At 41.4% G+C, this 138,754-nt stretch overlaps 2 protein-coding genes across 2 annotated transcripts; both read left to right on the top strand.

The window, feature by feature from the left end:
* Positions 1–20,373: 20,373 nt before the first annotated feature.
* On the top strand, positions 20,374–70,054 carry DSG2 (desmoglein 2; the record flags this gene model as incomplete). Its single annotated transcript, XM_080714845.1, has 15 exons — positions 20,374–20,418; positions 35,725–35,760; positions 36,712–36,846; positions 37,557–37,718; positions 37,847–37,991; positions 42,341–42,507; positions 45,633–45,770; positions 45,879–46,064; positions 49,585–49,853; positions 53,974–54,116; positions 55,060–55,287; positions 61,702–61,932; positions 64,084–64,205; positions 65,933–66,268; positions 69,050–70,054. 15 exons carry the CDS (start codon positions 20,374–20,376, stop codon positions 70,052–70,054), a joined length of 3,348 nt encoding a protein of 1,115 aa, XP_080570971.1.
* Positions 70,055–128,192: 58,138 nt separating this feature from the next.
* TTR (transthyretin) lies at positions 128,193–135,591 on the top strand (the record flags this gene model as incomplete). The annotated part of the gene is made up of 4 exons (XM_080714844.1): positions 128,193–128,261; positions 129,396–129,526; positions 131,320–131,455; positions 135,484–135,591. The coding sequence occupies 4 exons, from the start codon at positions 128,193–128,195 to the stop codon at positions 135,589–135,591; spliced, it is 444 nt and encodes a 147-aa protein (XP_080570970.1).
* Between the last annotated feature and the right edge of the window lie 3,163 nt (positions 135,592–138,754).

The following is a 138,754-nucleotide window of genomic DNA, read 5'->3' as shown; positions in this document are numbered from 1 at the left end:
TACCATTTTCTATGACTTTGTAGGAATACAAAACACAACTTTTCTTATAAGCAAAAGGACTATGGACTGCAATAACACAAGATAAAAATCTGTGAATATGTAGCATTTCAGGAAAATGGTGAATTTCCAAATCAAAAAGGGATATAGAAGTAGGATTGTGTATGAAGTCTAGTCTTTCAACCCTCACTTCTAAATTAAACAGCTACTGTCATTTAATGCTTGAGCGTAATGATGTTCTGTTAGTGAAGATTTGTAAGATATCTCATGTATGTTACACTAGTGGTAATGCAGCTAGTCATGCAAGATATTCAGCCTTTAGCCCATAGAGAACAGCCCACCTCACCTGCTCCCTAGCATTATTATCTTTGCTGGATCTTTACAAGGCCACTGTCCAGCTTCATTATTTCTAGCTGTATATAAAATACAGAGTTCTAAATTACCCTGGTTGGTTTTTTTTTGTCATTATAAAACTTAAGTTTCCTTCTCCAATTGGATTGGAAAATAATTAATCATTTATGTTTTATTGTAGAAGGGTAGAGTCAAAGACATCTGGGGGAAAGCAGCCTCCTGAACGTTACTTTCCCTAGTGTGCGCTCTCCTTCCAGGGGCCATGACCACCAGGAAGGCATGTGCTGAGCTAGCTGGAGAAGTACAGGAGCTGGACGTGGAGCACCACTCCAGCTGAGAAGCTGCTTTGCTATTACACAGATGATTTTCACTCCCCAGCAGAAGCTGGCCCTGGGTTCCAGAACACACAGGTCAATTTGTGCTTGTTTGCATGTGTTAGAGTTAAACTAAAATTCATAATAACTCTTACTCAAAGTTCAAAGGCCTATTTAGGATCCTTAAAGCATTTTAACTTCACTTCTTAAATACTTAACTTATTAAATGGGAATTTGGCTACATTGTTAAAGTGCAGAGGAAACCAGTTCATAATAGTAAAGGTTAAATAAGAGAAAAACTGAAATTAATCATGTTTTTAAGTTGAAAACTGTGTATCGGTCTTTATGTTGACCAAAACAGTCATTTGCTGTGTGAAATTTATCTGTATTTTTTTACAAAAATAAAAGCAGAAAAATAGTTCTTAACTGTTCATAACTTGATCTGTTATATTTTTAAACAATATATACTAAAACAATGTAATATTGTTATAATAAAACTGTTTGGCAAAAAATGTAGAAGCACTTCCTTAACCATTTGGTAAATGCTGAGCTCTCCAAAACAAATGGCTTTTACAAAATATGATATAAAAAGCAACTTATATATGAAGTTTTAACAGTATTTTGCGTATATTTTCTGCACCCTCCAGGTAGGAAGTACCTGGGGGCCATTCTGGGTGGATGAGGTGCTAAACGAGGTCAGGGCAGACTGATAACTGAATGCTTTACATCCTCATTATTTATTTGGTTTGTTGGAATACTCTCCTGGGCAAAAGTTGTGGCATTTTAGGATGACTCCGAAAGAAAAATCAAAATAAAGAGAAGATATATTTCCAATCTACCAGGATGAAAAGCTGTACAGAGGCATTATGGAAAGCCCAAAGTGGGTTTGTCCCTCAACCAATGCTTGTGGCCTCCTGTCGCCTTCTAAGGGATGCCACAAAAATAAATCCCTTCAGATTTTAGAACTTGCTTCCAGGTGACTCGCCTTCTTCTTAAATCTGGACATGGAAGCCTGGACCAGGGAACAGGGAGAGAAAACCGGATTAAAACGAACAATGTGTGAAAAATGTGGATGGCTTATCTCAATGTTCAAATCGATTCCAGAAAAATGTAAGTCGAATAGGTAAACTTCAAAAATATTGCATGCTCCTTTATTCATAGTAAGTTCAAGGAATAAAAGTAGCAAAATTTATCCAGGCATGGTGGCACATACCTGTAATCCCAACACTTGGGAGGCTGAGACAGGAGTATCACAGGTTCAAGAACAGCCTCAGTCACTTGGTGAGACCCTCAGGAACCTAGTGAGACCATTTCAAAACAAACAAACAAAAAATACAAAGGTCTAATGGTGTAGCTTGGAGGTAGAATGTTCCTGGATTCAATCCCTAGTAACACCACCAAAAAAAAAGTCAAAATTGGTTTGCCTTAATTTGGGGACCTCAAAGATCACATAAGAATGTAAAAGGAACACATTTAACTGACTAGCTTCAATGTAACCAACAATTTTTATTCTTGACAGCTAAGCACTTTCTCTTATCCTTTAAGAAGAGAAGAGAATATGGGCCTATGAAGAATTCTGAATCAGCGATTATACAGTTTAACACGGATTGAATAACATACTGTGAGATGGTTTTATGGAAACGGGATACCTGCTATGAAAAGAAGATATTATTTAAATTCCAGGTGCTAGAATTCACACATTTTTCATGATGAATACCAAGACTCCTGCTTTGTTTGGGTCAGAGTGAGCTGAGATTCCCCCTACAACCAAGGAATCAGCTATTTTCTGGTTGGTGTCTTTACTTTTTTTTTTATAAGCTGGCTTTCTTAGAAATGCAAAAAAATATATATAGACACAATGAAGAAGTGGTTACTAACTAAGTAAGTGGAAATGAGTGCAGTTACTAGAACAGAGGGAAAGAGTCAAGGATGAGGGTTACCAGGTGACCAAGAAAGCAGCATACTTTAATTCTTATAGTAAACCTTCATCATGATCACAGAAGCAGAAACTTGGAGAAGCAAAGCAGCCTCTTCTGTGTTGCACAATAAAACAGCATGAATATAAACATATTCTACAGTCATCCAGCAATAGTGACAATCACTCTCTTAGAATAATCTGTGCACTTTCTAAAACTTGAGTAGCACATGAAAACTTAGAAAGAATAGAAGTAGCTGGGCGTGGTGGTGCATGCTTGTAATCCCTGTTCTTGGGAGGTGAAGACAGGAGAATTGCACAGATTCGAAGCCAGTCTCGCTGGCTTAAAAGGCCCTGTTTCCAAATAAAAAACAAAATATATAAAATAGGTCCCAGAGTGTAGCCCGGAGGTAGAAGGGTTTCCAGAAACCCCAGTACCAATAACAACAACAAAAAGGAATACAAGTAAATCAGTGAAAATTATAAAAAGGTTAGAAATCTAGACATCAATTGTAATGATTAGAGAAGCAGTGTGAAACCAGATGTGGTGGTGTACACCTGTAATTGCAATACCTGAGAGGCTAAGACAAGTGAACCATGGGTTGAAGGCCAGCCTTGGCAACTTAGCAAGGCTCTCCACAACCTAGTAAGAATGTTTCAAAACAAAAAATTAAAAATGGGCTGGGGGGTGTAGCTCAGAGGAAAAAATGCCCTTGAGTTCAATTTAGTACCCAAAAAAGCAGTGTGATATAGGCAAATATATACGTATATAGAAAGATGATGGTGATAGTGATAATGAAGATATATAGTAAACAGATGCAGAGATATAGATGAAGGTATGCTAATACATGATTTGCTATTTCAAATTATATGAGACATTATTCTAGGGTACAATGTCAAGTTCTCATCTGAATTTATTTTTAAATTATTTCATTGGTGGGTGCCTTATAATTCTACATCAGAATGAGGTTTAATGTGATTAAAAGATATAGATGCAAATATCTCTTGGTGTATCCCCTTCACATTCCACTCTGTTCCCCCAACCCTTCCCACATATTTTAGTTCAAATATTGCCATAATATTATTTGAGCTATTTCCTTCTTCAATTCTCCCTCGTTCCCTCCCTAATTCCCTCTCCCAACCCCCTTCCATGACTCTTCATGTCTCTCTACATTATTTAAAGTCCTTTATGTTTCTTGTTTTCTAGCTTCCACATATGAGCAAAAATGCACATCTCTTGACTGTCTGAGTCTGGCTGCTCTCACTTGGCATAATCTTTAGTTCCATCATATTACTGCAAATTAAATAATTTTGTTCTACTTTATGGCTAAGTAGAATCCCATTGTGTATATATAATCACATTTTCTTTATCCATGTACTTAGTAAATACTAAAGACAAGAGTTTAAATTGCAGAACCAAGTATTTAAGCTGAATTTAACTCACAATTTCAGTTTATACTGATGTTATAAGCACTGAAGCAAGTATTAATGAATTGCAGAATCTTTTCCAGTCAACTTTTAAGAATCATTTAGGTAACTAATAGCGTACTTTTTAGAAGGAGTGGTATAAAATTTGTCTAGATATAAAAATAGTAGCCTAAAAGGGATCTATCCAGCAGTATTTCCATGATTTGTGGGAAAAGACACATTTAAACAACCACAACAATTTTCTTACTCCTTGAAGTCATCCACATTTCTACTTTCATCAATGTGGGGCTGTAATATTTTCAGTTTTATGCCTCAGAACACTTCTGATGTTTTCTGCATACTAAATCATTAGTGAATAATAAATTTTATGTGAAAACACAGAGCATCGAATAAAAACATAAGCAAAATCACTAATATCACAGGGCACATGCTTGTATTCCCAGTACTTGTGGAGCTAAGACAGGTGGATCTTAGGTTAAAAGCCAGTCTCAGCACCTTAGCAAGCTTCTGTTCAAAATTTAAAAGGGCTGCAGGAGAATGTTCCTGGGTTCAATCACCAGGCCAAATAAGTAAATGAAAGAACAAGTGCATCATCTACACAAAAGGCAGAAGTAGGTTCTTTCAGAACAAAAAGGACTGGAAAAGCTTATAAAGCAGTAAAGAATCAAAATATTTATTTAAATGTCATCATGACATGGTTTTCACTCCTGAAAGGAAGCATTTTTAACTAATCCAAAAATGAATATTTAAACATAAAACGTGAATGTAACTTTAGTCATGTCTTCCCAACACAACTGTCTAGTATTGGTATAAGATTTATATGGTCCTACTTCCAAGGAAAAGTTCAGACACACACACACACACACACACACACACACACGCCTCTACCTCCATCAGGAAACACACACACACACACACACACACACACACACACATACGCCTCTACCTCCATCAGGAAACACACACACACACATACACACACGCCTCTACCTCCATCAGGAAACACACACACACACACACACACACACACACACACTTACATCAGGAATCACACACACGTCTCTACCTACACCAGGAAACACACATACACACACACATACACACACAAACACACACATGCCTCTACCTCCATCAGGAAACACACACACACACACACACACACACACACGCCTCTACCTCCATCAGGAAACACACACACACACACACATGCACACGCCTCTACCTCCATCAGGAAACACACACACACACACACACACACACACACACACACCTACATCAGGAATCACACACACACACGCCTCTACCTCCATCAGGAAACACACACACACACACACACACACACACACACATACACACACATGCACACACACCTCTACCTGCCTCAGGTAACCTCACAGCTTGGTGAAGCTGGAGCAATATCTTTTCCACTATCAATCTATGAACCAGACACTAATACCTAGTGTGATTTTGGGATATAAAGTTCATGCATTCAAGAAGTCTATTCTCTAGTTTTGTTAATTAAAAAATAATAAACAATAGTAACAACTAGAGTTTCTACCTAACTTTCTTTAGGTGAGACAAAAGAGGCCTTGCTTGAGTGGATAGCCTCACTGCTCTCTAGTTCAAATGTGCAACCAATTATTCACCTATTAATTTCTAACATTTACCTTTTTTAATCCTCCTTATGCTTCTCTGCTGTTATAAACTGTTAGGTATTTTTTCTCAGAAGCTATCTTATGGCTGTAAACTAATGTCTATGTTGATTTCCTAACTTGCCATTCTTTCTATTTAGATACTTTTGGATTCTCCAAACATCCTCTTTTTTTTTTTTTTTTTTTGCTGGGATTGAACCCAAAGGCATTCTACCTCTGAGTTATACCCCCAACCCATTTTATTTTGTGTTTTGAAAGAGGGTTTCACAGCCGGGCGTGGTGGCGCACGCTTGTAATCCCAGCATTTGGGAGGCTGAGACCTGAGGATGGCGGTTCACGGACAGCCTCAGCTACTTAGTGAGGCCCTCTGCAACTCAGTGAGACCCTGTTTCAAAATAAAGAATTAAAAATTGGGCAGGGTGTGTAGCTCAGAGGTCAAATGCCTCTGGGCTCCATCTCCAAACCTGCAAAAAAAAAAAAGAAAGAAAGAAAGAAAGAAAGAAAGAAAGAAAGAAAGAAAGAAAGAAAGAAAGAAAAGGTCTCACTAGGTTGCTGAGAGTCTCAATACATTGTTGAGATAGTTCTTAAACTTGTGATCCTCCTGTCTCGGCCTCCCAAGTGCTGGGATTCAAGTCATGCACCGCCATGCTCAGCAAGAGTATTCCTCTTAAAGAAGCAAACTAACAAGGAAAGCACATGTGGTTATAATGACAGGAGTCTCGGGCTCTCCCAGGGGCCCTTGAGCAAGCCAATGCATGCCACTGATACCTCTGCCAACATTGGCTGGGAATGATCTTTCCATGGAAGCAACAAGTCAGGAGATGTTACTGAGTATAGACAGCAAGGAGTCATCATGCAAAAAGCACACTAATGTTTGCAGAAAATGGAAACTCCTGCTGAAGAAGTTAAAATAGAATATTAAATCTCATTCTACCTACTAATCACTCAGAAATAACTCTACAGAGCCAGATGTGGTGGCATACTCCCAGTACTTGGGAGGCTGGGACAGGAGGATTGCAGGTTTGAGGCTAAGCTCAGCAATTTATCAAGACCCTGCTTCAAAGTAAAAAATAAAATAGGGCTGGATTGTGGCTTAGAGAGAGAATGTCCAAGTTCAATCCCCAGTACAAAAACATGGAAAGAAAAAGAAATAACTCTATAGGAAATATCTTATTGATCAATGGCAGATATAAGAATTGCCTGGGCTAGTTCTCTTTCTGCTGATCTGAACTGCCACCATATTTCTTTCTCACTAATCTTTTGCCTTAGCCATAAGGCTGTCCCATCTAGTCTACCATGGCCTGGAAGTTCTTATAAATGCACAAAAAGAGACGGAAGAATTCATGATTAATTTTAGACATATATCCAAGCTGGTCTCAGTTACCAGATGATTGCAATTTCTCTGTTGGGCTTATTTGGACAAGTGGATTCAGGCTTTCAAAGGGAAGACTTAAAACTACCTTGTTTTGTGCACATCATCTAACTGTAGTGGATTAAGTTGTTTCTCCTTTGCCCTCTGCTGACCACAGCAATGAGCAGATTTAGAAACCTGGGTTCCCTCAAAGTTCTCAGCAGGTTATTTCCACCAAGAAAACAGTGTAGCCAGGTGGCTTTGGGAGGAAAATAGTTACTTGGAAATTAGCGTGGAAAATATGATGCTAATTGACCCACCTTCCAGTAGATTTGATATTGAGATATTAGTAGGGTAGTGATTAACTGCATGAAAATGTGACCACGTTCCAGCTTCACTTCCAGACAATTTGTGTCAGGCTGCTGTCCAGATGAAGAGCTGACTTGTAAAAGCTAGTTGAGCCAACATAAAATGAACAGACCTAAGATTCTGACTTTTTCCTCTTTTTCCTTATTCATGTCAACTACATCCTACTGCCTTTAAAATTCTGATCATTGTTATACCCAACATCCGGGATCTCAGGGGGAGAGAGACCACCAACACACAATGATGCAAAGGCAGGAAGGGGGGTTACTGGGGAACTAGCTCGAGCTAGGGTCCAAGTCCTCCAACACAGTGGAGTTTTGACAAGGACCCCGAGTCTTTGTTCCAAGGCAGTTTTATACATTTCAGTCACTCAGACTGTGATTTACAAAGGAGTTATCTTTAAACCGAAAGGAATTTTTACTGCTGTTATCACAAGCAAGGACAGGATACTTGGTGCCTCCCATTTGGTTCGTGCCTCCTGGGGTTGGTTGGGAGTTTTTCCTCCTAACCCAGGTGCCAAAACTGGCATTTAACTGTGTGTTGTATTGGGAAACTGATACTCAGGCCTAGCGTGTTTGCTGTATGGTTGAAGCCTGTCATGGCCCCGCTTTGGTCCTACCATAATCACTAGTAGAAATGATTTTTTTGTTTGAGAAAGTTAATTCCCAGTATAATGTAAGTCACAGAAAGCACATTTTTATTCCTTGCTGCAGTATATTCTTTAACACTTAGAATATCTATAGACTCAGGAAATAGTGAATTTCTATTGTCATTAAACAATAGGTGAGGAGGTAGAGTATTTAGGGAACAGACACTTGCTGGTATCTCTCGAATCACACATTTGGCATCTGTCCATACAGGAACATCTCAGTGTATATAAACAACCAGGTACTCAGGTCTCACATTCAGGCCAGTTGGCTCAACATACACAATCTCTAGGAGATAAAGCAAACAAAACGCTCTGTGGAAGCCCCTCTTTTTGTTATTACCGAAAGCCTAGAATCTTCCCACCTCCCCCAGCAAGATAAGGTGGAGGGAGATAGCTTTAGATTCTGATTCACCTTTTTTTTTTATTATGTGTATATATGTGTGATACTAGGGATTGAATCCAGAAGTATTCTACCTCTGAGCCACAACCCCAGCCTTTTTTGGTTTTAGTTTTTTGAATCAGGATCTCACTAGGTTGCTGAGACTCCTGCTGCATTGTTGAGGCTGTCCTCAAACCTTCCATCCTCCTGTCTCATCCTCTCAGGTACTGGGATTACTGGTATGCACCACCATACCCAGCTGTCTTATTTCATACTTCTAAAGTGAAAATTCAAGATATGGAAAACAATGAAGTACTCTGTTCCACTTCCATAATCTGTTCTCAAGATTCCAATTATTAAGAATTCTAAGATATGGACTAGTTCCCTCATGATGCCAAACAATGAATTCTCACTTTGGCACGTCTTTAAACTCAGAGCTGTTCTTCACATGAACTTCCACAAAGATTTAACTTTGTTCAGCTCTAAGTCTTCCTGGTAACACTGCTCTGTTTAATTACTGATGACTTCAGATGAAGTTCTAATCCCAAAGTCAAGAAAGCAACACAGCAATGGACTTCTGCTCTTCCACACTCATAAGAAAATTAGTCCAAGAAGTCTTTGTTGACTGACCTTCCTTGATTGTAGCTGACTGGGCATGAAAGGGGTGGGGTTCACTCCAGAGAGGTCTCCAGAGAGGTTGTCTCCAGAGAAGTTGAGTTCCACCCATTGCGGGTGGGGGTGGAAGTAGTATAGTAAATTAGCTGACAGCTGTCTAGCTTAAGGACAGGTCAGTGATGTTCATAATGAACACTGAATTATATAGAAAATATTCAACCACAAATGTATTTACACAGGCTGGTAAGAGTCACTGTGACCGCTCAGCCTAAATTATCCAAAACAAGTTTTTCTCCTCACCTCCGTTCTACCAACCTCGTCATTTCACTCTTGTGCTTAATGTTTGAACATATGTTTCTGTCACAGTAGTCACAATAAAAGCTCTTCTGTGAGGGAAATTTAGAAGAAGTAATAAAAATCAACTAGACACACATGCACACACACACACACACATACACACACACACACACACACACACACACACACACACACACACATTGTATAGCCGTAACAAAATGGGTTTAAAAACATTTTCCTGAAACACTAAACACTGAAGACAAAATTTTGTTCTCTTCTCTTATAGTATCTGAAAGAATACTTTGACTTTTAATTTCTTAGGTGTATTTTGATGTGATAGGGTTGATTATATAATTGATCCTGTTAAGAGGTTTTCAATTACATTTGCTATAAAAGTAAAGTTACTACATGAAAAAAAAATGTGCTAGTCATCATATCTAGTAATAGCTAATTCAAGAATAACAGTAGTTTTAGCACAGCTAATGTAAGTGTAGCCTTCAAAATAGCTGCTTCTCATATCTTCCCTTATGAATGGCATTACATTCATAAGCCCATGCCTACCACCAAGGAGTTCACCTGAGGCTCCCTGATAGAATCCACCTCCTTTCTCACTGGATGAAGTATTAGAATGCAAGTGGGCAACAATGTGTGTGTGTGTGTGTGTGTGTGTGTGTGTGTGTGTGTGTGTGTGTGCATGTGTGGATAGATAAGGCCAGGGCCTCATGATGAACTCAGGGCCTCACACATGCTAGGCAAGGGCTCTCCCACTAAGCTACACCCCTAGTCAGTAACATCATTACTGGATCACCTTAAGTGTGCTCCAATCATTTAACAAAGTAGGTCATTCACAAGTTTCAGAATTTTGTTATTAAAAATGACTACATTTCAGGCATGGTAGTGCATGTCTGCAACTCTAGTACTTAGGAGACTAAGTCAGACTAAGTCATAGGTTCAAGACTAGCCTTGACAACCTAGCAAGACTGTCAGCAACCAAATGAGATCTGTAACATTGAAATTGGTTGGGGGTCACAAAGGAGGCAAGAACCAGCCAGTGATTAATGGCCTCTTTAATTAAATGGCACCTTTGGTCAAGGTCTGCTGACTGTGGGGGAAGGGACTGGTGATCTAGCAGCAGAGTCAGGGTCAGCAGTCATGAGGCAGAGAGGAATTGAGGGTATTTACCTTGGGTAGAGCTAGTGGCGTGGGGATTCCGGTCCTCGCGCAGCATCTCTGCTCTGGCTTCAGGGCTTCTGCCTCCTGTCCCCACTGAGGAGTCCCGTGGGGGAAGGGAGGGACCTGACCTATCAAGATCCTGTTTCAAAACAAACAAGCAAGGGCTGTGGTGTAGTGTGGAGGCAGAAATATGCTCCCAAGTGCAATCCCCAATACCACAATAAATGCATATATACATACATATATACACACATACATCAATTAGAATGGTACTGAAAACTTAAAAACATCCCCCAAAGACTAATTTTCAAAGTATATAAAAAAATTAAATTTTCAAGTCCTTATTTTTCCCTTAGATGGGAAATCATGTATTTCTGAGTTTCTATATCTCTTTGCTAAAGCATTTCTAACCTCATTCTAGATCATTTCAAGATCTTTCCACCCAACACTTTGGATAGCAGGTTTGCTCTCCAAAGCTATTGCTCTTCTTGTCTTGTTTTTCTGTTGCACATAAAAATATCATATGCACTGGGCGTGGTGGTGCATGTTTGTAATCCCCGCGCTTAGGAGGCAGAGACAGGAGGATCACACAGGTTCGAAGCCAGCCATGCGCGCTGGCTTAGGAGACCCTGTTTCCAAATAAAAATGTAAAAATAGGTCTGGGAGTGTAGCCCGGAGGTAGAAGGGCTTCCAGGAACCCCAGTAACACCAATATATATATATATATATATATATATATATATATATATATATATATATATAAGGGCTTCCAGGAATCCCAGTAACACCAATATATATATATATAATTTGCTTGTGTACAAATCAATGAGCTTGCCGGGAAGCCAGTACTTTTTTATTATGATTTCTTTCTATGTTTCTCCCTAGGCCCATTGTCACAATGGGTGCCAGGATGGGTCAATGGAACAGTTTCTGTCTGACACTCTCAGTAAACACTGCCACTGCTGCCCATAAAACCCTGCAAGCCCTGTCATGCTGCTGATTGATTCCAGCCCAGGGCTGCTGTTAGCAATCCAAACTCCTTCCTCTTAGTCCTGCCACCACCAGTGCCCTTATCTCTCTAAGAATTCACATAAACAAATCCTAGGGCAAAACCAAAGCCATCCTGAGTAGAAAAAAAAAAATCACCATTCCTAAGCTGTGCACCCCAGCAATGAATGCCTGCTTTGTTCCTCTGCAGAGAGAAAGGGGATTTTGCATATTGTTTATGTTTTCTCTGCAAGGAACTGAGTCCCCAAGGAGAGAAAGAACAAAGCTCTTCTTGGCCTAGTGCTTTTCTAACACTGCCTGGCTCAGGCAGTCTTGGCAACACCCATTCAGGGTCAACTGTGAAGTGGGGGAGGTTGTCCAGAGTGAATCAGGTCTTGTACTGCACCTCTCCTTAGTCTGGTGACAGTTACTCAATTACATCCTTCCAGGAGTCTAGAGTTCTATTGCTCTTTCCCTCTTTACCCTCATTTTACCAACAAAAACACAAACTCCAAAATAACATTCAAAATATATTCCTTCACGGTACTGGTACAGACAAATTGTGCCAGTGTGAAATGTAGCTGCGGGTTCTTGTTCTTAACTATGTGTAGAAAACAATAGCCAGAACTCCTCTTTCTGCTGTAAGCTCAAGTGATTTTATTATTACAAAGATGGAAAGATAGAAACAGATACTAAAGCCCTACACCCAAAAGGGGGGAGGGGAGCAGGGGAGTGACTTGAAAATAAGTCACTGAAGGTTTTGGATACTGAACAGTTTTATATCAATAGTCTTCTGACCCGACTAGATCTGCCTCTTCTGTGGCAGGCCTTTTGATGCGGGAAATCCTTCCTGTAGTCCTACCCTGTCTCCAGTACAGACCCCAAGCCTTCTGTTACACCCCCAAATGTATTGATTATCAGAGTCTGGGATCTCTTGAAGGCTTATGGCATCCTCCCATATCCTTGGGAAATTTTAGCTTGTCTTTACAATGACAAAGGGCCCTGGGACTATCTCTGTTGTTCTTCTTGGTGCCAGGCACTCTGCAGGGTCCCTTCCTTGTCTGAGTGCCTGCCCACACCCAAACTCTGGCTTTCTAATACCAAAGCTATTTCAAACACATTTTGAAGCCATTCCCCAATACCAGCACATTAATGTGGAAGCTATTTTTAAATAATAAAAGTCTCACTAACTTGGTGGGGGCCTAGTGAAGTTGCTGAGGCTGGCTTGAACCTGTGATCTTCCTGTCTCACCTTCCCAAGAACTGGAATCGTAGGGGTACACCACCGTGCCTGGCGATCCAGGCACTTTGTAAGGCACTTGGTATATAGCAGTTTACAGAGAAAACCCCCAGCCTTCATGAAGTTTGCATTTTAGGGAATGGCAACAAAAGAATTCGGGAATGTGAGGTGCCAGGAAGAGACACAGGGCAGGGAGGGAGACAAGGACCTCAAGCACAGGGGTTACAGCAACTTCAAATCACTGGCCAGGGAAGGGTCTTCCTGAGAAGGAACCCTTTAAGGAGGAAACAGTGAAGCAGGACTGAGCAAGATGTCTATCTTGGGTCAGAATCTCCTGGGGAAAGGTGTTGCAGGGGGATAGGTTGGGGGGGGGGAGGTGTGTGGTGTGAAATAATCCCCCCACCACCCCCAGACACACAGAGACAAACAGAAAAACCGTGGATTCTTGTCCTAAGCTAAGAATAAGTATTCATCGCTTGGACAGCTGCTGCAGATTTAAAGAAGTTTATTAAAAAGATAGAAATATAGAGGTAGTTACAGCCCTGTGCCAGAGCCGACACAGGGGGGCACTTCGAACGAAAATGCCAACAAATTCCAGTTTCCTGAATTTTTATATTGTCTAAGTCCAGCAGGTCCCTTTGATTTTTGGAGATCATGTTACACCTTATCGCCAGCCCCGGCTCTGCTTCTGTTATCTCTCCAGCCGAATTTATGGCCTACAGGGGGAGACATCTCTGTCTCCAAACACAGGCCCAGATTTATGGCCTGAGAGGGAGGCATCTCTATCTCCAGACACAGGCTTTTACCTTTCGTCTTCTCCCCCAAAATGTGTTAAATTGTTCTTAGGAATGCAAGGACATGTTAGCTTAACCCTGGCTTTCTTAGTAAAGAAGACATATTTTAAGATTGGACATCTTTCCCAGTATTGACACATTAATACTTTTTAAACTCTCTTCCCAATACCAGTACAAAAGGGACAGCTCCCTGGAGCCTCTGAGGCGCAGCGTGCAGCAGGGGCTTGGCGTTTGTTCTTACTGTGCATGATGATGGGGACTGGGCCCAGTGGCTCTACCTATGCTACACCCCAGCCCTATTTTTTACTTATTAATTTACATACTTGTTTTGTTTTGAGCAGAGAGCCTCATCAAGGTTCTGAGGCTGGCCTCTGACCTGTGATCTGCCTATCTCAGTCAGCCTCACAGGCACTGGGATTGCAGGTGTGTGCTACTGCGTCTGGCTATGCATGATAGAATATGGTGTCAGATGAACGTAAATGACAGGGAGTAGACAGGCCATCCCCATGGTAATATGCACGGAACAGCCAAGAGGGCTTTCAGTTACAGGACTGCAGGCCTTGCTTCATGTATGGGACACTGGCACCTAGCGGCATCAAGGTCTTGCTGGGTGGCCCCAGGCAGTTGCCTGCTTTGTACATGCCTCAATCCAGCATTTTAACATTCTCATCACATTTCAAAACTAGTGTGACTTATTAAAAAAAAAATCTCTAGCTGGGTGTGGTAGCACGTACCTGTAATCCCAGTACTTGGGAGGCTGAGAACAGGAAAATCAAAGGTTCAGGACCAGCCTCAGCAACCTAGAGAGACCCTGTTTTAAAACAAAAAGTAGAAGGTCTGGGAGTATAGCTCAGAGGTAGAATGTCCCTGGGTTCAATCTCCAATAAAAAAAAAAATCTATCTGGGCATGGTGGCATATGGTTGGGAGGCTGAGACAGGAAGATGGAAGGTTTATAGCCAGCCTCAGCAATTTAGTGAGGCCCTCTGCAACTAAGTGGGACCCTGTTTCCAAGTAGAAAGTAAAATAGAGCTGGGGGTATAACTCAGAGGTATAAGCTCTCTAGGTTCAATCCCCAGTACCACACACACAACAAAAATCTCTTAAAATGTGTTTGGCCCTCTACTTAGACTGATGAACAGATTATTTTGCTTTCTCCAGTGCACCAAGTCCTATATTGAAACTTTGCAGCTTTCCTTAATTAAAATATTTAGACTCTGGGGCCTTGTGTGGGAGGCAGTGGATGCTTATACAGGACTCACAATGGCTTGGTGGGGCACCAAGGATCGCTGTGCTGGGCTCTTACTCTTTGGGGGTATGGGCCCCTGCAGCTTGCTCTCAGGGGTGGCTACTTCTGCCCCTGATTGTGGCTTCTAGCTTCTCTGCAAGGATGGAAGGCTTGGAGTCTGCTGGGCTTTCATAAAAGCTTTTCCACCCAGTGATGGAGGCCAGCCCCTGCCAGAGTCGCCAATGCCCCTTTCTCTCCACCTAAGGTAGACTGGAGAGGCCCCAGAACTTCAGGATCCTAACTCCTGCCATCTGATGGCATTCATACCTTGGCTTCCATGGCTCAGGACCACAGCTCTTTCTCCACGACAGGCTGAAGACAATTCCCTCCCCTTTATGCCCAGTATAACAAACTTTTTATCCTTAATTCACCTCTAAACCCCTAAGGTTTTGTCCTCTGTCTTCCTCCTGGATGCACTCACAGGTTATTTCCCTGTCCTATGGACATACTGGATCCTCACTCCTTTTAACTATCAGCCAGGCCATTCCAAAACCCTGACTCATAGCCACTATCTGCTATCTTGTACACCATGCCCTGGCTGCAGTGTTGTTTGGGTAAACACGTACACACAACATATGAACACGGACATGTGTTTTTCTGTCTAGATCTACTACTAATTCATCCAGGGGAGACATTCCAAACATCTTCCCTTATAATATTTTCTTTTTACTTATAATCATCTCCTCAGTGTGCAGGTGTGGCCTGTTTCAACAAATCTTTACTGATCACCTAGGACGTCCTGGATACGGGGCTGAGCCTACTATGAATATCATATGACCTCTGCTCCCGGAACTAACACTCCCGAGAATGGGGCAGAGCAGTAGATCTGGCTGAAATAGCTAGTTATAACCACGTGATTGCTGCTCTGCACAGGTTGCATGAATCATTTGAACAAGGTTACAGAGAACTGAAGGAGAAGTAACTTGATATGGAGAGTCAGGAAAAGGAGTATTGAAGATGACACCCAGGGTCCTGGCTTGCACCACCAAGTTGGCAAGGCTGCCATTCACTGAACTGGGTGTCTGGGGAAGGACCAAGCTTGCTCTAGAGAGGTGGCAATGGAGGGGGAAATTTTTGTCAGTGGGTTTAGGTCCCTAGACCTACAAAGTTACTATGGTACTAGAGGTCCCTTTACAGTATCCAAGAGGTGATATTCCCTACTTGAAATTTTGAAGAGAAAGCTGTGATGGGCTTATACAATGGGAATGGCTGCATAGTCTTGCCTGGCATCAAGTCAGAAGCAAAGAATAGAAGGACAACTCAAAACACAGAAGCATTTCATGAGTTGGTAGAAGATAAGAAATGGATGGAGAAGCCAAAGAGAGAACAAAATTAGATGACCATGCCTCCCAAATTCATTTGCAACTGTGTTCTCATTTCAAACAACTTTCTAGATTTTTCTAACTGATTATACTGATATCTCAAATTCAATATATTTTATCAAAGTATTTACTTTTGATGTCCCTGTTTGTGTTAATGTGATGAGAAGGCTTTTTGCACAGATAGAGCTGAAGCCCGTGATGTCACCAACAGCATCTATGCTATGTGTGTTGCTGGGGAATATCCCAGGGGCAGTCTACCGCTCAGCTGCAACCCTGGCCTTATTTTTTTCTTTTAACAGTGTCTCACTAAGTTGCTGAGGGCCTTGCCAGGTTGCTAAAACCAATCTCAAACCTGCAATCCTCCTGTCTCAGCCTCCCAAGTACTGGAATTACAGGTGTGCACCACCATGCCTGGCTAGCATCTGTGCTTTGAGGTACTCTGCCTTGGCACCTCCATTTAGTGTCCATAGCAACAGCTCATCCTGTAGGAATCAGCTCCCCGCACTTACCCCAGAAACCTTCTCTAACCCATGGCCACAGAGGTGAGTTAGGGTCCCTCTTCACTGTTCACATTGTGTCTTCTACCACTGCAGTTAAGTGATCTTACAATTTATACTGTTTTATAAATTATATTATTTTATAAGTGACTGTTTTTGTTTCTTTGGATGGAGAAACACTTACCGTCATTACATAGCCAATAAAATGCAAAGTACATGCTTGTTGAACAGGGACAAACTCAATGTTGAATAAGTGAGTAGAACTAACTCTAAGTCAGATCCCTCCTTTTATCATCCTTCTCATGTTACCTGGAAGCATCTCGCATTTTGTTATACCTTCGTACTCTTATTTATTTTTGCCCTGCTGGGGTTTGAATCCAGGCCCTCGTGCGTGCATGGCAAGTGTTCTACGACTGCGTGACATTCCCAGCCCAGCAACCTTTACTAATTAACATTCTGTAAGCCTCCTGGCCACAAAAACTCTTTTTTATAACACCCATATATTGCTATGATTTGATTATGAGGCATTTTATAAGATAGCAGCCGAATTTAGAACTCCCCCAAACAGCTGTCCTAATAACACACTCATGGAGATTTAACTGGAATTAAATGGCCAGCAATCTAGCAGACCTTTAGCCAAGAAATGTCAAATTACGAAAAGATCTCTGAGGCTAAGATGTGGTGGAGTTAAGAAGCAGCGATAGTGGAAAATAGATGCATTAATTTTTATTGGTCTTTATGAATCCTTTATGTTGTTTTAGGCAACATTAAGTGGTAAGACTGCTGAGCTATTCACTCAATTCTCACCTTAGTGTAGGAAGTAACGTGCCATAGAAAACATTTTCAGGTGACTAAGTTGAAGATAAGTATTTGCACAAAACACGTTTGAACCAATGCCTTATAAGCTTCTTAAGAAAAGTATATTCACCATAATGTTCAACTAATTTATGGGGGGTAAATCTGTAAGTAAAAATTGTCACATTCTGTTAACGGTTCACTTTCTTGTAAGGCATTCTTTAATGCTTCATTGGTAATGACCACGTTTGTTTTCATGCACAGAGATAGCTGAAATTAACTTTAATCCCAGCATAAAGAGCTCAGGAGCTAGAAAGCTAGCTATGAATCATCCGATTCTCAATGAGCCCCTTCAACTTACCGCGTCATAAGTTTTAGACTTCTTTCTTTCTTCTGTCTTTTGTTTTTGTTTTGTGGTACTGGGTATTGAAATGAAGGAACATTCAACCTTTGAGCTATCCTTCCACCCATATCTATTTATTTACGTATTTATTTTTGAAACAGGGCCTCACTAAGTTACCATGCCGGCCTGCAGTATGTAATCCTCTGTCTCAGCCTCCCAAGTACTGGGGTTATATATCTATACCACCTTGACTGGGTAAGTTTTAGAATTTTTAAAGTGAAACTAATTCACAAATGACCTATCGTGGCACTGGATGAGGCATGTATTGGTACCTACTCTCAATGCCTTGGGGAAACATGGTCTCACTAGGTTGATGAGAGTCTCACTACTTGCTGAGGCTGTCTTCCATTCTGTGATCCTCCTGTCTCAGTCTCCCAAGTACTAGGATTACAGGTGTGTGCCACCAGACCCAGCTGGAATAATACTTTGAAATCAACTTTGAGGGCCTCTGGGAGATACTGAATGATTTAACAGAAATAAAATTTGTATTTGCTATTTCTCACTCTGAAAGCTATACTTATCTTCATTACTAAACATAAACAGTTGTGATACTGAGGCATAAAGACTTTTCTACAGGACTCAACTGCAGGAGCACTAATATTAGACAGGACTGCTATATAGCTTCCTGGGTGATTTGAGAAAGTGTTTTGGTAAAGCTTGCTTTTTTTTAATTAGGAGTTTTCCTACCTTAATGGGAATGAAAGTTATCACCAGGATCCCACCAATTACCACCCACATTTAGCTAAAAAAAAAAAAAAAAAAAAGTGGGAATTAAGAAAACAGTTTCAGTGAGCATCTCATGGTGCTGAGCACAGGTCTCGGCACTGGGGCAGCATGGTGAACTAACTTACCAACCACCACCTAAATGGCAGCACTCAGGCAGCAGTTACATTCTAACCCTACCTGGGGTGCTGGAAGGAAATACAGATTCATAAAAGAACGCAAAATTGTCAGCAGAAAGAATGCATCTTTCTGTTATTTAATAACAGATTAATTTTAATTTATTTAAAGAATTTTAATTTGTTTAAAGAAGGTAGGTTTCCAGGGGATGCTGAGTAATCTTCTTAGAGGGGGGTGGTAGTTGAAGACATCTGGGAATGTCTGCACCTAAACAAACGTAGGAGAATGTGTTTCTCATCTCAAAGAGAACTTAGTGCTTGGGGTCTGGGGGAGAAAGGGATTAAAGAAACGCAAGCAAATTGGACCTTAAAAGCTGGTACGACTGGAACTGGTGAGTAAAGGACAGGACTTACTGGGAAAGGAGAGGGAGGTACTTTTGACTACAGGAGAAACTGATATTTTAGCCAAATGTGATGCAGAACCAACCTTGCTAGTCTCCAACCAATTTCTATGCTTATGTAGGCTCTTCTAGTACTTCAGCATCAATAGTTAACCTTTCCTAGAAGTTTTCTAACTAGTGCGGATTCTAGTGTTTGGATACCTAAATTTAATCTCTTCTTTTCAAGAGGAGTTCAACATTTTATTCTTGCAATCACATTAACGACTATCATTTATTGTACCCCAAGTGCTAGACACTGCAGGAATGCCTTGCATAGATCTTCTGATTTAATTTGTACAACAGCCATATATGTAGGGTGCTATTAACACGGTTTGACAGATAGGGAAACTGAGGCGCAAAGAGGCTTGCCCAGGCCACTAAAGACTTTTTTTTTTCTTTTTTCTTTTTCTTTTTCTTTTTCTTTTTTTTTTTTTGCGCACTGGGCAAAAAACCTCCGAGCTACACCCCTACCCCTATTTTTATTCTTTATTTTGAAACAGGGTCTCACTAAATTGCAAAGGGCCTCCCTAAGCAGCTGAGGCTGGCTGTGGACCTGCAGTCCTCTGGTCTCAGCCTCCTGAGTACTGGTCTTAAAAGCGTGCGCCACCACTCCAGCTCTTGAGAGGGACTTCTGATGGAGAAAGGTAAGATCTGTGCGAGCAAATCTGTAAATCACATCGAAGGGCAAGTATTTACCTTGAACACCCTGGAACTTTCTCCTAGCTGTGTCTACCATCCAAAAGTCGAAGAACTGTCCCTTTTGACCTGTGATTCTTCTAATAACTATTTTTCCCCGGGGCCGCAAACCTGCTGGAAGCAATGGAGGGCTGCAGCGGAGAGGCCAAAAGCCTTGGCGGACACCTCGGCCCGGGACTCTGAGCCGGGAGCGGCGCCCCAGGCCGCGGCCCGGCCCCTCACCGGCTCTTCTCGGGAGGAGGACGGGGGAGGAGGACCCGGGAGGAGGACGGGGGAGGAGGCCGAGGAGGAGGACCCGGGAGGAGGACGGAGGAGGAGGCCGGGGAGGAGGGCCCGGAAGGACGCGCGGCGGGCGGGGCTTGCGCCCTGCGTCCTGCGAGCCGCCAGGTGCACAGCGGCGGCCGGCCTCGGTTCTGGCGGGCGCACCGGGGCTGCACCGGGACGGCACTGGACCGCACCGGGCCGCACCTGGGCCTCACCTGGGCCTCACCGGGCCCCACCTGGGCCTCACCTGGGCCGGGCCCCACCTGGGCCGCCCCTGGGGGCGGGCGGCGGAGCGGGGCGCCCGAGGCCAGGGCGCGGACGGCGATGGCGCGGGGCCCGCGCGCGCCGCTGCTGCTGCTGCTGCTGCTGGTGAGTGCGCCCCGGCGGGCTGGGGAGGCCGCCGCCGGCGGGACGAGCTGGGCGTGGAGGAGCCTTCCCGGGTGGGAAGATGGAGGCCCGAGGGAGCAGTTTCGCGGCCTCCCCGAGCCCCTCGGCGCTCCCCTGGCGTCCCCGGGCCTCAGCCTTCGTAAAGTCAGCGGACCAGGGAAATACCTGTATTCTTGGGGTGCGGAACAAGAGCTAAAAAGTTACTTTTCAAAATGTATTTTACAAAGCTTCACTGTTATGTTTAATATGCTTGAAGAAATCACAAAGAAGCTGGGCGTGGTGGCTCACGCCTGTAATCCCGGTACTCGGAGGCTGAGTCAGGAGGATCGCCGGTTCGTGGCTACTCTCAGCAATTTAGAGACTTCCAAAATAAAGAATTAAAAAAAAAAATAGGGCTGGGGGTGTAGCTCGGAGGTAAAATGCCCCCGGGTTCAATCCCGGTTACGCAAAAAGAAAATTGCATAGAATTTTAACGGTAAAGTTCACCAAGTCAGCCTTTTAAAACAATTTTCCTGTATTGAAGAAAATCAGCATGTAATTTTAGGGCTGTTTTATTTAAATGCCTACGGGAAATCGAAGTTTAGAGCCACCATCATCAAATGGGGTTTTCAAAGGTTACCCTTTAAAGAAGAGGCCTTCAAACACGAGGGTCCAGGTTCCCTAGTTTGGTTTCTGAGCTCAAATGGGGTTTTAAATTGTTTGTTTTCTTTTTGTTAAAGGATTGAACATCATTAAGAAATGTATCAGGCTTTAGGGGGTTTACTAAATGGATTTTAATAAAGAGACAGATACAGTACTAGTATAGGTATGGCCTCATCTTCCAGAGACTTCACAAGTACATATTCAGAGAGATAAAATATAAAATGTTCAGTATGTAAAAATGCAACTACATTCACTCCATTAAAAGTTCTAAATTCCAAAAGATGAGTTTCTCTTATCTTGGAGCTGGGGAGAGAGGGGTTAAATGATACATAGGGATATATTAGGGGTTTTTTGTTGTTCTTTGTGCTGAGGATTGGACCCAGGCCTATCCTATCTCTGAGCCACACCCCACCCTTTTTTATTTTGAAACTCTCTCACTTGGTTGTTGGAGCTGGCTTGGAACCTGTGGTCTTCCTGTCTCAGTCTCCCAAGCATTGGGATTACAAGCATGTGTCACCATGCCTTTATATATCTAAGTAGATAGATTTTTTTTTTTTTTTAGGTAAAATGTAAAAATAATGACTAAATCTTTTTTTTCTTCTGTAGTTATTGGGGGAGGGGTGTTTTTGTGTGTAGTACTGGGAATTGAACCCAGGGGCCTTTTACCTCCAAGCTACACCCCCAGCCCAGTTTTTTATTCTTTATTTTAGTAGCTGAGACTGTCCTTGGCCTTTGATTCTCCTGTCTCAGCCTCCCAAGTACCGGTATTACAGTCATGCGCCAACATGCCCAGCTGACTAAATCTAACCCAGAGATTTCAGTGAACTCTTCTTGCTTGCGATAGCATCGTAATTAGGAACTCCAGAGCTTTGGCGCTCAATTCCATTTTAATGTTCTACATCATTTCATTCTGCGTGTGTTGCTGAGGAAGTTTTTAATTCAAGTTAATTTCATCAGTAAGATTTTTCTAAGACATGATTTTGCCTTTCCTTTGGCTTTTGGAATGACTTAATCCCCTCATCTTGGTTGCTTCCTAGCTAAAGACGATAGCAAGCTAATATAGCACCGTGTCACCTTGAAGGTTAAAAGCAAATTCTCTCTATATAAGAATAGAAAATACTTTTAATCTAGGTAAACAATTTAGGTAAAATTTTCATTTTACCAATTTTATATTTTTACCTTACTGGGTAATAATAGACTACTGCTTTAAAGAGCGACTATAGCCAATTCTTGGAGAGAGAGAGAGAGAGAGAGAGAGAGAGAGAGAGAGAGAGAGAGAGTGTGTGTGTGTGTGTGTGTGTGTGTGTGTGTAGTACTGGGGATTGAACTCAGGAGCATTTTACCTCTGAGCAATACCCCTAGCCCTATTTTTTATTTTGAAGCAGTGTGTAAGTTGCAGAGGGTCTCACTAAATTGTTGAGACTAGCTACAAGCCTAGATCCTCCTATCTCAGTTTCTCAAGTACTGGGTTACAGGCATGACCACCATACTCTACTCAGCTGGAAGTATAGTTTGTCTTTTGTCGTTGGTGTGTTGTTACAAAATGGGAAGTAATAGGTCTGTTGTGGGAAAGTATATAAATTGTAGGCTGTTAGATCAGAGTTCAGTTGCAGATAATAGAATTTAACAAATTAAAGCAAGAAGAGACTTATTTCAGGACTTTAATTTGACTATACAAGTCCAGGACTGAGGAGTCTCACTCCAGTTTGTGATGTCCATAATGACTTCAAAGCCACAGAGCAGAATCAGGTGACCGGTAGGGACCTGCTACTTCCCCTATAGTCAGGAACCAGGAGCCGCACTGCCACTCCCAAAGCCTAGAAACCACTGTGACCAGGAGGCTGCCAGCTCCAGACCCATGCCACACCTGCTGGAATGCATCACAAAAAGGAAGCCTGTGCCTTGAGCCTTGGCATCCAGGAATCTGGTAACAGTGAGAGTGCCACAATGAGAGTTCCACAAAAACCCAACTACCTCCACATCGGTGCCTGCCAGCAAAAGCAGCAGACGCATTACTTCTGTTTCTCATCCTTCTTTCAAATCCCGAGGAAATACGGGCAGAACACTACTAACCTGAAAATTCAGAATGCTCCAAAATCAGAACTTTTTGGACATCATATTGGGACTCAAAAAGCATTTCAGATTGGGGACTTTCACATTAGGGACGCAGTGAAGTCCATGCAAATATTCAAAAACAAAAATGCAGAACTCTGAAGCGCTTCATGCCCCCAGCATTTCAGACGAGGGGTATTTGGCCTGAGACCAAATCCAAACCACCCAGAGAACTGAGCCTGGGAAGGGGTATCTCTGGTCTGCTGTGTGGGCTTTGGCTTTCCCTGGCAGCCCAGGGGGCTCCAGGAGGTAACCACAGAGTGTCAACACACAGCTGTCAGCGTCCTCTAGCCAACTCAAAATGGAAAAAGGTGATTTGTTAAATAAACCCTGAGAACCTTTCCTCTTAAGCATTCTTTATCTGGGATCTCTCAACCCTCAAATTGTCCAAAGAAGAATTCAGGTGATTCCTAGAGATGAAGGATTTATTTACATGTGTATTTAGAATTTCTTTAAATTAGGAATGTAAGAATGAGAATACAATAAGTAGTGTTAGCAGGACCTTTGATCATCACAATGGAAGTTATAGATGTTTTCACATATTATTTTAAATACCATTTGTTCTGAATATCACTAATAGATTACCAGATTTCTTATTTAGTATGTTAAGAATTGTGTTATTGTATCACAAATTTTTATTTTTAAAAAATTATGAAACTCAGTGTAATTTGCTTTATTCATAATCCAGTGTATCATTAAGTTTTATGTTTTGCTGAGAAAGGTTCCCAGGCTCACCAGGAGGGGACTGGAGAAGGGATTTTCTGATGTTGTCTCACTTTTCCCTTTGACTACTTAAGCCCAGTATGACCAGTGACAGACATGCACACAGGGATAAATAATAACTTACTATTACATGGTAATAAATTATTATATAATTTTAATTAAATTACAAAATAAAGATTCAAACACAACAAATGGTACTATGAGCAGGTATATTTAGTAATGTGTTAGTTTGCTAGAGCTGCTATAACAAAATACAAAAACTGGGTGGCTTAAAACAATAAAAGCTATTGCTTCATGACTAGAGAAGTAGAAATCCAAAATCAAGATGTTGGCAGAGCAGGCTCCCTCTGAAACCTGTGGGGTTCCCTCTCCTTCCGTCTTTTGTTTGGTGGCTGTCGGCAGTCTTTGGTATTCTTTCTATTGGAGATACGCCATGCCATCATCATCTTTGGCATTATCTCTTTTGTCCGTTCCTGTTATCTTCCCTCTGTGCATGTCTGTCACTGGTCATTTTGAATATGGACCTGAACCAATGAACTCAACTTCGTTAAATCTTCACAGACCTGTTGCTGCAGAAAGTCAAAGTCTGAGGTCCTTGTCCTTAGGAGTTTAATGTATCTTATTTTAGGAAACATAGTTGAAGCCATCACAGGTAGGTAGGTTCCACTATCTATAAATTGCCAATAATATCTATGCTTACTGTTCTAAGATACAATTGAATCATACAAATATAAAAATAAGTATACACTACATGGTACATTTGAAGCCTTTTAAATTATCAGTTATCCAGAAAGTCTGGAAAATCTCACTTTTTTTTCTAAAAATTAGTAGGTAATGAGAAAATGGTTATATCTATCTATCTATCTATATATATTTATAATTTTTCTGTACTGGGCATTGAACTCAGAGGCATTACCTCTGAGCTACACCCTCAGCTCTAATTTTACTTATTTATTTATTTATTTTTGTGGTATTAAGAATGGACCCTAGGGGCATTCTACCTTCAAGCTATATTCCCAGCCCTATTTTATTATTTTATTTTGAAACATGGTCTCACTAAATTTCAGAAGGCCTCATTAAGTTGCTGAGGCTGGCAGCAAACTTTTGATGTTCCCATCTCAGCCTCCCACTCACTGGGATTACAAGTGTGTGCCATGGCACCCAACTTTATTTTTTTTTTTATTTTGAAATAGATTCTCACTAAGTTGCTAAGGCTGTCATCACACCTACACTCATTTAGTCTCTCAAGTACTTGGATTACAGATGTGTACTACCAGGTCCTGCTAAAAGTGGCAATTCTTAACAGATGCTTTCCTCAATTATAAATTTAAGGCAAAGTATTTTGCAAAAAAAAAAAAAAAAACAACGGGTCATTCTCCCTCTTCATTAGCTATAACTGGTAAACTAAATTAAATCTCTAAGGCTGAGATACAGAAATATGTATTGATAGAAACTTCTCCATGGACCTAATATTCAGACAAGTATAAGGGTGAGAATTGCCGGCCTAAATCTTGCTAAAAAGTTTGTGGATAAAGGATACAAATATTTATATGGAAAAGAAAAACACATTGGACACATTGGATAAGGATTGGTATTTTTGAAAATGGCCAAGTTGTAATAAAAACTAGGACCCATTGTTCCAATTATAAATGAACTTTAAATTTATTTGAGCATTTTTATCACAGCTTTTTCTTTCTATATGCTGCAAATTGCATCCACTTTGACAACACTTTTCAAACAGTCTGTATATGATCAAAGATTGTCTTCTCAGCTTAGTTTATCTTAAAGTATCAGAAGTATACCTCATATGGCATGGAACTTTTTTATTCCAAATGATAAACAAAAACTTATGGAGCTTTTATTATATGCAAAGCTTGATGATTAGAATGAAGTCAATTGGAATGCCAGGACTATACTGTAAGATGAGATGTGCCCACAAGCTAAAGATACTACCACAGATAACCACTGTGTGGCGGGTCCATTGATGATGCCAGGCATTGTGGTAGAACAGGGTATGTAGAGGCCAGACAGGTTCTGCCTCTCGATGCCTACAGTGCGATAGGCTGCAATAAAGAACCACACAGTTCCATGGAGCAACCACTCCAGCACTGGGCATCTCTTCTAAGATCTGAGAATACTTGATAGGAAGCAGACAATTATCTAGATCAGCATTTGGGAGGCAAAGACCGAAGGATCGCGATTCGTGGACAACCTCAGCTACTTAGTGAGGCCCTTTACAACTCAGTGAGACCCTGTTTAAAAAATAAAGAATAAGGGCATTTTCATTCAAATTGCCCCCCTGGCCCGCTTTCAGGCGTAGGGCTGTAACTATATCCTGCATTTCTATCTTTTTAATAAACTTCTTAAAAAAATAAAAAATAAAAAATTAGGGTTGGGGGATGTCTCTCGGAGGTAAAATGCTCCTGGGTTTCATCCCTAGTATTGCAAAAGAAAGAAAAATATCTAGGAGATGAATGTTTGGGTTTAAAACCAATAAATGAAGCCCAAAAAAAGGCTATTGCCACATGAGTGTTTTTAGGGAGGTATTAAAATTAAGATTATAATGTTAACATAATGCTAAGTGAGATTAGTCAGTCACAAAAAGTAAGAAATCAGATGCTCTCCCTAATATGTGGAAGCTAGGGAGAAAAAGGTCATAGGAGGAGCTCTAGATGAAGGAGAGACCATAGATGAGTAAATAAGGAGCCTAACTGGGGGTGATGGGAGGGGGAAGAGGGAAACTCCCTAATGTATATGATGTCCATTCACAAACATATCAAAGTCAATCACTAAGCCTAACATGAGAAGAAGGGAGGGGGAGGGAATAGGATGGGAATTAGGGAAGGGCTAAATGAGTGATGTGTGTGTATGCCTCTACCATCTTGAAAAATAGGGAAAAAAATAAGAAACTAAAAGATGTTTTTAGGTTGAGAGGAAAAGGAAAAGAGAATAGAGCTGGAGGTATAGCTGATAGTAGAATGCATCTGAGTATGCAGGAGGCCCTGGTTTGGGTCCCGACACAACAGGAGGGAAGAAAGGAAGGGAGAAAAGGAAGGGATAGGATTTGACTGTTTGGGTACAATTTTGCTTGGTTAAAAGAAAACAAATGAGATAAGGAGGCATTCTGAGCGTGCTCTGCTGTGATCGGAGAGGCAGAGAACCCTAGAGCCCATGCATTACTGGAAGTAGAGCCTAGAAGGAATGAGGGGTTGGTTTGAGAGCAAATGAATTAAGCATCTTGTCACAGTGCCTGAAAATGTACTGATATTTTGTTCCCAAAGTGTAGGGATACCAAACCAGGTAAAATCTGCAGAACCTTCAAGAGTTGGCCACTTGTGAAGATTTTTTTCCTGTCTAAAATGTTAGTAGTACCCTGAAAGGCAAATACTAGGAGTTTCTAGTCAGGAATTCATCTGTTCTCTAGATCTCCCCTTTTTTTGGTGTGTGTGTGTGTGTGTGTGTGTGTGTGTGTGTGTGTGTGTGTGTGTTAGTAGGGTGGAACCCAGGAGGTTTTCTACCTCCAGGCTATACTCCTAGACCTATTTTTTTATACTTTATTTGGAAACAGGATCTCACTAAGTTGCTGAGAGCCTCACTAAGTCCTGTGCAATCCTCCTCTCTCAGCCTCCCAAGCTCTGGGATTACAAGCGTGCTCCACAACACCCAACTAGATCCCCTTTTAAAAATGGATTTATCTCTATGTTTGACTAAGCCTTCATGTATTCATTTGCCCAACAAGTATTATTGAGTACCTACTCTGGGACAAACACAATTTTAGGTCTTACATCAAAATCACGTCTTTGTGTGAATTATCCTCAGTACTCACAGTTGTTACCTGGATAATTGTGGGATGAAAGGGCAGATGTGAACGGAGACAAGAGATGAAACAGTAAAGATTTTCTAAGTTCTAAATTCACCCGCATTTAGCCAGGCATGGTGGTGCATGCTTGCAATCCCAGTACTTGTGAGGCTGGCTGACACAAGAGGACCCCAGGTCAAGGCTAGCCACAGCACCTTAGCAAGACCCCGTTTCAAAATAAAAAGGGCTGGGGATATAGATTGAAGGTAAAATACCCATGGATTCAATCCATGGTACTGAAAATAAAGTACCTTCATCCAAGCTCCTGAAGTACAAACTTTAAAAATTAATTTTTTATGCTCATTGTTTTATCTTAGTGGTCCACTTTTGGACCCCAAAAGTGCTTGTTAAGGAACTGGACACGGACCCCAGCCAATCATCTTTTAACATGGTTTATCATCTCTTTCTAATATCTCCTTCTTTTGCTTCCTCTGTGTTCTGGGGCTCCTTTCATCTCTAGGAAGCCTGAGCAGTCACGGTGGGGGGTGTGCGTTAGGCGAGGCACTGGGAGACTGGCAAGCAAGCGGAAGAGATAGCAGCAGGGCTTTGTGAGCCTTCATGTTAAGGAAGCGCCTGGCGGCCTGGTGTGTGTCATCCATCTGCACCACTCTGTCCAGTGTCTCCTCCCTGCTCAGAGGATTTGCCCAGGACCTAAGCTTCACACCTCTACCATCCATCTAGCCACTCCCAGACCAACATTAGCACCCTCTGACTCCTTCCTCAGTCATCCACATGCAGAGCATTGCCAAGGATGAGTTTAGCCTCATGAAGACTCCCTCCTGGACCCCCCAGAACAATTTTTTGGCCCTTGTTTATGTTAAGATGTTCTAGGCTGCCGGGCGTGGTGGCACATGGCACCAGCATTCAGGAGGCTGAGATCAGAGGATCGCGGTTCGCGGACAGCCTGAGCTACTTAGTGAGGCCCTTTGCAACTTAGTGAGACCCTGTTTCAAAATAAAGAATAAAAAATAGGGCAGGGGGTGTAGCTTGGAGGTCAAATGCCTCTGGGTTCCATCTCCAGACCCACAAAAAAAAAAAAAGATGTTCTAGGCTAAGCATAATGGTGCATGCCTATAATCCTAGCACTTGAGAGGCTTTGACAGGAGAGTCAAGGTCAGTGAAGACCTGCAGAAACTTAGAGACATCCCCTGGGCATGGCGGTGCGCATTTATAATCCCAGTGCTTGGGAGGCTAAGTCTGGAGGATATCCTCAGCAACTTAAGGAGGAGACTCTGTTTCCAGATAAAAAATAAAACGGGCTGGGGATGTAGCTCTGAGGTAGAATACTCCGATACTCAGTACCACCAAAAAAAAAAAAAAAAAGATTTTCCTCCTCTATACAATAGCATACACTTTCAGTCATGATGTTGCTTTCTGTGGTTCAGTTACCTATGGTCTGAAAGTAAAAGAAATATTGTATGTATAAACAATTAGCAAGCTTTAAATAACTTATTGCAAACTGTTTTTAATCCTTTTATTGTATTGTTAGCTTCTTACTGTACCATATTATAAATGAAAACTTTATTATCAGTGTGTATATTGAGGGAAAAACTTCATATATGCAGTTCAGTACTGTCTGAGGTTTCAGGCATTCACAGGGGTCTTGGATGTGTCCCCTCAGGTAAGGGGACCACTGCACACTCCTATTAAAACTGTCATTTATGTCTAAACTAGAGAAATGTATTGGACACAGAATTAGTCTTTAAAAACACATAAAGTCTCTTTCTGTATTTGAAAAACTGGACTAATAATCTGAATTTCACTTGTTTAGAAAACATATTTAATGCCCAGATAGGTTGAGTGGTGTTTTCATGTGATGTTTGTACATTCAGCAATCACTAATTATACTGCTACTCTATGCCTAATGGTCTCCAAGGCACAAGCAAACTGTCCCCCTCAACCATGCAGCTAACCCTGGGGAAAGAGGAATGCACAAGAGAGCCTGACGTTTTTGAGCATCTGCTGTACGACCCACCCTAGATTTAGTGGATGTTAGCAGTGGGTGAGGCTGAAGGGAACCCAAGTTCACCGGCACCAGATGCCTGGCTGTCAACCCAGAGCCGACACCTGACCTGCCCCATAGCCGTTTTCCAGTTGGGGTCAATAAACTCTGACTTCTGCAACTAGAATATTAGAAACATTGCAAGTTGAAACCATTCTAAGAAAGAAAATCAGAAGGAGAAGAAGAAATATAAATCAACATTTAACTGATTTCATAGATATAATCCTAGAAAAGTTTTCATATAGTGTGGTTATATGTGTTGGGGGTACTGAGGATTTTTTTAATTGGCTTAAAAAACTCAGCTGTCAACATTGAAGAGTCAAGTCATGTAACTTTCTTGATTTTGACTCTTTCAGTTTTGCTAGGCTCCCTTTACCAACTGGAGATGCCTGTTTTCCATGTTAGTCCTTTGTTAAGCTTCTGCTGGTTCCTGAAGTTTGCTTTCTAACAGACCAGTGCCATCTAATGGTGAAGAAGGATAATCTAAAGTGTTGGTTTTCATACAGTCAGTGAAGAAAAAAATCTGTTTTTCTTCATTGTATTTATTAGTGTAATTTTCAGAAAAACATTGCAGGAAAAAATAAAAAAAAATTGCCCATCAAATTAGGTAAGATATCCAGACTTACTTTTATATTCTGATTCTAAAAGCTTCTATGGCTGTTAAAGAAAATGTATACCAAGAAAATGGCAAACTATTTAAAATCCGATGATTACACAGGATCAGTAAAATTTAAACCAGGAAAGACACTGTGACTGATTAGTACTTGCAGAGTGAGAAATCTTCTTGCAATGGGAATAACTACAGTTCCTGAAGTTCCTGAGTTAGAATGCACCCTTTCACACTGATGACTGAGTTGATGAATTGCTCAGGCTCTCTACTTTCTCTCCCTTTCTAGTCTGTGATTTTACACAATGGCTTTCTAAGGCAGCTTTCCAGGACCCATGGTTTCAGCATTAGCCGGAAGCTTGTTAGAAATACCTGTTCCTGACCCCACCCCAGACCTACTGAGCTGGAAGCCAAGGGTGGGACCCAGTGAACTGTGTAACAGATGCCACTCTAGTGTGAAAGCTACTGTTAACATCTCTATTAGAAGAGATAATGTTCTTAAATATTAAGAAGATTACTTTTCACTATTTGTTAGCAATTCTGATCTTTTACAAAAATGATCTAGGGGCCAAAGGAATAACATAATGTTGACTTTTTTGGGCCTCCAGCTTTTTTGTCTATACCAAGGGAGAAAATAGCCATTGTCCATGATTACACAAAGCTTTATTGGAAATCAGAATTCACAACATGATCTGACAAGTGTAACTTAGCCTTGCTAAATCTACATTTTAAAATGCTCTGAGTCACTAAAATGACACACCAAAGAAACTGTCTCCTCCTTGTAGCTAACTTAAGTATGACTCACCTAAAACTGTGTTTGTTACATGGAGTTGAACCTAGACATCTGAAGGGCAGGCAAAAGTCAGATATAAAGTATTTAGTATCGAAAGTTCAAATTCAGAATTCATGAATTACAAAGTACAGTTCAAAGTTCTGCTTTTCTTGTTCAGATTTGTTTTTAAATTAGTAACTATGAAAAATACAATTTTATCAACTGTTGGCTTTAGGCTGCCTTGGAATATATAAACATCTCAGTCTTTTTTTTTTTTTTTTTTTTGCGGGTCTGGCGGTGGAACCCAGGGGCTGGGGCATTCAACCTCCGAGCTACACCTCCTGCCCTATTTTTTATTCTTTATTTTGAAACCAGGTCTCACTGAGTTGCAGAGGCCTCACTAAGTAGCTGAGGCTGTCCGTGAACCGCGATCCTCAGGTCTCAGCCTCCCGAATGCTGGGATTACAAGCGTGCGCCACCACGCCCGGCTTATCTCAGTCATTTATAAGTTGTGCTTTTAAGTTGGAATTTTCAAAGTAAGCTAAGACATTTAGCTATAAGTACTTTTATAAAAACTGTACCCCCCCCAAAAAAAAATCCCAAAAGATTAACAGGAGGAAAGTTGAGACAGGATTAAAGGTTTGAGGCCAGTCTCAGCAACTTAGTGACACACTCAGCAACTTAGACCCTGTTTCAAAAAATAAGAAAATAAAAAGACTTCGTGTATAGCTCAGAAGTAGAATGCCTCTGGGTTTAATCCCTAATACCAAAAAAAGAGGAAAGTATAATAATTCTATTTAAATCTGAAATTCTAATATGAATCTGATCTATATCAGATTTATCAGACTAGCTTACCCAGATCATTGGTTCTCCCTGACTGCATTGGAGCACTTGAACTCTTGGGAATGTGTAAGTTTCTGTGACTACAGAGATCCTGCTAAAACCTTCTTGTGGCTATAGAGCTACTAAGACCTAGTCTCCAGTTCTGTCTATACAAACAGAAAAATCAGGAGCTATGACCAGAGGAAATAAACAAGTAACATCCATCGCCTTTATCTCATGTTATTTCCTTCAGAATATTTCAGGCAAAGTTGAAATCATTCAAGAATTGATGGGGACGGGGCTGGGTGTGGTGGCACATGCTTGCAATTCCAGTACTTGGGAGGCTGAGACAGGAAGATCAGCAGTTCAATGCCAGTCTCTGCAACCTAACAAGACCATGTTTCAACACCAACAAATAAATAAAAAGGATTGGGGTTGTAGTGTGAAGGTAGAATGTTCTGTGTTCAATTCTCAGTACCACACACGAAAGAGAAAGAAAAAATAATGGATTGGGGGTAGAACTGGGGATTTATGTAGCTTAGCAGTAAAGTACTCACCTAGCCCTGTGTTCAGTCTTCAGTACCACTAAAAAGAAAAATAAGAAGAATGAATTGAGGGTGAGCTGAGGACCTTCAAGGCAGTGTCTGATTTGGCCTTCTGTACAGTAAAAGGGACTCAAAGAATTTTAAAGCAACTCTGCTTGGTCAGAAGGACAGGTAAGAAGGAGACATAGCCCCAGTGTTACTTAACAATCCTGGCATGGGCTCGAGTTGAAAGAACAACCAACATGTGCTAGAACACCCTTGTGTGGCACCTAAAGATCACCTGCTGAACACTACCTACCTCCTCTTACTTCTGGCTCAATGGAAGGAAGTGCTATAATGGCTCCAAATCTAAAGAGCATTTTAAACTGCTTTGCGTTCCTCTGTACCTCATCTGTAATAAGACATCTGTTAGACCGAGATGCTAAAGGGAGGCGGTCACGTCACCGTGGAATCATGGGACCATGGAAGGGAGCTTTGAGTCTGATTTGGACCAGGCAGACGTGAGTGAATCAGCCAGGAGGGGCCATCAGCCAGCACGCAGCCAGGGCCTCCGGGGCTGCTTGTGAAGTCACCAGGAAGTGTTTCTCAAGGTCCTGACCTGAGCACAGAGCACACTGACTGAACGCCCTTTGCAGTGGAAATTCTCCTTCCCTTATGCCGCTACCAAAACCATTGCTTCCAGAAAGACCAGTTCTTACAAGATGCTTGGGATGCAACTGGGAGAAAGAAAGGGAGGGAGGGAGGGAGGGAGGGACCTGTAAACTGGAGAAACTTTGCAAAGATTCTCCTGCTTCATATGGAAATACTTCTTTGGGTACAGGGACTGGAAGTTTACTTTTCTTTCTTTTTTTTTTTTTTTTGTGGTACTGGGAATGGAACTCAGGGGCTTTCTACCTCCGAGCTATACTCCCAGACCTATTTTATATTTTATTTGGAAACAGGGTCTTACTAAGTTGCTGAGAGCCTCACTAAGTAGCTGAGGCTTGCTTTGAACCTGTGCGATCCTCCTGTCTCAGCCTCCCAAGCGCAGGGATTACAGGTGTGCGCCACCATGCCTGGCTTACTTTTCTTCTTGAGGCATGTCACATGACATTTTTCAGTTTCTCACCAAGTACCATGAAATGTCTCAGGTTTGGCAGTTGGGGAAACCATGACAGCTGCTTTCAGTGAGTGCTGCCCTCTTACTGCATCCCCACAGGTGGTCACTCAGGCTGTGTTGTCTTGATAGCTAAACAACTGAAATTTCATATCGCATCCTGCCACCTGGCTCCTCAAAGTATGAGAGAAGAATCCATGACACTGATATCAGTGAGCTTGTTAGAAATGTACATGGCAGCGCACGCCTATAATCTCCGTACTTGGGAGGCTGAGACAGGAGGATTTCAGACTCAAAATCAGCCTTAGCAACCCTTCAAGGCTCTCAACAACATAGTGAGACCCTGCTTCCGAATAAAAAAATAGGGCTGGGGGGTGTAGCTCAGGTAGAATGCCCTGGGTTCAATCCCCAGCACCAATTTACATGACGTACGTTCACAAACATATCAAAGTCAATCACTAAGCCAAACATGAGGGAGGGGGAGGAATGGGGTGGGAAGAGAGGAAGGCCAAATGAGTGATGTGTGCATGTATGCCTCTACCCATTAAGATGTATGACTACAATGCATCAACTTTGGATGTACTGACTTGAAATCTCCATTTTTAACAAGATGTCCATTGAAATTTAAGAAGCACTATTTGTAATGATGTGATTTGTGCATTTCCTAGCAAGTAATATCTAGAAAGAAAATTCCAATAAAAGCCAAGGAAGGTGCTTATCTGATGAGTTTACTTTTGATTAGGAAGCTATGCACTGTACCCCTTTACATATAGCCTCCGAAAACACATGGTATTTGATCAGGATAATAACACTTAACACTTAGATCTTATATTCTTTTGCTAGGACTAGTAAGATTCTAGGAAAGAATAAAAGTGGCACATCGTCCATCCAACCAGTTCCTCCATAGGGCTTCTACCAAAACGAAAAGATTGCAGGTTAAGAGGCTCAGCAAGAAATTTAATTCATTTTAAAAATGTTTCTTACTAACACTAAGGAATCTTGGGCCCAGTCCAGGTTTTTCCTTTAGAAAATCCCCACCAGAGAAACATACAGAGAAAAGTCATGTATCTGAGCATTGCTCTTACTTGTATGTATGTTTTGTAGTATTGAGGATTGAACCCAGAAGCTGTCTACCTTCAAGCTATACCCTCAGCCCTTTTTATTGTGTGTTTGGAACAGTCTCACTAGATTGCTGAGAGTCTCGTTATCTTGCTAAGATTGTCCTCAAACCTGTAATCCTCCTGTCTCAGCCTCCCAAGCCCTGGGATTATAAATGTGAGCCACCATGCCCAGCTTCCTACTTGTTTTTCATACCATGCCACCTGGGAAGATACATAAACCTGGGGAACACAGCTTTGGTTAGAGACATCTCTGACCACTGTTAACTGGGCAAACTAATATAAAAATAAAATGAGCAAGAAATAATACATCTCACCATAAAGTAGAAAAATATCTGTGGTGGTTTTTCGGCCTCAGAGACTCAGCCTAGAGGCTGGACATCCACTGACCCTGAGTTTCTTTAGGACAGAGAAGCAAGAGCATGTACCGACAAGAGGAAGGGAGGGAACAAAGGACCATGGGGGTCTTTCAAAGGGATGTAAAGCATGTGAAGGAGGCCTTGATGTTTAGAGAAAGCCATGTGTTCCGTGATGTGTTGATCCATGTGTGACCTAAAGGGCAGATGGAAAAGGCAGACAAGACAGAAAATCCAAATCAAAGGCAGATTCCAGTGAGCAGAAGGCGGGGACATGAACACAGCAAGCAAGTATCGGCAAATAGAGGAGCATGTGTTGGGAAGGACGGGAGGCTGCCTGAGGTTCATATGGTACTGACGGCCTTGAGGAAAAGTCTGGATCCCACACAACATGAGATGAAAACCATAGGGCGAGGAGGAAGGGGTCAGGGAATGACAAGGCAGATCATTTTGTTTTCTAAGAATCCATTTGTTTTCTGGAGGAGGCAGTGTGGAGCAACGAGAAGGTAGGTTCCTTCCTTTGGCCCTGGTAACTGGGAGAGGGCGAAAGGGTCATTTGTAATTGTTTCCTTTGGACAAAGGTTCGTAGTGGTGGCTGACTTTCTGTTTTTATGGATACAACTTTATTTTGCAGATCTACTTTACCTTTGGAAATGGACTTCACTTAGAGGTAAGGAATCGTCATTGGTACTCAGAGGCTTAATTTCCTGGTAAGCAATTTGGCTGTGTTTTACCAGATTGAAAACCCAGGTTGCCTTAGACATAGCTGTTCTCATTTGAAATGTATATCCAGTCATGTTCTATGTAGCATTTTATAGGAAAATACCATTATCCATATGTGTGTACATATGCAGCTGTGTAGTCCTAAGACTCATCAACCTGTTAACTAAATATCCTGTGAAGAATGAATGAAAAATAGAAGTTTTATATTTCTTTATCACATTTTAATATAGTTGATAATATTTATATAAAGTATACTTCTTTAACTTTTTTCAAGTGAAAACAAAAAAAATTAATGACCTAGTAATAACCAGTATTAAATGTTTTGAAATAAAATAGTATATATTTATGTGGAGCAACAAAATTTTAAAAATATAAGGTAAACCTAGTATAATAGACATTTCTGTATTGAAATTTTTCTTGGATAAAATACATACTTGTCTATAAAACCCAACGGAAAATGTATAGACTAGTTTTCTACCTAATATACTGGAAATAAGAAATGGGAGATTTAATCTTTTACCCAATCCTGAAAACAATGAATTCAGTAACTAGGAGTCAGTGGTCATATTAATATCAACAGTGTATTAACAGTTTGTCTTAAATCATGTACTGATTTATTTTTAAACCATAAATCATCACAGAAAAGTGAAACTTCATTTTTAGCTAGTAAGAAAAAAAACTTGACAAGATTATTTCTAATTTGTCAATTTGTAAGGCCACTAAGTTACCCTTTAGCCTTTTGAACTGTCCTCTCGGGGAAATCTTACTCTGAAAAACAAAAGCCTGCTGCTTTATGGGTTTGGAGAAAAATCTCATTTTTGCAATTTAATAAATTACAGAATATCACATGAATGTTTGATGATATATTCTAACTTCTGGTAATATTTTACTGTTGTAGATCTTAAACACAAGAAGCGAAAACAAGCTGCTTTCTAAACACACTCATTTAGTGCGCCATAAGCGGGCCTGGATTACTGCCCCTGTGGCTCTGCGGGAGGGAGAGGATCTGTCCAAGAAGAATCCAATCGCTAAGGTGCCTTCTAAAGAGGAGTGGGGAGAGCATGGGGAGGGGCCGGGGACACTCACCACGCACTGTGTGCATGCATGGCCCTGTCACTGAGCTACACCCTGATGTGAGAATACAATGCACCAATGAGTATCTAAAAAGTAATGTAAACATTGGATTAATGATATAATTACTGAATTTTTGTGATATTTAGAATACATTTGAAACATAGCTGCGCTGACACACATACACACACACACACACATACACACACTCTCTATTTATATATATATATATATACACACACACACACACACACACGTATACATACATACATACACACATATATATATATATATATGTATGTACAGTGAGGCTTCTGAGTGGCATCCCAGTGCCATGGAAGAAATAACCTCTTTACCCTGGTCCACAAAAGCACATGCGATCTATTGGCCTGGCCTCCTCTCCTTCCTCACTTCCTATGGCTTCCCATCCCCTAAGCTGACCACAGTTTCTTCCGGCCTCCCACCCACCCTTTGCAATCTCAGCACCCCACAGATACATAAGTAACTATTCCTTGTCAGAAGACAAGTGTGTGGCCAAGACAGGAGCCAGCACATGGGCTGTCTGCTTCCCACCAGTCAACACTGGGGCAACCTTCAAGGAAGCTGTCCCTTAAAAATACAGGTATTAGAAAGAAATTAACCAAAAATATTCCTCTCTTATTTTTGTGGTAGATACATTCTGATCTTGCAGAAGAAAGAGGATTGAAAATTATATACAAATACAGTGGCAAGGGGATTACAGAGCCTCCTTTTGGTATATTTGTCTTTAATAAAGACACTGGAGAATTGAATGTTACCAGCATTCTCGATCGAGAAGAAACACCATTTTTTCTGGTAAGAACAATTTTACATTTATTTGCAGTTTTTCTTTAGTAATAGTTATGATTTGTTTTTTATACTCTAGCAATTCAATCAATTTAGCTTAAAACTAATCATATTTATTATTTATGACGTGATTTCAGCTAACAGGTTACGCTTTGGATGCAAGAGGAAACAACCTAGAGAAACCATTAGATCTGCGCATTAAAGTTCTTGATATTAATGACAATGAGCCAGTGTTCACACAGAATGTCTTTGTTGGATCCATTGAAGAGCTGAGTGTGGCACGTAAGAGTCTATTACTTTTTTATGAATGGACACCCAAAGTTGTTTATCTCCATTGTGTAAAGAAACACTAATCCCATAACTTAATAGAAGTTGAGTGTTACCCACAGGACAAATAATAAATATACCTATTGCTCTAAGATCAGAATTGCTGTTTTTATGATAAGTTCAAAGGACTTTTAAGTTTCATCTTTTTTACCCTCAGATAGGTCTGGTCTCCATAGCAACTATTGGAGTCAGCCTCACGTAGAAAAGCGGTCATAAACACTATGTAAACAGGTGGGCATGGCTAGGTTCCAGTAAATTCTTTTGTACAAAAGCAGGTGCAGGTTGCTGACTTCTAACATATTGTTTCTTTAAGTTTCCTTGACAACAATGTTCAATGTGGTGCTTTATTTGGGATTTGAAAGAGAGATTTCTATTTGATTAAAATAAAACGAATATGGTGGTGCATGCCTGTAATCCCAGTGCTTGGGAGGCTGAGACAGAAGTACAGATTCAAGACCAGCCTCAGCAACTTATTGAAACCCTGTTTTTTTAAATTTTTTATTGATGCACTGTATTCATACAGAAAACTTTTGTAGACATACATGCACACATCGCCAGTCAACCCCAACCCTATCTCCACCCCATTCCCTCCCCATCCCTCCTTCCCATGCTTGGCTTAGTGGTTGACATCTAGTATTATAGCAATTTATCCAAAATTAAAAATGATAATCTCACATAACAGTTTCATTTATCTGATACCAAGCTTTTGATAGCATAAAGATAACATTTCAATATTTCTTTTTGCTTTCTTTCTTACCAGAGAATATTTTTTTCTTTTTTTTTTTTTTAGGTGAAACTATCATATATTTATATATTTATTTTTCAGAAAAAAATCTATCCTAATATGGAATATGGATTCTAGATACCTAAAACGATCTCGAAAAAGAACAAAGTTAGGAGATGTATATTTTCCGATTTCAAACCATATAAAGCTACAATAATTAAAACAGTGTAGTACTGTTCTAAAGGCAGATATATAAACTATTGGAGCTAAATAAAAGCCTAGAGCTAAATTCTTCCATATATTGTCAAGTTATATTTGACAAGGTTTCCACGAACATTTGGTGGAGGAAATAATAATCTTTTAACTAAATAATGTTGAAAAATTAAAATTACATGAAAACATTTCAATATTTCTTTTTGCTTTCTTTCTTACCAGAGAATATTTTTTTTCTATTTTTTTTTTTTAGGTGAAACTATCATATATTTATATATTTATTTTTCAGAACAAAAAAAATCTATCTTAATATGGAATATGGGCTCTAGATACCCAAAACGATCTTGAAAAAGAACAAAGCTAGAAGATATATATTTTCTGATTTCAAACCATATAAAGCTACAATAATTGAAATAGTGTAGTACTGTTATAAAGGCAGATATATAAACCATTGGAGTTAAATAAAAGCCTAGAGCTAAATTCTTCCCTATATTGTCAAGTTATTTTTGCCAAGGTTTCCACAAACATTTGGTGGTGGAAATAATAATCTTTTAAGTAAATATTGTTGAAAAATAATACTTACATGGAAAAGAATAAAGTTGGATCCTTACCTAATCCCATATACAAATATTAACTCAAAATAGATAAAATACCTAAATATAAATCTTAAGACTATAAACTTTTAGAAGAAAATCTGGGTCATAAAACCTCACAACATTGAAATTGGCAGTGATTTCTTGGTTATGATTTCAATGGCACAGGCAACAGAAGAGTATACAAACTCCCTAAAAAATAAAAAAATACTGTATATCCAAAGACAATGTAAACAGAGTTAAAAGTTACTAATAGAATAGGATAAAATATTTCCAAATGCTATATCTGAAGGTATATTAATATTTCAACTAGACATCCTAAAAATTAACAACAATAAAGGCAAACAATACCATTTAGAGATAGGTAAAAGACTAACATAAATAATGAATCTCCACAGATAACCAATCTTAGTTGTCTGTTGGATGGGAACTCTTGTTTCTCTGGTTCTGGTGTGTGTTACCTATTTCTTCTTTGTAGTTAATCTCTTTGAGTATTTTCTCTAGCACTGGTTTTGAAGACATAAATTCCTTCAGTTTCTGTTTGTCATGGAAGCTTCTTATTTTTCCATCTAATTTGATAGAAAGTTTTGCTGGGTAGGAAATTTTTGGCTGGAAGTTGTTTTCTTTCAGAGTTTGGAATATGTTACTCCAAGCCCTTCTGGCTCTCATGACTTGGTTTGGGAAGTCTGGAGTGATCCTAATTGGTTTGCCTCTGAATGTCACTTGGCCCTTTGTTTTTGTTGCCTTTAAGATTCTCTGCTTGGCTTCCACATTGGTCATTTTGACAGTTATGTGGCGTGGGGATCCTCTTCTCCGATCCTGTCTAAAGGGAGTTCTATAAGTTTCCTGGATCTGTGTATCAACCTCTTGCTCTATGTTTGGAAATTTTTCTGCTATTACTTCCTTGAAGAGATTGTTGATCCCTTTGGTTTCACTTTCTTTTCCCTCCTCTATTCCAATTATTCTTAGGTTAGCTCTCTTAAAATGGGCCCATATTTCTTCAATGTCAGATTCCTGCTGTCGGATATTTTTTTCTAGGTTAGAAACTATGCGTTCATTTTTGGAATGATCATCTTCTAAGAGCAAGATTCTGTTCTCCATGTGGTCTAATCGGTTATTTTTTTGAATTGAGGCCTTTACTTCATTAATTGCATTCTTTATCTCTTTTTGGCTCTCTCTGAATTCTTTTCGAAGCACCTCTATTATTTCTACAGTATTTTCCTGATTTGATCTTCTAGAAATCTCTGATTTTCTGTTTTATCGGGTTCTGATGTTGTGGGGTTGTGGGCATTCATTGCTCCAGTGTTATTCCTCTTTCCCATGATTTCGGAAGTTTGTGCCTTCTCTGGGTTCTTCCCTTGGGTCACTATGACTTCGCTTAAGGTGCTCTGGATCTTGAGTCTGTAGTATCTCTGACCCCACTACTCCTTTACTGGGTTGTATCACAGAGTCTCCGACCCAGGGAGTCGATAGAGGCTGCTTTAGACTATGGGGGGTGGCAGGTTGCACGTTCTCCTATGGTGTGATATCTCTCCACCGCCACTCCCCCCTGGGTCAAGTCCCAGGGAGTACAGTACTGGGATTTCTCCTCTGTGGCCCGCAATTTGACTCACTGTTCTTGAGTTCGCAGATGTAGCTGTACTGGTTCGGTGAATTCACTGCTGCTGCCGCCGGTGGCAATATGGCGCCGCTGTCACACCCTCGGCCGTGAGGCTGGCGTATTTTTTCTTCTCTGGTTTTGAGTTCCACTCTGAGTTTCTGCAGCGTGTGCTGAGCTCAGCCACTGGGAGCTTTAGTTGCTCCCTGCCCCGAAAGATCCCGCCTGGCTGTTCCGCAGCGGCTCACCTCGGCTTGCTGTAGCCATCTGGTGAATTTGCCGCTGCCGCCGGCAGTATGGCACTGCTGCCGTGTCCTCGGGTGTGAGGCCAGTGTATCTCCTCTGTGGCTCTGAGCTCTGTTCTCAGACCGCTTTCTCTCTGGAGCCTGGTGATTTTTTTTTTCTCTGGTGATGGTGTTTTCTGGCTATGAAAAGCGCTGATTTTGTGGTAATGGAGATTGGTTGTTAGTGGGGCTCTTAAGCCCCGCTTTTCTCGGTCGCCATCTTCCTGGAAGTCTGAAACCCTGTTTTCAAAATAAAAAACTAGCTGGGCGTGGTGGCGCACGATAGTAATCCCCACTCTTGGGAGGCGGAGACAGGTTCGAAGCCAGCCATGCTTGCTTAAGAGACCCTGTTTCCAAATAAAAAATATAAAATAGGTCTAGGAGTATAGCCCGGAGATAGAAGGGCATCCAGGAACCCCAGGACCACCAAAAATTAAAAATCAATCAATAAATAAATAGATATATAGATAAATAAATAAATAAATAGGCAGGCTATGGGTGTAACTTAAGGGTAGAATGCCCCCCCCCCCCAGGTTCAATCCCCAGTACCACAATAAAAATAAAAAATAGTTATACTTCTGATTTGTTTGTGTTCTGGTAAATGCCAAGGTCATGTATCTGTGTGTCTTTCTGTATTAGTGCTAGAAGAAACTCATGCCCTCCTATGGCAGTGACACAGGACCCCCCTACCTCATCTTGGATTTTTCCTCCTCTACTCCATTCAGCAGTTAAATTTAACTTGCTTGAGTTTACTTACTTCCTCACTAGTTAAATTTTTGTAGAAGTAAACCATATAAGTACCTGAAATCGTTTTAGAAACAAGCTAAAACTATAAATAAAACACGAACATGTGTAAGTATACTTACCGCAAACACCTTTATTTCTAATGCCAGATACACTTGTGATGAAAATCACCGCAACAGATGCAGATGAACCCAATACAATGAATTCTAAAATCTCCTACCGGATCGTATCTCAGGAGCCTGCGTATCCTCCAGTGTTCCACCTAAATAAAGATACAGGAGAGATTTATACAACCAGTATTACTTTGGACAGAGAGGTAAATTGATGTTTTACGTTGACCATCTTTTAAACTCTCTGCTATCCCTTCCAGTTTTACCTCTTGCTTTTTTTCCCTAAACTTCTTATTTTTCCTATATTCTTCATGTTAGGGATGTGTGGGTCTTGAGCACTTGAAATCCAGTTAGTACAAATAGAGATATACTTTGTGCATTTTAAGATACCTAAAGTATGCATCGCATATCACCTCATTTTTTTTTTGCAGTACTGGGGATTAAAGCCCTGGCAATCTACCTCCTAGGTACACCCTCAGCCCTATTTTTTTGTTCTTTATTTTGAAACAGGGATTCATTAAATTGCAGAAGACCTCACTAAGTAGGGGAGGCTGGCTACGAACCTGCGATTCTCCTGTCTTGGCCTCCCAAATGCTAGTATTACAAGCATGTGTCAACCACACCCAGCTACTTCAGTTTTTTTTAATGGTACTAGGGATTGAATCTACTGACATTCTACCTTCACCCTAGCCCTTTTTAAAATTTTTTATTCTGAAACAAGGCCTCAATAGAATGCTGAGAGTCTCTTAAGATGTTGAGGCTGGCCTTGAACCCATGATCCTCCTGTCTAAGCCCCCACGTACTAGAATTATCAGTGTACACCACCATATCTATCACTTTAATTTTTCATGTTGTTTATATGTTGAAATGATAATATTGCATATCATGGGTTAAACAGAATATACTTGCATAAAATTAATATTATTTTTACTTTTTAATGTGGCAATTGGAAATTTTTAAATTGCATAGTTCTTCAGTTGGAATTCTATTTACTAGCAAGTCCTAAAGCACCATTTCTCAGTTTGTGGTTTTCTAATGAAGCATCAGGAGTCTCCTTAATACATAGACAGGGAGTAGAGATGAGGGTTGGAAACAGGATTCCTATTTAAGGTATCAAAATCCTTATAAAATACAGAAATGATGGCACATACCTGTAATCCCAGTACTCGAGATGCTGAGACAGATATTGTTTCAAAACAAAAAAATAAAGCTGGGCATGGTGGTGCACATCTGTAATCCAATAATTGGAGGCTTAGACAGGAGAAGAACAACCTCAGCAACATAGCAAGACTTAGTAACCTAGCAAGACCCTGTTCATAAAACATGAAAAGGGCTAGGAGTGTAGCTTAAAGGTAGATTGCCCTGGGTTCAATCTCTCTCCTCTCCTCTTCTCTTCTCTTCTCTTCTCTTCTCTTCTCTTCTCTTCTCTTCTTTCTCTCTCTCTCTCTCTCTCTCTCTCTCTCTCTCTCTCTCTCTCTCTCTACATATATACACACACACACACACACACACACACATACATACATATATATTTCATTCCCCCATGGTGCTATAAATATATATGTAAGTATGTATATATTCATATATACATATGTGTATATATATATTATTAATCTGAAGGCTAAAATTTTGAGATTTTGGTTGTTTTTGATTTTTTGTTTGGTTCTGGGGATTGAACTCAGGGGCACTTTACCGCCCATCTATACCCCAACCCTATTTTATTATTTCAAAACAGGGTCTAACTAGGTTCTGAGAGTCTCACCAAGTTGCTGAGAGTGATCTCAAACCTGTGAACCTCCTGTCTCATGCCTCCCAAGTGCTTGGATTACAGCGTGCACCACCACGACCAGCTAAAAGAAAATTACATAAAACCACATTTAAAGGAATTTAGCATAGGTTTCCTAGAAGGCTGTTCTTGCAAGTTTCTCAGTTTTAAAATTTCTATCTCAAATTTTTAAATTAACAGGGGAGATAAATTATTTTTACATGCTATATACACCAAGGTTTTAATAGTATAAAGAATAAAATGTTGATCTAAGAATCCTGTGCTATCATCAGTTATAATCATGCAAACGCAGTGCACCATATGTGGAAAGTTAATTTTGCTCAGATGGGGAGGAGTGTGGCCCGCAATCACACTGGGGTCTCTGTAAACCTCAAAATCTGAGTGATGACTTCTAAATTCTACTCTATGACTTTCACATAAAAATCTTTGGAAAAATATTACTTGAATCAGTAGTGTGATTTTTATCAAGCTGCAGTCTCTGAAACGAAGGAAGTTCGGCTAAGAAAAGTGACTATTGTTGACCAAGCATTTCCAGGTGCCAGGTGCTGGTCTAAGCCCTTTACATGAGTTAACTCACTTAACCCATATAAAACCCTAAAGGACAGAACCAGTGGTTATCCCCATCTTACCCATAAGGAAACTGAGTGTTGCAAGTAGTGCACGAGTCCAGCACAGCTAGTGACAAACTAGAACCAGAGCCAGGAAGCTGCCCGGGGCCCAGCTGTCCTCTCTACGGAGGCTCTGCCCCAGAGCACCCGGGCTCTGACAGTGGCTGCTTCAGCCACAATGCATGGAGCTATAGTGAGGGGACCCCAAGGAAGAGAGGGGTTCGCTTTTGAGTGACATCATTCTCGAGGACACATCTTCTAAAAATCATATTTCTGGTGGAGTCAGGATGACGTTTACCAAGTTTTGCCTTCACTAGCGAAGTTTGTTTGGGACTAAGTTTTCCTGCTTAACTTTAGCTGAGAATGAATTGTGGGGTAGAAGAAGCTAATTTCTACAGTCCCACCATCACTTCCAGTGTAAACTAAGTTTGAACAGTGCTTGTTTGTGCAGACTGGTTGAAGAACAGTCTTCTATGAATATCACCAATAGCATAGTTAAAAATCGACTGTCAGCCAGGCATGGTAGTGCATGCCTATAATCCCTATCCTCAGAAGGTTGAGACAGGAGGATTGCAGGTTTGCAGCCAGCCTTAGCATCTTAGCAACTTAGCAAGACCCTCCTCCCTTTTGAAGTTGAACCTCAAAAAATAAAATACAATAGGGCTGGAGATATAGCTCAGAGGTAAAGTGCCCCTGGGTTCAATATCCAGTGCCAAAAAAAAGAAATACAGAATTTGACCATCAACTCTCCCAGGCTTTTCTGACCTTTACAAAAACTATTGACCACAAATAAATAGTATTTTCATACCAATAATGGGAAATCATAAAACTTGTCTATGAATAAAGTATACTATGGTCCATTTCCTAATGATAAAGTGAGAAAAGCTTGAGAATGCTTCATTTTCAACCAAGTTGGGTATTCTTCATTGCTCTGCAGGAACACAGCAGCTATTCTTTGACAGTTGAAGCAAGAGATGGCAATGGACAGATAACAGACAAACCAGTACATCAAGCTCAAGTTCAGATTCAAATTTTGGATGTCAATGACAATATACCTGTAGTGGAAAGTGAAATGGTAACTTATTTTTGGAATAAATATACCTACTTATTTGTATTTTACTAACCAAAAATATCATTTAAGTTTGTATTGCATTAAAATACAAGTAATGTTTGTGTTTTGCAGTATGAAGGAACAATTGAAGAAAATCAAGCCAATGTAGAAGTTATGCGCATAAAAGTGAGCGATGCAGATGAAAGAGGCTCTGATAATTGGCTAGCAAATTTCACGTTTGTGTCAGGAAATGAAGGGGGTTATTTTCACATAGAGACTGATCCTCAGACTAATGAAGGAATTGTGACTCTTATTAAGGTAAGTCACGGGTGTTCAAAGCTGAGGTAGGACATGTTGCTGCTGGAGAGAATCTAACATACTTTGAATTCCAAACACAAATAATTTACATATGTAACCAGTGCCACAGTGTTTGAAACAGTGGCTATCTCTGTTTACCCACAATAGATGGTCAGAAAGTGGTTACACTACAGTTCAGATTCAGATCGGGGAGCCCTCCTAGCCAGTCAGTGTGATGCCAGCATCACTGTAGCTCAGCACACCTGCTCCCCAGGCCTGACAGTCACATTCCCACATCATGACCTTGTGCCTCTGCTGAGCCTCGCTTCACACACTACCCCTTAGTGTGTCTACTTAACAGCAAAGCCAAACCTCACAAATAACATCTAAAAACGGAAGCTCTGGTAACATGCTTCTTAAATGCACCTGAGAGTCACCTAGTAAAGCTACATGCAGAGATACAGAGTACTGAGTCCATCATCAAAAAGTCTGACTAATTGGGACTCAGGATATTGCCTTTACATAAAATCCACTTGTGCCTTTTTGCTGAGTCTTCACAGGGGGAAGAGTCCAGCAGGATCCAAAAGGCCTCTTTTATAGGGGCTCCTTCTCATTCATGAGGCTCCAAAGGTCTCCCCAAAACCTGTCTCTCAGTATCATCACTTTGGGGTTAAAATTTCACATATGAATTATATGGAGACACAAACACAGACTGAGACATTGATTTTAGCTATTTTAGTAGGTCTGAATAGTTATGACCTTTCAATATTATTCCTAGGTCTCCACCCAAGAAAAGTAAGAAACATATAGATACAGACTGTGTGTAAATGTTCATAGCTGCATTATTCATAATAGTCAAAATCTGGTAACAATTCAAATGTTAATCAACTGATGAGCAGATAAATAAAATAGGATGGAATACTATTAAACAATAAAAAGGAATGAAGTACTCATACATGCTCTAAGATGGACATGCCTCAAAAGCACTGTGCTGCGTGTAAGAAGCCAGGAATAAAACAATGCCTAATGTATGATTTTATATGTGAAATTTTAGAAGAGGTGAGACTAGTGGTAGGAGGCAGAACAGAGGTTGCACAGGGCAAAAGCTTTTAGGGGGTGGATTAGGAACTGGCATGAAGGAGCTTCTTAGAATGGGAGTGTTTTAAACTGGATTGAAGTGATGATTGAAGACATGAGAACAGCATCCTGTGATAAACTTAGAATTTTATTGAATGTAAATATCATCCCTGAATGAAGCTGTCAAAAAAAGATAAAGGAAGTAAACATATATTTTAAAATAAGATAATAGAAATAATAAATCATCACATGACAAGAATGTAAACCCATAAAAGCTGAAAAATAGCAAAAGTGGAAATAGTAAAATATGCTGATAGAATTAAAAGTAGAGGTATTGATTCAGGTGTGGTGGTGCATACTTGCAATCTCAGTACTTGGAAAGTGAGACAGAAAGATCTCAGGTCCACAGCTAGCCCTGTCAACGTAGTGAGGCCCTCTGCAACTTACTGGGACTGTTTCAAAACAAAAAATAAAATAGGACTGGGCGTGGGGCTCAAAGGTAGAATATCCCTGGATTCAATCCCCAGTGCCACAAAGAAAAAGAGAGAGAGAGAGAATGGTTTCATATATTCCTTGGTGCTGAGTATTTTTTTCATTCTCTTCGAACAATATTGCTATTTATGAAAAACATTGAGACATTTTTTCAGGCCTACTACCTACCTTGCTTTTTTTTACATTGTAATGGCCTTAAATACTAATGATAACTGCCTGAAGATTTTATCTCTCATCTACCATATATCACGCCATCAAAACAAGCATATCAGAGCCTGGTGTGGTGGCACGTGCCTGTAATCCCAGTCCCTGGGAGACCAAGTCAGGAGGATCGCAGGTTGGAGGTCAGCCTCAGCAACTTAGTAAGACCCTGTTCCAAGCTAAAACATAAAACAGGGCTGGGGGTGTAGCTCAGAGGTAGAATGCCCCTGGGTTAAACCCCCAACACCACAAAAACAAAACAGTAACAGATCCTTGTTAATTTGCTGAGCGTCTTCCTAAGTTGCTAAGGTTGGTTTTGAACCACACACACACACACACACACACACACACACACACACACACAAAAACCTTATCAGTTATGAGAACAATTTAAAAGAACTTTCAAAAAGATTTTTATAGTTATAAGGAGTGTATTTTCACTAATCATATTCTATTTTGTCTTTGTCTAAACACCATAGTGATCCATATTTTAAAAGGGGCAGAATAAGCCATTGTTCATACAAAACTCTACAGAAAGGAAAATGAAATTCATAGTAAAATCACCTCAAAACCAAGTAAACAGCTTTGCTATAATTCATGTAAACATACGCATTGTATTTAAGGTTATACCAGAGAAGCAAGTAAAAACAGTCCATGCATGTAAATATGTCAGACACTAGAAGTCAAAATGATAAAAGAGTAGAACTTACATAAAATTTGATTAAACCAACAGGAAAAATAAGTTGTATAAAATTATTCAGGGAAGTATAAATATATTTAAAAATTGATAATAGCACAAATGCCTAGTAATCTAGTAGCTAAATCTAAAATCTAAATATTAGATTGCTATAGAGATGCTTATAGAAAAGAAAATGGAAAAATGTACACAGTGGAAAACAGATTATACCAAACAGACATTATAAATACCACAGTTCAAAAGGTTAATCTTTTATGGAATTAGCAGCAGATCAGATATTAATAAATATTATGCCTCAAAGGAAGATAGTAGATTCTTTAAATACATTTAAAAAGCACTGGGATTTTTTGCTAATCCAGAAATTCTCCATTTTTAAAGATGTTAATATACAATATCAGTCTATCCTAGGGGATACCTAGCAGTACTACTATATTAATGTAGGCCCTTTTCACCAAAACAAACCATGGAAAAAATTAGAAATACAAATTTTTATTGAATGGCCATTAATTATTTTGTCTATTACAAAAATATCAGTTTAGATTGTTAAGGATGAAAATTCATACTTTTAAAAATGAATTTGACCTATAAAAAAGTAAATTGGGAATGCTTCCTAAAGATCCTTGGCATTTATAAATGTCCAGATTGACAGGGAATTTGTAATTGCTTGGTATCGATATGAATTGCAATAGTCAGTACTTGTTATGTGTCAGATTATTATATCAAACATTTAAAATACATGTGTAAGCTGGGCATGGTGGCACACACCTATAATCCTAGTAGTTCGGAGGCTGAGACAGGAAGATTGCATGTTCATGGCCAGTCTCAGCAACTTAGTAAGTAGAAACTAAGTGATTCCCTGTTTTATCAACTAATTTATCCCTATTTAAAAATAAAATAGAGCTGGGGGTGTAGCTCAGAGGTAGAATGCCCCTGGTTTCGGTCTGTAGTACCACACACAAAATAAAATAAATAAATAATCAGGTGTGTGTGTGTGTGTGTGTGTGTGTGTGTGTGTGTGTGTGTGTTGTACGTGTTCTGGTTTTCTCAGTTGAAACTTTGATTTTGCCTTTCTAGGAAGTTGATTATGAACAAATGAAGAATCTTGACTTAAGTATTGTTGTCACTAATAAAGCAGCTTTTCACAAGTCAATTAGGAATAAATATAAACCTACATCCATTCCCATCAAAGTGAAGGTAAAAAATGTGAAAGAAGGCATTAATTTTAAAAGCAGCATCATTTCAGTCCGCGCGAGTGAAGGAATGTCTTGGACGAGTCAAAGCAAATCAATTGGAAAATTTCAAGTTTTTGATGAAGACACTGGACAACAAGCTTCTTCTGTAAGGTAAGATGTGGTTATAAATATATTTCTGAATTTTAAATTACTTGGGAGTGCCTATTTTCAAAAATCATAATGAAATTTAAGTACTTCATTTATTCATACCCCATAATTATAGCTCTCCAAAGGTCTGGAGATAAAATTTTCCAAAGTTATACCTGTAACTAAGAACTATAAGGAAAAGGAATTGTCCCCAGAGTTCCAACCCCACCCCCTGTGTGTGAAGACAAGGCTGGACACTAGCCACAGAAACCCTCTTGTTAGAGAAAACAAAAGCAAAACAGGGAAAGGTTCAGGAAAATACTTTCCAAACTCTATTATTTCCCAGAAGAGTACTAGAAGGTAGAAAAGTAACAGATAAAATTAGCCACAAATTCCATTTCACACAAGTTTGGTTAGAAAGAAAAAGAAGTTCCTTTTTTTTTTTTCTACTGGGGATTGAGTCCAGGGGCATTCTACCTCTGAGCTACACCCCAGCACTATCTTATTTTTAATTTTGAAACAATGTCTCACTACGTTGCAGAGGGCCTTGCTAAGTTGCTAATTGTTGAACCTGTGATCCTACTGTCTCAGCCTCCCAAGTACTAAGGTTACAGGTGTGGGCCACTGTGCCCAGCTTGCTCATGTATTTTAATAGGAAAAACCAGTTTCATTTACACATTAATCTTGGGAATTAATCTTCCTCTAAGCTATGCTATTTGGTTCAGGAATTAAAGGACTTCTTATGCTTGTCTTGATCTTGATCATGTGACCTTTATTCAGAATACATTTATTGAGAACCACGGCGTCAGCCACCACTGTGCTAAAAGGAACTGGACCATTCACTGTCTAGTGACATCTAAGTTTGCATGCTTTTAAATTTTCAAGGTCAATATACTTAGCTTCAGAGCCAACCCATAGAAGGGCTGCCCTCTCCAGAGTTATTAGTTATGAAAAGACAGTGATTGGATTGAAGTCTCACACACAGTCCGTCTGGCACATTCCGTGACTCCCTCTTGGCTGGGGCTGTGTGGGTGCCACTTGCCCTTGTGCCTGGCCCCAGGCCAGCCGACCTGCTCACTGCCGCAATCCAAAATGACCAACCGAAGCCGGGCGTGGCGTACACTTGTAATCCCAGTACTTGGGAGGCTGAGACAGGAGGATCTCGGGTTCACAGCCAATCTCAGCAACTTAGGCCCTTCTCAACTTAATGAGACTCTGTTTCAAAATAAAGATTAAAAATATAAAGGACTGGGACTGACTACACTACAGGAAGGAAGATTTATTTGCCCACAATTTTTGGAGATTTAGGAGTTCAGTCCATGTGAGGTCATCATGGTGTCAGGAAGCAGAGAGAGAGAGACAGACAGACAGACAGAGAGTGAGCTGCTCAAAGCTCTGCTCTCACAGCAAGGAGTTGGGACCAGAGCAGGGGGAAAAGAAAGTCCCCAAGCCACACCCACAGGGACCCCTCCTGAGCAACCAAGTCCTACTCTCAACATCGCCACCTTGTTTCTGTGAGGACTGGGGCAACATTCTAAATCTAAACCATCACAGTCCCTTTGCCAACACGTTTTCTTCTTCTTTTTTTTTGGGGGTGGTAACTGGGGTTCCTGGAAAACCTTCTACCTCCGGGCTACACTCCCAGACCTATTTTATATTTTTATTTGGAAACAGGGTCTCTTAAGCCAGTGTGATCCTCTTGTCTCCACCTCCCAGGAGCAGGGATTACAAGTGTGTACCACCACGCCCAGCGACTCTGCCAACACTTTCAAAATGTTGAATTTAGAAGCATGGCCAACTGTAGCAAAAGCAGGAATATGGGAAAAGTTCTTCATTATCCTTCCGTTTCATGAACCTCATCTTAGAATCATCAGCCACTGAACCAATTAACCTTCCAAAATAATACTGACAAACGGCTTCCGTGGTTTTCTGTAGTATCTAGGTGATCACCTCCTGCCCACCCTCCCTGCAGGAGCAGCCTGCTTCTCTCTAGTTGGGTGGTCTAGTTTTAATTTGCACCACTCTGTTCCTAACAAGACAGTCCCTAACCAGAATGGAGGATTCTCTGTAAGATTCTATATGATACCTCACTACTATCCACTGAAAAGTTTAGATGGTCCAGTTAATCATCTGTTAATAGTATCATGGCTATCTAAGTAAAATTCTATTGTCTGCTCTTTTGTGGGGGACTGTGAATATATCAGATATCTTCCTGAGAAAATAATGAGTCATGCATTTTGGGCATTTTTATTAAAAAACTTTAAATAAGAGAGATCTTAAACATCAATTCATACCTATTATTTTACATAAGGAATTGAGAGCACAGCTAAGTTAAATTATCTTCCAGTGTTTACCTAAGTAATTGGTAGTTGCTATTTTAAAATGCCTCCCCTTAGATTTTATTTTTGTTTATTTTACAGTACTGGGGTTTGAATCCAGGGCCTGGCACATACTAGAGGAGAGGTCTGCCACCGAACCATGTCCCCAGCCCTTATTTTGAGATCTTACTGAGGATGGCAGAGTCATTCCTTGAACTTTGTCCTCATTTATTCTTTATTGAGGTGCATCTGTTCTTTATTGTTCATAGACATTTGATATGGCATCCAGGCTGCCATCCTACTTGGATGGAGTTTGGCTTTCACAACAGAGAACAGCTGGGAAAGTCCTAAATGCTTTCCTTTCAAAGCGCTCCAGTGTGAACTATACTTAGTGGAGTTTCCGCTTATATCCTAAGCATGAATGAGAGAAACTCATTCACATCAATCCCCAGCTTTAAAATTTCTTGCATGAAGTTCATGAACATTTGTGAAAATCCAAATATATTATCATTTAGTAAAAATATTAAGAGGCATAAAAATTTAGTTTCAGGTGGCTTTAAGTAGACCTATATAAATATAGTGTTATAAATTAGCCACCCATTTTTGTGTGCCTAAGCAGCCACTAAGTATAATTTTATTAATTTGATTGGTTGGATCAAGTTATAAAAACCAAGTCATATGTTTGGTTTATATTTGTATTTTATGTTAAACTCAATAGTATTGGTTACATGCATGCCGAGCATGGTGGCACATGCTTCTAATCCCAGCATTCAGGGAGGCTGAGACAGGAAGATTGCGGTTCACAGATAGCCTCAGCTACTTACAGCTACTTAGTGAGGCCCTTTGCAACTCAGTGAGACCCTGTTTCAAAAATAAAGAATAAAAAAATAGGACTGGAGATGTAGCTAAGAGGTAGAATGCCCCTGAGTTCCATCCCCAGTACCGCAAACAAATAAATAAATAAATAGTATTGGTTACATGCATTTCTGAGAATATAATATGAGCATTCTCCCTGCCTTCCCATAGCTAGCTATTTTCACACTAATTCTCTTTGCTTTGAGGGAAGAAACCCAGAAATCATTCGTTCAGCATTGTTTTCACTTTTAACCATTTCTACCTGAAACTTATTGTCCCTGACAACAATATCCCAGACGTTTTAGATATTTCTATTTAAAGTGATTGTTGATTATTTTAAAGTTTATGTTTTTAAAAACAACATTCTAATAAGCAATCTAATGTAAGACCACTTTTTTCTACCTGCCTTTTTGTAAAACTTAGTTATTTCCCAAAGGTTTACCCCAAACTTAAGGGAGACTAAATCTAAAGCCATGGGACAGACCACAACACTACCTATTAACCTCTATGGTTAGTAGGTTAAGAATAATTGTCCTTGTTTCTGAGTCATGGGTACATCATAAGAATAAAGAAAGTTCTAAGTGTAATGTATATTAAGGAGAAGGACTTTCAGGATAGTTTCAAGAAAATAAAAATATTCAAAATAAATGCTGTAACAAGAACTTTTTTTTTTTTTTTTTTGGTGGTGGTACTGGGGTTCCTGGAAGCCCTTCTACCTCCGGGCTACACTCCCACTCCCAGACCTATTTTTATATTTTTATTTGGAAACAGGGTCTCTTAAGCCAGCGCGGCTGGCTTCCAACCTGCGTGATCCTCTTGTCTCTGCCTCCCAAGCGCGGGGATTACAAGCGTGCACCACCACACCCGGCACAAGAACATTTAATAATGAAATAAAAATTAAGTTTGAAAAAGTTGTAGAGTCCCAGTTTATCTAGAATTAAAAAACTAATTTTATCTTTGTTTTATAACAGATTTGTAAAACTGGAAGATATAGACAATTGGGTCTCTGTGGATCCTATCACATCAGATATTAAACTTGTAAAAATTCCTGATTTTGAATCTAGATATGTCCAAAATGGCACATATACTGTGAAGGTTTTGGCTATCTCAGAAGGTAAGTTATTAATATTTTTCTTTGTTAAATATTTAGATTTTATTATCTAGCATCAGAGCCTTTTTGCTTTGTTTATGTGTGTGTGCATGTGTGTGTGTGGTACTAGAGGCTGAACCCAAGGGAATTCTACCTTCAAGCTACATACTCCAGCCCTTTTTACTTTTTTTGTTTTGAAACAGTGTCTCAATAAGTTACTAACTGCCTCAATAAGTTGCCAAGGCTGGCCTCAAACCTGGAATCCTCCTATCTCAGATTCCCAAACACTTTGATTACAGGCATGCACCACTAAGCCTGGCTAGAAACCTTGGCTTTGATTATGCATAAAAATCTAATCTCAGCCAGGCATGGTGGTACATGCCTATAATCCTAGTACATGAGAGGCTGAGACAGGACAATTAATTATAAGCTTGCAGTCAGCCTCGACAACTCAGAGAAACTCTCAGCCACCTAGTGAGACCCTGTTTCAAAACAAAAAATAAAAAGGACTGGGGGTAAAGCCGGGCATGGGGGCCCACGCTTGTAATCCAAGCATTTAGGAGGTTGAGACCAGAGGATCACGGTTCGCAGACAAAATAAAGAATAAAAAATAGGGCAGGGGGTGTAGCTCGGAGGTCAAATGCCTCTGGGTTCCATCCCCAGACTGCCCCCACCCCTAAAAAAAAAAGGACTGGGGGGGACCTTGGAGGTAGAGTATTCCTGGTTTAATCCCTAGTAGTACAACATACATTTATATTTTTCTCCAATGGATAAGACTTCATATTTCTACTTATTTGGTGACTTAGAAGACATTACTTGGTCTGAATATGAGACATCTCTAGGATAGGAAAGAAAGTATCCCATGTGGTTAGTACGTTCTTCATGCCAATTGGCAAGAGAATTCAAAGTATGTTCATTATCAGCAGTATGATCAGAATGTATGTACTTTTTCCTTCTTATTTTTAAGATTTTCCTAGAAAAACAATCACTGGCACCGTCGCCATCACAGTGGAAGACATCAATGACAATTGTCCCACACTGGTGGACCCAGTGCAAAACGTCTGTGATGATGTGTCCTATGTGAACGTTACCGCACAGGACCCGGATGGGTACGGCAACAGCGCGCCTTTCAGCTTCTCTATCGTTGATGAGCCACCTGGAATGGCAGAACAGTGGAAAATTACACACGAAGAAAGTAAGCAAAATTGTTGAATTACATGGAAATCTTAATATTGAAGCAGGATAAGTATTGAAAGTCTTTATGTTAAAAGTTGTATTTCTTCTCACATATCCTATGTCCAGTATAATTTTTTTAAAGGAGTTTATAAAATGAGGTTCTGAGACTCCAGGAAAAGTTTCTTGCTATTATTTATGGGGAGAAAAATAATCATCTAAAGTGTCATGAAGGTAGCTGGGTGTTCTCCAAACAGCTCTTGAAGAAGATGCTCTTACATGCTGAGGAGGGACAAACCTACGTAGGTACAACATAGTGTGCTTGAAGTGTGCTGACAATTTTATTTAAAATAACATCTATTGCCTGGCGTAGTGGCGCACGCTTGTAATCCCCACTCTTGGGAAATGGAGACAGGAGGATCACACAGGTTCAAAGCCAGCCACACCGGCTTAAGAGACCTTGTTTCCAAATAAAAAGTATAAAATAGGTCTGGGAGTGTAGCCCGAAGGTAGAAGGGTTTCCAGGAACCCCAGTACCACCAAAAAATAAAATAAAATAACATCTGTTAAGGGAAAATAACATTTGTGCTAGGCAGTCTGTATGTGTTATCATATTTAATCTTGGCTTAATTGAAAGGTAACAAAGCTACAGAGCTAGTATATAATAAAGACAGGACCACACAGGATCTGTACGACGGTCTCCCCCACCCCATGCCAGGGGCTACACACATATTTGTATCTCAGCTATATCTCTCTTGTTCATCTGAGCTTTTGCATGTCATTTAGGGTGGTCTTGAATTCAGAAGAGTCTGTCCAAAAGACTTTCTTATATCTATTTATCGTAGTACTGGGGATTGAGCTCAGGGGCATTCTGCCTCCAAGCTACATACCCAGCCCTATTTATTTTTGAAACAAAGTCTCACTAGATTGATGAGAGTCTCACTGCTTGGTAAGACACCTGCTGAGTCCTCAAACCTGCGATACTCCAGTCTCAGCCTCCCAATTACTGAGATAACAAGTGTGTACCAGCACATCCAGCTGATTATTTTGTTTTAAAACAATCTCATTTCAGAACAGTTTCAATAGCTGGGTATGGTGATGCATGCCTGTAATCCCAGTACTTGGGAGGCTGAGGCAGGATGATTACAGTTTTGAGAATAGCCTCAGCAAACCTAGCAATACTCTGTTTTAGAATAAAAACTAAAATAGGGCTAAGAGGGTAGATCAGAGATAGAATACCTCTGGGTTCAACCTTCGGTACCAAAAATTTAAAAAAAAAGGTAAAAGAAAAAGTGAAAAAGTTTCAAATACAATGTGCAAGTTTTTTTTTTTAACTTAAAGGTCTTTTATGGTATTTTATGACTACAAATGTTTACAATTTTTTAAAAGGCTTTGAATAATGATTGTCCAGATTGACAAGTTAATACTCTCAATATTTCAAACTGCATTTATAAATTTAACATATTTGGCTTCCTTTTTATGTAATTCAAGAATCTGAATTAATAACTAATTTCTGTGATTTTATACTCTAAAATTCTAATAAATTGAATATAAATACCTTGAACCTAGAATTCTCTTTCCTCCTCTTCTTCCTTTCTTCCTTCCTTCCTTTCTTTCTCTCTCTCTCTTTCTTTCTTTCTTCTTTCTTTTGGTACTAGGTATTGAACCCATTCTGCCTCTAACTTAGCCCTTTTCTTCTTTTGTCTTTTTGGTTTTTGTCTTTTTGTTTCTTTTTGAAACAAGTTCTCACTAGGTTCCTGAAAGTCTCTAAATTGCTGAGGCTGGTCTCAAACCTGAAATCCTTCTGTCTCAACCTCCCAAGTACTAGGATTACAGGTATGTGCCATCATACCCAGCTCTCTTCGGCATTTTAATACCAAAAATTAGTGACATTTTAACCTAAAACCACAAGTCTAAATCAGTAGCACAATTACACATTTTAAGTTGGCACTGCTGTCATGTTAATAGGGCTAATTTCCCTGAACATAAATACATAAAACAAATATAAATAAATTCCTGACAGTATAAAAAAATTGAAACCATGTCCTGAATTTGCTTAAGTGTTCCTATGCTTAACTCCAGATCTGTTTAGGACTTAGATACTCACTTGAAGGAAACAGCACTGCCCTCTAACTCTTGATTCCCTTCTAAGGATGACACCCAGGGGATTAGTTGAGGCTCCTATGAAGTGTTCAGCCAGCCTGAGCCCTGGGCTGACCCGTGTCCAGGTGATTCTTCTGGTAGTTTTATCACAGGCCTCAGAACTTGAAAGCAGTATTCAGTTTTGTGCTCAGGAGGGTATGGAACTCCCCTCAGGCTGAATATTTGATTGTAGCTTGCTTTCCTTTGGCTAGAATATGTAAAAAGTCTTGCATTGGACTTGGCCAGGATTTGAAGATTGAAAAGTATAAGGGCTTTAGGATATGCTAAACATTAAGTACTTTGGGGGGAGTGTGTATGTGTGTATGTGTGCGCGCGTGCACGTGAGTGATGGTAGTGATTTTTGTTTTGTCTGTTTCTTCTTTTCTTCTCTCTTCTCTTCTTTATCTGTACTGAGGACTGAACCCAGGGGTTTTCTACCTACAAGCTACATTCCCTGTTTCTTTTGAAACAGGGTCTTGCTAAGTTGCTGAGGCTGTCCTGAAACCTGAGATCCTCCTGTCTCAGCCTCTCAAGTACTGGGATTACAGGTGTGCCCCCTCACACTCAGCTTGTTTTAAGTACCTTTTAATATTAATAACCCTAGAAGTTTGATTTGACATTCATCAATATTTTACAGATGGAGGAACGAAGGCACAGTAAGTCTCACAGATTTTCCTGAGTCCACAACAAAGTTAAGAGCCGCGCTGGCATTTGGCCCACACTGTGGCTCTGAATGCTCCCCTCTCCCTTTGTGGTATGCCGTCTCTCCAGATACATGATGAACACGTTTAAGCTTGATGAGTTCTGAATTTTCATAGTCTGAGGAACAGAAACTCTTAGAGATTATGTTAATGATGTTCTATAAGGAAGTCACTGAGTTTATTTTCTGTGTAGCTATAGTATGGAGAGAGAGGAGTCTAATACAAGCTTTCTTCTCCATCGTTACAAAACAAGGTAATAGGCCAATTCTTATGATAAATAACTTCTATAGTTTTGTTTTTACTCCTCTGAGAGTTTTTTAAAATACAGAAAGTTCCAGAGACTAACAAGCCTGACACTTTTATATGTACTACCTAGAATTAAAAAAATATAAGGTGGGTGTGGTGGTGCACACTTGTAATCCCAGTACTTGGGAAGCTGAGATGGGAGGATTGCAGGTTCGTGGACAACCTCAGCTACTCAGTGAGGCTCTCTGCAGCTTTTCAAAATAAAGAATAAAATATAGGGCTGGGGGTATAGCTTGGAGGTAGAATCCCAAGTATTAAAAAATAAAATAATATTGATGAACTGGTCATGGTGGCACATGCTTGTTATCTCAGCTAATCAGGAGGCTGGGGCAGGAGGCCCTCCAGTGCCAAGCCAACCTGGGCAACTTGGCAAGACCCCGCTTCCCCAAACACCCTAAAAATGAAAGTTAACAATTTGTAATATTTGAGTCAAGGTTCTTTTCTTCATGGTAACTGATAGTGTAGAAACCCTGTCCTCTTCTGCACTTACTCCATCAGAACCCAGCATGAATTTAGTTGTGTTCTTCCTGGCTGGGAAGCTCTAATACTCCTTAAACACATGACTAGATCCTTTCCACACTCCTCCAGAGCTATTCAGATGATTTTTAAAGTACATTTCTAACAGCATAAATCAAATTTCATAAAAATTTATAGCTTGAAATTTAAAGAGGAGGATGTGAGGGCGATCTGGCTGCAACATCTGTCACCCCATTTATCCCCGGGGTTGATTCGGCTGATCTGGCTGGCTAGGCGGGTGTCCCCCTCACCACTCCATGTTCGTCCCTCCTGAAGCTGCGCGCTTGGTCAAAGAGAACGACCTTCCCCGAATAGAGGAGGACCAGTCTTCAGTCAAGGGTATACGAGTAGCTGCGCTCCTCTGCTAGAACCTCCAAACAAGCTCTCAGGGTTCATTTATAGGAGAACGTAGGGTAGTCAAGCTTCCAAGACTCCAGATGCATCCAAATGAGGCGCTGCACGTGGCAGTCTGCCTTTCTAAAAAATTTAAAAAAAATTTTTTTAAATGTAAAGAGGATGTTTTTTACTCCAAAACTCAAACCAAAACACATAATTTGTATCTTTTTGTTCTCCGTGTCTTGCAAGTAAATTATTTTCAGTAAATGTGATATATATCAGAAAAGTTTTTAAGTTATTTTAATTTACCATTATTTTTATGTGAAAATTAGTTATTATTTGTATTTATGTGAGAAACGTTTAAAATTGACCATCAGTCATAAAGGTAGTCATGGTGATGCACTTCTGTAATCCCAGTACTCAGGAGGCTGAGACAGAAGGCTTACAGGTTCAAAGGCATCCTCAGCAAGTTAGTGAGACTGTCATCAACCTAGTAAGAACCTGTTTCAAAATAAAAAGAAGAAAATAGGACTGGGTGTGTACCTTGAAGGTAGAATGCCCCTGGGTTTAATCCCCAATACAAAAAAAAAAGTGGTCATTCATACGACACATTCTGTGTCATATTCTTGCTAAACATGCATGAATCTAGTCATTAGGAAACAGTCAAGATATTCAAATTGTGGAGCATTCTTTGAAATAAGCAGCCTTCAAATGCATCAGGATTAAAAGCCAGAAGAAAGAGTGGGACTAATTGAAGTGCATAGGGCCTGAAGTGATAACTCAATAGATCTTGATTGGACCCATGACCAAGAGAGCCAAGGAAAGACAGACCTCTGGGACATTATTACAATGGACAAGTTTGCAAATTTATCTATTAAGTAGATTATTATATTACAAATAAATCCCCCCCCCGCCCTCTCTCTTTGGTGGTACTGGGGTTCCTAGAAACCCTTCTACTTCCGGGCTACACTCCCAGGCCTATTTTATATTTTTATTTGAAAACAGGGTCTCTCAAGCCAGCGCAGCTGCCTTCAAACCTGCGCGATCCTCCTGTCTCCACCTCCCAAGCACGGGGATTACAAGTGTGCTCCACCACGCCTGGCCTAGTAGTAAATTTCTTAAGCGAGCCAATGCCCCTTGGTCTTAGAAGCTCCATGCTGAAGTATCTCATACTATCTGTAATTGAAACAATTCAGAAGAGGTCTTGTAAAAAGTGTGCATATACATGCAGACAGAAAATATAGTTGTAAAATGTAAACAATAACGAATATTTCAATATCTATTATTCTTTTAACTTTTCTGTAAGTTTGAATTTTTCAAAATTTGAATATATAGTGTTGGCAACAATAAGAACTCAATAAACTAGATAAAACAAGATTGGCCCATTGTGGGAAATTGTTAATGCTGTGGAAGGGTACCATGGGGAGTTATATTCTCTCTATTAATGTCCATATTTGAAAATTGCCTTATACACAGGCATGGTGGTGCACACTTGTAATCCCAGTATTTGGGAGGCTGAGACAGGAGGATCGTGGTTGGAGGACAGCCTCAGCTACTTAGGCCCTTGCAACTCAGTGAGACCCTGTTTCGAAATAAAGAATAAAATATGGAGCTGGGGGAGTAGCTTGGAGGTAGAATGTCCCTGGGTTCCATCACCAGTACCTCAAAAAAAAAAAAAAAAAAAATTACCTTAGTTTAGATTTTTTTTTTTTTTTTAGGAAATGGTAAATTAAAGGATCATTTGAAAATGGTAAATTAAAGGATCATTTGAAAAAGAAAAGAAAAAAAAAAGAAAAGAAAATTACCTTAGTTTAGATTTTTTTTTAGGAAATGGTAAATTAAATTTTTTTTAGGAAATGGTAAATTAAAGGATCATTTGAAAATGGTAAATTAAAGGATCATTTGAAAATGAAGCCAAGCATGGTGGTGCTTGGTACTGGGGAGGCTGAGACAGGAGGATCTCAGGTCCAAAGCTAACCTCACCAACTTAGCAATGCTCTCAGCAACCTTGTGAGATTCTATTTTAAAACAAAAAAATGAAAAGCCTAGAGATGTAGCCTGAAGGTAGAATGCCCCTGGGTTCAATCCCCATCTACACACACACACACACACACACACACACACACACACACACACACGCATACACATATACACACAAATGAAAATGTATTTAATTCATCTCTTGTTTGTCATTGTATCTCAACTATGTGAAAAAGTTCCGAGCATTTGGTAAACCATGAACATTTAATGTTAAAATTAACAATCACAAAAATAAAGTGTCCAGATCTGATCTTTTGCTATTTAAACTGCATATTCAAGGTCTATGGACGAGTCCTTAGGAGCTCACATCGTGAATTCAATGACAGGCATTGCTGTGACCCAGCTTCCCGTTCCCTGGAAGTGACTCCTGTTATTCCTCCTGCCCCTGCCTGTAGGCACCAGCGTGCTAGTGCAGCAAAGCCAGCAGAAGGTTGGGAGGAGCGACATTCAGTTCCTGATTGCAGACAGTCAGGGCTTCAGTTGTCCTGAGAAGCAGATCCTTCGACTCACAGTGTGCGAGTGTCTGCACGGCAGCGGCTGCTTGGAAGCGCAGCATGACGACTCCTATGTTGGCCTGGGCCCCGCGGCCGTGGCGCTCATGATTTTGGCTCTTCTGCTCCTGCTCCGTAAGTCTCAAGAGCCACTTGGCTCTTTCAGTAATTAGAATGTGTAACCAGTGGTTTGTGACTGTGGTCATCATTGATTTCTTTGCGTTTATTCTTTAACCACATTGGAACACTTTTGAGGATGAATAGGGAAACAATTCGTGATGATAGATAAATTCATGAAACCTTATTTTATTGCCAGCCTCTTTTCCAAATTTTGTCTTAGGAAAAAATAGCTGGGCACAGTGGTGCATATTTGTAATCTCAGTACTTGGGAGGCTGAGACAGAAGGATTGCAGGTTCAAGGCCAGCCTCACCAACTTATCAAGACTCTTAGCAACTTAGTGAGACTTTGTTTCAAAATAAAAATAAAAAGGGCAAGGGGGGTACAGTTCAGAGGTAGAATGCCTCATGGTTCAATCCCTAGTACCAAAAAAAAAAAGCATGTAATGTGTGCTCTTCAACCTCCTTTTGGCATACCCCTTGCTAGTGTCCCCATTTGGATGTGTTCTGGGAAGGTAGGATGCTATGTTTTCTTCATTGCTATATTCCCACTGCCTACAACATAATAGGTACTTAAAAACCTTGTTGCATGAACTCAGAATGTGAATACATGGTTTCTTTACAAACCCACTTTCTTTCAATTGATGTTTGCTTTGCACATTTGACTTGTCAGAGTTCCCGCTGCTTGCTTCTTGCCCAGCACCAACAGTAGCCCGACTCTGAGCACCCCAACAGTGAGACTTCTGTGCACCCCAGCAGTGGCAAGCTGTTCTCCACAGTCCACCTGCCCTGCCTGCCTTCCAAACACCTTGGTTTGCCTTTCCTGAAAAAATAAATGTTTGCGACCTGGGGTCTGGTGGAATCGCATTCCACTTGATATCAAATTTGGGCACAGTGCCACCTCCAAGTCAGCTGAGGCTATCTCAGTGAGAGAAGGAGCCCAGGGTCTCCAGTAGGAGGTGTTCAGCTCAATACACAGCATTCAGTGCACAGTGAACCTTTACTTCATGCCTCCATTTTATGAATAATTACAGATACAGACGCAAGACTAAATGGCTTGCTTCGATTTACCAAGTTGTGTGTATGTCCTGGAGCCAGGACTGCACACTTTATCTGGGGATTCTTTGCACCGCATTCTCAGCTCAGGTGCCTGGGACCCAGTGAGGCACTGGGCACATGACAAACACTCAGTTAATACTTATTGCATGTGTTGAAATCGTTGATCTGCCACTCTCTAATTTTAGTCTGTATTAAACCCAGAAGCTGTAGTTACTATGTTATCAATTATTTTACATGACAAAAAAATCTAGAAAGTATTCATCAAGCTTCCAATTGGAAATGAAACCTAATCTGGGACAGACTGCATGTAGATGTGGTTAATTCTTTACTGAATGGACAAGAGGCCAACAGTGGTCTTTGCTTCCTCCTGGAATAGAATAAAATTTAAAGACAGCTCTGAAATTATGTTCAGTTCTAGATTGTGTGTGTGTGTGTGTGTGTGTGTGTGTGTGTGTGTGTGTGTGTGTGTAAAGGGTTTTAATGTAGAATTATTTTAGAAAATAGTACATAGGTAATTCAAAGTTTGAGACCTCAGAAAGTGATGCCTTGTGCAAAATTCTATTCTGGGGTAAAGTTGTCATGTTCTAGAATATTTGAATATATAACATTTTTCTAATCTGAAAATCTTTTAATCTTTTTAATATATATTTGTGAATTTACCAAAAAAAATTTTTTTTGCTGGCCTTGTACCTGCAATCCTCCTGTCTCAGCTTCCCAAGCACTGAGATTACAGGTGCATACCACCGCACCCAGCTATAATACATTTTTATAAGACAAAATTTAGAAAAGAGTCTTGCAATATTGGTTCTTAATTGGTTTGAGAAGTCTTACTCTCTTCACCGGCTTTGGCTGATTCTCGCCAGTCTCCTTGTTGCAATACAGGCAGCCTCTGGGCTGAACAAGGCTTTCAAGGCTGTAAGCTTCCTCTATTTGCCTTCAGACTCCCAAGGAACTCACCCAAAACAGGCTGGACAGGTTGGATCAGGGAAAAGAGAAGAAACAGGACTGTAAATAAGTGAAGACTGAACTTCAAGAAGTAGTATGCAAATCCCAAGCGATGAGAAGTAGTCAGGACTGACCTTCTCTTTGCTGAATTTTGCTTCTCTCTAGTTGTGCCACTTTTGCTACTGACATGCCATTGTGGAGAGGGTGCCAAAGGCTTTGCCCCCATACCTGGCACCATAGAGATGCTGCACCCTTGGAATAACGAGGGGGCGCCCCCTGAAGACAAGGTGGGTTGATCAGCTGTCCATGCACCTTGCTATCTTTTCTGATTTTAAAAGACTCTTGTAGGCTGTTTCTAGCATTTTGGTTATGAGAGACTAAAGTGGTTATAATATCATGAAATATATACTTGGAGCTATCTTCACTTACTGGCAAGCAACTCCTCAAATCTTAGGAATCTAAGTGATACTGTCTTGGCAGCTGGAAGGGGGAGGCAGGTAGTTTTAGGGACTGAGTCCTCAACCTGTGAGTCCTGACACTGTCTCTGGGTAGAGAGTGTCAGAATTGAAGTGACTTAGAGGGCACCCTGTTGGTGTCTGCTGCAGAATTGATTGCTTACTTGAAGGTGGGGAGAAGTCTCCACACAAAGTTTGTATTGATTGTTAGGTATGAGCACAGAACTAAAGTGGTTTATTTTTCCAAAAGTAGTCATTATAGATTTCACATGGGTGCCTTTGTTAAATAAAGGGTTCAAAGGACCGTTTATTTTGTGTTGGTCACCAAAACAGAGCACTGTGGCGTGTTGTGTATTAAGGAGAATGTAGACCACATATCAGACCGTGACCCAGGGAGTGAAGAATGAAAGAGAGCCAGGGAAAGCAGGCATGTGTAGGAATCCAGGATAGAATTTGTGTCCCCATATTCTTTTTTTTTTTTTTTTTTTTTTTTTTTTTTGGTGGTACTGGGGTTCCTGGAAGCCCTTCTATCTCCGGGCTACACTCCCAGACCTAATTTTTACATTTTTATTTGGAAACAGGGTCTCCTAAGCCAGCGCGCGTGGCTAGCTTCGAACCTGCGCGATCCTCCTGTCTCTGCCTCCCAAGCGCGGGGATTACAAGCGTGCGCCACCACGCCCGGCTGTGTCCCCATATTCAAAGGGAGATATTTCACAACCAGGACTGCTCTGTTGCCATTCCCCTGGATACCGTCTACAAGTACTCCAGCCCCAAGGTAGCTATAACATGTTGCAGAGTCCCCTTTTCTGGCTACTAACTAAGCCATCTCCCCTGCCTCTCTGTGCATATTTGCCCAGGGTCTCTCATCTTCATCTGAGCACCATCCTCACAGGACACAAGTCAGCATCAGTGTCATAACTCACAGTAACAGCAGCTGAAACACACACATGCGCAGCCCAGGATCTGCATGATAATCCCCACCACACATGCCCTGGATCCTCCTTTCCTGTGCTCCTGCATCGACAGGTTTCATTCCCACACTGCCCTCATGCTCCAGACACTAGCCGCTGTCCTTACATTCTGACTAGCAGATGGCGGAAGAGTGAAGAACGGATCTGTAAGCACTTCTTCCAGAAGTTGCGTGTACCATTTCTGCTTGATTCACGTGGACCAGAACTCAGGTGGCTATCCTAGTAGCAGCAGAGGCTTAGAAATGGAGTCTATCCTTTGAATGGCCATGTGTCCACCTAAAAAGAAAATTAAGGGCTCAATAACCATAGCCCAAGGCATGAAACCCTAGAGAGAAGTTGAACTGCCATTGGGCAGAGTCAATGGGCTGAGATTATATAGGAAATTGTCTCTCATTTCCTCCTTGGGTTATAATCAGATATGAAACAAGAGGGTGCAGTGGAGATCCTAATTAGACTCAAATTGAATTACTTAATGAAAAGTGTTTTTCTTGAGTTGCCTCTGGGGAAATAGCTTATTCCTTCTCAGCTAGACTCTCCACCAGCTGTTCTGACACACTGTCCTTCTGGCTTGACTGTATTTGTTCACAGGTGATGCCATCACTCCTGGCGGTGGACCATGGAGACAATGTAGCAGGAAGGAGTGAAGTCGGAGGGACAATAATCAAAGAAGCCACCATGAAAGGAAGCAGCTCTGCTTCTGTTACCAAAGGGCAGCATGATTTTTCTGAAATGGATGGAAGATGGGAAGAACACAGAAGCCTCCTTTCTGGTGGGGCGACCCAAGTTACAGGGACAACAGGAGCCATTGTGGGTGCTGAAACCATCCGGACCACAAGAGCCATAGGGGCTTCCAGAGACACAGCTGGAGCTCGAGCAGCTGCTGTTGCAGTAAATGAGGAGTTCTTAAGAAATTATTTCACTGATGTAAGGTTTGGGTTTTAGTATAAGGGGGGAAACATTTGCATAGGAATATGATAGTAAAGTAATCATTGCCTTGGATCTAAATGGTACTTTGGGAGACATTTGCTTGTTTGTGTATTGTTTAGATAATGTTTATAGGCAGTGAGAAAAGAGAGTTGAGATCATTGAAACAGTCAGTATTAGTTAAATCATGCTGTGATAACAGATGGCCCCATTACCTTTGTAGTTCTCACAAAGGCTTTTTTTCTCAAAGGTTCATGTTTTTGCCAGTCAACTGTGTTCTGTTCCACGCTGTCTTCATTTCAACATGTGTGCAGAGAGAGTTGATTGTACCTGCAAAGCTACAGTCCTTGTGGCACAGCGGAAAGAATGATGGCAAAACCAGGCAGTTGCCCTTAAAGCTTCTAGCTTTTTCTGCACCCACATTTCATTGGTCAGAGCAAGTCACATGATCATACCCAATGTCAATGGGTCAGAAAATACAACCCCTCTGCAGGAGCAGGCTTGACAGGGATGCACCCAGGAGAGAGGGGCAGAGAATATGACTATGGACACAAACTGTTAAGTCCATTTAAATTTATCTTCCATATTATAGTACCTGGATTTGCTCTTAGAGAAGTTCTCACAAAAAAAAAAATAGAACTATAAAAAAGATGATAGATGCAGTAATGGAATTCAGGCCTGGAGTTAGGAAATAGAAGCAAGACTGAAGTTAAAAGTGTCATATAGAGACAAGATATATTTCAGAATATGTTGTATTGCCAGAAATTATCAGGATATTCATTTCATAATGGAAAATGGATCCATTCATCTAGAGTACTAACAGTCCTAAATATGTCAGTGCCTAATAACAGAAATTCAAAAATTTGAAGAAAAAACTTAATAAAACTAAAAGAGAAATAGACAAGTCCATAATTATAGTTGGAACCTATCCTGCCAGTAACTGAAAGAACAAATGAACAAACCAGCAAGGACATAGAAAATAACAACACTGTCGACTTGCTAGGTCAAACTGGTATCGATAGAACACTTGATACCACAAAAGCAGAATACACATTCTTTTCTATGTAGGCTGTGTTCTGGGACATAAAATAGGTTTAAGTAGATTTAACAAATTTGCAGTCATGCAGTGTACTTTGGCAGTAAGAAATTAAACCAAAGATCAATAACAAACCAATATTTATATTTGCTTTTACAAGTATTTGCATATAGAATATAAGTTATACATTTCTAAATAACCTGTGGGCAAAATATAAATAAAAGGAGCAATTAATGTACAATTTGAAATGACTGAAAATAAAACTATGCTATATCAAGATTTGTGGACCACTACTGACATAATTCTCTGAGGGAAATTTATACCAAAATGATTTCATTAGAAGATGTGTCTCAAATCAGTGATTTAAGCTTCCAGCCTAAAAAAAATTACAAAAGAAAAGGTAAGTTAAGCCCAGAGTGAGTAGAAGTAAGGTCATGAATTTTAGAGCAGAAATCAGTGAGATATTAAAGCAGGGAAAAAGCAATAAAACCAAAAGCTATTTAAAGGACTAATAAAATTGATAAGCCAGTCTAGGATATAAAGGGAGTAGAAACAGATTATCAACATCAGAAATGAAGTGAAGACCACTACTACAAATTGTACAGACACAGTAAAGAAAATTTACAAAAGGGGGAGGGCACTGGGCACTTTCTGAGAGCAAGGCGCCTGTGTCCCCGGGGGTGGAGTCGGAGTGTAGGCATTTGAGAGGAATGGGGAAGGGGCTTCATGGAGGGAAATCCCTTATTCTGTCCCCCTCTTGTAGATTTGCAAATTACTGGCAGACTTGGCTTTTTACACCCTCCCTTACATACCACCCCTGTCCTCATCGGCTTGGCAGGGACATGGGCAGGGAAACCTCCATTTTCTCTCGCTATGCCCAAGTCTTGTGCCCTGTTTATTTTAGTTTGATGTTTTTCTCCTCTAATTCTGCTTGAGTCAGTCTTGATTAATATATGTTTTGATTTGGAATTAATTTCAAAGTTACCGGAAAATAGAATATTAGAAATTTTGAACTCCTGTGTGCTCTTTACCCGGTCATTAATGTTTTGCCACATTTGGTATTGGCTTGTCCATCTATTCCCATCCTCTCTCTCTCACTCACACATATGTATATATGTACACATATTCTCCAACTCACCATAGTATAGTTAAAAATGTAGAAACTCAAAATTCATTGACACAATTTATATTTTAATTTAACCAATAGAATCATGTTTTGTAAAAATTATTTTTCCTATCCAGGATCCTGCATTCCAGTTAGTTATCATCATACTGAGGGGGGGGCTGGGGATTGATCCAGAGGCATTCTACCTCCAAGCTACACCCCCAGCACCTTTTTAAGTTTTTGTTTTGGAACAGGATCTGGGTAAGGTGCTGAGAGTCGTGCTGAGTAGCTGAGGCCGTCCTCAAACCTGCAATCTCCCGGTCTCAACCTCCCAAGTACTAGGATTACAGATGTACACTAACACACCTGACTTTCGACTCCTTTAATCTGAAGCAGTCCTCTCAGCCTTCCTTTGATTTCATGATGTTAATATTCTTAAGTATAAGAAGTATATTTAAGTATACTTAAGAAGTATTTCTTAAGTATAATATTTCTCAAGCCAGCCATGAAGTAGGAGATCTCTGTTTCTCTGATGTTTTCTTGTAATTAGATTGAAGTTTACATTACAATCAGAAACATAGTCTTTTTTTAAATGAATTTGTATTACTAATTACCTGTCTCTCTTTTTCTGTTACTTTAGAAAGCAGCCTCCTACGCCGATGAAGACGACATTCACATGGCCAAAGACTGCCTCCTGCTTTACTCTCAGGAAGAAACGGAGTCTCTGCAAGGTTCCATCGGCTGCTGCAGTTTTATTGAAGGAGAGCTGGATGACCGCTTCTTGGATGATCTGGGGCTTAAATTCAAGACTCTAGCTGAAGTTTGCTTGGGTCAAAAAATAGAGTTGGAGATGGGAACTGAGCAGAGGCATTCAGCTGTCAGAGAAACAAGTGTGAGCGCAGCCCCACTTGAGCAAACTAGGGTTAATTCAGAGAACACCTCCTCAGGTGGCACCTTTCAAGTTCCAAAGCCTTTGCATGGAGCACATGCAGAGACTGTCACTCAGGAAATAGTCACTGAAGGGTCTTTATCTTCCAGGCACAGTCAGACGGTAGCACCACGTCACCCTGAGCCTCAGCCTTCTAGTAACGTTATCATGACAGAATCATATACCGCAGGCTCCGCCGTGCCCCCTAGCACTGTGTTCCTGGGCCCCAGACAGCCACAGAGCCTTATCGTGACCGAGAGGGTGTATGCTCCAGCCGCCACCTTGGTAGATCACCATTACGCCAACGAGGGTAACGTTGTGGTCACTGAGAGAGTGATCCAGCCTAACGGGGCGATCCCCAGTCCTCTCGAAGGCACCCAGCCTCGGCAGGACACCCAGTACATTATGGTGAGGGAGAGAGAGAGCGTCCTTGCCCCCGGCTCCAGGGTGCAGCCCACTCTGGCCAGGCCCAGCATGGCAGTAGGACAGAATGTGACAGTGACAGAAAGAATGCTCACCCCTGCGTCCACTCTGCCATCCAGCTACCAGCTTCCCACCAATACCTCTGTGAAGGCTGGGACAGCCATGGTGTCTGGAGCAGGAGTTCCTGGCCTGATCCCAGATTTTGGTTTAGAAGAAATAGGTCATTCTAATTCGACGATAACCACATCTTCCACCAGGGTCACCAAGCACACTGTGCAGCATTCTTACTCGTGAGCAGCAGCCAGCCACAGGCAAGCCCAGTGTCCAGCCAGCAGTGACTGACTGCACGCCGTCCACGGGCCTGGCTCTCCATGAGCCTCGCAGGCACACACACAAGCACACAGTGTCTTTCTCAGTCACCGGTGGGTTTCCTGCTTCCAGGAGCTATTTCAGAAATGCTTCGTAATTAACTGAGGATGTAGTGACAGTCCTGTTTCTTAAGTGCCTTTATTGTTTTTTTTTGTTGTTGTTGTTGTTTTTTTCGTTTGTGTGCGGTACAGGGATTGAACCCAGGGGCATTCTACCTCTAAGCTCCACCCCCAGCCCTTTTTATTTTGGGGTTTCTTTGAAACAGGGTTTTGATAGGTTGTTGAAATCGCTCTACTTGCCAAAGCTGTTCTTGAATCTGCAGTCCTCCTGTTTCAGCATCCCAAATACTGGGATGACAGGTGTGCGTCATCATGACTGGCTATTATTGCCTTTTAGTGAGTTATGCAGTAGCACAAAACAGTAAATCCAGCTTCTGAAAATTTACCAAATCAACACAAAGTGGCCAGTTCATCAGCCATTTAGTAGTGTAACCCAGGAAGCTGTCTGGGTGCCTTTGGATACATATTAACGTTTAATACTGATGTTTCATATTCTGTCAGCAACTCATTTACCCAAGATACATCTGTAGTCTGGGCCACCAGTTTTGCTGTAAGTTTCTTTAAGACTGGGACTCTTTTAATATGTCAGCGATTGATTAAATTTTAGAATGTTGACATGGTAAGAACTCTTTGTGTTTCTGACACAATGTGTGTCTTGAGGTATTAAAATGATATTGTTGTTATTCTTCTTGTCTCAACAGTCAAGAAAATTTTAAACACTTCAGATTCAGTTGAATAATCCTGGATAAATATCATAAAATTATTTATCATAGAGCCAGGTATGGTGGTGCACACTTGTAATCTCCGCGCTTGGGAAACTGAGACAGAAGGATCGCACAGGTTCAAAGCCAGCCTCAGCTACTTAGTGAGGCTCTCAGCAACTTAAACCCTGTTTCCAAATAAAGTATAAAATAGGCCTGGGAATATAGGTCTGAGGTAGAAAAACACCTGGGTTCCACCCCCCAGTACCACACACAAAAAATTACTTATCGTAGTAATAATGGACAATTAAAAAAAAACTCAGGATAATCTTAATTGCTCAGGATAATACAAATTAGTGCAGCTAAACTAGCAAGCTACTGTGGTAGGAACAGATGCCTACTTCACTGCATTATGTTCTCAGTGCCTCACGTGGGAGCCAAGTAAATATTTCTGGAATTAGACCACATTTTATACACCATACTCTTATGTGTAATTGCAAAAATATCCTATATTTTTGTAATTATGAATTTTAAATTATGATTCTATTTTGATACCTTAAAGGCATTGGCTAGCCATGACTTAGTATATTAGTAGTAAATATTAAACTGGCAAGAACAGATACTTTGATTTTAGCAAAAAGCCAAGAAGTAATGTAGTAAATATTACAGAAAACTGAAATAATTGAATTTATTTTGCCCAGCATCTGTGCCTTCTTTTTTTTTTTTTTTAAGCTATTTGGGTTCCTAAATTGTACCATATTGCCCCTACAAACAATGTTTCAAACTCTATGTATATATCAGTAATCATTTGTATATATAATATATATTTCTGGCAACAAAATAATTCTTATAGCTTTTAAAGACTATATGATTTCTTGATTCTAAGGTATTTTTCTACATTACAGAAACTTTGTGGTCTTTTGGCATTGCCAGGCCTTCCTGCGTCTGGGCCAGTGCACTGCCCTCAGCCTTGGAAACAAAACTTTAAAATTCTACTCTTGTAGACATTTGTAAAAATCTGTTTACTTAAATTGTATTGTGAAAAGGTTTATACAATGTGCTCTACTTACTCTATAAGTAAGGGCAAATGCTTTTAGGCATCAGAAGCTGCAGCTAAGATGGAGGTCACTCTTTCTCCATGGTCTAGAATTGTTTACTTGCTACTTAGTAACGTGGGTGTGTTTTTTTTTAAGTTGTATTCTTAAGTTATATTTTCCAAATATATAACAGGAATGTCACTACAGTTTGAAATGTAGATCTGAACTATGTACTCGGAACAAACATAATTTGTGCCTAAGCTTCCTCCCTGGGCAGATTTGAAAATCTAACCAATCTCATGTAAGTAGCATAATCACGTGTTCTAAATCATTTACTCGGTTCCTGAAAAGGTGATTTGCATTAGTTTTTACATTTGTTCCTTGGGAGGTTTTATGTCTTTCATCATAAACTATTCAAATAAAAAGACTACCTTCAGAGTGACCTTTCTCCATGTCTTATTGGTCTGACACACAAGGAATATAGCTTCATCATTAAAACACCTTAAAGGCAAGTGTGTCTTGGGCTTGTTATTTAATTAGGTCTGCTTACAGCCAGTACATTCGGCCTATTTGGAAGAGCATTGTTTTTCTTCCTCAAAAAGGTAAAACACATAAAGGCCCAGTTAAATTTTAATTTCAAATCAACAGTGAATAATTTTTCCTGTCTGTCTAGTAGTTAAAAAAAAAAACTACCTAGATGTGCTTTGACTTACCATGGAGTTATGTCCCAATAAACCCATCACTGATTGAAAATATTAAAGTTGAAAATGCATTTAATATCCCTTCCCTGCCAAACATCATAGTACCACTTCTAAGAGATGCACACACTTTTGCACTATCATAAAGTTGAACTGTTGTAAGTCAGTGTTTATCAGAAATTCAGGTTTAATTTGTATTTTTATTTGCCAAGACTTGAAGCCTTGTTTCTAAGGAGCTGAAGATCCCTCTACCCAGAAAGTAACCGGGGCGGGGGGACTGTTTATTTGGCCAGAAAAGGTTTGCACATCTGACCAGAAGGAATAAAATCTTTCTAAAATGTTTGAGAGGCTGTTTTAGTTGTAAGGAAAAGATTAGTCACTGTTGTGAAGAAAAAAATAGTTTCCTTCTACATTCTCAGTAACAACAACCAAAAAAAAAAAAAAAAAAAAAAACGGATTAATGAGAGAAAAATTAAAAGATATCTATTAACATGTATATCTCATATACATGGAAACTCACAGATGAGCAACTCAAAAGAGGTGATTAAAACTTGGGTTTATAGTGTTTCTAAGCAAAGCTATACATAAATTTAAAACAGTTTAATTGAGCAAAGAACAATTCACAAAACTAGACATCCCAAATTTCACTCTACAACATGAGGATTTTATGTGCAAATTTCCTTACAAAAAAGGGAAGTCATATTCAGTTGTCAGAGTTTCTCAGTGTACAATTTCTCAAAATAGCCAACACAAAATAATCCATATTCTAAAAATGCATTTTAGGGGTCACGTCTTGGTTTCCTATGCCATCAGTACCACAGTGAATGCACTAATGAAGATTTCACAACACCGGTGTATCGAGACACCTTACAGCATGAAGACTGTTAAGTTCTGCGACCTCGAGGTTCCCATCCCAAGAGGTTCATGGGAGCAGCTTTTCACTGATCTCTGCAGACCATGATCCATCCAGTCGGCACGACATCAAAATGTGCACAATGAGAGGCCGCTGTTGTAGCATCTCCTGGAAATGAGCTGCTTCAGATAATAAGTTTCAGGTTTTTCAATCTCACTTCTTTTACACACCCAAATCTGTTAGTGTTACTAACAGATTTAGTGTAGTTTTAATCTATATCATTACTGATCTAGGTGGGTTTTTTTGTTTGGTTGGTTTTGTTTTACTTTATCTATTAGTTCTTCAAGAGGACTGTTAAAATCTATCCTTTCTGGCTTATCTTATTTCCCCCCTTTAATTTTCTTTGCTTCCTATATTCTGAAACTATAAACTTTATGCCCATGTTGTTATTGGGTAAAAACACATTTAGTATTATTGTGTGTTCCCGAACAATTAACCCTTTTGCCACTATGGAATGTCTCTATCTCTGATTGTGTTCGTACCTTGAGATCTGCTTTGCTGATGTGAAGTAGGCCACAGCAGCCTTCTCATGCTTAGTGTTTCCTCCGCTGATCCTTTGCTCTCCACCTGCATACGCCTTTATACTTAGTTAATTTCTTGTAAACAGTACACACAGGTCTTTCCACTTTGACAATTCCTGGCTTCTGCTAAAAGCCGGCAGCTGTTCCTGTGGATGGTTGAGCCACCATGCTGGCCTGTGTTTTCTTTTTGTTCTACCTATTTTCTCACTTTTATTGTGCCTTCTTTTATGTAATTCACATTTTAAAGGCCCATATAAATCCTTTATTAACCTTCTAACTATATTTCCTTGTGTCTGTATTTTAATTGGCTACTCTTGTTGAGGAAACATAATTAAAAGCAACCCCCTAAACCTAGAAAATTTTTCCACAAAGGCAGAAGAGAAAGAAAATTGTTTTATTCGATAAGCTTTAAGCCAGAATGTGATGGTCATCATTGGCAAGTGTAAAAAAGTGTAAAAAAGTTACAAAGACAGAAAAATTCTCATCTTAAAAATAGCCAGACAGAGCCAGGTGTGGTGGTACACGCTTGTAATCCCAGCATTTAGGAGGCTGAGACAGGAGGATCCAGGTTCGTGGACAGCCTCAGCTACTACTTAGAGAAGCCCTCTGCAACTCAGTGAGACCCTGTTTCAAAAATAAAAGAATAAAGCAGATGTGCTAGTGCACCTTGTAATCCCAGCATTTGGGAGGCTGAGACCGAAGGATTCAGGTTCACAGACAGCCTCAGCTACTTAGGCCCTTGCAACTCAGTGAGACCTTGTTTCAAAATAAAGAATAAAGTTGTAAAGTATTGGGATTAGTTCTTCTCTGAAAGTTTTGTAGAATTCAGCTGGAAACCCGTCTATCTGGGCTTTTATTCAATGGCAGAATTTTTATTGCTGTTTTTATTTCTTTGCTTGCTATTGGTTGGTTTAGGGTTGCTACGTCCTCTTGGTTCCGTTTAGGTAGGTTATATGTGCTTAGAAATCTATTGGTTTCTTCTGTGTTTCCCAGTCTATTGAAGTATAAATTTTCAAAATAGTTTCTGATAATCCTTTTAATTTTCTCACTGTCTGAGGTGATGTCTCCTTTTTCACTTTTGATTTTAATCATTTGAGTTGATTCTCTCTTTTGGTTAGGTTGGCTAGGGGTTTGTCAGTCAAATCAAAACTACACTGAAATTCTATCTAACCCCAATCAGAGTGGTAAACATAAAGAAGTCAAGTAACAACAAATACTGGCAAGGATGTGGGGAAAGAGGAACTCTTTTACACTGTTGGTAGGAGTGCAAACTAGTTCAACCACTATGGAGATCATTGTGGAGATTCCTTAGAAAACTGGGAATGGATCCACCATATGACCCAGCTGTACCACTCCTGGGTATCTTTCCAAAGGGGCTGAAATCAGAAAACTACAGTAACATATGCATACTCATGTTCATAGCAGCACAATTCGCAATAGCCAAAATATGGAACCAACCTACGTCTCCATCAACAGAAGAATGGATTGCAAAATTATGGGAAATACACACAATGGAATTCTACTCAGCAATAAAGAAGAACAAAACCATGTCATTCACCAGAAGGTGGAAAGACCTGGAGAGCATTATGTTAAGTGAGATTAGCCAAGGCAGAAGGAAAAGAGACATATGTTTTCTCTAATATGCCCAAGCAAGGGAGCATTAGGAATACCAGAGGGACTCCAGATAATGGAGGGGAAACCTCAGCAAAACTAGAAAGGAAGGGTAGGAGAGGAAGAAGGCTGAGGTTGCGTAATGGAGGAGCTACATTCGAATATGTGTATGCATGTGAATATAACATAGTTAACCTGAACACTCAGTATTGGGAGAGAGAGAAAAGGGGAAGTGGGGGGAGGAGGCAAAGGGCACCAAGCACTGTGTGAATATATGCCATTGTCAACATGATCCACATTATAATGTGAAACTATAGTGCTCCAATTTAAAAAAAGTAATTAATATATGTTCTATCTAGTTATTGCCAGAACATAAGAAAATTAATTTTTTTTGCTGTTTATATATAAAAAATAAAGAATAAATAATAAGGCTGGGGATGTAGCTCGGAGGTAGAATGAATGCCTTTGGGTTCCATTCCCAGTACTGAAAAAAAAAAAAAAAAGAATAAGCTGGGAGTTGTGGTGCATACTTGTAATCATTACATTTGGGAGGAGGCCCTTTGGAATTCAGTGACACCTTGTTTCAAAACAAAGAGTAATGATGTGTGCATGTATGTCTCCACCATCTTGTATTCCATTAAGATGTATAACTACAATGCACCAAGAAAAAACTTTAGAAAAGCAAAATAAAGAATAAAAAATAGGTCTGGGGGTATAGCTCAGAGGTAGAATGCCCCTGGGTTCCATCCTCAGTACTGCCAAAAATAAATTTAGATAGATAGATAGATAGATAGATAGATAGATAGATAGATAGATAGATAGAAAGACAGACAGATAAATAGAGATAGATAGCCAGGCAGAACATAGGTGTTCACAAAAGAAAGGGCAACTTGTCCTCAAATAAGATCTGATGGTGCCATGGTTCATCTTAAAGTCAGCAATAGAGGTGGACACTTGTGTTTATTCATAGAAATACTGAAGCTTTTTTGGGGTCTGTGGCAAGAAGCTAGTGACAGTCTGGAGCCAGGCACCCTTGGAGTGGGAGGGAGTGCTGTCAAAGAAGTGTCCCCTTCAGAATGGCAGTCCTGGCTTTATAAGGCTGGCAAGACTCATTGAGCCTTAAAGATTTACGTCTCAAAAGGAAATAGGAAGAATTAATAGCTGCAAATTCTTAAGGTAAATACTTTAAGAAAAAAGAGAAAGAAGGGAAATCTTTTTGTTGTTGTTGTTGTTTGTTTTTGTTTTGTTTTTGCACCAGAGAAAAATGGAATTTTTTAAAATTTTCTATTGCACTTGCTCTTACACTCCAGGGCTGCATTCTGTAGCCACGGGCTAGAAGTGACACAGCACTAATGTAGAACATTTTGATCATTGTGGAAAAGTACTTTGGGGGTGCAGAGAAATTTTAAATTTACTTTTTCTAAAAATTTGATGATTTTAGTCTATGAAATGAATTGAAAATGTACTGATGAAAAACATACAAATTAATATTCATAAACATGAAAGCCTTATACAACACAAGGAGGGGTGAGGTGGCTAGACCTCCTGTGGTCTGAAACCCAGGGGTGAGGTTTGGTTTCTGGGGGAGCTGGGGCAGGCTACGGAATGAGAAGGATGACATCAGATGATGACCTCAGAACCCTTTGGCTGATGTAGTCTCCATTATGCTAGAAAGTCCCCTAAATTATAGGTTTCTCAAATATTGTATATTTCTTTGCTCATCTATATGTCAGTGGACTAATTAATAGCACATGCAATAATGATCATATGTGAATGAATTTACAGTTAACAAGATTTACAGATTCCCCAGGAATTTGGGAGTAGCAGATCTGGGAGAAAGACTGGCTTAGGACATTGCAAGCCTGGAAATGTATGTAAAATTTCAGAATTAAAATTATTTCCTTATCCTCCCTTCATGTCTCCTTTCCACCAATTTCTTTTATTTCTTCTATCCTATTCCAAGAGGATGTGGCACACTGCAAACAAGGGATATGTCTTGTTTTGTTTTTTACCAGGGATTGAACACAGGGACATTCTACCTCTGAGCTATACCCCCAGCCCTTTTTACTTTTTATTTTGAAACAGTCTCACTAGGTTGCTGAGAGTGTCTTCTAACCTGCCATCCTCCTATCTCAACCTAACTATTGGTATTACAGATTCCACACCCAGCTAAGTGTTACCTTCTTATGCATATGAATTCTTCCAGGTAAAAGCTACCTGTAATCATCTCTGACTATGAGCCACATATCAGGACCCCAATTTCCCCCCTACACCCTGTGAAAAGATCTTTTCCAGGCAGAGATGGGGGAGGGCTTATCAGATAAAAAGCCCCTGCCTGTATTTGCTGTTTGCTAATGTAGATAGATGTATATTTCTGTTTATAAAATGACAGCATTTCAGAGCCATTCCTACATCTACAGAGGTCATCAGTTTCTTTTGGAAAAATTAACTTGAAATATGGTTGATTCAAGATCTTTGTTGGGTGCTTGGAAGTTCTAGAAAAGAACAATATGTATCTAACTTATCACAGTCTACCTTCAGATATGTTTCTACCTCTCAAACAGTGGTCATGAACCATGATCTTTCACCTTCTAGATCCCCCAGGCCATATGCCTGCCCCACTTGAATAATGTATTGTTGACATGAATGTTCTGAAATCTGTGGAGTCTGTCAGTGGGTGAGGATGAACTTGTGTTGCTTGCAGATTACAAAACCTCACCAACCCATAGGCCCAGTTGAGATGAGAGGAGAAATTTGTATGTCTGTTAAAACTCCAAGTATACCCAGATTGCTTCGTGTACATTATTCTTGTTTATCTACGACCTCACTGAGAATTGAGATAGCTGAAAGGCATGAATGAGCTTTTGGTCTTTGTCCTCTAGTACTCATTCTGCTAGAAGGAGGAGAAGGAAGTCAAACAATAGGGGAAAAGTTGGTTGACTGCATGAATAAATGGCCAGGCAGATCCATTTTTATATACTCAAGCCGGACAATTGTGAATTGTGAGAATCCAATAAAATTTTCCAAGTTATTTTCTTAAATCTATGTGAGATTCACTCACTTTTTGACATTCCATCCCTTACATCTCAGACTCGTACTGGTTCTCATTGTAAAGTCTGTATGGATGGACTCTAAGAACTTGAGGGTTTCTGATATGAAAAAGACTAGAGAGGTTTCAGGCATAACAGGAACCATTTTCAAAGGTTCATGATCTCTCCCGCTTGGGTTTCTTCCTATATCCTGGTAGGATCGTCAGTTTGCACTCACTGTATTAAAGGCTTGTCCTTTCTGTCCTGTAGGCTGAACCTCGTATGTCCTGTTGCTCCTCGCCCACTGCTGTCAGCTGCTTCCAATACCACATCCACTTTTTGTACCAGTATTGGGAAGAGGTTTCAAAGTGTATTAATGTACCAGTATTGGGAAAGATTTCCAATTTTAAAATATATCTTTGGTAGTAAAGAAAGTTAGGAGCTTCAGGGAAAAGGGCCTTTTTACATTTCTAAAGAGAGGCAAGGTGCCTCACAGAGGTGAGGAAATCCCAGATCCCAGATAAGCAACTTAACACATCTTGAGAGTGTAACGAAAGGTGTGGGGTCTGTGCAGGAGACAGAGCTGCCCCTCCCTGCCTCAGAGGGGGTAGACCTGGGTGGGTTGGAGACAGAGCAGATACCTGGGCTAGAGATAGGGCAGCACATCTGCATATCAAAGGACCTGCGCAGATCTGGTGGGGCTGGCTATAAGAATGCTCCACATGTGTGTCTTTGGTGCATTCATTCGAACCACCCCCCTATGCCGTTCTTGAATGGCATGGGGCTGTGGGGCTGTAACTGTCTTCTGTATTTCTATCTTTTTAATAAACTTCTTTAAATCTTCAGCAAGAGTCCAGGCTATTGTATACTTATCCATAGCGCAGGACAAGAACCTGCTTTTTTTTTTTTTAAATCTTTTTATCTTATTGTGGTTTGAGGGAAATTGTGTCCGGGACCCTAACAGGGGTCCCTGGGGACAGTTTCCCCAAACCATAACACTTTTACAACCCTGTGTTGGGCCTTTCTGAAGTAGCTGAGCTTTGTCAGTCTCACCCGCTCTTCTACAATTGCCCCAGTTTTACAAGGGATCTTTCTCAAAGAAAAGATATTAGGTTGGAAAGGCAAAATAAACCCTTGGAGTACTGCAATGAGAGAAAATGGGAAAGGCCTAAAATTTCATTCCTTGAATGAAGCCCAAGTGGAGTTCGCGTAGCAGTAAACGATGTGAATGCTCACCTACTCAGAGTTCATGTTTCTCTGTTTAGAGATCCCTGGACTACAGAAACAAGGTAAGAGGGGAGGGGTATCTCAGTGATGGAGCACTTGGCTAGTGTGCATGAGGCCGTGGATTCTATGCCCAGCATCACAAACACACACACGCACACACGCGCACACACACACACGGACCTACAGAAGCACAATTAGCTAAGCCTGTGAATGTCCCCAGCATTACACATGAGTGTCACATATGCTTTTGACCAAAAGATGGCACTATGCATGCAGGAAAAGCCAGGAAGAAAAACTACCAGCAAAGTTCCTGAGCAATTCACTTCAACTCACGAAAGCCAGTACTCTCTTTCACTAACAGTGCTGTGCCCAGATAAAGTGAGATGTTTTTAAATTGATTCTAACAAATGAAGCCCTCAATTATATACATGTATCGCTCATTTGGTGGTGAAATGCAAAATGCCTTTCTGAAAGTTAGCCATAAACCTTTTGTTTTTTTTGGGGGGGTACAGGGAATTGAACCCAAGGGCATGCCACCACCAAGCTACACCCCCATCCCACTTTATGTTCTTTATTTTGAAAAGGTCTCACTAAATTTACTGAAGTTGGCCTCGAACCTGCAACCCTCCTATCTCAGCCTCTTAAGTACTGTGAGTATAGGTATGCACCACAATGCCCAGGTTTGGCTAAAATGTGTGTGTGTGTGTGTGTGTGTGTGTGTGTGTGTGTGATTGTGTGTATGTAGTGGTGGTGGTGGTACTGGGGATTGAACCCAGGTGTGCTCTACCTCTGAGCTGCACCACCCCCAGTGCTATCTTTTTTTTTTTTTTGAAGCGAGTCCTCACTAAGTTGCTGAGGCTGGCTTCGAACCTTTGATCCTCCTGTCACAGCTTCCCATATGCACCCCCATGCCCAGGCTGGGAATGTAGCACAGTGGGTAAGCATTTACCCGCCATATGTAGACCTGGGTTGATCCCCAGCACTGACTCTAATTCAGGGAATTGACAACATGCTCAGCCTAGTATGAGCCAATTTTTGGAACAGATGTTGATATTTTAAGCAAAACTGGATTCAGTTAAACATTTGTTGAAGTCTCTGTATGTACAGAGCGCTGTTGAGTGGAGTTAAGTTTATTACTTAACTCAGCCCTTGCCCTTAGGGCTCACCGTATAAAGGAGGTAGTAGTTGCAAATAACTTACTCTGAAAACCAAGACAGCCTACAAGAAGCATCAACTATCAGGAAAACAATGTCGAGGCTTGACTGGGGAGACCGCTCCTCTCTGATCAGTTCCCCTTTGTCATTCCCAGCCCCTTTAAGTTAAGGGGAAAGAACGTGTAGGAGGTTTACTTAGAGGTGGGCTTTCAAGAAAACGAGATCAGGACAGCAGTCCATTTGGTGAGACTGGCTAGCTGGGGTCACGTGCCACGGTGGGAGCAGCAGTGTGGACGAAGCACCCTGGGGAGGAGGAGGAGCAGCGACAGCCCTGGGCAGGGACTTAGAGCTTAGAGTTTCTGAGCAGGAAAATTCCATCCATGATGGGGTCTTAGAAAGAACCCTCAGGCTGTGGTGTGTGGGGAAGTGAGAAGTTTTATCTTGATTTTTGGTTTTGGGTTGTTTTTTATTGTTGATGTTGTTGTTGTTTTGGTACTAAAAATTGAATCCAGGGGTATTCTACCTCCAAACTACACCACCAGCCCTTTTCTTTTATTTATTTTTTATTTGGTATTTATTATTATTATTATTATTATTATTATTATTATTAATTATTGGTGGTGGTGATGGTACTGGGGTTCCTGGAAGCCCTTCTACCTCCGAGTTACACTCCCAGACTTATTTTATATTTTTATTTGGAAACAGGGTCTCTTAAGCCAGCGCTGCTGGCTTCGAACCTGCGTGATCCTCCTGTCTCAGCCTCCCAAGCGTGGGCAATACAAGCGTGTGCCACCACGCCTGGCTCTTTGGTTATTTAGTGTGTGTGAGTGTGAGTGTGTGTGTGCATGTGTGTGTGTGTGTGTGTGTGTGTGTATGTGTATGTGTGTGTGCTACCATGGATGGAACCTAGGGTTATTCTACCTCTGAGCTACATCCTCAACCCTATTTTATTTTTTATTTGAAACAGGGAACAGGATCTCACTAGGTTGCTGAAGTTGGCCTCAAGCCTGTAGTCCTCCAGTCTCAGCCTCCCAAGTACCAGGACTACAGGCATGCGTCACCGCACCCATAGAGTGGGAGATTTTGAAGCAGGGGGTGGGCAAAAGTAGAAGAAAACGCTATCACAGTGAATGTTAAACATTAACCTTCTTTTTTTCCCTCTGACTTTTATTGATTTGTCCACACAGTCATGGTGCCTTTCTTCCTTGCTGTAAAGTAAATGTTAAATGTTATGTCAACAAGTTCACAGAACTAACAGACAGACAAGATATGGTTTGGGCAAAAATATTTCCCTAGCCCAAACTGGAAGTCAGTGCTTGCACTTGACAAAAGATTTTTTTGTTTTGTTTTGGCTTGTGAATTTGTTTCTGTGAAAGCCTCACAAAGTGAAGTAATCAAGATGACTTAGTCATTTACTTAGCAAATCGCTTGCCTTTAAAAACAAAGCACTTGAAATTAGATTGTTCCAGAAAACCGTTGACATGTGTTTGACCATGACATTTGGTGTCAGTTTGGTCTCCTTTATGGAATGGTGAGCTCTCTGCGCCACGAGCCTTGTCTGTTCTCTCTCCATACCCTCCACACCGCCCGGTGCTTTCCATACGGCAAGCTGGGTTGTTGTTAAAGTGCGCTTAATTTTTTTCTTTTCTCTTTTGGTACTAGAGTTTGAACCCAGCACTGTGTGCATACTAGACTCTATCATTCAGACAAATCCCCACCTATCTTAGCTTCTTTTATATTTTGAGACAGGGTCTCACTAAGTTGCCCAGGCTGCCTTCCAAATTATAATCCTCCTGCTCAGCCTCCTGAGAAGTTGGGATTATGGGCATTCAAAGTATTCTTATATTAAACTGAATAGTACTGAAATTAATTGAAAGGCCTACCTTGTTTTCTCCAATTCTATTCTATTCTATGTTTTCTCCTTTTCTTTCTTTCTTTCTTTCTTTCTTTCTTTCTTTCTTTCTTTTTTTTTTTTGCGGGTCTGGGGATGGAACCCAGGGGCATTTGACCTCCGACCTATACCCCCTGACCCATTTTTTTTATTCTTTATTTTGAAACAGGGTCTCACTGCGTTGCAGATGACCTCACTAAGTAGCTGAGGCTGTCCGCGAACCACAATCCTCTGGTCTCAGTCTCCCAAATGCTGGGATTACAAGCATGAGCCACCACGCCCGGCTTTATTTTCTCTTTTTCTATTGGGAAACATTTTATACACAGCAAATTTGAAAGAATTTTCAGTGAATATTTATATTGACACCATAAAGTTTCGACCATTAATATTTTACTGTTCTTGCATTATCACATAACTCTCTAGGTCTCTCATTCATGGTACTGGGGGTTAAACTCAGGGGCATTCTACCTCTGAGCCACATCCCTAGCCCCATTTTATTTTTTAAGTTTCATGAGTGGGTTGAATGCTACTTACCTCACTCACAATTCCAGAGCATCAGAGGGTTCTTTCCATCCCAAGTGCCAAACACTCAACCAAACAACCAATTAGAGCCAGGCGTGGTGGTGCATGCTTGTCATCCCCGCGCTTGGGAGGCGGAGACAGGAGGATCGCGCAGGTTCGAAGCCAGCCGTGCTGGCTTAGGAGACCCTGTTTCCAAAAAAAAAAAAAAGTATAAAATAGGTCTGGGAGTGTAGCCCAGAGGTAGAAGGGCTTCCAGGAACCCCAGTACCACCAACAAAACAAAACAAAAACAGCCCATTAGATGAGAGAGGAAGGGTGCTGAGTCCCAGCGCCTTCGTCTATAGGTGGGATGAGAGCATTTAAGTGGCCCAGTGCATTCCTCTCTCTGAGTATATGAAATGAAAACACTGAAATCAGGCATTTATTTAGAAATAGATGCCGAAGGGAAACGCGCGCGCGCGCGCGCACACACACACACACACACACACACACACACACACACATTCAGATTGTATTGAGAGAAGCCAAACTGATTATTAGAGAGGTAGATTAGGACGCAAGCTGGCCTAAGAAAGGAGCTTTTTCTCCTAGGAGTTTCCTTGGCTAATTAAGAGAAATTAAATTCCTACCTAATCAGGAGCATTTTTAAAAAGGACAATAGAACCCAGTGTTATTAGTATAGGGTTTAAGGTCTTTTTTTTTTTTCAGTCCTTGGGATTGAACCTAGATGCATTCTACCTCCAAGATATGACCCAAACTAATTTTTCTTTATTTGGAAACAGGGTTTTACTAGGTTTCTGAGAGACCCTCACTATGTTGCCCAGGTTGGCTTTGTGCCTGTGATCCTCCTGTCTCGGCTACCCAAGTACTGAGATTACAAGTATGTGCCACCATGCCCAGGGCTAAAGTCTTAAATATTAGGAAAATTGGTTTAAGGGTCCATCTACCTCACCAATAGCCAAAAACTCAGGTGAAATTTAAAAAAAGGCAAAGATTGAAAGGAATGTTCTCTCCACCCCTGCCCCACACAGCCTCATAATACTTTAGTAATGTTTGGCCATACGTACAAATCAGAGAATAAGAAGTAAAGCACAACAGGAGAAACCATAAGGGAAATAGAAGGAGCATAGAGAGAAACAAATTCTCCAAGTATTTTTCCTCCATCCTGACCTGGCTCTTAGAAGGTCAGTGAGTCCTGTGATGGGTCTAATGGTCCGTCCTAAGAGAAGCAGAGTTGATCACACAGTGCACACCTGTAATTCCAGGTGTTGAGAGGCTGGGACAGGGGGATCTCAGATTTGAGGCCAGCATCAGCAACTTAGAAAGACCCAGTTTCAAAAATTGTTGGGCAATTCTTGTCATGTTTTTTAAGTTTTTAAGTGAAGGAGACTTCACTTTGCAATTTAAGAGAAATCCTGGAGTAAGAGCACTATGGGAGTGTTGCATGCTACTTACCTTACAACTCCAGAACATCAGAGGGACCTATAACATAATCCCCAAGCTGCAGCCCACCCCCAGGGACCCACCTTCTCCACCACAGCCTACGGGCCTGAGCCACCACCCAGATAAAGCCATGATGATGCATTTACCCACTGCTGGGACTGCAACCCTCACAACTCAATTACATCAGGTACAAACAGCAATCTCTGAGCTCTCCAGGTGCCTTCATCCACCTCAGCACCTGCCTTCCACAATTTTACTTCAGGAGCTGACCAGACCATTATGAAAAAATGTAAGTGTATGAATGTTTACCTCAGTGTTGTTTATCACATAAAGATGTAGCCAGCAGTTTACTGACACCATTCATTCAAAATCCACTGAACGTAGTGCTGCTTTGAGACTTTAGGTACTCTAAAGTTGAGATGGAGCTACCTAGATTGCTTGTAGTTAACTGCAGGGGCCAGGGCATGTGGACGAACTCTGCTCCACTCCATCTTGTCTCTAACCTTGGGTGTCAGTTACAAGGTTCACTGGGCCACTTTTATGGCAAGCAAAGCAAAGATCATGATCCCAGAGGTGGGGCTCTGTGCATACCTCAAGGTAAAGCTTTCAAACTCAATGGCCTTCCCCACTCAATGATTCTCAGTCTGCTCAAAAACTGTGGGATGGAGCCAGGCCAGCTGGTGCGCTGCTGTGATCCCGGTTACTTGGGAGGCTGAGGCAGAGACTGCAAGTTCAAGGCAGCCTGGGCCATTCAGTGTGACCCTATCTCAAAACTAAAAATTTTAAAAGGACCTAGGAAGCTGACCCTTACGGAGTATATCTGTAATCCCAGGACTGGGGAGGCTGGGACAGGAGGATGGCAAGTTCAAGGCCAGCCTCAGAAACTTGGCAAGGCCCTCTGCAACTTAGACTTTTTTTTCAAAATAAAAAAATAGGGTTGGAGTGTGGCTCAGGGTAAGAATGCCTGAGTTCAATCCCCATACCATAAATGAATGAATGAATGAATACATACATACATACATATATACATGGGGCTAGAGATCTCTCTCTCTCTCTCTCTCTCTCTCTCTCTCTCTCTCTCTCTCTCTCTCACACACACACACACACACACACACACAATTGTATTACTTTTGGAATAATAATCCTTTGAAACATAGAATCTAACACATGACAATGGTTGTGGTGACAGCAAGAATAGCGTCCAACATACAGTGGTCACTTCCTATTGACAGGCGCTGTGCCAAGCACTTCTCATATCAACATCCAATTTATCCTCACAATGACCCTAGTGTTAATTTTTTTGTTTTGTTTTGTTTTGTTTTGGGCACTGAAAATTGAACACAGAGGGCATTCTGCCTCTGAGCAACAATCCCAGCCCAACCCCATTTGTTTGTTGCGTGTGTGTGTGTGTGTGTGTATTTATGTATTTTTTTAATTTATTTTTGTGGCACTGGGGGAACCCAGGGGCATCCTACCTCTGAGCTGCACCCCCAGCCCTATTTTTTTATTCTTTATTTTGAAACAGGGTCTCACTGAGTTGCAAAGGGCCTCACTAAGTAGCTGAAGCTGTCTGCAAACTGTGATCCTCCTGTCTCAGCCTCTCAAATGCTGGGATTACAAGACTGTGCCACCATACCTAGCTATTTATTTATTTTGAAACAAATTCTCACTAAGATAGTGAGGACAGCCTTGAACCTGTGATCCTCCTGTCTCAGCCTCCCAGGAACTGGAACTATAGGCATGTGCCATCATGTTCAGCTACAAACACAAATTTTCAAGAGGCAGGGCAGGAACACAGTTAAGAAAAGCAGTATATGCATAAAGAAAGGGAAAAAAAAAAAGCTCAAGTATGCCAGAGCTGGGAATGTAGCTGGCCTCAGGGCCCGGTGTGGCTGTGAACAAGCGCTGCCCCACCCCAGCTCCTCCTGCTGGGGTCTATTATTCATCCCATTTTATGGATGAGCCAGCAGGGAGTTAGCGATGTTATACAACTTGTGAACCTTATGAATTGTCTGATGTTTTTCCCCTCGTCTGACACCTAGCCCTGAAGAAAAAGAATAATGATCAGAGCAAGAAAAAGGATAAGAATGAGAGCACCTTGGGCCTCATAACACCACTTGTATATGCTCTTCCAATTTTTTAGATTTGCTGTTTAAAAACAACTGAAGAGCCAAAGTCATAGAAGAGGGCTTCTTTCCTCAAATACTGGAACTTTTTTTCATCACTACAAACAAAAGCACAGGGTAGAAATGTCCATTCATGTATAATCGGCTAATGTTTATCTGTCACCTAGCAACTGGGCAACAGTGGAGGTGGGCAATGCCGGCTGGTTGGCGTTCCTCTTCAGCAGAAAATCAGAGTTATTACAAGAGAGAACCGACAGCTCTGAGGCTTGTAGGGGCTGCAAAGGTTAGCAAAGTTGTTCCTCTTTTGAGTGTTTTCCCTTCCTTCCCTTTCCTCCTCCTCCTCCTCCTCCTCCTCCTCCTCCTCCTCCTCCTCCTCCTCCTCCTCCTCCTCCTCCTTTTCCTTTGCTTCAGAGCAAAACAAGTTCTCTTTATTCATTTGGTCATAAAACTCACATGATCTCTGAGAGAGGACACTCTCTGGACTGTGGAAGGGTCCCCAGATGCTCAGTTTCTGAATCACAAGCGCACCTTAAACCCTTTTCTTAGCCTCTGCAGCAGCTCGTTTCCAACCTGTACAGGAATCCACACCAGCCCACGATAATGAAAGCTGTCTGTGAGATGCTTCCAAGTCTACTAAAAACAAAATGAAACAAAAACTGCCAGGGCTAACTCCCCAGCAAAGAAATAATAGCAAATGATGTGCAACAAGTCAGGAAAAAACATTTAAAGGCTCAGAGAGTCAACTGGCTCCGTCCAGCCATTGGGGGCTCCACCCTAGGAAGAACAGAAGGCAGTCCACTCTCCAAGCTCCCAGCTGCTATGCCAGGAAATCCTTCCTGAAGTCTCACTGAAATCCCTCGCTACTTCTTCACGCCAGTCCACTCTTGGCATTCATCTTTCTTAAGACTTCCCCTAGCTTGTTCGATACCTGACATTCATAATGAATTCGCATAGACCCTTTTCCTCTCTATACTCAGTTTTTGAATTGCTTTTTAGAAACACATCTCCAGGGCCTGGCATTAGGCTAAGTTGGGGACATAGAAAGATTTATGACTTGATTCTTCTTTGGAAAGAGCCTAAGTCAAGTCCTCATAAGAAGTAGATATTTAAAGAAATAATGGTGGCTGGGCATTGTGTGAACTTTGCATTTTGATGATTTACCAATTCAAATTTATCTTAATCTTTTTCATTTCAAAACTTCCACTTTATTTTTATCACTAAAGTTGATTTTTTTCTTTCTTTCTTTTTAGTACTGGGGATGGAATCCGGGGCCATTCTACCTTCGAGCCACACCCCCAACCCTTATTACTTTTTGTCTTGAAACAGTATCTCACCAGATTGCTGAGAATCTCACTAAGGTGCTGATCCTGGGATCCTCCTGTTTCTCTCTCCCAAGTATTGGGATCACAGGTGCTGCCAGGCCTGGCTCAGTTATTCCTTAATGTGCACGGGTGGAATGGAAGTACAACAGTAACAGAAATAAGATGAGAGCAGCAACTTACCACACACTTGCACCTACATGGAGCAGAAGCAATTTCTATGTCTCCTGTATTTGCAGTTGTGAGGTGCCACAACTGTGGGAAATACCAATGGTTTAATAAAGTTTAAAATGGGAATGTTAGGGTGAGCTCTCGGCTCAGGAACTTGGGGTCTGCAGGGTCCTTGGCTAATGTGACGGAAAAGAATTTCAGCACGCGCCAGTTAGAGACATAGACAGAGGTTTATTGGGGGGAAAAGAGAGGAAATACACATTCAAGAGAGAATGCGGGCCACCTCAAGATGAGGAAGGCATATTGGAAAATTCGGGGTTCTCTTCTTATAGGGGACTTTCGTGAGGGGTGGGCTAGAGAAGGTATTCAAGGATGAGCTCAGTCCGGTAGTCCCAAGGTGGATTATAGTGGGCAGGTGGTCTGGACGGCCTTAGGGTAGATGATCTTGGGTTGATTGGGGTCCTCATTAGTTGATTGATGGATAAGTTGGGATATCCTAAATTATAGATTTTCTCAGAGATATTGTTAACTCTAGGATCTACAGGTTTCCCAAGAATTTATGGTAGAGTCAGGCCTGGGAAAGAGAACGGGTTTGTGGACTAGAGGCTGAAGCACTTCAGCTCCAGGTTCGTATATCAAAGTTATATTTTTTACTTTTCCTTCCTGTCTGTCTCCTTTCTACCTACTTATTCCTTCTATCCTACATCAGGAACAGACACCATAAATATATACACACCATCAAGACACTGGGGATTCGAGGGCACCTTGAGGAGCAATGTGAAAGTTCACTTTGAGTTACTCTTCTTTTTGGCACTTGGGGCTGACACTGATGGTTGGTGTGGCTACTGGTGATTGCTGAAATCGTCCCGGCTCTGCAATGGACATTTCACAGCTGTCTGGCAGAAGGAAGATCACTGTCCTATTGAGCATTTGGGGAAAGTCAGGTTCAAGAAACAACCTGCCTTTGGCCTCAGAGATAGGATTTAACTCAAGGGGCTGATCTCCAAGACCCCTCTTGTCCTGCTCTCTGGAGCATCCCCCTGCCCTTGGGCCTCCTGTCCATGCTCCTGAACTCCCCTCCAAGTGCACAGACAGAGTGAGATTACATGAACTTTACTCTGCACTGTTTCTGCTCCCCACTCAGAGGCATCCCCAGGAACTGCAACCGCCCCACCCCAGCCTCCTTTACCTGGGGTTCCCCTCCTCCAAATTCGGCTCCATTTCCACCCTTCTGTTCGTCAGCCCTGTGGTGACTTCTGGAAGCCTTTTCCTCCTTGCTTGTCCATTCTCTCCAGACCTGTAGAGACACTCCAAATGGTTCTGAGACAGTGTCCTGACTTGGCATGGAATCATGTAGTACCAAAGGGGTGTTTGAAGAAACCAGATGATAGGACCAGCAGAGACCCAGGGTCAGGAGATGAGGCCAGACAGGGTGGCTAGCCTTTCAGCTGAGCCAACACTAATGGCCTTGGAGTTTAGCAGCAGGTCCCAGCTCACTGACCCAAGGCTGTGTGGAATTAGCCACATCTCCAGGAAGAACAACTTGGGGTCCCAGGGACAACCAAATGACCCCACCCTAGGAACCAAGAGGCTGGGAAGGAACTGTCTCTCAGGTGGATAGGTTCTCCCTGCACCCAGGAACATTTTAGGAAAAGAGAGAGGTACAAAAAAGAGCTTAATAAAATCAGAAATTATATGATAAAAGATATCATAGGAGTTTTCCTGTGAGTTTTCTCTGGCAAGTTTTTTCATCTCCAGCCTCCATCAGCAGTAGAAATAAGGCTTCTCAACATTAATATAAAAAGTAAATAAAGCTGGGCACAGTGGTATATATTCGGGAGCTTGAGACATGAGGCTTCCAAGTTGGAGGCCATGCTGGACAATTTAGCAAGACCCCCATCTCAAAAACAAAATAAAACTAATCTGGGAATGCTTGCACAAGCCTGTAATCCCAGTACGTAGGAGGTTGAGACAGGAAGATCTCAAGTTCAAAGCCAGCCTTAGCAATTTTGGCTTGCCAAAATTATTAATGGAAAAAGTCATGTTTTAAAGATTAAGAGAGGGCTTGATAAGGAGTCTGAGGAGAACATGAGTGAGAAGTTTAGGCTAATAATACATTAAGTTGATTTAGGAAACCTAGACTGAATATGCTGACAATTAAACTGTAAAAGGCAACATTTATTCATAAAGAAGAAATTTTTGAGCATCAGATCATTGGAATTAAAAAATAGTGGGGATAATAATTTTTAGCATTGTAGGATATTTAGTATTTTTACATAATCTAGTCCATATGAGTTTGAGACTAGAATAAAGCTAAGCTAAAAGCAGGTTTGCAGGCTGCAAATACTAATAGAATAATAGGCATGGTGGTGATAATAGAGTTAATGATAAATATAGAAAGTGTTATTCCTTCCAAACATAGGAGGGATGATATTCAATGAGATCAATATAATTATAATCCTGGAAAAGATAGTAGATAATGTGAAGAATGTGTTGAAGAAAATAGAAGCATATTGGTAACTATAAGTGTATTTATACTTTAATGAATCAAAATCATTCATTTTATGTTAAACTAATTACCATTACTATTCTACTCACTCTAGGACTTTTTAAATTCATTCATATGCTAAGCTTAAGGCTAGAATAGAGATTAAGATAAGTGCAATTATGAGTATATGAGAACAATGTGAAGCTCAAGGTAGGGAGAGGAGAAGAGAAATTTCTAGATCAAATATAAGAAAAGTAATTGTGACTAGGAAAAATTTTACTGAGAATGGGAGGAGTGCTGAGCCTCATGGATCAAATCCACATTCATAAGGGCTAGAGTTTTCAGTATAAATATTTATTTGGAGAAGCCAGAAAGCAATAGAAATTAAAACTATAGCTAGTAATGTATTAATTAAAATAGTGAATATTATGTTAATTACTCTTCTAACTAATTTCTGGAACTAACTAACTGACTGGAAGTCAGTTGTACTAATTAATACTAAAAGTGTATGAGCTTCATCAATAAATTGATACATAAAGGAATAGTCATACTACATCAACAAAATGTCAGTATCAGGCAGCAGCTTAAAACCCAAAGTGATGATTTGATATAAAGTGAAAGTTTAATTGGCATAGTAGACATACAGCTAGGAAATTTGAGCCAATAATAAAATGTAAACCATGGAATCCTGCGGATATAAAAAATGTTGATCCATAAATTTTGTCTGAAATAGTGAAGGATGTTTCTAGATATTCCAAGGCCTTTAAAATATTAAAATATAGACCTAGAAGAATGGCAATAGATAGGGCCTGAGTTATATGGTTTCAATTTCCTTCTATTAGACTATGGTGGGTTCAGGTAATTAATACTCCAGAAGATAGTAGTACAGTTGTATTAAGAAGGGGAACTTCTAATGGATTTAGGGGAAAAATTCTTGTAGGTGGTCAACAACCTTTGAGTTCAGGTGTAGGGGATAAACTTGAGTGGTAGAAAGCTCAGAAAAAGCCCACAAAGAAAAATACTTCAGATACAATAAATAGGATTATCCTGTATCGTAGCCTTTTTGAACAGTTGACGTGGGATGGTCTTGAAAGGTTCCTTTACATACAGCATCACATCATCACTGGTGTATTGTTAAGGAGTTTGTGATTAGGCCTAAAAGAAGTGTTGTTGAATTAAAGTGAAATCATATTACTAGTCCTGACATTAAAAGTAGAGCTGAGGCTGAAGTGAGCAGCTGTGGATCATTCGGGTGTAATTCAGCAGTTCTTTAAGGGCAAAGAACATCTAAAAATTCCAGCGGCCAAGCTCATCATGCCCTCCAGGGATTCAGAGCAGAGCTCTAAAACAGAAAAGAAATATGCCAACCTCACGGCTGAGGGTGCAGTGGCAGCACGTTCACCACACCTGTAGAAGCTCCAGATCAGCGTGCACAACAACCATACGTGAAATTGCAGCCTGTAGAGGAATAATTCCAGCACTGCACCCCCAGGGACTTGTGCAGCTTTGATAAACTCCCTGGGCCAAGATCTTGTAGTCCAACCCAGTGAAGGAGTAATGGTGGCAGAGATACCACACCCTAGTCACAGCTGCCCTTGGGAAAGTGCCAGGCTTGGCACCCCCAAGGTCTTGCACAGCCTCAACTAACTCTCTGGGTCTGAGACTTTGAGATATAACCCAGTAAAGGAGTAGTGGCAGCTGAGATTACCACAAACTCCAGAGATCCAGAGCACCATAAGTGAAGTCATGGTGACCCAGAGAAGAACCCAGAGAAGGTACAAACTTCTGAAATCATGGGAAGGAAGAACAACAATGGAGCAATGAGCTCCCACAAACCCATAATATCAGAACCTGATAACACAGAAATGCAGAGATCCCCAGAAGATCAAATCAGGAATGTAAACATAGAAATAATACAGGACTTTTGAAAAGGATTTAGAGAGTGTCTGAAAGAAATAAAGGATGCAATCACTGAAGTAAAGGATCTATTCAAACTATAAACAATCTATAGACCACATGGAGAATAGAATTTTGCTCCTAGAAGATGATCACTTCAAAAACTAATGCATAGATTATACCTTAGAAAAAACAATTTGACAAGCTGGGCATGGTGGTGCATACTTGTAATCCCAGCATTTGGGAGGCTAAGACAAGAGGATCATGGTTTGTGGACAGCCTCAGCTACTTAGTGAGGCCCTTCGCAACTCAGTGAGACCTGGTTTCAAAATAAAGAATAAAAAATAGGGCAGGGGGTACAGCTTGGAGGTCGAATGCCCCTGGGTTCCATCCCCAGACCCGCAATAAAAAAGAAAGAAAGAAAGAAAGAAAGAAAGAAAGAAAGAAAGAAAGAAAGAAAGAACTATTTGACAGCAGGAATTGGACATTGAAGAAATATGGGCCCATTTTTTTTTTTAGTGGTACTGGGGGTGAAACCCAGGGGCTTCCTACCTTCGGGCTACACTCCCAGACCTTTTTATATTTTATTTGGAAACAGGGTCTCACTAAGTTGCTGAGAACCTCACTAAGTAGCTGAGGCTGGCTTCAAACCTGTGTGATCTTCCTGTATCAGCCTCCCAAGCATGGGGATTACAAGTGTGTGCCACCATGCCCGGCTATATGGGCCCATTTAAAGAGAGATAACCCAAGAATAATCAGAATAGAGGAGGGAAAAGGTGAAACCAAAGAAATAAATGATCTCTTGAAAGAAGTAATAGCAGAAAATTTTCCAAACATAGAGCAAGAGGGTGATACACAGGTCTAGGAAACTTTTAGAATTCCCTTAAGACAAGATCAGAGAAAAGATTTCCCACACCACATAATAGTCAAAATGACCAATGTAGAAGCCAAGGAGAGAATCTTAAAGGCAACTGAAACAAAAGGCCAAGTGACATTCAGAGGCAAGCCAATTAAAATCACTCCAGACTTCCCAAACCAAGTCATGAAAGCCAGAAGAACCTGGAGTAGCATATTCCAAACTCCAAACAACTTCTAGCCAAAAATTTCCTACCCAGCAAAACTATCTATCAAATTAGATGAGGAAATAAGAAGCTTCCATGACAAACAGAAACTGAAGGAATTTATGTATTCAAAACCAGAATTAGAGAAAATACTCAAAGAGAATAACTACAAGGAAGAAATAGGTAATGCATGCCAGAACCAGAGAAACAAGACAACTAAGCAAAGAAGAATAAACAGTATTTCAAACAGAAATAAAATCTTAACATGTTAGGAATTAAAAATTATCTCTCAATAATCACACTGAATCTAAATGGCCTCAATTCCCCAATAAGAAGACTTAAAGTGGCAAAATGGATTAAAAACCAGAATCCATCTATCCGCTTCTTGAAAGAAACACACCTTATAAGTAAAGATAGAAACAAACTCAAGGTAAAGGGCTGGAACAAGGTAATCCATGCTAAAGGAACTCGAAGGCAAGCAGAAGTAGCAACTATGATATCAGACAAGTTAGACTTCAAGCCCAAACTTATTATAAGAGACAAAGAGGGTCATATTTTACTGGTAAAAGGAACAATCCAGCAATATGAAGTAACAATAATCAACATCTCTGCCCCAAACATAGGTGCAGCTACTTTTGTAAAACAAACTCTTTGTGACATTAAGTAACACATAAATCCAAATACAATAATACTAGGAGACTTCAACACCCCTCTCACACCATTAAACCAATCTTCCAGACAAAAGGTCAGTAAAGATGCCTCAGACCTAAAGAACACCATTTATCAAATGGACCTGTTGGACACATGTAGAATATTTCACCCAACTACAGCAGAGTTTACATTTTTTGATGCTGCTCACAGAACCTTCTCCAAAATAGATCACATCCTGGGCCACAAAATAAGTACTATTTTGAAAAATTTTTAAAAATGTCACATACTTCCCTGTGTTGTTTCAGACCATAATGGAATGAAACTAGAAATCAACTATAAGAAGACCAGAGAAACCACATAAATATTTGGAGAGTGAACACCACATTTCTGAATGAAGAATGGGTCATAGAAGATGCAAGAGGTGAAATCAATAAATTTCTAGGAACAAACCAAACTAGAGATACAACATATCAAAACCTCTGAGACACTTTGAAGGCAGTATAAAGAGGAAAATTTATAGCACTGAGTGCTCACGTAAGAAAAACAGATAATCTTCATATAAATAACTTAATGACACACCACAACACCCTTGAAAAACATGAACAATCTAATCCCAAAGCCAGTAGAAGAAAGGAAATTGTTAAAGTTAAAGCAGAAATTAACAAAGTAGAGAATAAAAAATCAGTAGAGAAAATCAACAAAACCAAAAGCTGGTTTCTCAAAAAAAATTAACAAGATAGATAAACCACTAGCCAACCTAACTAAAAAAAGAGAGAATCAACCCAAATTATGAAGATAAGAGATGAAAATGGATACATTACTACTGACAGTGTAGAAATCCAGAGGATTATCAGAAACTACTTTAAAAACTATACTCCAACAAAATGGAAAATCTGAAGGAAATTAACAACTTTCTAGATAAATACAACCTTCCTAAACTGAGTCAAGAAGATATAGAAAATTTAGACCAACCAAGAGCAATCAAAGAGATTGAAACAGCAATAAAAAGCTTACCATCGAAGAAAATCCCAGGACCAGATGGTTTTCCAAGTGAATTCTATAAAACCTATATAGAAGAGCTAACCCAAATACTCCTCAAACTATTTCGTGAAATAGAAAACAAAGACTCTCTTAAATACATTCTATGAAGCCAACATCACACTAATACCAGAACTGAATAAAGACAGTTTAAAGAAGGGAAACTATAAGCTTATATCTTTGACAAACTTGGATGCAAAAATACTAAACAAAATACTAGTGACACACATTCAAAACCACATAAAGAAAATCATACACCATGAGCAGGTAGGGTTCATCCCAGGGATGTAAGGCTGGTTCAACATACAAAAATCAATCCATGTAATTCATCACATAAACAGAATCAAAGACAAAAATCACATGATCATTTCAATAGATGCTGAAAAAGCATTTGACAAAATCCAACATTCATTTATAATAAAAGCACTGCAGAGAATTGGAATAGAAGAAACATATCTCAACATCATAAAGGCAATCTACAATAAGCTCACAGCCAGCATCATATTAAATGGGGGAAAACTTCAGGAATTCCCCCTAAAAAACAGGAATAAGACAAGGATGTCCATTATCACCACTTCTCTTTAATATAGTACTTGAGACTCTAGTCAGAGCAATAAGGCAAGAGAAGGAAATCAAAGGAGTACAAATAGGAAAATAAGAACTCAAACTTTTACTATGTGCAAATGACATGATACTATATTTTGAAAACCCAACAAACTCAGCCAAAAGGCTTATAGAACTGATAAACAAGTTCAGCAAAGTGTCTGGATATAAAATCAATCTTAAAAAAAATCAGACGCTTTTCTATATACCAACCATAAATCCATTGAAAAGAAAATCAAAAAACACTTACACTCAGGATCTCCCAGAAAAAAATAAAATACTTAGGAATAAATTTAACCAAGGAGGTAAAAGATCTCTACAAAGAAAATTATAAAACATTGAAAAAAGAAATAGAAGAAGATCTTAAAATATGGTAAGATCTGTCATGTTCATGGATAGGAAGAAAAAATATCATTAAAATGGCCATTCTTCCAAAAGTGATCTACAGATTCAATGCAATGCCCATTAAACTACCAAGATCATTCCTCATAGTCATAGAAAAATCAGTCCTTAAATTTACTTGGGTGCTGGGTGTGGTGGCGCACGCTTGTAATCCCGGCGCTTGGGAGGCAGAGACAGGAGGATCACGCAGGTTCGAAGTCAGCTGCGCTGGCTTAAGAGACCCTATTTCCAAATAAAAATATAAAAAATAGGTCTGGGAGTGTAGCCCGGAGGTAGAAGGGCTTCCAGGAACCCCAGTACCACCAAAAAAATAAAAATAAAAATAAATAATAAATAAATTTACTTGGAAAAACAAAAAGCCCAAAATAGCCAAATTAGTTCTCAGCAACAACAACTATGCAGGAGGAATAATCACAATACCTGACTTTAAACTATACTACAAAGCCATTGTAATAAAAAACAGCATGGTACTGGCACAAAAACAGATACATAGATCAATGGAGCAGAAGAGAAGACCCAGAGACAAGTCCACACACCTGCAGCCAATTGATTTTTGACGAAGGGGCTAAAACATGCACTGGAAAAAAGATAGCCTGTTCAACAAATGGTGTTGGCAAAACCGGTTAACCATATGCAGAAAGTTGGAAATTAATCCCACTTTCTCACCCTGCACAAGAATCAATTCAAGATTGATCAAAGACTTGGAAATTAAACCAGAGACCTTGAGGCTCCTTGAAGAGGGCATAGGTCCAACACTGCAACCCATAGGCACAGATAAAAACATTCTCAAGAAGACTCCAAAGGCACAAGAAACTAAAAGGCAAATCAATACGTGGGATTGCACGAAAATGAAGAGCTTCTGTTCAGCAAAGGAAACTGTCAGGAACTTCAATCAAAAGCCAGAAAAATGGGAGAAGATTTTTGCCACCTACCCCTTGGATAGAGGACTAATATCTAGAATATACAAAGAACTCAAGAAACACAACACTAAAAAAAATAATAATCCAATCAAAAAATGGGCAGGTGAACTAAATAGACACTTCATGAAAGAAGAAATTCAAATGGCCAATAAATGTATGAAAAAATGCTCAACATCATTGGCAATCAGAGAGATGCAAATCAAAATTACCCTGAGATTTCACCTAATTCCAACTAGAATGGCAATCATTCAAAACACAAACTACAACAAATGCTGGTGAGGCAGAGAAGTGGGAACTCTAAAACATTGTTGGTAAGATTGCAAATTAGTGCAACCACTTTGGAAAACAGTATGGAGAATCTTCAGAAGAATGGGGAAAAATTTACCATTTGATTCAGCAATACCACTTCTGGTTATCTACCCAAAAGAAAGGAAACTAAACTACCAAACTAATGCATGTGTATCTATGTTCACAGCTGCACAATTCACCATTGCCAAACCATGGAACTAGTCAAGATGTCCATCAACAGATGAATGGATTACAAAACTGTGTACACAATGTACACAATGGAATTTTACTCAACCATAAAAACAACACAATTACATAATTTCCAGGGAAATGGATGGAACTGGAGGACATTATGTTAAGTAAGATTAGTCAGTCAAAAAAAAAAAAAAAGAAAAGAAATGGGATGCTTTCCCTAATATGTGAAAGCTAAGGAGAAATGGGTCATAGGAGGAAGGCTAGGTGAAAAAAAGGCTAGGTGAAAATGGGTCATAGTAGGAAGGCTAGGGAATCCTATCAAGGAGCAAACAAGACAACCCTAATGAGTGGATGGGAGGGGGGAAGAAGGAAATTCACTGAAGCACACAATGTACTTAAACATATCAAAGTCAACCTCTAAGCCAAGCATGGGAAGGAGAGATAGGGAGGGAATGGGGTGGGAATTGGGTAGTAGCTAAATGGGCGATGTGTACATGTATGTCCACACAAGTTTTTTTTTTTAATCCCCTTATGATGCATAAATACAATGCACCAATTAAAAAAAGTTTTAAAAGAATGGGAACCACTTTGAAGACCCAGAAGAGGACCAGATAACCATAGGAAAGAAAAAAAAAAAAGTAGAGGTGAGAATTCTCCTGTGATAGGTCAAGGGCTAATATTAACTATATGGTATGCATGGGTTTGGTGTATCATTGTTATGTAGATAAAGGCTTACCAGAAGTGTAAATATGTAGGCTTAGATAAGGGCAATGGCAAATTCTAAGATTGTCAATTAAAAAAGGATGATAGATGTAATTATAGCAGTTGGGGGGCTAATAGTTGTTAATAGTAGGATTGCACCTCCAATTAACTGAATAAGCAGATGACTTGCTGTAATATTGGCTGTTAATCAAACAACTAATGCTATGGGTTGAATAAATAACAGTTTAATAATAATAAGTACTGGAGTTAATGGAATTGGAGTTTCTTGAAGTAGGATGCTTTGAATGCTTTAGCATCCTTGATGCTTTGGATGCTTTAGCATCCTTGAGGTAGGATGCTAATGATGCTTTTGAAACCCTGTAATTACAGGACCTGCTCAAAGGGGAATAGCTATTTCTAAGTTTATTGATAGTTGAGGTGTTGGGGTAAATGTATGTGGTAGGAGACCTAATAGATTAGTAGAGCCAATAAATATAATTAATAAAATTAATATGAGAGACCATGTTTGTCCTTTATTATTATGCATTGATATTATCTGTTTTAAGATCAGTTGTGTTTGCCACAATTGGAATGAGATTAAGAAGTTATTAATAAGGAGGTTGGAAGAAGGGAACAAAATGTTAGAGAATTAAATAATAATGATAATAACAGGGAGACCTAGAAGTGTTGGTGTTATGAAAGGCAAATAGATTTTCGTTCATTTTTTCTTTCAAGGACAGTTGTGTTTGTTTTAAAGTCTTTAGGTGTTGGATTAGGGGAATAGATATGTGTTGTAAATTTAAGTTGAAATATAAATAACACTAGGATGGATGATAAAATGGTAATAAATCATGTTGATGTGTCTAGTTGTGGCATTTCATTATGGAGAAAATAAAATTCTCAGTCTTTAACTTAAAAGATTAATGCTAGTTTAGTTTCATAATGTAATTAAATCATAGATAAGGATCAGTTTTCAAAGTGCTTTAGTGGTTCTAGTTCAAGAACAATTGGGATAAAGGATTAGAACCACAGATCTCTGAACATTGGCCATAATATAGTCCTGGATGTGTGGATGTTAGGGTTGCTTGATTTAAGCATGCTGGAATAGCATCAGTTTTAACCCTAAGGAAGGTACCAATCATGAGTGGAGCACATCTTCAGATGAAACAGCATATGCACGGGAAGTTCTATTGGTATAACCACTCAATTGTCAATTTCTAGAAGGCATAATGCTCCTGATTTTAATTCTGTTGTGGGGACTATATAGGAGTCAAAATTTAAGTACTCATAATCTGTATATTCATAATTTTAGCACCACTGTTGACCCATATTTTTAACTAATACCAGATTATTAATTTTATCTATTATATAAAGGATGTGTAGAGATGGAAGAGCAATTGTAATAAGAATAATATATGGGAGAATAGTTCAAAGTCTCCACTTCTTGAGCATCCATTGTACTGGTACCAGTAAGTTTTGTTGTTAGCATGAGAGAAATAATATAAAGGACTAATGAGCTAATTAGTAAAACAATGATAAGAGCATGATTATGAAAATGAAAAAGCTTTTCTATAATTGGTGATGTTACATCTTGGAAACCTAGTTCAAACGGATAAGCCATATAAGATATACAGAGGCAAAGACCTGTAATTTAACTTTGACAATATTATGTAATGATTTTACTAATACCTTACTTATAAAGAAAGATTTAATGGCTATAGGGCTAGCCTGAAACTAGCTTTAGGGGGTTCAAGTCCTTCCTTTCTTATTTGTGCTTTTATGTATGTAGGCTCTTCGAATGTGTGATATGGTGGAGGACATCCATGTAGACATTCTAAATTTGTGGATGGAAGTTCAACTGTTATTACTTCTCATTTAGAAGGAAATGGTTCTCAGATTATAAAAATTATAATTATTACAGCTGTTAGAGAAACAAAGGATCCCATCAAGGATACTGCATTTCATGTGGTATAAGCATTTGGATAATCTGTGTATCATCGTGGTATACCTGATAAACCTAAGAAAAGTTGTGGAGAAAATGTTATATTAACCCCAACAAATATTACGGTAAAGTGAATTTGGGCTCAGGAAGAATCAGATGTATATCCTGTAAATAGTGGGAATCAATTAACAAAACCACCTATAATTTCAAATAAAGCTCTTATTGATAAAGCATAATGGAAATGGGCTACAACATAGTATCATGAAAAGAACAATATATAGAGAGGAATTAGCTAGAACAATTCCTGTTAGGCCACCCACAGTAAATAAAAAGATGAATCCTAAGGCGCATAGTATAGATGGCTACCAGATAATATTACCTCCATGCAAAGTTGCTAATCAGCTGAATACTTTTACTCCAGTAGGCATAGCAATAATTACTGTAGCTGATATAAAATATGCCTGGGTTATCTACATCTAATCCAACAGTAAATATACGATGCACTCACACAATAAAGCCTAAAAACCAACTGACATTATAGCTCATACCAAAGGGTTCTTTTTTCCTGAGTAGTATGTGACAATATGAGAGATAATACCAAAACCAGGTAAAATAAAAATATAAACTTCCAGCTGACCAAAGAATCAAAATAAATGTTGATGTAAGATATGGTCTCCTCCTCCAGCAGGGTCAAAGAAAGTAGTATTAAAGTTGTGATCTGTTAAAAAGTGTAGTAATTCTAGCTTCTAGAACTGGAAGTGATAAAAGAAGTAATATGGCAGTAATTAATATGGATCTAAAAAATAGTGGTGTTTGATATTGAGACATTGCCAGGGGTTTTATATTGACAATTGTTGTGATAAAATTAATTGCACCTAGAACTGAGGAAACTCCTGCAAGGTAAAGAGAAAAGATAGTAGGGTCAACAGAGGCTCCTGGTTATGCTAAATTTCCTGATAAAGGAGAATAAACTGTTCAACCAGTTCCTGCTCCAGCTTCTAATATAGATGAAGCTAAAAGAAGAAGAAAGGGTGGTGGCAGTCATCAAAAGCTTATATTATTTATTTGGGTAAATGTTACATTGGAAGCACCAGTTATTAAGGGTACTAATCAGTTCCCACCCCCTGCAATTATTATAAGTATAACTATAAAGAAGATTATAATAAAAGTGTGACCTGTAACAATAACATTGTAAATTTGGTCGCCACCTAGTAATGCACCAGGTTGACCTAATTCAGCTCGAATTAGAAGGCTTAGAGCAGTTCCCACTATTACGGCTCAGGCACCAAATAAAAGGTAAAGAGTATCAATATATTTATGATTAGTTGAAAAGAGTCAACAATTGATGAATATATAAGGTAGGTGGTAGAATGGGCGAGTAAGCTTTAGACTGTAAATCTAAAGACAGGGGCAACCCCTTTCTACCAAGCATGGCAGTGCACTCCTGGCCCCATCTCCTACTGCAACCAGTCAGTCAATCAGTGAAGGCCAACTTTCCACATGTCTGAGCAGTAGTATGGGTCAGTCAGGTTCTATTCCTAAGATATCCTGAAATATGAGATTAAACCTGGCACTGTTGTGGGAGAAGCTGAGGAAGGAGAAATCTAGAAAGGAAAGTGAGAGGACCAGAGAAAATTCACTGTCAGTGCTGAAGCACCTACTGGCAGACGGACCAGACAGAGCTTATCGGCCATTGGGTAGGCAGCAGTGAGAGCCCTGTGTGTGGCTGGGAAATGCTGGGCACTGCAGGCTTATGGCAGTAGCCAGAAGGAAGAGCCAGACACTGAGAGTAGGGCAGCAGGCACAAGCTGGGACCCTGGGCATGCCTCATCTTCTGCTGCCATCTCCGCCTGCAAAGGGCTGCAGAGAGAAATGGTGTTGCTTTCCTTCTATGTCTCAAATCTCACACAAGTATCTCTTTTGGCTAACTCTAATAATCAAGATCCAGAGAGGTAGAGGATTCTGGAAAACTCAGTTCCTAAAGTACAACAAGGTGACTATAGGACAATCAAACTCTGACATTATTAGACACGTGCACACATACACTGTCAAAAGGCATTGGATGGATTCAGAGAAAGCCACAAGAAAAGTTGACCTGATATTCTTTCTATCAAAAATTCATTTTGTAGCTGGATGCAGTGGCATACACCTGTAATCCCAGTACTTGGAAGGCTGAGACAGGAGAATCACAGGTTCAAGACCAGTGCATAGTAACTTAGTGAGATCCTGCTTCAAAATAAAAACTAAAATAGGGCTGGGGGTGTAGCTCAAAGATAGAATACCCCTGGATTCGATTCTCAGTAACAGGTGCACGCATACACACACATGCATGTGCATGCACATGCAGATACACACACAATCAATAATGTCATAGACATTTGTCACCTGGTAGCTGGCATGTTACAGATCTCAGATGAGAGATTCATGACCTGTACATGTTCCACTACTGATAACAACATTTTCCACAAACTTTCATTTCTTTTGGCAGAGTTCTTGTTCCTTGGCAGAGTATTCTCAAGCAGGTCCCGCCATCCTCAGTTATTTCACAGATGGTTGCAAGATACAGAAAATAATGAAAAGGGAGTCCCAGCTTCCTCTTTGTATCCTATTTAGAGTTCTCAAGAATAATTCTGTAGTGTCAAAACCTGTACTTTCAATTGGGATGGAGAGCAATAGAAAATCAAGTTGGCTATGGTGTGAGATCGCAGTGTGGTTGAACTTTCTAAGTGATTTTCTAAGTGCTCTGGAGCTACGGCCAGAGCTGTCCTTGGACCAGTGCCTTGGACCTTCTTCCTTTCAGGATGATAAAAGCTGTAAATGTCTGCCATTGTCTTTCCTATCCTGCTTGCAGCCAGAGCATGCCTTATGGATCAATCCTGGCTCACAGAGGAGAAGTTGAAGGGTGTTTCTCTCTTATAAAAAAAAAAGAAACATGCTTCCTCTGCCTCAGGCTTCTACTGCAGACTTAGTAAGGACAGCTGTGGTAGCCATCTTGGGAGTATGGGAAAAGCCAAGAGAGTTACTGAGAAGCTGAACCCAGAAAACAAGAATAGCTCAGGAAACACATGAACCAGTAACACAGCCATCTATTATCAAGCATTATGGGCTGTACATAATAAACATGCTGTACTTTTATAGAGTTGGCAGCACAGTATGTTTATTTACACCAGCATTGCCACAAGCAGGTAAATGATGTGTTATGCTGTGATATTATGACAGCTGTGATGCTACTAGGCATTAGGAATTTCCAGCTCTCTTATGATTTGATGAAATCACAGTCATATCTGTGGCCTGTCATTGACTGAAACATGGTTATGTGACCCAGGACTATATACCAAAGGGAAGGATGTTTGAAAAGCAGAGTACCAAGAAGAAATCAATGCCCAGAGAAGGGCAGTATCAAATTCTTTAGCATTATAGGCCCTCTTCTGTGTGAGTTCTAGCTGGGTTTTTGTTTAAGTGGAGATCATCATAGTAAGTATTGCAGCAGCACTGATGTCTGTCCAAGGATAATACATCTGATGAATGACTTTTATCTTACTACATGCTAGCTGTTGTCATTGAGAAAATATGATTAAATAGCCACAGTTGGCACAGGTGCAATTTATATCACAGCTAAACCCTAATATTTAGTCCTTATTTTATTAATGGTGAATTGTAATTGCAATTCAGAGTGACACATTCATACACACTCACACCACCACTCAGATGGTTTCCCTCCTGCTCCAGTCAGCATTCTCCACAGCTGTAATCTAAAGATTTGACCGTGTAATTTAGAGGAAAGATTTATTTTCTTACAGCTTCAGGTTCTGTCCATGTGAGGCTGGGGACCATGGATCTCAGGGCATGGTGGTGGTGGGAGGAGAGAGGGAGAGCACAGGGGCTGTGCTCTTCACATCATGGAGGCCAGAAGCAAGAGAGAGAGCAGGATAGGAGGGGCCATATGTAATCCCCAAGGCTGTACCCTCAGGAATCCACCTCTTCCAGCCACACCCTACCAGCCCAGGCTTGAGACTCAATTATATCAACTCCAAACAAAAAAATTAGCTCTTCAAGGGTCCATTCTATAACACCTCGCACACTTGTCTTTCTACCCCAACATGACAATGCGATTTATAACAATACATTCCTAGATGCACAGAACATTATGTTGCCTGTTTTCTCCCCCCAAACCACTTTCCCTCCCTTCCTTCCTCTCTAGCCCCTTTCCATTACTCTGCTGGTCTCTCCTCATTTCCACGAGGAGAAGATTTTATCTTCCCCATTTCTCTCTAGCTTCCATATACAAGAGGAGACACATGGCCTTGATTTTCCTGGGTCTGGCTGCTCTCACTTAGCATGATATTCTCCAGTTCCATCTATTTTCAAGCAAATGACATAATTTTGTTCTTCTTTATGGCCCTTACTCTTTATCTTAATAATATTTTGGGTTACACTTAAGATATGCAATTGATCTGGAACCAGTTCAAAATTGTGCTTCACAGTGAAAAGTCAGCAGGGCCCTGGTGCCTGAGTTGCCAATCATCCCTCTTGGCTAGGGACCCTGTCTTCAGCTTCAGCTCTGACACTGGATAAACCTTTCTCACAGCTTTATTTAGGCTGAGGAATTCGCCTGCACCTGCCCATCTCTATAGCTGGAGCCTGTGCAGCGGTCCATCGAAGCTGCCTGTCTGCCCCAGAATCAGCATCCATGCCCTGAGGGCCTTTCACTGAGTGGCTTTGCCCACCATAGCCCTCATCCCCAGCTCATCCTTGATTCTGACTGGCTCCTTTTGTGTTGGTGTTTCCAAGTGTTAAACTGCACCTAGACATTCAGGCTTATAAATGTAGGTGCGCGTGATGCATGTCCCTGTTGGACTGTTAGAATGTGTGCCGCCAGCCTCTCTCACCATAGCATCAGGAAGAAACTGCCTCGTTTTATGTTTGCCTCCATTCCCTTCAATTCTACCCTTTATTTCCAATTCTAACAGCTGAAAAAGGAAGCATTTTGATTCAATCGCCCAAGAAAATCATTCTCAAATGGCCTTAGGACCCTATTTTTATTTTCATTCTAAGTTAACTAAAGTTATTTTTTTAATGGAAAATAATCAAAGAAGGGGAAAACCTAATGGCTCAGAACAAAATGTATTGCTATCATGTATGCTGCTATCCAGGGGAATTCCTTCTTGTAGGGCTCTTTTTTATCAAGGCAAATCAAAGTTAAGCTTTAGGTGAGAGGGCAAGAAATCGCTGTGCAAAAATAGAGGCAAATCGAAAATGAGAATACTTCCTGTCTCAGCCCTCAAGTGAAAGAGTGTGGGTGTTGGGGGTGGTGCCGAGCAGCTGAGTGACCAAGAAATAGTGACAACTCCTACAGCCCCGTACCCAAACAGTAAGGGAAAACATTACACACCAGGGGGTTCTACATGCAGATTAGGTTTCTGTGCACTTTTGAATTAAGTATATTTTCCATGTGTGAGGGGGAGAGAAAGAGAGAGACAAAGAGAGAGAGAGGGAGAGAAAGACTGGAGATTGAACTTTGAACCCAGGGGCATTCTACCTCTGAGCTATACCTTATTTATTTATTTATTTATTTATTTATTTATTTGTTTATTTGGTGGTACTGGGTTTTCTGGAAGCCCTTCTAACTCCGAGCTATACTCCCAGACCTATTTTTGATATTTTTATTTGGAAACAGGGTCTCTTAAGCCAGCGCGGCTGGCTTCGAACCTGAGCGATCCTCCTCCCAAGCGCAGGGATTACAAGCGTGCGCCACCACGCCCGGCCTTTTATTTTTTATTTTGGAATAGGGTTTCTTTACATTGCTGGGCTGAGGGTCTAAGATGCTGAGGTTGGCTTCAAACCTCTGAACCCCCTGTCTTAGACTTTCAAGTACTGGGTCAGGCGTGCGCCGCCACACCCAGTTTGAATTATGAGTCTTTCTTAACCATTTTCACAGGCTCTGTCCCAAACCCGAGCTGTGCTCTAGAGAGCATTCACTGGTGAGAAATCTTTTTGTGCCAGCTTTAGAAGGAATGGTGGTTGAAAGTCACTAAGAAGCTTGCCTTTGGCCAAAGTGCCACACCCGCAGTGTTCCAGAATCTTCCATGTGAGCGCTCTCTCTGGGTTTTGGCCCTGTGGTAGCTGGTTGCTCTGAGAGTAATGAGCTCCCTTAATTCTAATTAAGTCTGGGGACTCAAAGGTCCATGGTGTGGGCCCTTGGCTCCTAGAGCTTCCTGGGTCCTAGAGTTCTGCAGTTTATATGATCTGGACTGCTCCTTCCTAAATGAGGGAAGATGTGCTCAGGGGATGGAGGGATCCCTGTGTGGGGCAGGTAAAACAAACTAGAACAAATAAGTAGGTGTCCTTGGGGATGCTGAAATTATCCCTAAACCTGGACCAATCACAGCAGCTTCCAAACAAAAACATTTTTTTTTTTTAAATTCTTTTTTCTTTGCTGGGTGTGGTGGCGCACACTTGTAATTCCAGCATTTGGGAGGCTGAGATGGGAGGATCATGGTTCGAGGATAGCCTCAGCTACTACTTAGTGAGGCCCTTTGCAACTCAGTGAGACCCTGTTTCAAAATAAAGAACAAAAATTAGGGCTGGGGGTGTAGCTCGGAGGCAGAATGCTCCTGGGTTCCATCCCCAGTACTACAAAAAATAAAATTTATTTTTCTTTTTAAAAGAAAGGCAGACTGCACGTGCAGCGCCTCATTTGGAGTCTTGGAAGCTCAGCTACCCTGAGTTCTCCTACAAACGGACCTTGAGAGCTTGTTTGGAGGTTCTAGCAAGAGAGCACAGCTATTTGTATAACCTTGACTGAAGACTGGTCCTCTATTTGGAGAAGGTCGTCCTCTTCAACCGAGTGTGCAGCTTTGGGAGAGACACACATGGAGTGGTGAGGGAGGAAGGGGACACCCGCCTAGCCAGCCAGATCAGCCGAATCAACCCTAGTGATGAATGGAGTGACAGGTGTCACAACCAGATCACCCTCACATCCCAAACAAAAACATTTCTACCACAGGAAAAACAGCACATGAGCCGGACGTGGTGGCCCACGCTTGTAATTCCAGCATTTGGGAGGCTGAGATAGGAGGATCACTGTCCTCAAACAGCTAATACTTAGTGAGACCCCCTTTTTTTGTGATCCAAATATTTCTTTTTTTTAAACAAATTTTTATTGAACATAAATGGTATATATTTAAACTATACTTGGTGCCCTTCCCCCCCACGCCCCCATTTTCCCTTCCCCCCTCCCACCAATGGTTGTCCAGGGTAACCATGCCATATTCATACTTTTACACATATTCGGATGTGGACCCTCATTAATCAAGATCAGCCTTCCTCCTCTCCTATCTTTCCATTCAAACTTTGCTGATATTTCCCCTCCATTATCTGGAGTCCCACTGGTATCCTCTGTGTTCCCTAGTTTGGGCATATTTGAGGAAACATATGTACCTTCTCCTTCTGTGCTTGGCTGATCTCACTTAACATAATGAGACCCTGTTCTAAAAAATAGAATAAGCCAGGTGTTGTAGTGGCGCACGCTTGTAATCCCCACACTTGAGAGGATCCCCACCCTAAGACAGGAGGATCGCACAGGTTCGAAGCCAGCCTCAGCTACTTAGTGAGGCTCTCAGCAACGTAGTGAGACCCTGTTTCCAAATAAAATATAAAATAGGTCTGGGAGTATAGCCTGGAGGTAGAAAACCTCTGGGTTCCACCCCAGATATATATATATTTAAAATAGGGCTGGCGGTATAGCTTGGAGGTAAAATGTTGTGCTGGGTTCCAACCCCAATACCGCAAAAAAAAAGAAAAACTGCTCATGCACATTTATAGCGGTTTCAGTTATGATTTGGCACAGTTGATGCAAAGCTTGGATGAAATGAAGATGTCCTTCAATAGGTAAACGAATAAACAAATTGCGATGCGTCTATATGATGGAATACTACTCAGTGTTAAAAATAAATGAGCTAATAGGCCATGAAAAGATGTGGGATAAGCCAGGCACATTAACAAGGAAAGCTCACCTTAAAGGTAAGTGGTAGCTGGGATGGTGGTACACGCCTGTAATCCCGGTACTTGGGAGGCCATGACAAGAAGATTGCAGGTTTGAGGCCAGCCTCTTGCAACTTAGTGAAAGCCTGTTTCAAAATAAAAAAACAAATAAAATAAATTAGAGCTGGGGTGGATAAGTTTGAGCATGCACATCACATCTATTGAAGTGTTTCCTCACTGAGTCGCCCTCCCCTTCCCCCCTCCCTCCCTCAGGCCCCTCCTTCACTCCACTAAGGTTTCTCCTCCTTCGTCTGGAGTCCCTCCTGTGTCCCAATTTCTCCCTAGCTTCCACATATTACAGAAACATCTAATCCTTGACTTTTTCTGACTGCTAATCTCACTTAGCATAATATTTTCCACTTTCATTCATTTCCCTGCAAATGACATAATTTTGTATCCCATAATTTTGTAACCCATTCATCTGTTAATGGACACCTAAGCTGGTTCCATAGCTTGGCGATTATGAGTTGTGCAGCTATAAACATAGATATGCATGCTTTACTGTGATGGTCTGATTGCAATTGTTTTGGGTGGACACCCAGGAGTGATGAAGCTGGGTCATATGGTAGGTGCATTCCCATTCTTCTGAGGACCCTCTGCACTGATTTCCAAAGTGGTTGCACTAAGCCGCTATGGAAATCAGCATGGAGATTCCTCAGAAAATTTGGAATGGGTATCTTTCCAAAGGGAGTAATATCAGAATTACAGTAATAGATGCATACCTATGTTCATAGCAGCATAATTCACAATAGCCAAATCATGGAACCAACGTAGGTGTCCATCAGCAGATGAATGGCTTACAAAATTATGGGATCTCCAGACAATGGAATTCTACTCAGCAATGAAGAACAAAATAATATAATTTTCAGAAAAATAAATGAAACTGAAAAACATTATGTTGAGATTAGCCAGTCACAGAGAATGAAGGATTATATGTTTTTCTCATATGTGGAAGCTAGGGAGTAATCGGGCTACCAGAGGAACTTCAAATAATGGAGGAGAAACTTGAGCGGAGCCAGGGAGGTGGTCTAGGGGGAGGAAAAGGGGAAGGGGGAGGGAGGATCAGTGAAGGAACCACTTCCATTGACATTATGTACGTATGTGAGCATACCAATGCCAATCTTAATATCCAGGGAGGTGGTCTAGGGGAAGGGGAAGGGGAAAGGGGAGTGGGGAAGAGGCTGGAGAAAAGCTCGCCAAGTGCTGTTGTGTGTGTTTGTTGCTATGGCTACAAAATACGTTATGATGTGAGACTATAATACACCAATAAAAGTATTTTTTAAAATGGTCGCACTCATTTGCAATCCCATCAACAATGTATGGTCCTACTTCTCCACATCCTCACAAGCCTTTATTATTATTTGTGCTTTTAATGATTGCCATCTTAACTAGGACTAGGTGAAATCTCAAAGTAATTTCTATTTGCATCTCTCTGAGTACTTATGATGTTGAACATTTTTTATATATTGATTAGCCATTTGTATTTCTTCTTTTGTGAAGTGTCTATTTAGTTTTCCTGCCCATTTCTTAATTGGGTTGTTTCTTTGGTAGCAAGTTTCTTGAGTTCTTTGTATTTTCTAAATATCAGTCCTCTATTGAAGAAGTAGCTGGCAAAGACCTTCTCCTGTTCTGTCAGTCCTCTATTAAGATTCTTGGTAGTTTCCTCTGCTGCACAGAATCTCTTCAGTTTAATGCAATCCAATGAACTAATCCTCATTTTAATTTCTTGTGCCTTTTGGGTCTTATTGATAAAATTTATACCCATGCCTATATGGTGGAGCGTTGGTCCTATGCCCTCTTCAAGTAACTTTGCAGTAACCCAATAACAAAGATACTTGAAGCCAGGTCTATGATCCATCTTGAGCTGACTTTTATTCAAGGTGAGAAGATGAGATTTGTGCTGATTTTCTTCATATGGATAATTAGTTTTGCCATCACCATTTATTGAAAAGGCTTTTTTTCCAGCATATTTTTGGCTCCTTTGTCAAAAATCAACTGACTGTGTGTGGATTTGTTTCTGAATCTTCTATTGTGCTCCATTGGCCTATGTGTTTACTTTTGCACCAGTACCATGCTGTTTTATCATTATGGCTCTATAATATAGTTTGAAGCTAGATATTTTGATTGCTGAGAAATATTTTGGCTATTCTGGCTCTTTTGTTGTTCCATATGAATTTTAGGACTGATTTTTCTAGATTAATAAAGAATGGCCATGTTATTTTAATAGGAATTGCATTGAATCAAGACAGGATGAACTTAAAGAGCATATTCTGGTCAGGCCTGATGACACACTCCTGTAATCCCAATTCTTGGGAGGCTGAGACAAGAGGATCACAGGTTCAAGTCCACCTCAACCACTTAGTGAAACCCTTAGCAACTTAGCAAGACCCTGAATTCAATTCCCAACATAGAAAAAAAATGTAACCATATTAATGTCAAGTGTTAATAATGAGGAAAGTAGCTTGGAGGTAAACAGCCTATGAGTTCAGTCCCTGGTACTATCAAAAATAAAAAAAAAGAAACAAACAAAAAAGGTATATTCTGGTTTCCTCACTGAAGATCTGTGGCCTCGAGTGGTACAGTGCAGGTTAATTGCTCAAATCTGTTTTCTTCCATTTCTCACTTGTGAATCACAGATAAGAATAGTAACTGCCTCCCAAGGTTGTTGCAAAAATGAAATGTGCAGTGCCGAGTGCACAGCACGCCCGGCTCACCGCACGGCACCATGCACGGGCCGTGCAAACTCTATGCCTCAGTTGTTAGGCTGTAAAGTGGGAGGTTTCACTTGGTGACTACTAAGGTGTCTTCCAGGCCACGTGTTCTGAAATCAGCCCAGGCTGGGAAGTGGTGAGTTTGCCCTAGCCCATTGGTAAAAGAAGAGAGGCGTCGTGGCGGGAGGCTGACTTGGCTTTATTCTAGCGGCAAAGGCTGAAGCAGGAGGCCGCGGCCTCCAGGACCCAGTGGCGGCTGACTGGGTATGTGTGAGCTCCACGTGGCGACTCCCCCAAGGGACTTCTGCACACGCTCGCACACTTCCACCCAGCTATGTGCTTGTGCACCAAAGCGTCTCAGTCCAGTTTATATGCCAAATCAGAAGAGGAGTGGCAACTAGCCAGGGCACAGAGCTCCATAGGACAATATGGCATGCGGAGGACATGCTTAGCTGCTTGTCCTGCAGCAGTGACCTTCACCAGAGGAAGGCGAGGAGGCCTCAGCACCGCGCTGTCCCGCACCAGGCACTCTACATAGATTTCTATGATTATGCAATTAGAACACAGGCCTGGTGGAAGGAAGGCCACACATGGAAAGGGGTCTTATGAGAAGAGCTCGGGACAGGAGGAGAAGGGTGGACTGAGGGTTGGTCGTATTGAACGGGTGCTTCCAGACCTCCTTTCCTCCAATCCCAACCACTCTTCAGTGAAGCAGAAGAGAAACAGAAACTCCGAGAAACTGGAAACTGGGAGACCAGAGTCTCATGTACACACCTAGAAGGTGGAGAAAGCAGGCTGAAACACGAGTCAGCCCTCCTCACGTGCCCACCGGAGGCTCTGGCCTGCCTTCCTCACGGATGAGGGAACATGGAAACAACAGGATGTGGCTGCTTAAGATTCATCTGGAAGAACCTAAAATAATTAATTCTGCTAAAGAATAAGAGAAATCCCAGACATACAAAAATCCAAAGGGATACACAGTCACAATGACAGTCCAAAAAATATGCCAAGGGAAGAATCTGTTTAGATGTTTTCAGAAGAGGTGTGTTTTCTGAGAGCCTCTTATTTGGCAGGACCAGCCACAGGGCCAAGAGAAGGCCAAGAAGAAAAGGCCATTTTTCAGAACCTCTTACAGGAGACGCATCCTCCTCTCTGTACATGGTGTTCCCCTTGTATTCACTGGTCCCCAGCTTCCTGCATAAGACTTGAAATTGCAACGCTTATGCATTCAAGTCCAGATAATTCACTTAAAGGATAACTAACATTTGAAAGCCCCAACTTTATTTGCACCTTTTTTGTGTGGTACTGGGGGTTGAACTCAGGGGCATTCTACCTCTGAGCTATACTCGCATTCCTTTTTTTTTTTTTTTTTTTTTTTTTTTTAATTTTGAAACTGTCTCACCAAGTTGCAGAAGGCCTCACTAAGTAGCTGAGGCTGGCTGCAAACCTGCAACCCTCTTGTCTCAGCCTTCCAAGCACTGGGATTACAGGCACGCGTTACTGTGCCTGGCTGTGCCATTTTTTACTGCTGCTTTCCCAAGAAGTCCAATCCCTAGTTGGAAGAAGTGAAGTAAAGTTGATGGCTTTGGATGTCAAATCTCAGGCAAGAATCCAACCAAAATGCTGTACAAGGCCCCTTGGTGCCTCCTTTCTCCTCCTGCTCCCAGGGCCCAAGCCCGGTCCTCTTCAAACAGCCATGGCCTGTGCATGCAGCCCTAGAGGAGGCAAGGAGGCCGCTTCCCGCCTGGAGGGGCAGCAGGCACGCAGCCTCCCTGCGCCGCGGTCGGAGCACAGTCTGCAGTCTCAGGATTTGAGTCTGAGTCTCTGACTCTGCTCAGGCAGCACCCAGAGCAATGACTGCAAGGCAAAACCAGGAGTGTCTTGCCTCTGGAGAGGTCCAGAGTGGGTTTCAGAATAGTTGCACCTGGAGTTCTAAAAATGGAGCAGAGAACCTGTGGACTTTAGGCTCTGGCCGCTCCGGAGGACCTGGCCCACATTAGCCTGTTCTCCCCATCCAGGCGGAGGTGCCGTTGCGTCTAAGTCCATGAGCTCAGTGTGGATGAGCACCAGCCCCACGCTGCTCCCCATTCTCTGCTGGAGGAACTGGAGTACAGAGGAGAGACGGCAAGCTAGGGTGATGGATAGGTGGGAGGTGTGAGAGGAGGAGGAGAGGGATGAGGGAGAGAGGAGGAGGAACATGGCAAAGGGAAGAGGCCCTCCACAGGCAGAGCCCTGTGCACCTCAGTGCTGGGACTCATCATCCTCTTTGTTTCTGGGTCTTTGAATCTGAGTGTTTACTCCAGGACTCATGAAGAACAAAATAAAGCTCTCCTCCAAGAAGTTGTTTCCAGTGCTTCCACCCAACATTGACACCTCTGTTTCCCAATAGCACCAGGCAATTTTAATCTGAACCACCAGCCATGTGCTTGATTACATGCCTCTGATTTCAAACATAAGCCCAGGATTCTGACACACTTTCTCAGTAGGTGGTTTTAGGTTTAGTTGCTCGAGGACAAGGTTATCCTGGAAATTTCCCTTGCTGCTAAGACCTAGTACTGCTCTTCATCCTCCAGATAGGCACTGACTCAGTGATGGAATTCCCTCCCCAAGCATACTCTCCCGAACATAGGCACTAGCCAGAGAGCCACCAAGAACTCCTCCTTTAGGACCAACAGAGCATACTGCTCCTATGATCCCTGGCCTCCCATGTTGAGGGACACACAGGTATTGCAAAGGACCTGCCAGTCCTTGGCTCAAGCATTTATGGCGATTGAAGGTGATATTTTTCAGAAATGGGTCAGTATTTTTCAACACACACACACACACACACACACACACACACACACACACACACACACAGAAAGAGAAGAGAGAGAGTTGATTTTATAATTTTATACATACAAAGCCATTATCAGGCATTGCTCACTCTTTATTAACTTTTTACCATAGATATTTTTTGAGATGGGTAAATAGTGGAAACTTAAGATTGAGCAATTTTTTTTACATTAAAAAAAATTTTTAGCTGGGCAGCGCATGCTAGTAACCCTAGCATTTGGGAGGCTGAGACAGGAAGATTGCTGTTCGTGGACAGCCTCGGCTACTTAGTGAGGCTTTTTGCAACTCAGTGAGACCCTGTTTCAAAATAAAGAATAAAAAATAGGGGTGGGGATGTAGCTCGGAGGTAGAATGCCCCTGAGTTCCATCCCCAGTATTGCAAGAAAGAAAGAAAGAAAGAAAGAAAGAAAGAAAGAAAGAAAGAAAGAAAGAAAGAAAGGGAGAAAGAAAGAAAGAAAGAAAGAAAGAAAGAAAGAAAGAAAGAAAGAAAGAAAGAAAGGAGGAAGGAAAGTTCCTAGGCTGGGAGTAGTGATGCACACCTGTAATCCCAGTTCTCAGGAGACTGAGACAAAAGGATTGTATATTCGAGGACAACCTCAGCAACATATAGCGAGACTCTTAGCAAGACCCTGTTTCCAAACAAAAAATAATAAAAAAGTAAAAAGGACTGTGGTGTAACTCAGAAGTAGAACACCCCTGGGTTTGATCACCAGTCCTCCCCCACACAATCTACATTATATTAGAAAAGGTTGGAACCACAATGCAAATGCTGGTCTCCTCCCCATTCACAGAATCAGAAAGCTTGCTGCTAACTGCAGCCCGGAGCCCAGGCTCCCCACTTAGAGACACACAGCCACTGAACCTGCCAAAGATGTGATTCCCATATTCACAGATGCTCAATGCTCAGGGCAAAGTTTAAATGCTACTGATGCAACTGTCACCCTCGACCATTTCAATAGGAGCTGCAGCCGTCAGCTAGAAAACTGGCTTCAGCAATTGGATTTTAGCTTACAGTTAACAGCAAATCTCCAGTCTTTCTTTTGCCCCATTGTGGGTTACTCAGAGTCCCACCCTTACATGATTAGGACGAGGCAGGAGCTAAGATCCATCACTTAGCCCAGCACTAACCCACACAGGTCCTCTCCTTCCTTGACCCAACTCACTGCCTCTATTGTTCCCACACACTTCCCAGCACAGTGAGTCCCACTAAAGCAAATGGGGGCATCCTTTGAATCCACAGTGATTCCTTGCCTTTCTACATGCTTCCCAAGCCAGCAGGCAATTACCAAGTGAACTAACGCATACTCAAATTATGATGGGCTTACATATTTTGAGTGTTTACATGCAGGACAAAAATAAAATGGGTCCTAAATTGAATCATAATAAAGTGGCTGCTATTCAAAAGCTGGAACCTGGAATCAGCCACAGGATACAAACATTTTTATACAGTACCTACAAAAATCAGAGCCAAAGATTAAGTTGCTTCATAAACATGAAGGTGGATCTGCAAAGCTCCCCATCCGTCCCTACCTGACTCCTAGGGGTCACAAATGGCTCGGGGCCATACACTGTCTGTGCTTCTTGTCCATCATTGCATTCAACTCCCCTAACAGGCAGACACAATTCTTGTCATTGTTTAACAGAGAAGGGCACTAAGCCGCAGAGATTGTGTAAGACATCTCAGGTAAAATAGATAAGATGTGACAAACTTGGAGTCAAACCAAGATTTTTCTGAGTTGAAAATCTGTGCATTTTCCACTATACTGTCTTGCTCTCCAGTGAAATACTCTTTCTTTGCCTGGCAGCCTGGCTTTAAGCCAGAATGAGTGTAGACAGATTCCTATATGGTCCTAGTATAGGAAAGTGGGGAGATGTTTGCAAGACTTAAAAATGTGGTGCCAGCAAAAGTGCAAACTACCCCTCCACACAGATGAGCTGTCTCCTTCCTTCCTTCCTTTCTTTCTCTTTCTCTCCTCTCTCTCTCTCTCTCTCTCTCTCTCTCTCTCTCTCTCTCTCTCTCCTATGTGGTACTCAGGATTGAACTCAGGGACATGGTTCTACTTCTGAGCTATACCCCAAGTCTTTTTTATACTTTGTTTTTAAACAAAGTCTCTCACTAGGTTGCTAAGAGTCTTGCTACATTGCTTTGGCCATCCTCAAACCTGCCATCCTCCTGGGATTACTGTAGGCCAGATGAGTTTTTAAATCAATATTTGTTCAACTGAGCCTGTGAACAAAAATAAATAAATACCCACAGACATATTCTACTTACTTATGTATGTAACCTTCTCAAAAAATGTGCCTCGAGTCACCATATGGAGCAGTAAGCACAGATGCATGAGTCACCCTATGGAATTCCAAGTGTGGATGTATTAATACATTGTGTCTATCGCCCTTGAGGCCAGATGGAGGATAAGTCAGGGAAGGACTCCAGGGACTAGGTATGATGGGAAATGAAGCAGTTACCTCCCAGGAGCTGTCTCAGCCCCACAGCACCCACAGGAAAGAGCACAAGAAATCGCAAATGCTCTGGACTGACTGCAACTGGGCTATTAGGAAAACCACGGATCCAAATCAGCCAGCAACAGCTACACTTTACTAGGACCTGGGAGTGGTTGCCAGAACAAGCAGTGGGGAAAGAACAAGGGGTGATGTGACTCAAAGAGAGCTGTGGATGAATTAATTTGGTTTGTTTACAAACATTTGTCCTAACTAAAGAATTGTAATGTTGGCATGGATATGCATTAAAAGAGTTGAACGCCGAGTGTGGTGGCACATGCTTGTAATCCCAGCATTTGGGAGGCTGAGACAGGAGGATCGTGGTTGAGGATAGTCTCAACTACTACTTAGTGTAGCCCTTTGCAACTCAGTGAGAACTTGTTTCCAAAAAAAGAATAAAAAATAAGACAAGGGATGGAATGCTACTACTGGTTCCATCCCCAGTACCACAAAAAAAAAAAAAAAAAGAATTGTGTTTGAAGAAGTCATATTGGCTACACAAGCAGCTAACGGCGTGGTTTACTTCTCTGAAGAATTGGCCCTCATTTTCAGAATGACCTTGTAGTTTGAACTCTTTAAACTGAGAGCACAATGAGCAAGCCACTCTACTGAATTCCCAAGTAACTAAGACACCAGAGCACTAAGCCACTATTTAGATAATACCTTTGCCTGTTGGAATCTGGGTTGATCATTGCTTGCACATCAGCCTTCCTAAGCTACTCATATCTGCAACTAGTTTCTTCTGTGCAGGTCAAGGAGATTTTGCAAAGTCCAAAAGAATTCACATGCCGTGGATCGTCGCTTTGCCTTTCTCAATTCAGAGGCTAATTAATAGAGGCGAGGAGGCCCCTGCTTGCTTCATAGACAGCTTGCCAAGTGGATTAATTTCTGAACGATGTCGGAGGGAACCAAAAGTAGCCATGTGTAGGACTGCCAGTCAGCCTCATCCTTTCAATGTGCCTAGCCCACCCTGAAGCTCCGTTCTGTTCACTAACACCGTAGAATTGCCATGTTGTCTTTAGAAGTATTCACAGAACCATAAAATAACATGACTACAATTTGAGACCAACTGACTCAAAAATGTTACCTTCTAAAGGAAAAAGATAAGGTCCCGAGAGATCAAGAGAACTAGTCCAAGGTTCACCTAGGCAGGATTCCATGTTCCAACCTCATTCCTCAACACCAGTGTTGTCTAAGACATTGGTTTTTAAACTTCAGCAGCAGAATCACCTGGAGGACTGATTATTATGAATAGAAGGCTGGAGTCTATGCCAGGGTTCCACATTCAGTGCATTTGGGGTAGGATTCTAAAATTTGTTTCTGGCAAGTTCCCAGATAATGTTGATATACTTGGTCGGCAGCCCACACTTGAAGAACCACTAATGTTAGAATGTGTGGTTGGGAAGGAAAAAGAAGTTGCTCATCTGATACCAAAGACACAAAAGAGTCACCCAAAATATCCAAATATAGAAGTTTGCTCTGTTTTCACCTCTGTTCTGGGCTGAGGTAGGTGAATTTGTCTTCTAGAATGCATATTCTAAACATAATTATGTCAGGAGAGAAGCTTCTGACCACTCTGCTGACCCATAACAACAGAGCTTGAAGTCAAGTCTGGAATCAAAGATCAAGATGTGACTCTTTCAGCAAATACAAAAGCCCATGAACAATGACTTGGGTGACAAGGGGAGGTGACCATGGGCCAGGAGGAGAAAAATGAAGGGCAGTATGAGGAGCTTTGAGGCTCAGGCTCAGTCTGGCACACGCTTTTGAGAGCCTAGGGAAATGGCTGACGGCTGGCTTGTTGAGCTGTGAGGGGAAACATCAGCTGTCAGGGGTAAAGGGCAAATTGGGAGCTGGTTCATTGAGAGAAAAAGGAAACTCCAGCTGCAAAAGGAGCTAACACCTTTCACTTATGTCACTCAGCATACATTTATAGGGCGCTTCCAGAGTGTGGGATCGGCCTGTGCCAGGGACGACTGAGGCAAACCACAAGGACACCAGGCCTCTACTCTCAAGGCACTGGTGCTCCAAGAAAAGAAAAATTATGAACAGCAGCTCTGAGAGGTGCAGAGCCCTCCCACGAGGGAGTTAACTTCTGCCTGGGGAAAACTTCTGTTTTAGGCTTTTATCATGAAGAGGGGTAAGGGGTGGGTGGCCTGTCACAGCATCCACCCGGTGCATAGCAATAAACCAAGCTGGAGCAGAGCCAAGCATGGCCACCTGTGAGTGGCAGGCAAAGGACAAGGGGACTTTATTTGGCTGGCCATGGGACGTGAAAAGCTTCTGAAGGAAGATGTGATGGAATCAGAGGTATGCATTAAGAAGATTAATTTGGCAGTAGCTTATAGAAAAGATTATATGGAAAATAGATTAGTGTTAAGGAGATCAACTAGGACATAAATAGCAAAAGGCTATATGAAAGTTGGAACTGAACTGGCAGCTATGGAAACAGAAAGTAAGAAATGGGAGAAAGATTTGAGAAATCAAATTGACATTATTATTGAAGGTCTGGTGCTGGAAAATGGGAGAATTCAAGCCTATGAGGGTCTGGCCCTGACGAACTAGGGAACAGTGACTCCACTCTACAGAAAGGACCATGGGCAAGGGGTACAGGTCAAGGGAATATAGAGTTCAAATTTAGACATACTGAGTTGCAGGTACTAGCAAGATAAGATCCCTGGGAGCTTTTGAAGGCAAGGCAGGGCCAGGAGGACTGGAGGCAGATACCCCTACATGGAGGTGACAGAGCAGCTCGGGGAGTGACCAGTCAAGGCAGGAGACTGACAGAGTACTTCTGGGATTGACGATGCGAGCAAGGTCTTGAAGTATAAAAGTCTTGAACAGGAAGCGGCATGAAAGCAGACCACCACCATTACTATGAGGGATGAGTCCAGTGTCCAGACAGGCCAGCCTTCAGAAGTACAGAAATGAGAGGAGGGCGGGCACGTGACACAGGCCTCATCCCAGTACTTGGGAGGCTGAAACAAGAGGACAGCAGGTTAAAGTCAGCCTCTTAGCCAGGATCTCAGCAACTTCTTAGCAAGACCCTGTTTCCACATAAGAAATAAAAACAGTGTTGGGGGTATAGCTCAGAGGTAGAATGCCTCTGGGTTCAATCCCCAGCTCAAGAAAGGAAGGGAGGAAGGAAGGAAGGAAGGGAGGGAGGGAGGGAGGAAGGAAGGAAGGAAGGAAGGAAGGAAGGAAGGAAGGAAGGAAGGAAATGAGGAATGGCATGGCAAATAAATTAAGAATAATGTGAAAGCGGTCTAGAAAGATGAAAGCTGGGGGAACTTAGAAGAAATGAATGTTCTTCTGGATCAGGGGAGCACAACACAAAGAGGGTCAGGGACTAGTTCACAAGAAAGTGAAGGTTAAATGTTTAACCCAATTTCTTTTTTCCCCCCAGTTTTGAGACAGGATCTTGCTACGTCACTGAGACTGGCCCCCAACTTGCAATTCCTCTGCCTCCGCCTCCCAAGTATTTGAGATTGCAATTGTGCATCCCCAAGTCCAACTTTAACTCAAGTCTTTAAGAATAGGTGGGAAATCCTACAAGGACACAATAGTGTATAAGCATGGATACACAAGTCACCAAGCTGCAATGAAGGTTGCACAGAATTAGACTGGACTCTCAGTAACCAAGCTCAGAAATGCTGAGAATTAAGGGCAGGATCGTTTGCCAACATCCTTTGTCACTCTTCCCTCAAGCAAGCTGGGCATGTGATTTCTTTCCAGAGCTGCTCTCCAATCAGATGGTGTGAGGATGAAGACCAGATGGCATCGAGAGACCTGGCAAAAGAACTGCTAAAACCACTGGCTGTGGGTTGCAGTCTGGGCGGGGGAGGGGCTCCAAGCAGATCCCAAATAGGAGTGTCCGCAGTCCAGGATCTCTCGGTCAGATCAGAGAACTGGTACCACTGAAGCAAGCTCCAGAGAAGTACAGTTACTGGGAGAGATCATGTTGCACTTAAGACGGAGAGGTAGTGACCACTCCGGGCGCTGGCTGAAGACAGGGGAGTCTGTGTGTGCTGGCACTGAAGTTGTCTAGAACTCCAGGGAAGGAATGGGTTCAGGGAAGTGATCTATGTGGTTCTGAGCACATGTGAACAGAAGAGCTGGGAATTTAGAGAAGAGGAGGAGTTTGCACCTACAAGGATAAAGGCGAGCCCAGCTGACTTGTAGGTCAACCCCCATTGTTCACTTAGTCCGTAGAGCAAGTGTCCTGTCAAGTGGAAACATCAGTCACACCTCTCTGTCTTTGAAGGATAAAGCAGACTGACCTCGGAATACCCCCACTGTTAAGGTCTCTGTGTTCAGGGCAGCCTCTCCTGGGACACTAAAGACCTTGTTCTAAGAAAGCATGTGGTTTTTGCAGACATCTAACTAGTTAAACTTGCCTCACTTCCTTACTTTCTGCCTTTATTTATTTATTTATTTATTTTATTTAATGTACTAGGAATTGAACCCAAGGGCATCCTACCACAAAGGTACACTCTCAGCCTGATCTTTTTTTTTTTTTTGGAAACAGGGCCTTGCTCAATTGCTGAGCGTCTTACTGAGTTGCTGAGGCTGGCTTCAAACTTGCAATCCTATTGTCTCCCTGTCTCAGCCTCCCAAGTACTGGGATTACTGTTGTGCTCCACCACATCCAGCTTTGTTTCTGCCTTTAAAAATATTGGTACCAAGCCGGGAGTGGTGGCGCACGCTTGTAATCCCAGCATTCGGGAGACTGACACCAGAGGATCGCGGTTCACGGACAGCCTCAGCTACTTAGTGAGGCCCTCTGCAACTTAGTGAAACCCTATTTCAAAATAAAAAATAAAAAATAGGGCGGGGGTAATAGCTCATGCCTCTGGGCTCTATCTACAGACTCGCAAAATAAATAAATAAATAAATAAATAAATAAATAAATAAATAAAATATTGGTACTTTGATCCACTATCTAATGTCCTTCTGTCAGAGAGACAGTTTCTAATCCTCTTAGGTTTCAAACAGAAGCATTTTGAGCTTCTCATCTTCCTCAACATCCTGCTCCCTAGAGCCACACCTTGCTTATGTTATCCTCTGCATTCATCTCTTATGTCTAGAATCCGTGTCTCTCCACCTGCCCAGATTACTATTGTTGACATTGCTGAGAGCAGCTTGCTGAGGTCAGGTGGAGCCCAGTTGCCTTCTCCCTGGGGCAGGGAGGGGGGCGTTACCTGCAAAAGTCTGCCAATTCTCTTGAGCTGACCAATGTCCAAAGTCAACTGCAGAGGTTCAGAACCACAGTTCCATCAGTAATCACAGAGATGGATTCTCAGTAACCAAGCTCACAAACACGGACATATACATAAGAATTTCAAGGTGGTACTATTTCGTGAGAATCCGGCAGTCAGCTCAAACTGGTCAGACTTCTATGCTCTCTTTCTGGCATATGTCCATGGGAATTCTGAACAGCACGCTTTTCTATTCCAGGAAAAGTCCTGCCCGTGAAACAAAATCTCAAATCCAAACAGCTAACACTATAACTTCCTTTATATTATTTTTATTTGTTTTTGTTATTCTTTTTGTTTTTGTTTTATTTTGTTTATGGTACCAGGGATTGAATCTAGGAGCATTCTACTTCTGAGTTACACCCTCAGTCCTATTTTATATTTTGTTTTAAAACAGGATCTCACTAAGTTGCAGAGGGCCTTGCTCAATTGCTGAGGCTGGCCTGGAACCTGTGATCCTCCTATTTCAGCCTCCCAAGTACTGGGATTACAGGTGTATGCCAGTACACTCAATTATAACTTCCTTTTTTATTTCTCTGCCACTGCTAATCAGTGGCTGCCATTTTCTTTCTTTACACATGCTGGTAGATTCTATTAGATCATGGTCACTCATTGCTGGCCCAGAAACTATTCTGTTTCTCTTCTGAAATTCTTAACCTTAATCAAATAAAATTAAATACAGAGTATTACAAAGAAACCCAATTATACCAATATGTTATTTTAATGTTTTCAAATCATTACATATATGTGTATTTCTATTAATTATAAAACTCATCACCGTATCTCAAAACTGCCATAATTTCAAAGTTGTGGCTTGGAAAACTATAACCACCATATATAATTAAATAACTACCATAATTTCAAAAGGATATATTTTGACATATATCCTTCAACTAAATGTAATATGAAAACATCTGTCATTTCTACTGGTGACAAACTTACAGGTACTGCTAATTACCATTCCGGTTTAAGCTTCCATCCACTATATGAGGAAATACAGAAATCTCTATATAGAAAGGTGCAGTATTTCCCCAACCACTTTGCAGATCTTCTGAATTCTCCTACAGACATCAATAAGCGTGCCCCACTAAACTACCACTCGGGCAACTGGTGTGACTCTGCTTTGTTCATTATATGATTATTATTTTTTTTTCTGGTGGTACTGGGGTTCCTGGAAGCCCTTCTACCTTCGGGCTACACTCCCAGACCTATTTTTACATTTTTTATTTGGAAATAGGGTCTCCTAAGCCAGCGTGAGCGGCTGGCTTCGAACCTGCGCAATCTTCCTGTCTCTGCCTCCCAAGCGCGGGGATTACAAGTGTGTGCCACCACGCCCTGCCATTATGTGATTATTTTAAAGTGCGTCTCTGGTCACAATTTCTAAGTTCTTGGACAACTCATTTCATTTCATATATACTACCCAAAGTTAACAGATATATTTTCCATTTTTTCAAGAACAGTCTTGCCATTTAAAAAAAAAAAGTATGAAATAATCACCAAAACTGAAAACAAATGACATGTCCACAAAATGGTAAATGAATGAATGAGTTGTGGTCTATCCATTCAATTGAATATTATTCAGAAATTAAAAGAAGTTAACAAAATTTGCAACTACTTACCCCAAGTGTGCTATTTTGTATTGTTAAAGTTTAAATATGAAGTGTTACCCAAGACTCAGGGTGGGTTTTTAGAAAATGGTTAGATCATGATAGCTCAACCTTAGTGGGTTAATTAACCAGTAGATTAATCCATTTGATGGACTACCAATTTGAATGGATTGCTGGAAGTTCATGGAAAGTGTAGGAGCTGTTCAAGTACTTCTGCCATGACCTTCTGCCTCACCACAGCCTCATAGCAATGGAGCTGACCAGCCTCAAACTGAGACATCTAAACCATGAGCTAAAATATACTTTTCCTCCTTTAACTTGTTTACATCAGGGATTTGGGTTGCAGCAACACAAAGCTGACTGGGCCTACATGACTGTTCTTATGTGTGGGAAATGTGGGGGAGCACTGTGTTCAGAAACCTCTTGGGCCAGAGTCCATCAGATTCCAGGCTCTGGAATTGCTGCTACTTCTCCTAACCTGCTTGCTTTATGGTCACCACTACCATCCCATCGCCTCCTGCCTGCTCTTCCTTGCCCTTTAACAGTGATGCTTTCTGTCCAACTCTATTTTTGGTTTATAATAAGAAATTTAGAAATTTCCTTGTTCCCTAGGACTCATGCTGCTGACTTTCCATCCACTCCCAGCAACCTGAGCTCTCAGATGCTTCCCACTTGAATGGGAAAGGAATGACACTTCCTTTTTTCCTGTGTAGACTGATGATCAAGCTGAAATCTCCTTCTCTACCCAGAAGCTTTCCAGGAGCCCACACTGAAAGGGCCTTTCCTTTGTTTCCCTGCCCTTCCTTATTTGCCCAGCTAACCATCCAAGTTGAGGCAAACATTACCTACAGTGTACTTCCTCCTGTGGGAATTATTGCCCACCTCATCAACCATCAACCGCCTCCTTTCTTCTCTCTCTCTCTCTCTCTCTCTCTCTCTCTCTCTCTCTCTCTCTCTTGCTCTCTCTCTCTCTTGCTCTCTCTCTCTCTCTCTTGCTCTCTCTCTCTCTTGCTCTCTCTCTCTCTCTCTCTCTCTCTCTCTTGCTCTCTCTCTCTCTCTCTCTCTCTCTCTCTCTTTGTGCATGTGTGTATGTGTAAGAACAAAAGAAAGGAAGGAAGGAAGGAAAGAAAGAAGAAAGGAAAAGAAAGACAGAGACAGAGACAGAGAAAAAGACTGGAGATTGAATCCAGGGGCATTCTACCTTGGAGCCGCACCCCCAGCCCTTTTTATTTTGAAACAAGGTCTAAGTTGCTGAAGCTGGTTATGAACCTGTGAACTTTTTTTTTTTTGATGGTACTGGGGGTAGAACCCAGGAGCTTTCTACCTCTGGGCTATACTCCCAGCCCTATTTTATATTTTATTTGGAAACAGGGTCTCACTAAGTTTCTGAGAGCCTCACTAAGTAGCTGAGGCTGGCTTCAGCTATAAAGCACCCCAAGGACATGTCTACGGAGGAACGTTGTCTGTTCACTACCACCTCCACGTCAGGCGGACTATGGCCGGGGCTCCGTCTTCAGAGTGTAGCCAGAGGGCCCTGTCCAAGTGCAGGCACCCTCTAAGCACTCTGCCATTCTAGCTGCATGAGAGTGGCAGGGCGCAACAAGAAGAGGCCCGAGGAAAGCCTGCCAGCTAGACAGAAAAGCCTGGAGCCTCCTCTTCTGTCAGCCTCTCTCCTCCTCACAGTGGGGCTTTGAAAGATTCAAGAAACCAAAGCTCTAACTGCTTCTAATGGCTGCTTATGGATAGATGCCTTAAAATATGTATGATCTCCAAGACAGTTGGACACCTAGACCAAGGGGTGGGTGTCTTGACTTGAAATCGTCTGAGCTAATGATATAAGGCAAATCAAACCCCCCAGATATAGACAGAGCAGGTTCCCAAGCCAGGACTGGGGCTTAGGCTGCTGCTCCTGGTGATATAGTCCCCAAATATGGCACATGGCGGCCTGCGGGAGATGAGTTGTGGGAGATCCTTGCACTAGGGAGTTCTCAGATGCTGTTCCCAATTTGAATGACCCCTAAAATTTAACCATGAAGCTGAGACTTGGATAAAAAATAAAAGGGCTTTTAATGACTATACCCTAGATCATTTTGCCACCTTGATGGCTATCTAGGTAGGAAAGAAAGGAAAGGCCTTCCCAGTGTTTGAGCAACATTCCCAGAGGAAAGACAAGCTAGGTAGGACAGACATAAGCATTCCCTGTGGAAAGTGTATTCTGTGTGAAGAAAGGAACTTCCCTAGGCCCTCTCTCAGTCTGGAGGAAATTTTCTCACAAAATAAGCTCAGTCCCTTTTCTCTAAATCCTCGCTTACCCAGCAACCATCTGACTATTCATTAAATTGGTATTATGGTTTTAAAATGAGTCTTTTATGATTTGCTTACCATTCATCAAACCCCTTGGATTTATCCACCTCAAAGGGAGCTGACAAAATTAAATTCTTTAACCTGCAAAGATCTGGGGCCCCCAAACACGGTTACCTCCCTAGGCTCCGGCTCCCCTGACCACCACAGTGCCCAGTGCAAGCACTTGGCCGGCCACGTAGCTAATCAATTCACTGGAAAAAACATTAGTGACACTCCAGTGCCGACAGCCATGTGCTAGCTGTTTGTATCCTCAGAACATCAATGAGGGAAAAAATAGTTTATCTACAGTATTAAAAAGCCTTATAATAAATAAGGCTGTCCATTACCTGGGAGAAGTCAGAAGAATCAAACTAGTATCATGCCGGTTCACAAGGCTTGTAGGAGATGACCCATGTGGTGCTAAACTGCGTGGGCAGGAGATTTTGCCGGGTTACAAAAAACTTGCAGATGTCTAGGGGTCATAGAGAACAGGCTCTGCAATGGGAAGTATTCAGAAGAATACTAGGTGACAATTAAGAGAAATACTAGTTAGGATTTTCTCCTTAGGCATAGACATTGAATCAATTTATGTTACAACTGTATTTCTACAGCAAAATAGTAGTTTCCAGTTTGTAAAATGCTTTTATATCATCTCATATTAAAAGTTTCTAGAAAGTCAGGTGTGCTGGCACATGCCTATAATTCCAGGTTCAAGATCTGTTTCAAAATAAAAAATATAAAGGGCTGGGAAGTATAGCTTGAAGGTAAATGTTCCTGCGTTTCATCTCCAGCAAACACACACACACACACACACACACACAGTTATTAGAATAGTCATTTGAAGTAGAAGAGTAGGAATTCCTGTTTTACAAATGAATCGGTTGAGTATCTGGGATAGGAAGTAACTCACTGAACCATCTAGGACACTGAGCTGCAGATCTAAGACTGTGTCTGATTCCAGGGGTCTAACTCCAAATTCAGAATTCTTTTTTTTTTTTTTTTTTGAACCCAGAGGTATTTTACCTCCGAGCAAAACTCTCAGTCCTTTTATTCTTTTATTTTGAAACAGGGTCTTGCTAAAATTTCTGAGGCTGGCCTCCAACCTGAAATTCTCCCTTCTCAGCCTTCCAAGTACTGGGATTATAGGCCTCACCACCAAGCCTGTCTACAAATTCAAACCTTTCAATGGCTACTTCAAAGAGAGTCTCTAAGGCTCTACCATCCCTCCCTAGTTATGTTCTCAGCTGCAGTTGTGCACTGTTCCCTTCCTGCAGGCAGCCCACACTCCTTCCCAGTCTCCTGCACACTTTTATATCCCCAGCATGCCTTCCTGTCACTTCTTCCACATCCTGAAGTCTCTGATTCTTCATAATTTCTTGTCAAATTTCTTCCAACCTGACTCTTCTAGCTATGGGAATGTTCCTCCTACAGTGCTCCAAGCTGGCTTCACCCTGGACATGTACTGGTCCAAAATGTTTGTCTTCTCTATATCTCATAGACATTTGTCTTTATAAGGACAAAGACCTGTCTTAATTTATCCATTCACACACACACACACACACACACACACACACACACACACACACACACACACTGGAGAAATCTCTCACCAAGAAGGCTTCCCAAGAACTTAGTTTAGCTAAATCAGACATCTTAAAATGAGGCACTGCCAAAGATTTTCCCTTATTGGTTCATGGGCATATATATCTAGTGCAGTAGTGTTTTCTAGTGCACTATATTTAAGCCAGGTATCATTTAACAAGAAGTAAATCACAACTTGCACCTATTCCTAAAATGAAAGACAAACATGTATATAAGGTAGAAATATTCACTGAAATAAGTAAGGCAAGAATGCTTTTGCATTAACCAAACAGGAGCAGGCTATTTTTTGTATTGTTTGGATTGTTTTGTTTTGGTGATCCAGCTAGTCAAATGACCAGTTAAGAATATTTCATAGAGCTAATGTTCCGATGCACTAATCTCTCTAGACAAGGTTCATATTTGTGTGGGTTACTTATTCTCCTTTTGTTGACTAAGTCAATAATCAGAATCAGCAGGTTTGAGTCAGATTGACAGGGATCAGCAGCCTGGCTTGGGAGAAGGGGATATAAAAGCCCCAAACCCAGAGCAGCCATCACTGAAGTCCCCAAGTGCTTGGCAGGATGGCTTCCCAGCGTCTGCTCCTCCTCTGCCTTGCTGGATTGGTATTTGTGTCTGAGGCTGGCCCCGTGGTGAGTGGAGATTCTCCCCAGTCCCTTTGATATACCGCAGATGTGCAGTAGATATAGATTTCTCCACTACTGCTACAGGCGACCAGCTGGGGTTACTAGGGAAAGGGTACTCATCCTCTGTGTTTAATAGCATTGACTCAAACTTTAAAAAGAATGATGTCCTGCAGAACTTAGTGGACTTGAGGATGGACTCTGGGCTCTGTTTACTTTTACACATCAAGTTTGCAGTGTCTAGCACCTCAATCTCCTCAGATAATAGAAATAAGAATCAGATATGGATGAAGCTGTTAAGGCTGAATTGCCATGAAAGCATCCCTTCATAAATATATTTAGGAGGCAAAACACATAGATTATATTTTGGCCCTTTGGCTAATCAAAGTGTGTGTGTGTGTGTGTGTGTGTGTGTGTGTGTGTGTGTGTGTGTTACTAGGGACTGGATCCGAGAGCATTCTACCTCTGAGCTAAACCCCCAACCCTTTTTATATATTGGTTTGTTTGGAATCAGGGACTCATTAGGTTGCTGAAAACTTCCCTACTTGCTGAAATCTTCACACTTGCAATCCTCCTGTCTCAGCCCCCCAAATACTGGGATTGTAGGCCAGAGACACCTATCGATTAATGTTTGTTGGTGAATGGCATTGTTGTCAGATACCTGATTTTTAGATCCTCTAGACTAGAAGAATTGACTAATAGTATTTATTAAATGGGCCAGAAAGTATGCTGACATTACATTATTGCAACTAGTACCAAGGAATTACTATAGCATCAACTTATTTACATGATTTCTAGGAAAACTGGCCGTGCACCAGGTCTCATCTTTTCAGCACTCCACACAAATGGAGAGGCTGAACCAAGCGGCTGCTCTCAGGGGGGCCTGTTTTCTCCTTTAGAAGTCATTATACACACATCCCAGGTCGATAGCAGTGTGTCTGGAGGCACAAAGCGCTCTTGCTTTGGAAACAATTTGTCTGTGTTACGCTGAGTGGGGAAGCTCATTAATTGTCAACACTTATGCTACTGGTAATGGAATCAGCATGTACTTCCAGCTTTGTTCCAGATTTCTAACCCCATTCAGAACAAATACTTTCATTCTGATCAGTTTTGCTGATTTCCCATTGTCTTCTCTACGCCCAGGGCACTGGAGAATCCAAGTGTCCCCTGATGGTCAAAGTCCTCGATGCAGTCCGAGGCAGTCCCGCTGTCAACGTGGCCGTGAAGGTGTTCAAAAAGGCTGCGGACGAGACCTGGGAGCCATTCGCCTCTGGGTGAGTTGCCAAAGACCACCGCCCTGCTCGCCTACACCAATGAGTAGACTGGCAGTGTGGGCAGATCTCTAACACACCCTCAGAACAAAAACTTCTTGTTCTGTTATGCTGGGAGCAACCAGGAGCCAGAGTATTATTTAGGGCAGAAAAAGAAAAAGGAGGGAGAAGCTCCCCTATCGTTGCAGGAGTTTGCAACCCTTTCAGGTCACAGGCCACTTGAAGGAGGTAATGAAAATTATAGACTCCATGTCCAGAAACATGTGTATAGACACACACATATAAAACATACATGTAATTTTAGTATTTTCAGATTACCTGGAACCCCTGGGTGACACTCAACCTGAGACTTTTTTTTTTTTTGAGGGTCTGGGAATGGAACCCAGGGGGCATTTGACCTCTGAGCTGCACCCCCTGCCCTATTTTTATTTTTTATTTTGAAATAGGGTCTCACTAAGTTGCAGAGGACTTCACTAAGTAGCTGAGGCTGGCCTCAAACCATGATCCTCCTGTCTCAGTCTCCTGAATGCTTTCAAGCATGCACCACCATGCCTGGCTTTAACCTGAGAATTCTTGTCTTAGAATTTGTAGGGCAATAAACAATGTAAGGCCCTGTTTCAAAATAAAATAAAATAGGGCTTGAGGTCTATCTGAGAGACAGAATGTCCCTGGATTCAATCCCTGATAACTAAAATGTGTGCACATGGACGTGTACACACACACACACACACACACACACACACACACACACACCCCAAAGAGATAAAATAGATACAAAGAAAAGAGTCAGAAGTCATATGCAGGTTCTCCCTTTCTTTAGGTTTACCAGTATGTGAATAAATGATACTGTCTGTGAAGGTCACCCTCTTGCCACAGGAACCAAGAGTGAGACCCTGCTGTCCTGGAGCATAAGTTAGAGCAACTTATGGCCACTTCTAGGAACAGCCGTGAACACTCATTCAGTCACTCATCCAACTCTGAATTCCAAGAGAATTGTTTTTTATTTTGTGGAGATTTTTTGGAAAGGGAGCGGGTGTTGGGAATGGAAACCAGAGCCTTCCACAAGCTAAGCAAGCACTTTCTACCTCTGAACTACACCTCGGCTCAATTTTATTTTAATTTATCTTATTGTTTTGTTTTAAAACAGGTTCTTACTAGGTTGCTGAAATTCTCACTAAGTTGCTGAGGCTGATCTCAAACCTGTGATTCTCCTGTCTCAGCCTCCCAAGTACTGGAATTACAGATGCTTGCCACCATGACGGGCTCCTTGGGACTTTTTCAAGTAAACTTTATGCCTGTGTTGTATTCTCATAAGAGGAAAAAAAAATCTACAATAGGTTTTGTGAAAAGCTTTTATGAATTTCCTAGCATTTAACTTCAAAAAGTGACTAGAAGCTGGGCGTGGTGGTGCACGCTGTAATCCCAGCATTCCTAAGGCTGAGACAGGAGGATTGCGGTTCACAGATGGTCTCAGCTACTTAGTGAGGCTCTTTTCAACTCAATGAGACCCTGTTTCAAAATAAAGGATAAAAAAATTGGGGCTGGGGATGTAGCTCAGAGGTAGAATGCCCTTGGGTTCCATCCCTAGTACTGAAAAAAAAAAAAAGTTACTAGAGTTTTCTTTCTCCTAAATTGTTTGAGGAAAAAAATATAAAGTATACATTATTTGCATATATCACACACACACACACACACACACACACACACACACACACACACACACACGGCCGGGGTGCCACTTTGCCAAGCTATTTATTCCTTATGCCTGACTTAATGTGGACTTTTGTGTCTTACAGGAAGACCAGCGAGACTGGCGAGCTGCACGGGCTCACCACAGAGGACAAGTTTGTAGAAGGGATGTACAGAGTGGAATTAGACTCCAAGTCCTACTGGAAAGCACTTGGCATTTCTCCGTTCCATGAATACGCAGAGGTGGGTGTACAGATCCTTAAATTGTTTGGTTAATTGGTTCCAGGAAATGTACAGCTGTGCTTAGCATACGGCAGAAACGGCCCGGGAAAGCGCCGAGCGACCACAAGCTCCCTTTCCCATCCCACAGCCCGCTGCAGTCCTAAAAGCAAACTCTTCCCTGAGCTAGGTGAAAACTCACTTAGCAACATGCCTGAGCTTCCTTAACACCACGTGGAGCCTTCCATTCCACTTCTTATGACTGTTTATTTGCTGAAGAAATATTAGTGTTTGATTCTGAGGCAGTTCTCCAGACCCCACTGAGGGTGTTCTGTCTTATTTCTCTAAAACCTGAGAGGTTCTTTATTTCAAACACATCTGGCTGCCCAGTGGTTTGAACGAGCCATTCTTGGCAATCATAGAAAGACAATAAATTAAAAATAAGAATGGCAAGGCAATAGGGAAATCTATCAAGAGGACATCATGTGCCAGCCACTATGGTAAGTGTTTTCTGCATCTCATCTGCATGACCAACTCATTGTGGGTCCTATTATTACCCCTATTTTACAGATGAAGAAAGTGAAACTTGGGGGAGTCCAGTGTCACAGATCACATGCTTAGATTGGGTCAGTGCTGGTGCCTCAGGAAGCTTTTCCCTTTGAGAAACCAAGTTGTTTTATTTTTTGCTTTGTTTTGTTTTTGTTTTTGCGGGTCTGGGAATGGAACCCAGGGACATTTGACCACCGAGCTACACCCTCTGCCCTATTTTTCATTTTTTATTTTGAAACAGGGCCTCACTAAGTAGCTGAGGCTATCCGCAAACCATGATCCTCTGGTCTCAACCTCCTGAATGCTGGGATTACAATCGTGCACCACTATGCCAGGCTTGAAACCAAGTTTTTTAAGCCATATTTGTAACTTTCTATGAAGTAAAACTCTTCCAAGAAGCCAGGTGTGACAACGTACACATATAATCCCAATACTTAAGAGGCTGAGACCAGAGGATTGCAGATTTGAGGCCAGCCTTAACAATTTAGGGGGCCCCTCAGAAATCTTGTTTCAAGATAAAAAATAAAACACCTGGCATGGTGGCACACGCTTGTAATCCCTGCACTTGGGAGGTGGAGACAGGAGAATCGCGCAGGTTCAAAGCCAGCCTCACTGGCCTAAGAGACCCTGTTTCCAAATATATATACATGGTAGGTTTGGAAGTGTAGCCCAGAGGTAGAAGAGTTTCAAGGAACCCCAGTACTACCAAAAAATAAAATAAAATAAAAATAAAAAATAAAAAAGGGCCAGGCTATAGCTTGGAGGTAAAATGCCTCAGATTCAATCATTAGTAACTACCCCCCCAAAATTCTTCAACAGTTATACATGGGCCGAGTCTCCTCACCTCCTCCTTATCTTAACCCAATAAATCATTTAAAACAGATGGTTGTCGTGGAAATAGAATCCAGACAAGTTGGTCAGAGTTAAAGATCAACTAATTCCATCAAAAATAGCTCAGCATGAAAGGGAACCATTTCTGACTTAGAAATGGATGAGATTTTCAATTAACATAAGAGAGTTCTTTTAGTAGACAATGTTACCAGGGAAACTATAGGAGCCTGTTTGAGTTCTGGGGCCCACGAGTCACTAAGGGAGTCCCCACTACCAAGAGGCATGTCTGGCTACTTTGCAGCCAGACACTAAGCTGATGGGGTGGGTGCAGGGTATAGACAGGCCTGCCCTCCCCCGGAGCACTGGGTCTGCCTCCCTGGGACCTCCTTTGTCCTGGGGCTCAGCCTCATGGGAAGAGTCATCACCAGTATTTCCCAGGACCATGTTGTTCCTACTCATGAAATGTTAGCCTTCTTGTCTTCTATTCACTCTTCTAGTATTTATTCAACAAACATTTAAAAAGTAAAGCCGGGCGTGTTGTATTCTCAGTACTTGGGAGGCTGAGACAGGAAAATATGGGTTTCCGGCCAGTCTTAGCTACTTAGTGAGGCCCTCCGCAATTTAGTGAGACCCTGTTTCAAAATAAAGAATAAAAATTAGGGCTTGGGATGTAGCTTGGAGGTAGGCTGCCCCTGAATTCAGTCCCTAGTATCACAAAAAATAAAAATGAAAAATAAAAACCTACTGTGTTGAGCACACCACAAGACACTAGAGAGTCAGAAGGGAAAACACACCTCCTGACCCCGGGGTGGCAGGGAAGGGACAAGCCAGGGAGAGGCCAGGCGGGGAGCGCTGAAGCAGGTGTCCCGTCCTGGCTGGTGTGTGACTCCAGCACAACCTCCTTTCCTGAGGCGCCTTATGCTACAGAGAGAACTGCAGTCCTTCAGGACTGGGCACCTCTCCTGGCCGGTGATGCAGCTGGGAGAATTACTTACTATGGAACATTAACAAATTTCTTTGGAACTATTAGGCCTATCCCGTTCATGGGGTCTGGATCACAGATTACACCTTTTACAATTGTGTGTGTGTGTGTGTGTGTGTGTGTGTGTGTGTGTGTGTGTGTGTGTGGTACTGGGATTCCTGGAAGCCCTTCTACCTCTGGGCTACACTCCCGGACCTATTTTTTTTTTAATATTTTTATTTGGGAAACTGGGTCTCTTAAGCCAGCAAGGCTGGCTTCGAACTTGCGTGATCCTCCTGTCTCCGCCTCCCAAGCGCGGGGATTGCAAGCGTGCTCCACCACGCCCAGCTCACCTTTTACAATTTTAAGGAATAATCTGTGGGGCTGGAGGCTGCCCAAAAAGAGATGCAAACTTTCCCTAGTTGCTTCTGGAGGTGTCCCTAAAGGCTCTGCTCTCCTCCAGAGAGATTCTTAGGACTGTCCCACCTCCTCTCACCCAGAGAGCATTTCTGCTTTGAGTACGGCTTGCTTGGATCGTTTTTCCTTCTGGCCTTAGTCCTCCAGATTTTCTTTCTTTTTTTTTTTTTTCATATTTGAAGCAAAAAAAAAAAAAAAGTGTTTACACAGAGCGGACCCAAAGCTCAACCTAGGGCCTGTTTGCAAAAATAAGTACAATTGAACACATCATCCTTGCCCTCCACCTCTCCCCTGAACCAAATGTATCCCCACCTGCCTCATTCTGGACCCCCGGCTCCCACCTGCGCCTCGGGCACTTGGCCGGCTCCTATGGTGACCATCAGTTCCAACAGCAGCTCGCCCAATCAGAAGGCTTCAATAAGCTCCAAAAGCATGAGTGGACATTGCGGAATGCCAACATGGTCTCCTGAGATACAAATGGAGTCCTATCATACTTTTGCACTGTATTTCATTGCTTATTATATACATAAAAATATCTATCTTCTTCATGTTAGAAAGTACAAAGGAAGCCAGGCGTGCGGGTGGATGCCTGTAATCCCAGTACTTGGGAGGCTGGGACAGGAGGATCACAGGTTTGAGGCCAGTCTCATCAACTTAGTAAGGTCCTTTGCAACTTAGTGAGACTCTCTTAAAAAAATATATATAAAATAGGGCTGGGGTATAGTCCAGAGCTAGAACACCTCTGGGTTTGATTCCCAGTACAACAGAAGGGGAAATAAAATGAGAAAAAAGGAAAGGAAAAAAAGAACATGCAAAATCTCTGGGTTTGGAAACATGTGTCCTACCTTCCTGGTGTGTCTGTCCCTGTATGAATGCAGCACACACCAACTCACAAGCCTGTTTGCCTATCTGTAACCTGGGAAGAACTGTTCCTTCCAGCTTAAATTATAGGTCTCAGAGTCGCAGCATGATCAATAATCACCATTCCCACAGGGCTCCTGCCACTGGCCTTTTTTCCAAGCCATGGGAATGGACCAGAGCTGTGAGCAATCCGTGAGCCCTCAGTCAGACTAGGGCCAGGCTCACGTGGGCATTCGCAGAACAAGAGGCCTGACTCTTGTACGAGGCTGGCTTCACTTGCAGCATATTCTGACGTTTGCTTTATGTTCTATTTTCCAGAAATAAGATAATAAAATAAAAACAATCTTGCTTACACTGGATTTGCAGCAGTCTCTGACCACGCCTCGCACTTTGGGGCTCTGTTAGAAATGGCCGTGTCTGTCCTCTCTCCTAGGTGGTATTCACAGCCAATGACTCCGGCCACCGCCACTACACCATCGCCGCCCTGCTGAGCCCCTACTCCTACTCCACCACCGCCGTCGTCAGCAACCCCAAGGAGTGAGGGCTCGGTGCTCAGCGTCAGGAGCGCACGATCAGGCGCCAGCCGTGTTCCATGTTTACGGAAGCAGTGTTTCCACTCTATCCATCTGTTAGAAACTCGGGAAGAGACAATAAAACATTCCTATTAAAGCACTTCCCGTTTCAGTTGAACTGATTTTTTTTTCTCACTGTTGCCTCTCTAAAGAAAATCCAGATTTTACAGAGAAGCAAAAGAATTTAGAAAGTCTCTATCCAGAACTCTAAAAGAGATCAATATTTCCAATATTTTGTAAGGAAAGCACATATTAAGCATAAGCTGCAGTTGTTAAAAACATACATCCTGAAAATGAAAACCCTGCATTTCCTGTAGCCTCCAGCCAACAGAACGGTAAGGGCCTCCTCACGGCAGGCACTGAGTCTTTACTGAGTTCAAGAGTGCCGTGGCCCCCACAGGCCATGGCAGTGCACGCCTGCCATCCCAGTCCCAGGGAGGCTGAGACGAGAGGATGGTAGGATCGCAGACAGCCTCAGCAACATAGTGAGACTGTTTCCAAACAAAAAATAAAAATGTCTGGAGATGTAATTTGGAGGTAACATGCCCCTGGTTTCAATCCCTAGTACCACAAAAATAAAATAAAATTATAGTACAGCCCCAAGTTGACATTCCTGCAGGGACTCAGCCATGTGGAAATTATCTGAATAAAAGACAAAACCACAGAACAATCACAGGCCCAAGTGGCACAGAAACCAAAATCTATGCATGGAGAACTAAGCTGTGTCAGGCACTATGACACGCCTTCCAAACACCAAGAGCATCACACATGAGTCCCACTGGCATTTTACTAGCCAGAACTAGTCAGTCACCCAGCATCTTAATCTGCTTTCTGTTACTATCACAGAATACCTGAGTCCGGATGATTTACAAAGAATAGAGGTTTGTTTCTCCTGGTTCTGGAGGTGGGGAGCCCAGGAGCATGGCCTCTGCACCTGCTCAGCTCCTGGTGGGGGCCTCACAGGGCTTCGAGTCATGGCAGTAGCAGTGGGCAGTGGGTGCTGGTAGAAGAGGCAACCCACGAGGGGCAGCCTTGCTTTGTCACAACCCGCTCTCGTGCAGAGCTGAAATTGTGAGTGTGAAGCCCATCCTGTGAGAAAGCCGTGACACCACTCATGAGGGCCACCCTCCCGACTGTAGAACCCACCACCGCCTCCCAACACTGCTCCACTGAGGGGACAGGCTTCAACACGTGGACTTCTGTGGTACGCACGTAAACCACAGCACATGGTTCTACCTCCAGGCACTGAGGAATATGGTTCCTGGCTCGGGGTCTCTCCCCAGAACAACACTCATGTCAGAAGAGGAGCATTCATCTGAGTTGACCAGCACATCCCTGCCTTGGTAAGGTCTGGAGTGGTGGGAAAGGAGGCCCAAGGGAGGGCTGGCTTCTGCTCCCACTAGAGCTGTGGGTTCATCTTAAAGGCAGCACCTATCCACAGGGGTAACCTTGACGTCAGTCCTCAGTCGTGCCCTGTGGCTGGGGCCAGGAGAGCCTCCAGCCAGGACCCCCCAGTAAACCCAAGTCTGATGCCTGGCTGAGGCTTAAACATACCTAACAGCCTTTTAGTTCTCCTCCAAATTTGAATCTACAATCTTTTTCTTTTCTTTCTTTCTTTCTTTCTTCCTTTCTTTCTTTTTTTTTTTTTTTTTTTTTTTTTTGTGGACCTGGGGATGGAACCCAGGGGCATTTGACCTCTGAGCTACATCCCCTGCCCTGTTTTTTATTCTTTATTTTAAAAGAGGGTCTCACTAAGTTACAGAAGGCCTCACTATATAGCTGAGGCTGTCCGCGAACCGGAATCCTCTGGTTTCAGCCTCCCGAATACTGGGATTACAAGCGTGCGCCACCATGCCCAGCTCCCTGCCCTATTTTTTATTCTTTATTTTGAAACAGGGTCTTACAAAGTTGCGGAGGGCCTCACTAAGTAGCTGAGGCTGTCCACGAACCGCGATCCTCCGGTCTCAGCCTCCCAAATGCTGGGATTACAAGCGTGCACCACCACGCCCGGCTATGAATCTACAATCTTGATATCATCTGGTTACACAGAGAGAGCAAGGAGTCTAAAGAGAATGGAGCGCAGGGTGGGCTACGGAGGGATTACACCTAGTGATGTGCGTGTATTTATGTACCACACTGAATCTCGCTAGAATGTATAATGGACCAACAAAAGTTTGTTTTTTTTTTTTTTTTTTCAGTAGTGGGGATAGAACTCAGGGGCATTCTACCTCTGAGCTACGCCCCCATCCCTATTTTTTTTTTTTTAATATAACAAGGTCTCACTAAGTTTCAGAGGGCCTCACTAAGTAGCTGAGGCTGTCCTTGAACCGTAATCCTCCTGTCTCAGCCTCACAAATGCTGGGATTATACGCGTGAGCCACCATGCCGGGCTAACAAAAGTATTTTAAAAAAGAGAATGGTCAGGATATAAGAGAGACTTTAGATAATAGAAGAGAATCCCCAGTGGAGTGATGGAGGGGACCAGGGAAGGGGGAATAATGAAGGAGACGCTTCCATTGAAGTTACATACCTATGTAGAAGTGTCAGTGCCAATCTTAACATCATCATGGGGAAGGGGGGGGGCAGCCGGGGGAGCGCACCGGGTATGAGCTCGCGGGTGTCGCTATCACTCTGAGCTACATGATGATGTGAGACTGCAACGCACCAGCGAAAGTGCATTTGACAGAGAGAATGGAGCGAGTGGGGTGTGATGGTTTCCACCTGTAATCATCACAGTACTTGGGAGGCTGTGACAAGAGGATCACAGCTTTGAGGAAAGCCTCAGCAACATATTGGGACTCTCAGAAGTCTAAGTGAGACGCTGTTCCAAAAAATCCGAGAGGAGCGTGCGCATGCGCGCCAGAACACAAAGGCGGAAGTGGCGCGAGGGCGATTGTGTTGCGAGCGCCTTCCAGCCCCGCAGCCTCGCGGTGGGAAGTGGTGGTGGAGGAAGAAGAGGTGAAGGCGCTGGGCCTGGGAGTGAGGGACGCTCCGTGTGGCTGAGACGCCCGCCGCACGGAGGTCACCTGCCGGCTCTGAAGATTTGGCAAGGCAGGCATAAGAAACACCAAAGGAAAAAGACCAGCCCAACAGAGATAATTTTGGAAGCCCTAGACGCAACCAAAAAGGAAC

The sequence above is a fragment of the Muscardinus avellanarius genome, assembly GCF_963383645.1.
Source record: "Muscardinus avellanarius genome assembly, chromosome: 17".
Lineage (NCBI taxonomy): Eukaryota > Metazoa > Chordata > Mammalia > Rodentia > Gliridae > Muscardinus > Muscardinus avellanarius.
This window is presented reverse-complemented; position numbering and strand designations above follow the sequence as displayed.